Source organism: Pipistrellus kuhlii, unplaced genomic scaffold, assembly GCF_014108245.1.
Source record: "Pipistrellus kuhlii isolate mPipKuh1 unplaced genomic scaffold, mPipKuh1.p scaffold_m20_p_80, whole genome shotgun sequence".
Classification (NCBI taxonomy): Eukaryota; Metazoa; Chordata; class Mammalia; order Chiroptera; family Vespertilionidae; genus Pipistrellus; species Pipistrellus kuhlii.
Window position 1 is genome coordinate 425355 of NW_023425585.1, and position 121896 is coordinate 547250.

General features: G+C 44.9%; 2 protein-coding genes across 7 annotated transcripts; both read left to right on the forward strand.

Moving 5' to 3' along the window:
- The first annotated feature begins 28585 nt into the window (after positions 1-28585).
- LOC118712037 (natural killer cell receptor 2B4) lies at positions 28586-40150 on the forward strand. The gene is made up of 6 exons (XM_036425442.2): positions 28586-29191; positions 36341-36688; positions 36754-37032; positions 38182-38286; positions 38637-38716; positions 40130-40150. The coding sequence occupies exons 1-6, from the start codon at positions 29134-29136 to the stop codon at positions 40148-40150; spliced, it is 891 nt and encodes a 296-aa protein (XP_036281335.1). The 5' UTR covers positions 28586-29133.
- Positions 40151-77413: 37263 nt separating this feature from the next.
- On the forward strand, positions 77414-113627 carry LOC118712035 (complement decay-accelerating factor). Of its 6 annotated transcripts, XM_045577030.1 has the most exons (11): positions 77414-77615; positions 78151-78336; positions 79927-80118; positions 80719-80818; positions 82131-82216; positions 97796-97840; positions 98336-98401; positions 100923-100943; positions 110310-110373; positions 112434-112533; positions 113403-113627. In XM_045577030.1, exons 1-10 carry the CDS (start codon positions 77528-77530, stop codon positions 112525-112527), a joined length of 942 nt encoding a protein of 313 aa, XP_045432986.1. In that variant the 5' UTR covers positions 77414-77527; the 3' UTR covers positions 112528-112533; positions 113403-113627. The 6 variants fall into 6 exon arrangements, with proteins under 6 accessions (XP_045432986.1, XP_045432982.1, XP_045432984.1 ...); XM_045577026.1 differs by having other exon boundaries at positions 77416-77615; positions 97796-98401; XM_045577028.1 differs by lacking the exon at positions 110310-110373 and having other exon boundaries at positions 77416-77615.
- The last annotated feature ends 8269 nt before the right edge of the window (positions 113628-121896 follow it).

Sequence of the window (121896 nt, forward strand, 5' to 3'; positions counted from 1 at the left end):
AAAACAAATCAAATATAAAAGTTTCATATGTTACATTAAACATTACTTTAGAAAAACTGACTTAAAAAAATACTGCATCACTGACTTAAAATAATTTTTTTTTAAGTGTAAGCATTACATACTTTTTCATCTGACAAATGAGAATAAATCAATCCTTGAGATCTTTGATCATTACTGCTTATTCTTAACATATATAATACAGTTTAGCCTGCCATATTCTAGGCATCTAGTTACTACAATTAACTTTTCCTAATTCAACTTATACTTTGAACTTTTAAAGCTGGCAAGTTAAATAAATTTGGCATTTCTTAGATTAATAACATTACATTTTTAATACATCCTACCTACTTAGGGTAAAGTTTCAGCAACAGATCTAATCATACAATTTTTTCAGATCTCAAATTTTTTTTTCTGAAGTTCAAACAAAGCTCTGAATAATCTCTTTGTAGGAGAGCTAATAGTCTTGTGCTCTCCGGCCTCCCCTAGACCTCTTCACACCAGAGGCAGTTTACTAGGATTTAAGACAATGTCAGAAAATCATAGGTCAATCACAATTCATACTTAAGTAGCTATATGACTCTGCTTAGCTGATACCAATGACAAGGAAGACTAACCATTGTGGGCTGCTTCACCACCAATCACCTGCCACTCCTGAAGCTGGAGCAGCATTCAAATGCAAATGAACACATTCTTTACCTAAAGACTCCTGGCCATTCAGGGCCATTCACCACCATTCACGTAAACTTGTTACCATTACCATCTAGTTTCCGCCTCATGGCGGGGAATTTCAAAAGCTACTTACAATGACTTGGGAAACCAGTTTTAATTTATCTCCACCACTTTTAAAACTTATTCTGTACCCAGAAAAGTGTTTTTAAGCACAGCCCAAAACTATGCGCACTCGTTTTGAACTGGCCTTTTCTCTTTACTGAGCACAGAGATTTGCCCTTGAGCTCTTCTCCGGCACCTGATGTCTCCAGGGACCAATGTCTCTACGCTGGCCCAGGCCCCTATGGCCCAGGCCCCTGGGGCGAGGCTGCTTTGGCCACCCCAGCCACACTACTCAGGCAGCCCCCGAGGAGAAAGCGCGGGTCGCCCCAGCGGCTTCCCGGCTCCACTTCCCAGGCAGCCAGCAAATTAACCCAGGTGCCTGCTCCCCGAGCGAGGCCACCACTGCCCAGCCGCGCTCCAACGCGCAGACTGAGCCCCGCGGGAGCCCCCCCTCTGACCCAACGCCGCCAGGGGGCCCCGAACCACCATGCCGACCACACTTCGCCGGCTCCATCCTGGGGCACCATGTCGCCCATAGATACCAAACTCAGACCTGGGAAAGGTTCACTTTCCGCAGGTGAGGCAACGGCTCACGCCATTCCTCTCCCCATATGAGGGTCCCTCTCGGGCCCTCCCGGGAGGTCAGAACGTCTTCTGATCCTCCTGCCCGTAGCCTTCACGGTGCGTCCACCAGGCGTCTTCGGGCACCAATTCCATGAGGGGTTTTATGTCCCTCCAGAGCGCGCACACACCTACCGCGGCCAGTCAGACTCTCCGGATCGGGTTTTCCCTAATGGTCCCGGGGATCCCGGACGACGCCCCCATCTGTTATGCCCAGACTTCATGATCCCCAAGGACCACCAGGGAGCCAAGTCCGATGCAATAAGCAAGAGAGCCTTCACCATGCTAGCATGTGCTCCCCAACTCATGCCGGCAGCATGGCGGAAGAGCGCGAATCTCTTCCGGTCCTGGGGTTTTGAGGGCTAGGGATAACTCCGCCCTATGGGGCGGAGTTGGGAGCTCATCCTCGCCCCGCCCTGCCCTTTCAAAGGTAATTAACAGTTGACAATTAACTTGATAACAATAACAATGAGGAATGTCTCCAGTCCATTTGTTGTGCCCTGAGGGGTCCGGGTAAAAAGGAAGTTACAAGTTACCCAGACATCTCACAGATATGTTATCTTAGATGCAGGAAGGCAGATGGGCTCAGTAACAGATCAAAGTTGATCTTTGTCAGGTGAAATATCTGGGACATGACTACCTACTATAACCCATTAGATATTTAATTTTCAAACCATCTTTTGTGGTTATCTTAGGTCTCTGGGTTTGCAAGACTGCCACGCAGGCCTTCCCTGAGGCTGTCAGGTCAGCATGTGGCTCTTTTCCTTCACACCTCTCACCCACCATCAGTGCAGTGGCCCCGAGGCAATTGCTTGGGGACAATGTGATGCCGTGGACACCTCTAAGCCACACATACAGCCTGGGGACCGAGCCCAGATGGTGTGGTTTCGCCCACATCCCTCCCCACAATCTGGTTCCCAGGCCTCAGTCAGGTCTGACAGGGGACCTCCTCAGTGTGGGGCTGTGGGGGGGGGGGGAATCTCCTCAGTGGGGGGCTGTGGGGGGGGAACCTCCTCAGTGTGGGGCTGTGTGGGGGGACCTCAGTGTGGGGCTGTGGGGCCATACTCAGTCCTCATCCTCTCTCACAATAAACTGAATGACTATATTGGAAGCATACCTTGATTTGGAAATTAGAAGCTTCTAAGAAAAAGCATAGAAAGGAAATAAAAGAAATGTTAGAGACTGTCTCAGAACTATTATTCTGAAGCTAAAATGCCTCCTCCATCCCCCTGCTTTCTGAGCTTCCTTGTTCAGACTCGCCCTTTCCCCTCCCTTCTTCCTTCCCTTCCGCCTCCTCTGCTCCCGCTCACTGAGGGAGAATGAGCAGAGGGGTCCAGCAGCTCCCTCTGGGAAAAGCTGGGCTCCGCAGAGAAGAGCCAGCAATTGTTCCCGACTTTACCCGGGACCCTGATGGGTTCACAATCGCAACTGTCAGAGCACGCAGCCCCGCTCTTCCGGCCTGTCCCAGGGAACACCACTGGCTCCCTCGGGCAAGGCCACAGGGACAGGCAGGCCTGTGGGAGCTGCAGAGGAGCCTTCTGCTGAAGAAGCCAGGTCACCATGAGGAAGACGGAAAGAAAGCCTGACGGGCAATTGACTAAGAGAAACAGAAGCGAGCACAGGGCTGCTCAGGATGATGAGCGGGTACTCCCCTTCTCTCTTCAGGAGAAACAAATCACTGTAACAGGGAAGTCACTGAGGGCCTCGTAGATACTGGGGCCACTTTATCTGTTACTAACCTGCCCGTGTCAGTCTCCCTCTGCCTCTACAGAAGTACAAGTGGTAGGGTAACCAACGGCTGTTTTAAAATCAGAACTGGTCCCCTTTCAACTAGGGCACGTTAAGGGACAACATCTATTTTACTGGTCAGATCGGCCCCGAGTCCCCTGATAGGGAGAGGTTTTTAAAGTCACTGATGCCCACGTATGCTTTTTGCAGAAAGGTAACAAGTATTTGGAACTAAAAGAACCAGATCCTGAGCCAAAAGGGAAAACATGATTTTAAAAGAGTCTCCCAAGAGGAAACTAACCTTGAGCCTGACTGACGTTTGCTAACCACCTTTCTTCCTGGTTAGCTTCCAGGAGAGCCTGAGAGAAGGCTGAGCAGGGCCCGCCCCGCAGAACGGCCCAAACACCCAGGACGTGCAGAGGTGCCTCACCCTCGGCTTGCTGCCGGGCCTCTGTGGATGGGAACCTGGCCCCAGGGTCGCCAGAGTCCCCTTTCCTATTGGGACACAAACTCTTCACCTGGGGGAAATTTGACTCGAGGTCCCTCAAGGAAAAAGGCTAATGTTTTGCAGCATAGCCTGGCCCCACTACAAAGTGACAGTGGAGAGGTCTGGCCAGGTACTGGCACCAGGAAGTGGAATGCTACCCAGCAGCTGAGCCTGCTCTCCTGTTCCAAGGGGAGTGAGTGGAGAATGCGGCCTTCTGAGGTCAATGTGTCTTTTCCAGGCACACAAGCCCTTAGGAGTCAGAAACAGCATCAGCTATAAGCTCCCTGGAAACCTGATCTCTGTGATGGCTGCAGAGCCCTGGAGAAACCTACTCAAATAAAAAGAAACATTTCAAAATGGGTGAATTTGTTAGTCCTTTGCCAACATCTGCCAATCCTTGAGGAATTAAAAAGTACTGTCCTTTTACATTGCAGGGTCAGAGGTGTGTGGCTCAGAATATCTAAGCCCACTGAATCCTTCCCCGTCCCCCAAACCTCCCCTGCTCAGCTCAAAATGCTTCTAGAGAACTAGAGGCCTGGTGCACAAATTTGTGCATGGGTGGGGCCCAGCCAGCCCGCCTGCCCTGATCAGGACTGATTAGGCCACAGGCCTGGGGGAGGGGTGGGAAGATGGTGGCTCAGCCCTGCCCCTGATCCAGGTTGTGGGGCTGATAGGGGGGTAGGCCTGCCAGGGCCAGGGCTGAAGCTGGCTGGAGGAGGGGCCATGGGCAGTTTTCCAGATGCCTCTGCCCCCTGGTGGAACTCCCAGTAGAACTCCCAGTAGAGGGGACAATTTGTTATATAGGATTGGCTTTCCAAAGCCAAAGTCCCAGGACCTTTGCGATGCAAATACCAGTGAAGCATAGTAACTCCATCTTGTGCAAAAACGGCTGTTTGAAATGCTAGCCCTGCTATTTTGGCTTCTATAAATGCTTGCTTGCTTAAATAATAAGGGAAAATAAAACTACTCCCATTCCAGAGAGGCCATAAACTATGTCCCAGACAGGGTTGTCAGTGCTGGCGCCAGATCAGGCCTTGAGATGTGGTTTCATGGATCTGTCCCAGCACACAGGACTCTTTTCTCAGAAGGTTCAGAAGTCTCATTCCAAATTTGGAAGACAAAGAGCTGAAAAAAAGTATAAATAGAGAAGACTTCCACCATGTTGGGGCCCAGAATTTGACAGAGATATTCTACTCTGAGCCCATTAGTGCTAGCGTAATAAAAAGATATCAAGTTAATTTGGCTTATTGATTGAGGCATCTCATGTTGGCTCCATGATTTACAATATAACACCAGGAACTCTGGTCTGGGCTATTTTTAAAATACAAATCTCTGAAAGATAGCTACCTAAGCAAATCACGTTTATTTCAACCATTCCTTTCTAAACTAGTGAATTTTAATTAAAGTTATTGAATATTTAGGTATTTTGAAATAACATGAGATACTGAAAGACTAGTTGCTAGGTAAGTCCTGTATTCGCCTGCTTTTGTCTGTATTGCAGAAAGTCTGCAACGTGGATTTGAACTGTTGATGGAATGTCTTGTGCTTTGTTGAAGATGTGTTTCCTGAAAGTATGCTTAAAATACATTAATAAATGTCAATGTAAGGAATGCTGGTCATTTCCTTTCATTTTGTTTGGTTATTATTTGAAATTGAGGCTTATTAAAGAGTCAAAAGTTCAAGTTAAGTTAGGAGAAATTAAATGGTTGTGATAATAGAGGCATAGGTATAGAGATTGGTTTTTGAAGGGAAAGGAAGAAAATAACTTGTTCTAAAAACAATTATTTCGGAATGGGTAAAAAATCTTAATTTAAGACTTGTGAAAAAAATGTAGAAAGGTTCATAAAATGTTGTGAAGGTTATAAAAATTTGTAAAAGTTTTAAATTTATTTTTTAAAATTATTGCCTTTTCTCTGCAAAAAAAAATAGTAATATAAATGTTATGTATGATCTATATAACACATACTTGTAAAACTGTATAACTTGTATAACACACACACACACAAAAAAATTCAAACCTGTAAAGAGTTGTTGTGAGTTTATTTGGGCCAAACTGTCAACAATTGCCAGGAAGCAGAATCTCAACGTTCTGGGAAAATGCTCTGGAGAATCACAGTTTTCCACCTTGTTTTGTAAATCACAATCGAAGGAGGAGACATAAGTGAGTCACATGGACTTCACTGCTGATGGATTAGGGAGGTGGGAGAAAGCAAAGGGGGGGGCGCCTCTGAGATTGGATAAAAAGTAAAGAGATAGACACACACTTCTTTACTGAGGCGGGTGCAGGGTAGTGAACAGTCAACAGTTAACTCAGAAACAGTGAGGGGATTTGTGGTCTCTGTCCTGGAGCCCAGGCACATTTGGTTGTGCCCTTAGGGGTCCAGGAAAAGGGAAGTTGGGAGTTATTCTGACATTTCACAGGTATGTTGCTATAGATGCAAAAAGACAACAGGCTCAGTGACGGTAAAGGTTGATCTTTGTCAGGGAAGATACTGGCCTAGGATGTGACTGCCCACCAGTACTGCTTTTAGTTACAGTTCTAATTTCAGACCATCCTTTGGGGTGACGTTAGGTCCCTTGAGTTTGCAAAGTTTGTCAGTGTATTATATGTGGTGAATTTTCACCCTCCCTTGGCATTACTGGGATATAATCTTTCACTAGCCTAATTAAAAAAAAAAAAAAAGACATTTTAAATACTTACATAAATTAAGCAGAATTCTGTGGTCTGGACAAAATATTTACTATTAAAACTGTTTTAAGTTTGATTAATGTCTTTAAGAGTTACTACTATAAAATATATATTTTTATCTGGATTTACAAAGAATTTATGATATAATCTTTTGATTAAGAATATTTGACAACCTTCCCAAAGTTTAAATTTTAAGACTTTTTAACTGAGAAATTACTTTGAGTCATTCCAATGGGTTCTGGGAAATAAAGATTTATTTTCTCTTCTTAAAAGAAATATTTTAAAACTAAATTATGCCTATTTAATACACTTGGAATTATGTGGGAAGCTTTGTCAAATAAAAACTAATAATAGCTATGTTCTATTTATATACATACTAGAGGCCCATTGCACAAAGATTCATGCAAGAATAGGTCTTCCTTCCCCTTGCTTTGCTCCCAGCTGCCCGGGAGCCTTTGCAAGTCTTTGCTCCCAGCCAGAGCACCACTCCTGTAGCTCCCTTCATCCTTTCCCCTCCCCCTCATAGCAGGTGTCCCACCCAACCACTCTGTTCCTGCTTATGCAAATTAATCTGCCACCTTTGCTGCCAAATTTGCATGCTCACTCCTGATTGGCTGTTGTGTGTCATGGAGGCACAGTCAATTTGCATATTTCTTTTTTATTAGTGTAAATATTTTGTTAAAATGAATGTTATAGAAATTGCAGATTCAGAGCCAAGTTCAAACAGGAGTCTCTCAGGGGTAGCAGGTGTCCAGTCAGGGATACCAGGCAAGCAAAAGTGATGATTCCCCGTGGGGCATCTGCCAGTGATACTCTGTGTATTTGCATTTCACATTTTGGAAGTTTATTAATTATTTTTAATGCTCCTGGGCCATGTTTTAAAATCTTACATATTATTTGCTCTTTAACATGCTGAAATTATATACTTATTGGGAGAAACAATATCCACCTCTCTGTATTATTAGATATGAAAAATTTTTAACTTGGGTATCAACTAATCTTTCCCACCAACTAGACAATGGTATTCTGATTTTCAGCTATAATAATGAAGTTAATGTTCTGTTGACCACACACTGGTCGTCTTCTACTATCAATATAAGCTTTGGTGCATTTTTTCAGCCTGTATCTATTACAGAGGAACATCTTGGACAAACCTCTCCAGAACACCTCCCTAATACTTCCTGAGGTACCATTATGTATGGATCTAATCTGGATGAGTATTCTAGATGAATATTGCCTAACTATAGGAATGGATGAAGCTAACTGCCCAGAAGGAAAATTACAACTTCTGGATAATAGCAGATACTTGTTCCCCTCAGATCCTTCCTTGTCTAATATTAGACATTTTGTGTTCCTATTTATATACATACTAGAGGCCCATTGCCTCTAGTGTTATTGGTTTAGCATTATTGCTTTTGTTCCTGGTATGTAAATGTTACACTAAATGCAGAAAAACAAAACTTAAGACGAGCAGCAAAAAGACTTGGATCATGGTGGCTCAAATATTATAAATGATCCAAGATACTTTTTAACAAGGACATATAGGACATAAATGCTTCTCATTTATTTGCCTTTTATTTTGAATAATAATAATTCTACCTTAAGTGCCATCCAAAGTTATGGTCTTACCCCATCCCCAGTGGTCCGCCCTGTTCAGCAAGACAAATGCTGCCACTGAGACTTTCCAGGAATGAGCCTGCCTAGCACCGTGGGACCCATGATCCAACCAGAAGGTTGGTTATCAGTGTATCCTTTGAATTGATTTATGGCCAAAAGGGGGATATGTGGACGAAAAGGGCCACATGCTAACCTGACCAGCTCAGAGAAGGCCTGTGTGGTGGTCTTGCAAACTCAGAGACCTAAAGTCACCACAAAGAAATTAAAACTTAATCTAAGAGCAGTGATGGTGGGCAGTCACGTCCTAGGCCAGTATCTTCCATGACAAAGGTCAACCTGAGCCTGTTGTCTTTTTGCATCTGCGATAACATGTCGTTGGAATGTGAAAGTAATTTTCCTTTTCCCAGAACCCTCAAAGCACAGGCACCATTCTGCAGAGACCACAAATCTCATCATTGCTACTGAGTTAATCGTTGACTGTTATCTATCCTGCACCCACCTAAGTAAAGAATATATCTATCATTTTACTTTTTATCCAGTCCCAGAAGCCCTCCCTGAGCTTTCTCCACCTCCCTAATCCATCACCAATGGAGATCATGTGACCCACTTACGTCTCCTCCTTCGATTATGATGTGCAAAAGAAGGTGGAAATCCGCCATTCTCTGGAATGTTGAGATTCTGCTTCCCGACAATCGTCAACAATTTGTCTCAAATAAGCTCAAACATTCTTCACAGGTTTGGATTTTTTTTAATGTTAACACATATAAGTGAGAGTTTGGAGATTCAACACCAGAAAGGGCATGGAGCTGAGACTTAATTGGCAAACTGCACTCCTATAAGAGGTACAAGATTATATAGTAGTCTTTTGTGTCCCAAGACCCGTTTCCAATGTTTGTGTGGTGGCAGGTGGTCCCAAACAATTAACAAACAATTCTCTAGATTAGGGGTGTCGAACTCAATCAGAGAAGGGGCCAAAATCTAAAATCCAGCCTAAATCGTGGGCCGAATGGTTTACTGAACAGTCATAAACTGTCATTGTGATGGAAACGCAGTGGAGTGCTGTGATGACAGCACGGTGCGGGCCACATTGCAAGGCCTGGCGGGACGGATTTGGCCCGCGGGCCTTGTGTTTGACACATGTGCTCTAGATACAGGTGGGCATCCTCAAGACAACTCAGTTCAAGAAACTGAGCCCAGGGAAGGGGGATCAGGCTCAAGTCCTCCGAATCCAGACTTCCACTGGGCCCTGCTATAAGGCGAACCTACTCTTGACTAACACGATGAGATGTCATGTAAAGAGAGGACTTCATCGAAAGTGGTGTTGGCCACAGCAAACAGCAATAAAGCAGAAGCAATTAAAAACATGTCAATCACCAGAGCGTGCACAGCCTCTGATGGGCGAGGTGCTGTGGTCCCAGCCCCAGCCCCACCTGGTGAGGGAAGGTCCCAGCGCGGCCGCCTCCAGCCTGTGGCTCTGAAGGTGTGGACCTGGCACGATGGCCGCACCCGGCACAGCATGGTTCGCTCGGCAGCAAGAACAGAAGGTTCTCCGGAGTTTTCTGCTGGAGGGCCCTGTGGACGAGTGTGGCCCCACAGGTCATACACTGAAGTCCTGGTCCCGCCCCCGCACATCAGCAAGTGACCTCGTTTGGAAAGAGCTTGTTGCTGCTGTGATGAATGAGGACGGACTCGTAACCCAGCAATGACAACGGCATGGGAAATCAAAGGCAGAGACTGGGTGATGCTTCTACAAGCCAAGGAACCCCAAAGACTGTCCACAAACCAGCAGTAAGGGGCAGGGTGTGAGCGGTGGGGAGAGGTCAGAGCCGATCCCCCCTCATGCGGGACCAGCACTTGACCTGGGACTTGTAACACCAGGACGGAGACAGGAAACGTCAGCTGTTTAAGCCGCTTGGTTTGTGGTCCTTAGTCCCGCTGCTCTGGGAAACGAACACGGGGCCACGTGTAATGACTAAGGAGCAGCACCTGTGCGTGAGAGGTGGGTGCCATGGCCAGCGCTCAGGCTTTCGGCTTCCAGACCAGCTCGCCATCTGAGCTCTGCCATGGGTGTCCGTGTTCCGGCTCCTGGATGGCATGTGCCGATGCTGCTCTCAGCGCCGGGCCCGGCACCAATGTCCCTCCACAGATGTCAGGGCCTGCGCCCGTGTGCAGAGCACCTCCCCACGCTCCGGGCGCCTTCCCCAGGTCCGCGAGGCAGCGTGATTGTTCGCATGTTCCACCCGGAGACCCTGAGGCCCAGGTGTTGGAAGCTGACCACAGAGCGGGTTTGGGGTACAGGTGGATCTGGGCTGGAACCCCAACCGCCACCTCCGAGCTCTGCAACTTTGCAGACATTCTCTACCCTCCCCCAGATCTGTTTCTGCAGATCTCAGGGGAAGAATTGTGAGAGGAGTCTCCTGTACTTGGCCTCAGACAAGCTGTCCTCACGCTCCCGCTGTCACTCCAATGGTCGGTAGAGCCGGACTTAAGCTCCACCTCCCTGACACGGCGAGGGTGAACCTCAAAACTGCAGGAAGGCTGCAAGGTACAGGGGACAGGCCCTCGCTTGGAGCGAAGGACAAGAAGCGACCCGGCGGCGAGGGGGACACCGAGCGGAGGGGGAGGGGAGGCCCATTGGAAGCCACATGCCGTCGAGGTACCGGCTCCCTCAGGGGCTGGTGCCACGTCAGGAGCTCAGCTTCAAAGTCAGCTTCCTCTGGACCTCTGCCACCTGACAACCTGCTTTCATGATCACCTTACACCTGTGGTCAGTTCCCCTCGGCCTCCGCTGTCTCTCTCCAGGGGTCAGGATGCCCATGGCAGGCAGCTGACTCCATTGTGTTTGAATCCTCATTCCCCCAACCCTGCTGCCGGGGCTCCCTCAGGGCCCGTGTCCCCTGGCCTCGCTGCCCTTTCCGGGCGGCCACACCCCAGGCTCCCCGCAGGGACCCAGGCTCCCTAGCCCTGCCCCTCGTTACTCCCACTCTGTAAGCTCCCCTTCGCCTGGATGGGCTTCTGCAGGACCAGATCGTGGTCTAAAGCTCCGAGTCTGCTCTCGGCGGAAGCAGACCCGCTTGTCCATGCTTCCCAAGTCTTTTTTCTTACTGACTTAGATGGGCTCCGCTAGTGAAGACTATTCTAGCATCACATCTGCTACAAAAACGCTTTCTTCTCTGTGGTTTGACTTTTAGCATCACTGGAGGCCTCTCTTCTTGCCAAACAGATTTTTTAAGAAGCTCTTTATGCAGTCCCACGCGTCACGCGTCTCCACGGGATCGGCTCCTCTCGCCTGAAGGCTTGCTCATTCCAGAGTGATCAGTTCAGCAGCCAGCGCTTTCCTGCGGAAATGTCGCGAGCTATTTTTATGCTTCTGTCTTTAAACCATCTGCAATGCCAGTTTTATCTCCCACAGGAAGAATGGGGGAAACTTATGAAAAAATTCCTGAAACAGTTTGCATTTCATTAACACAGAAAGTTCCGAATATCCTTTCTACATCTCCTTTTTAACATGACATTTTCCAATTAAACAACAAATATACCTTTTATGGTAGAAAATTTAGAAAGCACAGAAAAGTATGATGAAAAAAATAAACAATCAAAATCAATAGTAAGCCCAGCGGTCAGACAATCCCTGTTAGTATTTTGGCTTATCTATTTTAGGCACAACTATAATTTTTATAAAACTGGGGGTCCTACATTATAAGAGATTTGATTCCTGAATCAAATTATTTAATTGAACCATTGGATTTTAGCTCTGTGTCATTCCAGACATATAGATACATAGTCTTAAAACATAATCTTAAAGGGCTGTGTTATATTACATTATTACACTATATATATAGCTGTAGCATGCTGACAACCATGACAACGCTCTGGGAATGGATCAATGAAAGTTAAATAAATGAATCAACAACGTGCACATGAGAAAAGCATCTTCAAATGACTCCTGGGTCCGTGAGACGAGTGTCTGCTCCTGCTCCTGCGTGTAAGCACGCCTCAGCCGGGTGTTTCCTTCCACCCGCCGCTCGGAGGGAGACCGGGGTTACGGTTAGGCCTTCCCACCCGTGGTGGGACCTGTGTGCGTGGGGCAGCCCAGCACCGATGAGGGAAGGACCTGAAGTCCCCGCTGCCCCAACCGAGAACGAAGCGGCCTCCCCAGGCTCCGCCGCCCGGAGCCAGGCTGCAGGCAGGCGAGACACCCGCCCTCCCGAAGGCTGGAGCTCAGCGGACGATGGCATCGGGCCTGGAGCGAAGAGAAGCTGCGGAGCCCGTCCTCCTGAGCACACGCCTGTGAGCCTGGACGGCGGGAGGGCGGGGGCAGGCAGGCGAGGAGGAGAGGGAGGTGTCGGAGGACCCCGGGTGCTGACACCGAAGGTGGACTCTCATGCTGGGAACACAGTTTTCTCCGCCTGTAAGGGGAGCAGAGACGGAGTGGACCAGGTGAGGACCTGGCGGGGACCGGGCGGGGAGGGCCGTCCCGCAGGCTGCACCTGGGTCACCCGGGCTCAGGCTCTCAGGTGCATCACGCCGTCCACCTGCTGACCTCCGTGCACGTCACACGTGATCCTGCTGGCTCTTCACACCGACCCTGGGACGTGGAAACGGAGGCTCAGAGACCTGAGCGGCCGTTTCCAGAGCCAGGACGTGAGCCGCAGGCGCTGAAGTGCAGACGCCGACTCCACGCTCAGACTCATCCCGACGTCCTGGGGTGGGATTCAGTCAGAGCACATCCTCAGGCTGCGGGTTCAGTTCCCAGAAGCAGCCAGTCGATCTCTCTCTCTCTCTCTCTCTCTCTCTCTCATCAATTTAAACATTTTTAAACTTTATAAGTTTTAGAAAACAAAGGGGTTATGTGAGAAGGCCTGTCCGGGACATTCCGGGACATTCTGCCTGGGCCGTGAGCAGGGCTTCTGATTCCCACCTGCCACTGGGGCGGAGGGCGGGCCCCTGGCAGTCCCTGCGCCTGGGATCTGCAGCCACTTCCGTTTTAAGCCGCAGCTTCCCAAGGAGTCACTGTCTTTCCAGAAGGTGATACAACACTGTGGGAGACAGGCTGCCGGGTGACGGGTGTGAAATGGCCACCTTACCTGCCGAGCCCGAGGCCTGTGCTCAAGCGTTTATCAGGCAGTTTCTCTCCCTTCTGTCTTTATTTCAGAGAGGAAGGGTGAGGGAGAGAGAGAGAAACAATGATGTGAGAGAATCATTGATCGGCTGCCTCTTGCATGCCCCACGTTGGGGATCAAGCCCACAACCCGGGCACATGCCCTGACTGGGAATTGAACCATGACCTCCTGGTTCATAGGTGAATGCTCAACCACTGAGCCACACCGGCCCGGCTACTATTCCTTTAAAAATATATATATATATATATATATATATATATATATATATATATATATATATATATTCATAAAACCATGTAAATGTCAATGAGTATTAAACAGCCATTACTTTAAAAAGTGATTGTTTGTAGGGTTAGGGTTAGGCTTAGGGTTAGGGTTAGGGTTAGGGTTAGGGTTAGGGTTGGGGTTAGAAAAAGAAATAAAAATAAATTTTAAAAAAGTGGTTGTTTGGAGCCACAGATAAGCCATAACTTTCTCACTAACAGTAAACTCCTCTCCCACCAGCCCACCTTACCCCCGGCTTTCCTGGTAGAATCAAGACCCTTCTCACGTGGCCTCACCAACAGCGCAGCCTGACCCTGGCTCTCGGCGCTGGTTCCCAGGCCACCGGCCCTGCGTCTGTCAGAGGGACCGCCCGGCGCTGGTCCCCGGGCGGGGGACACACTTCACCGGCGGCAGCACCGGCACCGAGCCGCGCGGGCCTGGGGCTGGCCCCGGGCGGCGGTCCTGCGACATCACAGCGCGGCCGGGGAGTGGGCGCCCCGCCCAGGCGAGGCCGGGTGCCCGGGCAGGAAGCGGCCTCTGAGCGGCCGGCGGGCGGGCGGCCAGGCAGCAGCCTCCAGGTCACGCCGCCCCCCCCCCCCCCCCCCCGGGGTCGCGGTGTCGGTGCCGTCAGAGAAGGTGTAAGGACGCAGGAGTCAAGAACGCGGGGAGACACTGCGCCACCACCAACCGCCTCCCCGCGCTGCTCCGGACGAGGCGGCGCAGAGCCGGGTGGGCGGGCGGCCCAGCGCTGGTGGCGGAGGGAGCAGCTGTCCACGCGTGTCCCTGTCGGGCTGTGTCTCTGCAGCAGTGACCCGTGCCGCCCACCCGCCCTCACGCTGTGGGAAACCGTGTGTCCGCTGAGCGCGTGGCCACGGGCTCCGTCCTGTCACCCGCAAACCCACGCCGCAGCGGGAGCGGCGGCTCAGCGCTAAAGCTGGCGGCTCCGGCATCACAGGTCCACTCAGAGGCGGAGCTGCCGCAGCTTCCCGGGCCTCCCGCCCGCCCTCAGGGCAGCAGCCCTTCCGGTGCTGTGGGACCTCAGGGCGGGAAGCCATGGGTGCTCCGTGTCAGCCGCGTCTGTGTGCCCTGGGCCATCCGTGGGCAGAGGCAGGCAATGCAGAGAGTGTCAGACACATGGAGACACTGACACCAACAGTCCCGCTCCCTGTCTCTCCCCCCCACCCCCCCACCCCCCGGCCTGCCACTGGGCTACGTGCTTCCCTGCACCGGGAGCGAGGGGGCCTGGGGACAGCCATCTGGTTCTGGAGGCCCTGGAGCCCTGCCAGGCAGCCCGGCGCAGGCTGGAGTCATGCTCTCAGCGAGCATCTGTTGGCCCCAACACCCCCCCCCCCCGTCCGCCCTCCTTGGGCACACAGGGTAGGGATGCGGGATGTGGGCACGGGCACAGGAGCAGTGCAGTCTCCACCCCGCCCGCTGCCCTGTCCACACAGGCCACACAGCCACGCTCTCGGGGTGCTGGAAAGGCAGCTGGAAGGGGGTTGGTTAAGGCAGGGCAGAGGGGGCCCCAGGACCTCCAGGAGCCACGGGGAACACCTGCCACATGGCCCCTGGCCTCTCGGGGCGGCCCTGACGAGACGGGAGCAGGCTGCGCTGGGTGCCAGCCTGGCTGGGCCTGAGGAAGGCGGGCACATGGGCAAAGGGCGAGGCTGCGGGAGAAGGGCCCCCCTGCTCTGCCCGTGGCTGCTGCCAACCAACCCCTTCCACCGGGGGGGCCAGGGCCCCTCAACTGAAGTCAGCGTGGTACAGCGCAGGATGGGGACGCGGATGTTCTGAGCCGCCCGGGCGGCCCTGCCCGCAGGCCAGGCCACAGCTGACGGGCCTGTCCCAGACCTGCTTGCGGTCTGCCTCTGGGACTGGCAGCTGGCCCCCGCCACCTGGACACCGCCCCTGAGGCCCCTCTCCACCTCGTCTCCACTTGCCACGTGAGGAGGACAGGGGACAGGAGCCCACGCCGCTGTCTGCGGGGTGAGCGGCTGAGATCGGAGATGGAACAGCGCCCCCTGGGACACGGGCTCCCACCCTCTTCCCGACAGCTGGCCGAGGGTCCCGTAGCTTTTCAGTGTCAGCAACACGCCTGCTCCCGCCGCCCCGTGGCTTTGGCCCGGAGTTTCTCTGGGCGACCCTGTCCGCCAGCTCCAGGGCCTAGCCTCCCGCGGACATCAGGCAGTGTGTGTGGAACCGACTGGATGGGAACTAAGAATCACACCTTAGCGGGCTGGACACGTTGCTAACGAGAAGGCTAAAAAGGGCTAATTCCAATGGAACCCTGATATTCGGGGCTACTGATCTGAATCCATGCCAGCGAGCTCAGTGCACATCCTGGTAGCCTGTAGTGAAGTCCCTCTCTCCTTCCCAGACCCTGGTCCTGCAGAGCCTGTCACTGTGGACAGTGCCTGCCCCGGAGGGGGGTTACTAACGCGGCTCCAGGCCAGACCCTCAGGTATGGCTGGAGACCCCAACACCCGGGGCCTTATTGCAAAGCCTCAAAAAGGAGCAGAAACATAATCCATGTTTGCAGGACAAGGACCACAGGGAGGGAGATATACTGGAGGCCCCATGCGTGTTCCTTCGCTCAGACTTGGAAGGCTGTTCCCTGAGTCCACCGACGTATTACACAGTGTCCCTCCTTTTTCTCAGAAGCATCCTTGGTTTTCTGTGGTCTTCTACAGCAGCGGCATCTGCTATAAAATAAGACACGGCTTGCAGTCTGTCTCCATCACAGAGGGCAGCGTTCCGCCCAGACCCAGCTTTCTTTCTTTTTCTTTTTCTTTTTTTTAATATATTTTATTGATTTTTTACACAGAGGAAGGGAGAGAGATAGAGAGCTAGAAACGTCGATGAGAGAGAAACATCGACCAGCTGCCTCTTGCACACCCCCTATTGGGATGTGCCCACAATCAATGTACATGCCCTTGACCGGAATCGAACCTGGGACCTTTCAGTCCGCAAACCAACGCTCTACCACTGAGCCAAACCGGTTTCGGCCCAGCTTTCTTTCTTGTCTGTCTTTTCTAACTCCTTCAGGCTCACCCTTGGCCGTGCTGGCTTGGCACAATGTATGAATGTAAATATCATAACAGGGGTATGAATTAATACAGCAACCAATCAGAAGCTCATACTTTCAGGGGGTTTGTTACAAGCCAGAGGATGACTTTTATGTCACGGTTCTGAGAGGCTCTGCAGGAGAGACAGTGGGAAATTCGTGGTACCAGGCTGGCCTGTCGGTAAGGCAGGCGTTCCCCTCCCAAAAGCCCCTCAGAGACAATGGCTCTCGTTAAGCTGGTGACTTTCTAGTATGATGGACAGCATTCCGCACTACTTGCTAAGCAAACAGAATTACTTGCTGTAGGAAAAGTAAGTACAAATCAAGACAATAGAAGGATTCATTGTGGAAAAGTTGTTGAAACAAAAAGCACTGTGTTGTGCTTAGGTTTCAGGAAAATTAGAAATTACCTAGATTAATGATCTGTGATGCTTGCAAAGGGGAACAAGTGAAATTGTTTATCTTCACCCCAGGATTGCAGGACCTACTCTCAATTTGAGAGTTATTGTAATTTTCACAGTAGTTACTGTTTCATATCTTTATCTGATTATTTAAAATAAGGTGTGTCAAATGAGAAAATTAAAGGATCATAAAAGGTACTAATATACATTTCATAATAGGTAAACCAATAGAGTGAAAAGTATAAATACAAATATAGACCAAATACTATATGCAAACTTAATTTAAAAATATTTTTATTGATTTCATAGAGGAAGGGAGAGGGAGAGAGAAATAGAAACATCAATGATGAGAGAGAATCATTGATCGGCTGCCTCCTATACTCCCCTGCACTGGGAATTGAGCCCACAATCCAGGCAAGTGCCCTGACTGGGAATCGAACCATGACCTTCTGATTCATGGGTCAATGCTCAACCACTGAGCCATGCTGGCTGGATTGCAAACTTAATTTTGAATGAACTTGACATCTCAATTCAGTATTTTAAAAATGAGTCCAGCATAAATGTATGTTGTTCTGGGAGAAAAATATTGCCCCATCACACCATTTACTGGTACATAACTAAAGCCCAGGTGGAGTAAGTATATAAAATTTAAATATACAGGTATAATTTTATCATTACATGAGTGCCTATATAATAAAAGTTGAGAATAACAATTAAATAAACAATAGCAGAATCCCCCAAACTATAAAACATTTGATCACATGACAAACTATGGATGGCATGTCCTGGTAGCTCAGTTGGTTGGAGCTTCGTTCCCATACTCCAAGGTTGCAGGTTTGATCCTGGTCAGGGCACATGCAGGAAACAACCAGTGAACGCATACGTAGGTGGAGCAACAAATTGATGTTCTCTTACTCTGTCTCTTTCCTGTTCTCTCTCTAAAAATCAATAACAAATTATAAATGGCAACTCACTATAAATGTAAATCAGAGAAAAAAATATTTGCAACCAATATAGTAGACAAGTTAATACCTTTCTAAAATGATGTCTTTCTACACATTGTTAACAGACAGATAATCAAATAAGAAATTGGATGAACAATACAAATAGGTAATTACAGAGGGAATACTGCATGGAGTCAATAAAAATGCGAAGAGGTTCAAAATCAAAGGTATTCTAACCTATTCAACTATAAATTATAAGTTAGTTTTGATTCATCAGGTTGGAAAATCTATCAGAACGCATTGCTAATGTGCATATACTGTCCCATATGCAGTTATTGGAGGGTGAGTAGATTGTTTTCCCCTTCTTTTAAACAGGCAAGTGAACTTTGACCAGTTATGAGTATGTCTCCATCTAGTGGTGGAAATATATTTCAAGTATTTGTATAAGTAAAGTCACATCACCTGGAGTGCTGTATAAACAGGAATTACTGTGGTTGCTACTGGTACATGTGATCACGGTGTCCACAGTTTATCATGCTGTCACACAGGGAGGAAATAATATTTGCTTGTTACATGGTAACTTTATTTAAATTTTACTTGTCTCCTTTCAAATTAGTGGTGTCAAGGTTTTGAAATATTAATAAGATCTTTTAATCTAAAATCTAAAATTTTAATTTAAAAACATATCTTAAAGGTGCTTCCAGCTCTTATTTATGTGATGGAGTCAATTAACTAGATGGTCATTTTATCAGCTCTGCCTCAACCTAAACTTCCTTTATACACATGGCCTTCTTAACCCTTCTCACAACATTGCTTTATGGATACGTGTTTTATGGATCCGTCTTATGATGAAGAAATGTGGTGCAAAGAGATCATACAATTTACCCAGCATCAATAAACAGGTACATGGCAGAGATGAAAATTTATCTTAGATGCCCGGATTCTAAATCCAGGGCTTTTTATAAGACCTTCCCCATATGCAATTATGATGAATAAGTGACCTAATATTTGTATAAATACTCACAACCAATAGGAACATACAATATTATAAAATTACATAATAAAGATAGCAATAAGGTCCCTGAATGTGAGAAGTATGTGGGATAGTAAGATCGAAGATTATTTTATAAAAGCTTATACTTTAGGCTGAATTAAACTGACCATCAAAAATAATATCCAGAAATTTGAGAGGCTTCAAAGACATACAATTATACAAATATATACTTTTCTACCTTCTACAGCCATCTTCTTAAAACTCTAATGGGTGAGTTGTTGGTAAGGTAAGACTTCTGCCATAAATTAAAAGAATGTCCAGGAGAAGAAGCTGTATAGTTCAACAAACTTTTGCCTACAATTTAAAAATAAATAAAGGGGAAAAAACAAGCTAAGAGTCTGTGTTGGTTGATTGTATAAGCATTCTGCAAGAAGTGTGCATGTGAGAGGCAGAGACCAACTGTAAAGAAGAGTGGTATCGGGTTCCTTTTCTTTAAAAAGCTGTTTTTTCTCTTCCTACAAGTCACTTCTATGCAAAGGAGTCGTGACTTGTAGAAAACATGAGACAGCAGGAATGGAGGACAGAGATAAAAGGCCTTACATTTTTTCTGTTCCTGTCAAAGTTCTGTAACGTCTGAATAAGCAGACTCCAAATCCACTTGAAAGTCCACTAATTCTTCGGCGCCTGAGAAATCTTCTGACTATATTTGTGGAATAGCAGATCCTGACTATATACTCTATGAGAAAGAGCTACTGAATGGGGACCTCAGTTTCTCTTAATTTCTGCTTCCTGCCCTCCATCACCATCATCCCATGCACTCCACTTGAAAATAAGGGGATGTAAAACCCAAAGCTGTAATCCCAAACCCAGTCTTCCTTGGCAGCTAGTGTTGTTATTTGAGAGTTCTTCTTTTCCCCACAAGTTGCTCAAGGGTTGGGGATGGGGTGGGACGTGGGGAAGTGGGGTTCTTGCAATGACAGGAGAAGAATAATTTTCTGAGACTGGCAAGGGAGAATGAGTGCCCTTTATTTGGGTGGAGTTAAATCCCTGAATTTCCAAGGTCCCATTTCCCTCTGCCCTATTATGGAAGAAGTGCAGCTGTGGCTTCAGCAGAAGTAGGATTAAAACCAGTGCCTAACTCTAGTCAGTGTGGCTCAGTGGATAGAGCATTGGCATTAGGACTGAAGGGTCCTAGGTTCAATTCCAGTCAAGGGCACATGCTAGGGTTGTGAGCTCAATCCCCAGTAGGAGACAACCAATCAATGATTCTATTTCATCATTGATGTTTTTATCTCTCCCACCCTCTTCCTTCCTCTCTGAAATCAATAATAAAGAAATATTTTTAAAATTTATTTTATTGATTTTGTACACAGAGGAAGGGAGAGAGATAGAGAGCTAGAAACATCGATGAGAGAGAGAGTCATCGACCAGCTGCCTCTTGCACACCCCCGACTGGGGATATGCCCACAACCAAGGTACATGCCCTTGACCGGAATCGAACCCGGGACCTTTCAGTCCACAAGCCGACTCTCTATCCATTGAGCCAAACCGGTCTCGGCAAGAAATATTTTTAAATAATAATAATCTTAAATGTAAATGGGTTAAATGCTCCAATCAAAAGGCATAAGGTAGCTGAATGGATACAAAACCATGACCCAGCTATATGCTGTCTACAAGAGCCCTCCCTCAGAACAAAGGACTCAAAAAGGATGAGTGTGAGGGATGCAACAAAACTTTCCATACAAATGGAAAAGGAAAAAAAAGCTGGGCTAGAAGTACTCATATCCAACAAAATAGACTTCAAAATGAAGGCTACCAAAGAGACAACAAATGTCACTACATAATACTATATAATCCAACAAGATGGTATAACACTGGTAATCATATCCACCCAATATAGGAGCACCTAAATATATTTTTTAAAAATTCTGGAAGACATTAAGGAAGAGATCAACAACAATACAGTCATAGTAGGAACTTTAATACCCACTGACTTTACTGGATAGATCTTTCAGACTAAAAATTAACAAGGAAATAGTGACCCTAAAGAACACACTGGATCAGATAGATTTAGTTGACATTTATAGAACATTTCACCCCAAAGCTCAGAATATACACTCTTCTCAAGTGCACATGGATCATTCACAAAAATAAACTACATGTTAGAACACAAAACAAGTCTCTTCAAGTTCAAGAAGATTGAAATCATATCAAGCATCTTCTCAGATCACAGTGGAATGAAATTAGAAATCAACTACAGTAAAACACCCCAAAACATTCAGACACATAGAGGCTAAATAGCATGTTATTAAACAGTGAATGGATTACCAATGAGATCAAGAAAGAAATCAAAAACTTCCTGTAAACAAATGAAAATGAACACACACAACCCCAAATCTTTGAGACACAGCAAAAGCAGTTATGAGAGGGAAGTTCATAGCACTATAGGCATACCTAAAAAACAAAAACAAAAATAAACTATTTAACCCTACAACTTAAAAAACTAAAAGAGAACAAGAAAATCCAAAAGTAGAAGGAATGAAATAATAAAGATTACAGCAGAAATAAATGACAGATACTAATATATATATATATATATATATATATATATATATATATATATATGAAACAAAAGCTAGTTCTCTGAAAACATAAACAAAATTGATGAAGAGTTATCCAGACTCATCAAGAAACAAAGAGAGAGAGAAATGACCCACATCATTAACAAAAGCAGTGAAGAAAGGATTATAAGAAAATACCAGGAACAACTCTATGCCAACAAGCTGGACAATGTGGATGAAATGGACAAATTCCTAGAAAAATACGACCTCTCAAAACTGAATCAGAAAGAAGCAGAAAACATGAATAGGTCAATAAGAACTGATGAAATAGAAGCAGTAATAAAAAAAACTCTCACCAAACAAAAACCCAGGTCTCACCGAGACCGGTTTGGCTCAGTGGATAGAGTGTCGGCCTGTGGACCGAAGGGTCCTGGTTTCGATTCCGGTCGGGGGCGAGTACCTTGGTTGCGGGCACATCCCCAGTGGGGAGTGTGCGGGAGGCGGCTGATCAATGATTCTCTCTCATTGATGTTTCTGGTTCTCTGTCCCTCTCTCTTCCTCTCTGTAAAAAAAAATCAATAAAATATATTTAAAACAAACAAACAAACACCCAGGTCTGGAAGGCTTCACAGGGGAGTTTGACCAAACATCCAAAGAAGAACTGACACCTATCCTCCTCAGACTGTTTCAGAAAATCCGAGAGGAAGGAACACTCCAAGCTCTTTTTATGAGGCCAGCATCCTGATTCCAAAACCAGATGAAGACTCTACAAAGAAAGGCCAATATTTATGATGAACGTAGATGCTAAAATCCTCAACAAAATATTAGCAAATTGGATCCAGCAATATATTAAAAAGATCATACACCATGACCAAGTGGGATTTATTCCAGGAAGGCAAGGCTGGTGTAATATATGCAAATCAATAAATGTGATACATCACATAAACAAACTGAGAGACAAAAACCATATGCTCATATCAATAAGCACAGAAAAAGCATTTGAAAAAAATCCAACACCCATTTTTGATTAAAAAAAAACTCTCAGCAAAGTGGGAACATTTAACACTCAACCATTTCTTCCCTATTCTGGTAGATTCATGTCAGACACCATGTCCAGGAAATTGTGCTGGTATCCACCTCCCAGTCTGTCATTCCCATTTAAGCACAGGCCAAATCTATATTAATAGAGGAATAGGAAAATTGTCCGGGACACAGTAACAGTAAAGACTGAACATCAGGCTGCATGGGGCGACCAGGATGGCAGGGGGGTCAGTAAGGGGCCACCAAATGACTGAACAGAAGGTTGCATGAGGCAACCAGGCTGGTGGTGGTGGTGGGGAAGGCAGTTGGGGGCAACCAGGCCAGCAGAGGGGGGCAGTTGTGGGTGACCAGGCAGACAGGCAGGTGAGCAGTTAGGAGCCAACAGTCCCAGATTGTGAGAGGGATGTCCTGATTTGGAGAGGGTACAGGCTGGGCTGAGGGGACAACCCCCCCACGCACAAATTTCATGCACCAGGCTGCTAGTTAAAGTATAATCATCAAATCTTAGGGAAGGCTATGGCTAACTTTTTTTTTCATTTCATAGAGGAAGGAAGAGGTAGAGAGACACAGAAACATCAATGATGATAATCATGAATCGGCTGCCTCCTGCATGCTCCCTAGAGAATCAAGCCCACAACCCAGGATTGAACCTGGAACCCCAGTCTGCATTCCCACCAGCAATGCTGCTATGAACATAGGGGATACGACACTGGTAGTATCCCATTGTGTTTTCATATGTCTCTTGGCCTTCTTTATGTCCTCTTTTGAAAAGTATCTATTTAGGTTCACTTTTTTTTATTGGATTGTTTATCTTCCTTTTGTTAAGGTATATGAGTTCTCTGTCAAAGTTGGAGAATAAACCTTTATTGGAGATAACATTTGTAAATATGTTCTTCCATGCAGTGGGCTTTCTTGTTTTGTTGATGGTTTCTTTTGCTGTGCAAAAGCTTTTTATTTTGATGTAGTCCCATTTGTTTATTTTCTCCTTATTTTTTATTGCCCTAAGAGCTGTACCGGTGGAGATATTTTTACAATATATGTCTGATATTTTGCTGCCTATGGATTCTTCCAAGATTTTTATGGTTTCCCATCTTGTGTTTAGGTCCTTTATCGATTTTCAGTTTATTTTTGTGTGTGGTGTATGTTGGTGGTCCAGTTTCACTTTTTGAATGCATCTGTTCAATTTTCCCAACACCATTTATTGAAGAGACTATCTAGTATTGTATGCTCTTGTATGCTCTTGCCTCCTTTGTCAAATATTATCCTATATAATGAAAGCCTAATATGCTAAGTATATGGTCATCCATTCAACCAATCAAAGTTTAATGCTAAAGCTGTTCACCTGCTCACTCTGATATGCACTGACCACCAGGGGGCAGATGCTCTGGTAGGTTAGCTTGCTGCTGGGGTCTGGCCTATTGAGACTGAGCGAGATGGACTGGACATATCCTGTAGCCCTCCTACGGTCCCTCCCCAGCCCCAACTGTGCACCTGTGGGGTCCCTCGGCCTGGCCTGAGTCCTCTTTCAATTCGGAACCCCGAGGGATGTTGGAGAGCTGGTTTTAGCCTGGTTCTGCAGGGTAGGCTGAGGGATCCCACTGTGCATGAATTTGTGCACTGGGCCTCTAGTTTGAGTATAATGGTTTGGGTCCATTTCTGGGTTCTCTGTTCTGTTCCATTGGTCTGTATATCTGTTCTTGTGCCAGTACCAGGCAGTTTTGAGGACAGTGGCTTTGTAATATAGCTTGATATCTGGTATTGTGATCCCTCTAACTTTGGTCTTCTTTCTCAGGATTGCTGCAGCTATTTGGGATCTGGTGCCTGAATTTCTAGCTGTCTCTCTCTGGGAGACAGTAATCCTGCTGCTTTTCACAGCCAGATGTCATGTGGGGAATTTTCTCAGTTCTGGTGCTCTCTGCTGGGGGCCTACCTTGGGGGTTACAAGCCAGAGTTCTCAGTGGCAACCCTTTACGGCTGAGATGTCCCTCTGGGACTTGAGTTGCTCTCTGTGGGAGCCCAGCCAGCCCTTTCACACCTCTGCCCCTCCTACCAGTTTCTATGTGTTTCCTCTTACAGTCCTTGGTATCAGGGTTCTCTCCAGCTAGCTTTCATTTGGTTGTTCAGGATGCTTTTTGTTCTTGTTGTATTTTAATTGTAATTCTAGTTTGATTCTGAGATGGTGTCTGTGTAGCATCCACTTACTCTACTGTCATTTTTAATGCTCCTTGGGGTTTATTCTTGACCACACAGCTAACAACCTGAGACCATTTGTTCTTACTTTATTTTTTAATTCTTTATTGTTTAAAGTATTACATAAGTCTCCTTTTCCCCCCATTGACCTCTCCTAGCTGCCCCCACCCCCCAGCACATGCCCTTACCCCCTACTGTCTGTGTCCATTGGTTATGCTCATATGCATGCATCCAAGTCCTTTGGTTCATCTCTTACCCCCTTACCCCCTGCCTTCCCTCATAGGTTAGACAGTCTGTTTGATTGTAGCCAATTTTCCCAACACCTTTTATCTTGTCTCCAAACTCAATTTGATGCTAACCAGAATTTAGTGTCCTAAGGGCTTAACGATTAAGAAATGCAGTGAATGAACAGAAAGGATATATATATATAATACAGGCCTGGTGCACGAAATTCATGCATGGAGGCGGGGGGGGGGGGGGGGGGGGTGTCCCTCAGCCCAGCCTGCACCTTCTCCAATCTGGGACCCCTTGAGGGATGGATGTCTGACTGCCCTCTCACAATCCAGGACGGCTGGCTCCCAACTGCTTGCCTGCCTGCCTTCCTGATTGCCCCAACAACTTCTGCCTGCCAGCCTGAATACTCCCTAACCACTTTCATGCCAGCCTGATTGATTTCTAACTGCTCCCCTGCCAGCCTGTTTGCCCCCAACTTCCCTCCTCTGCTGGCCTGGTCACCCCTAACTGCCCTCCCTTGCAGGCCTGCCCTCCCAAATGCCCTCTCCTGCTAGCCATCTTGTGGTGGTCATCTTGTGTCCACATGGGGGCAGCCATCTTTGACCACATGGGGGCAGTCATCTTGTATGTTGGAGTGATGGTCAATCTGCATATTACTCTTTTATTAGGTAGGATAGAGGCCTGGTGCATGGGTAGGGACTGGCTGGTTTGAAGATAAGCAGGTGCAGGTGGAAAACGGCCTGTATTTTCCCTGGTGGAGCCACAGAGGAGTGCTGTAAGGGAGTGGTTCTGAAGGAAGCACCAATCTGGTGGGAGGGCAGGTTACAGAGTGTGTACATAGTCATCTTTGGTCTGGAGTTCTCGTAATTGCTATAGATTGTTCTAGATTCCATAAATTCATGACTTATTTAATCCTCACACCTAAGAGAAGGTGTTGTTACTATCCCGATTTCCAGATGAGGAAAGGGGGCACTGAGGCTGGCTGCTCGCTGCAGGTCCCAGCTGAGAGTGCAGTGCCACCCAGGTAGATGGGCTCCGAGCCTGGATTCTGAAGACCACCACCTTCATCAAGGTTACGGAAACACTGTCCACGTGGGATGAGCCAACTCTGCACCTTGACCTCACTCACAGGCAGGCCTCCGTTCAGAGGACCATGCTTTCATGGCCCCAGCTCTCTGTGCGCTCTGCTCAGCCCAGCTTCAGACTCGGAACTGAAAGTGGGTCAAAGGATGGAAATTGAGAAGGGCTGGCCTGAGGGGAACTGGAAGTATTTGCTATGATGGGAAAGTCCCTGCCTTTACCCTCCATGGTGACAGGAAAGGGGTCAGACCCTGGGTGTCAGAGGGTAGAGAGGGAATGTGGGAGTACAGACAGGGACCTAAAGCCAAAGCAGCTTCTTAAGAAAGTGCTTCAGTTTGCAGTGCTTAAACATGGATGGAGAGAAACCAAGATGGTGGCGTAGGTAAACAACTAAACTGTCGCCTCGCACAACAATTTCAAAACTACAACTAAAAGACAAAATGTCTATCACCCAGAACCACGGGAAAGCTGGCTGAATGGAAGTCCTACAACTAGAAGGAAAGAGAAAGGAGCACAAACGCTGAAAAGCTGAGGGACGGAGGCACACAAATCAGGCAGGCGGTGGGCGACTGGGTGTGTGGCTTTTTTTCAACCCGAAGTGATACAAGCACCCAATCACTTTGAAATCCAGTTTCTGAGGAGACTTGGGGGACCCAGAAGCCTACAGGGCGAAAAGTGAGGGTGACTTTTTTGCAGAGGTTCATGCAGCAATCATTGTTTACTGCGCTGGAATGTGGGGACAGGGGGACTTGGAAACTCGGAAAGGCAGAGAAGGCTGATGGCAGCCATTGCTGTTTGCCAAGTCTCAGCCTAGTGATGCCCTGAGTCCCTGCCCTACACAATCTACAAACCCTCCTAGGCTCTACACTAGGGGTGTCGAACTCAATCAGAGAAGGGGCCAAAATCTAAAATCCAGCCTAAATCTCGGGCCGAATGGTTTACTGAACAGTCATAAACTGTCATTGTGATGGAAACACAGTGGAGTGCAGTGATGACAGCGCGGTGCGGGCCACATTGCAAGGCCTGGCGGGACGGATTTGGCCCGTGGACCTTGTGTTTGACACTTGTGCTCTACACAATGGCTTTTGCATATAAATGGCCTGCACTGTGGCAGCTTAACAAAATAAATTGAAGCTCCAGTCAGACTGCTCCAAAACTGCCAAATCCCAAGCAAAGAGAAGAAAACTGTAGTTCTTGCTGTAGCTCCTGCTTGGTGGCCTCAGACAGTAGCTGACTTACACCCCATTGGAGATTCAGAAACTAGTGTATCTAGTGGTCTGTGTGAGACGACACCAGATTTCAACTACTGTCATAAGGGACACATTCAAGAGGCAGACTCAGTGAGCACCAAAGCCCCACTGGAACAAGTCCTGCCCCATAAACGTGTCTCCTCCACAGCAATTCTTCCATTATAGACACAGCGGATGCTCACAGCCAATTGGCCTGGAGGTAAATTCCTCCCAGTGACAGCAGCAACACTCAAGACTTAACTACAACAAGGCTGTACACACAGGCCACAAAGGGGTGCACCAAGAGTGTCCACATCAGGCAACTGGGAGGCTGACCCATTAAACCATATACGACACCCAGCACACAAAGCTACCCTACCAATGCAGGGATACAGCAAAAATGAGGAGCCAAGGAAACAGATCACAGATGAAAGAAATGGAGGAGAACAAATGACTGGACATAGAGTTCAAAACCACGGTTATAGGGTTTTTCAAGAATTCTGTAGAAAAGGATGATAAATTTAATGAGACCCTCAAGGATATGAAAAAGGACCAACTAGAAATTAAACATACACTGACTGAATTAAAAAATATTATACAGAGACCCAACAGCAGATTAGAGGAGTGCAAGAATCAAGTCAAAGATTTGGAATACAAAGAGGCAAAGGACACTCCTCTGGAGACAGTAAGAAGAGAAGAGAATCCAGAAAGTTGAAGATAGTGTAAGAAGCCTCTGGGACAACTTCAAGCATACCAACATCAGAATTATGGGGGTGCCAGAAGAAGAGAGAGAGCAAGACACTGAAAACCTATTTGAAGAGATAATGACTGAAAACTTCCCCCACCTGGTGTAAGTCTATTTGATTTACAAGTCCAAGAAGCGCACAGAACTCCAAACAAAAGGAATCCAAAGAGGATCACACCAAGACACATCATAATTAAAATGCCAAGAGCAAAAGACAAAGAGATAATCTTACAAGCAGCAAGAGAAAAAGGGAGCACCAATATAATTATCAGCTAACTTCTCAAGAGAAACTATGCAGGCCAGACAGGAGTGGCAAGAAATATTCAAAGTGATGAATAGCAAGAACTACAACCAAGATTACTCTATCCAGCAAAGCTATCATTCAGAATTGAACGGCAGATAGAGCTTCACAGATCAGAAAAAGCTAAAGGAGTTCATAACCACCATACCAGTATTATATGAAATGCTAAAAGGTATTCTTTAAAAAGAGGAAAAAGAAGAAAAAAGTAAAGATATCTATCAACAAGTGAATCTAAAAGTTAAGTGAATTAAAAATCCGAGGAACAGAATAACTGGTGAATATAATAGAATCAGGGGCATAGAATGGGAGGGGACTGATAATTCTCTGGGGGAAAGAGGTGTCTGTGTGGGGGGTATGGGAAGAGACTGGACAAAAATCATACACCTATGGATTAAGACAGAGGGTGGGGAGGGGGGAGTTAAGGGCAGAGGGAGGAGTGGGGATGAGGTGGAGGGGAGCTATGGGGGGGAGGAGAAACAATAAATCTGAACAATAAAGATTTATTAAATTTTAAAAACAAACAAACGTGGATGTGAACTTGCAAAGAACGCCCAGGCCTAGTCCGGTTTTCTAGCACCAACCCTCCCCCACCCCCTGCCTCCCGCTCACCAAGGGCCCCACCTCTCAGCCACGCTCTCCCCTCCACCCCGCAGTGCGTTGGAATGGGACACCCAGGACAAAGCGGTGTGGCCCCCATGCAGGTCTCCATGTGGCCAGTGCGATGAAGAGAGCTGGGCCAGTCCTTGGCTCTGCCTTCGCAGGAAGCTGCTGGGCTGGGGAGAGGGAAGGACAAGATGGTGAGGCTGGCGTGAGTCACTGCACCCGGCCCGCTTGAAGCAATCTTGGCCAGTTCAATTGGTGGGAACTGTCAGCTGTGTGAAGGGCTGTGGCTTTCTCAGCAGCCTCGTTAGCTCTCAGTCAACCAGAAAGCCTCCAGGTGAGGAAACTGTGGCCAGACCAGCGGCAGCCGCGCACTCCCGTCCCCCTGACTGGTGACCGTGGGCCTGTGCACAGAGGCTGCAGACAGCGCCTGGCCACGGCCTGTGGGGATGCTGGGGACAGCTTTCACCTTCCTAGTCCTGTTCCTGCATGGACGGCACAGCCAAGGTGAGGAGGCCCCCTCTGCATTGGTGTGTGTGTGTGTGTGTGTGTGTGTGTGTGTGTGTGTGCATGGACTAGGGGCCAGGCCCACGGGCGTCAGGTCCTGGCCCCTCTGGGTGGTGGGGCTCCCCATGGCCATTTGGAATTGGCTGAGCACCTGCCGGGGACAGGCTGCCGGAGGGCGGTGGACCCGGAGCACAGCCTCGGACTTGGTTACCTGTGTGGTGGGAGGGGTCTTGCCTGGCCGTAAGGAGGCCAGGAAATGGCCTCTACCTGGATGCTAGTGGCTGCGGAAAGGAAAGGGCCCTGGGCTGGGGTTTCCACCAGCAGGTGGTGGTTCTGGAGTCCAGAGACCACACATCGTCCCAGAGGCAGGAGGGACGGCTGTCCTCTGCTTGGTGGCCTGGCCCTCTGGCAGCACCAAAGCCACAGGCGCCTGTGGCGGGGAGGGGGAAGGTGAGGCCACTGGGAGCTCAGAGACTCCGCCCAGAAGCCTGGGAGACTTGGAGGGCATTGTGGCGGGTACTGAGGGCACCCTGGGCATGAAGCGAGGGCACAGGCCCATGAGTGTTTGTCCAGGGCCCATGAGAAGGCTGAGCTCGGGCTGAGTGGGCAGGAGCCTGGCTTTGGGGATGAGAGTGGCAGAAGGTCGAGGGTGAGATGAGACGATGAGGCTGTGATGGGGTAAGCTCTCCCTCAGCGGCCGGCTCTGCTGGCAGCTCTGCAGCCCTGGCGGGCGGCGCTGGGTGCGGAGCACGGGCTCCGGCTAAGGAAACCCTGGCAGGGTCCTGTGGGGCGGGCCTGGTGGAGGCAGACAGAAACCACTCTTTTTTTTTTTAAATATATTTTATTGATTTTTTTTTTTTTTTACAGAGAGGAAGAGAGAGAGAGAGATAGAGTTAGAAACATCGATGAGAGAGAATCATTGATCAGATGCCTCTTGCACACCCCCTACTGGGGATGTGCCCACAACCAAGGTACATGCCCTTGACCGGAATCGAACCTGGGACCTTTTGGTCCACAGGCCGACGCTCTATCTACTGAGCTAAACCAGTTTCGGCAGAAACCACTCTTTTTAAAAATATATTTTATTGATTTTTCACAGAGAGGAAGGGAGAGGGATAGAGAGGTAGAAACATCGATGAGAGAGAAACATCAGTCAGCTGCTTCCTGCACACCCCCCACTGGTGATGTGCCCACAACCAAGGTACATGCCCTTGATGGGAATCAAACCTTCAGTTGGCAGGCCAATGTTCTATCCACTGACCCAAACCGGTCAGGGCAGAAACCACTCTTGTTTTAATTTTTAAATAGTTTGAAAAAATTTTGGAGCTCCAGAGCAATTGTAAGAAAATGCTTGTATTTCTTCACCTACCCTGTTTCCCCGAAAATAAGACAGTGTCTTATATTAATTTTTGCTCCCAAAGATGCGCTAGGTCTTATTTTCAGGGGATGTCTTATTTTTCCATGAAGAAGAATACGGTACACATTTATTGTTAAGTGAAAATAAAGGAAATTTATTACCTGGATATGGTACGGTAGTACGGTAGTTGTCAACACAAACCAGACAAACTGTGAATCCTACAGTATCAAGAATTTACTCATTTATTCAATGACAATCATGTCATCATCTTCTGGAACATCATCATAACAATCCAATTCCTGAATTTCCTGGTGAATTTCCTGTGACTCCATTTCTTTCAGAATCAGTGGACCAAATCTCTCATGTTTAGCAATAGCACTGTCTTTAAATGAGTACTTCTTGTCAAGGTAGCCTGCTCACAGTGCATTTGCAATGCAACTGTCAGTGATTTTATCCCATGAATTCTTTACCCAAGTCACAACTTCTTACAGTTTAGGTTTCACAAAGCTTCTGAGACAGAGCCTAGGGGGACCTTATTTTTGGGGGGATGCCTCATATTTCACTCAGAAGGAAACCTGTAAGTATGTCTTATTTTTGGAGGATGTTTTATTTTTGGGGAAACACGGTAGATTCACCAGTTAACATCTAATCGCCTTCGCTTCATTCCTTTTCTCTCCACTGCGCGTGTGCGTGCACTGGGAAGTGGATGCTGATGATGGCTGGTTGAGCCATCTGAGAGTAAAGCCTCTTTACTCCTAAATATGTTGGCACGTATCTTTTAGGGACAGGAATATTTCCTTATCATATGACTTCATCATATCATCACATTTAGAAAACCTAATGCTACGCCGTGGAGTAGAGGGGCCACTTGTGAAGGTGCCGCCAGCCAGCAGCCAGCAGCCGAGGGCACGCGGGCCGCACCAGGCGGACTGTCCCTCTGCCGGCCTCCGCGCCCTGCTCCTTCCTGCAGGACGTTTGTGGCGACAGCCACAGCCCCTCTTCCGGGTTTGTCAGGTGTTTCCTGTGATTCAGAGGAGCTCTTTGGCCAGGATGCCCAACAAGTGCTGTCTGTTTTCAGACCTCACCGAGGATGACGCTTTTCCGCTGATGTTTTTAGGGGGGTGGAGGGGAGGGGGTGGAGGGAGGGAGGGGATGTGAGAGGAACACCTTGGTTGGCCAGAGGACTAGTGATTGAACCTGCAACCTGGTATGAGCCCCCACCCAGAATGGAGCCGGCCACCGCGGGTGCTCAGGCCAGCGCTGCACCCACCCAGCGCCGGCCAGGACCTCGCGTTGGTTGGGTTCATTCGTCCCTTCAGGGGGCATGATGGCAGTGAGATGTTTTCTTAAAAACGTGGGTTCCTGCACAATTCAGTGACCGTGGAGGCCCTCACCCCTCCAGCTGCGCAGCCGCCCCAGGGGCTTGATGAGCCTGAGGAAGCACCTGGGTCTGGGCCCCGCCCCCTGCCCGCCGGCCCCCGCCCCCTGCCCGCAGGCCCCGCCCCCTGTGGCTCCCACCCTCAGCCTGCCCACCCGCCCCTCCCTCTGCTGGTTCCCAAACCACGAACCCACTTCCTCAGAGATGTCTTCTTCCTCCTGAAATGGCAGCCACATAGGCCAAGCCTGCTGGGCTCCTCCGCACTGCCCCCCATTCCACATGTCCCACAGCTTATCCTCTGCGGCCGATCTGTCCCTTCTTGCCTGTCCGCTCTGGTCTGTCCTCTCGCTGCAGTCTCCTCACAGGCAGACTAGCACCTGGCCAGCGAGTTTTCTGTTTCTGTGGCCCTGAGGGTGGGGACGCGCCCCTGGGTTCCTCCCATGTGCAGTGAGGACACATGTTCCTCGCATGTGCAGTGAGGACACATGATCCTCGCATGTGCAGTGAGGACACATGTTCCTCCCATGTGCAGTGAGGACACATGTTCCTCATATGTACACTGAGGGCACGTGTTCCTCGCATGTGCAGTGATCACACGTTTCCCTCCCATGTGCAGCGAGGATGCGTATTCATTTCTGAGCTCTGCGCTCTCGTGGCTCCTGGAGTTGAGTAAACTCTGCTAAGCTGCTCAGCCTCCCAGCTGCTTTTTATGGAAACAGACGCCTCCAGTAACAACAGTAAAACCGCTAGCCCTCTCAATTTCCTTCTCTCAGGTCCTGGCCCTTAATATTTCACCGTTTTTTGGCCCTAGCTGGTTGGGCTGAGTGGATCGAGCATTGACCTGCAGACTGAGGGTCCTGGGTTCGATTCCAGTCAAGTGCACATGCCCGGGTTTCGGGCTTGATGCCCAGGTTGGATATGCAGGAGGCAGCCAATCAATGTTTCTCATCATTGATGTTTCTATCTCTCTCTCTCCCTTTCTCTCTGAAATCAATAAAAGAAATATATATATTTTTTAAATAAAGAAAGTTAGGTCAGAGTGTGTCTTACATCTTAAAACAAAAACAAAACAAACAAACAAAAAGCTTTCTTATAAAATTCCCCTCACCATTTCATTAGCTCTCTGATGCCTTCAACAAATGTCCTTATATTTTGCCCATTTTTCTTCTTATTCTTAGTGGGAGTGTTGGTTAGCATGTCTCTACCTGGTCTTCTGTGATCAGATTAAAACTCCTTGGGTGGCCCCTTATCTCAGGCACTAGCGTGTGCTGTGGGACCAGGTCATCCTGGTCCCAGATGCCGGATTCCGGGGCCAGGACCCGTGCTGACACAGGAAGAGGTCCGGGCTCCTCAGGGCTCTGGGACAGTGGGAACAGTGCAGACGGAACACCCAACCCTTTCTAGAAGCTTATTCATGACTGTCCATTCCCAAGGGGCCTGTGTGCAGGGCTGGGCGTGCTGCCCGCTCTTAGGTGTAAAGGGTCTGAGGGCCACGGAGACGGCCAGGCAGGCCCAGGCTGCTCCCAGTGTGGTGACAGGCAGATTCCCTTCGTGTGCATCAACCTCAGGGTCACCACCAAAGGAACAGATTCTATTGACCTCTTGTCTCTATAGCCTCATTTAACAGATCTGTTCCTACCGATAGCCGTCTCCTAACCTCTCCTCCAAAACTCTGACCCCCTCCAGCCCACCCAGGCAGGCTGGCTTTCCTGCCTCATTGGCGATGTGAGAACTCTCCTGCCCACACGGCCACGGGGACGGCCCTGCTCTTCCCCACTGGCTGCTCTGTGAGGCGGGGGCACCCTCCTGTGCAACAGGTCCCACCCTGAACCGGGCAGGAGCTGGAGGTGCCCGGGCAGGAGCTGGGGGTTCCCGGGCAGGAGCTGGGGGTGCCCTGTCAGGAGCTGGGGGTTCCCGGGCAGGAGCTGGGGGTGCCCCGTCAGGAGCTGGGGGTGCCCGGGCAGGAGCTGGGAGGTGCCCAGGCAGAAGCTGGGAGGTGCCCCGTCAGGAGCTGGGGGTGCCCGGGCAGTGTATTTTTATTCTTGCCTTTCCATTTTTTTCCTACTGAGTAATACTTGTGGAGACCTTCCAGTGACTGAAAACCTGGCAAATAGGAATCAAGAAGGACCAGTTTGTTGCACCAACTTCTCCGGGGGGGAGAGAGGGAGGGGGTAGGAGCCCAGCTCTGTGGGAGGGCAAGGAGGGCGCTGGGAAATCGGTGTGGAGTTCGTCTTTCTTGGTCTGACTATTCAGAATGTGGTGTAATGGTCACCACTGGTCACCCATGGTCCCCCTGCAGGGGCCGTCACATCAGATAGAATGTTTATTTAGAGCACATGTGTCAAACACAAGGCCCGCAGGCCAAATCCGTCCCCCCAGGCCTTGCAATGTGGCCCCCACCGCACTGTCATCACTGCACTCCGCTGCGTTTCCATCACAATGACAGTTTATGACTGTTCAGTAAACCATTCGGCCCTCGATTTAGGCTGGATTTTAGATTTTGGCCCCTTCTCTGATTGAGTTCGACACCCCTAATTTAGAGCATTGTAGTTAAGAATTCACCCTCCAGCCCAAGCTGGTTTGGCTCAGTGGATAGAGTGTTGGCCTGCAGAAGGGTGCCAGGATTGATTCCAGATTATGGGCTCAATCCCCAGTAGGGGGAATGCAAGAGGCAGCCAATCAATGATTCTCTGTCATCACTGATGTTTCTATTTCTCTTTCTCTCTCCCTCTCCCTTCCTCTCTGAAATCAATAAAAAACAACAACTATCTAATAAAATAGTAATATACAAACTAACAACCACTTTACAACACCCACAAGCCACGCCCACCAGCCAATCAGAGCGAGTATGCAAATTAACCCAACCAAGATGGCTGCGGCCACAGAGAGTAGGAGGGAGGCTTGGGTTTCCCAGGCAATGGAGGAAGCCAAGCTTTCCACCTGCCCTAGCTGGCCTAGGCCTCGACTAAAGGCTACAAAGTTTCAATTATAGAAGGTAAGGAAATCCAAACAGAAATGTAGGCAGCCACAGAGCAAGTAAGGAGGCTTGGCTCTACTCCAGGCTACAAAGTTTCAATTGTAGAAGATAAATAAACCCCAGATACCAGGGCTTCTGCTTCAGTTGCCACGGGGCGTGGCTGGCCTCCAAACCACCACAGGGCCCTTGCTCAGGCTGCCTCACACTCCAAGGAACCAACATCTTGATCCGGGACACCCTTCAGGGGAACCAGCCGGCCTCCACCCATGCACCAGGCCTCTATCCTATCTAATAAAAAATTAATATGCAGATTGACCATCACTCCAACACACAAGAAGGCTTCCCCCATGTGGTCAAAGATGGCTGCCCTCATATGGACACAAGATGGTCACCATAAGATGGCCAGCAGGGGAGGGCAGTTGGGAGGCACCAGGCTTGCAAGGGAGGGCAGTTGGGAGGACCAGTCCTGCCAGGAAGGACAGTTGGAGGTGATCAACCCTGCAGGGAGGGCAGTTAGGGGTGACCTGGCTGGCAGAGGAGCAGTTAGACATCAATCAGGCTTGCAGGCAGAGGCAGTTAGGGGCAATCAGGAAGGCAGGCAGGTGAGCAGTTGGAAGCCAGCATCTGGATTGTGAGAGGGATGTCCGACTGCCCATGGGATCAGGCCTAAACGGGCAGTCAGACATCCCTCGAGGGGTCCCAGATGGGAGAGGGTGCAGGCCGATCTGAGGAACACCCCTCCCCCGGCCCCGGGCACAAATTTCATGCACCGGGCCTCTAGTCTATAATAATAAAAGCGTAATGTGCTCATTAGACCAGACTACCTTCCAGAGGAAGCTGGGCTGTGAGGAAAGCCTGGGTCCCGGTGCCAGAGGGAAGCTGGTGCCGGCAGCGGGGAAGGAAGGCCTAGTCTTGCACAGATTGTGCTTCAGGCCTCTAGTAAATAAATAAGAGAATTCAGCCCTCGCTGGTTTGGCTCAGTGGATAGAGGACCCACGTTCGATTCTGGTCAAGGGCACATGCCTGCCTGGGTTGCAGGCTCCATCGCCAGTAGGAGGTGGACAGAAGGCAGATGATCAATGATTCTCTCTCATCACTGATGTTGCTATCTCTCCGTTCCTCTCTGAAATCAATGAAAATATATTAAAATTCACCTTCTAAAGGCAAATTGACTGTTGCAGGCTCATCTTTCTCACTGATAATTAGGGTTGTGACTTTAAGTTCTTTCTAAGTCTGTTTCCTCGCTTGTCAGATGGGGCCGCTGCGCAGTGAAAGGTTCACAGCTGCAGAGCCTTTCCACCTGCTGGCGTGCTGAGCTCAGGGCTCCCTCTCCTCTGGGCGGGCAGAGGGGCCAGTGAGCAGGTGGGCGCTCAGGCTCAGGCTCAGGGAAGTCAGGCCGCTGCCCCCTTGCTGAGGCCCGGCTCCGCTCTGTCGCAGCCGCTGCCTCTTGCCCGGGAGCCTGGCCAACGGGTGAAGCTGTGGTGAGGCGCTCTGGCACGTCATTCCACTTGGGGCCCAGCGACACCCCGACAGCAGTGAGCTCCTTGGAATGGAAGGCACAGCTGTGCTCAGAGGAACGCACTCGCGTGCTGTTCAGCTGGAGGGCCAATGGCAGCTCCGAAGGGGAGCACTGGGACTCCGGCCGCCACAGGCTCCGCCTCAGCACCAGCCCGCCCAGTCTCCTCTTCGAGGCCGCGCAGCAGGACGACAGCGGCACCTACTCCTTGGAGGTCATCAGCGAGGCGGGCGCCATCAGGATCCACTGCTTCCTCGTGTCCGTGCTGGGTGAGTGCCCCCACTCGCAAGCGGGCGGGGCCTGAAGGCCTGCCTGACCGAACCTCTGCTTCCAGACCCCGTGCGGCAGCCCGAGCTGCGGCTGCTGGAGCAGAGGGCGGCCCCGGGCGGCAGGTGCCAGGTGACTCTGAACTGCTCGGCCTCCGGAGGCGGCGATGTGGCCTACACCTGGTCCAGAGGGGGCCAGGCCATCCCGCCGCCCAGGAGCCCCTTCCGCCTGGAGGAGCAGATCCGGGCGGGCGGCCTGCACACATACACCTGCAACGCCAGCAATGCGGTCAGCTGGGCCAGCCGGAGCCTCCAGCTAGGCCCGGGCTGCGGGAGCGCTGGCCACAGTGAGTGCCCTCGGGGCTGGGCGCGGAGGGTGTGGGCCGGGGCAGGCTCAGGAGCAGGAGCCAGGAGGTCTGGGAGCCCTTCGCCAGGGTCCTGGCCTCAGGCGCACAGGTCCGGCAGCCAAGCCGCCTGGAGCTGGGAGAATTCGTCCCCATCAAGAACCTCCTGGAAGTCTCTTCCTTCCCACAGGAAGCCCTCGTTGTCTGGGGAGGGACAGCCAGTCTGGCTGTGAGCTGTTTTCTTCTTTGGCTGCTGGACGCTTCCCCCTCAGGGGCCGCCTGCCCCTGCCCTGTGGTCCCAGAGCAGTGCCGGGGCTGGTGGCTCAGACGGGCACTGGGCAGAGGCACTGTGCTTCCCGGAGAGTCACCCGGGCCACTTTGCACCGCTTTTTCTTGGGTAAATCAGACCTAATGTGATGTCAGCATGGATTCACAGGGTGTGAGGGTAAGACCCGCCTGCACCCTGTCTTTAAGGAACTTACAGCCAAACAGGGGCACAGAGTAAGCTCTCCCGGCACACCGACACGAAAGCTGACGCGCGGGCACACTGGGCAGCTCCTGCAAATGCCTGGCAGGCTGCTGTTCAGGCACAGCGAGGCCCTGTCTGTGAGGGCCTCGTGGGCAGCATCTGGGCTGCCCTCCTTCCCTGCATGGCCGCTCGGCACTGCCCTTGGCTGCGGGACAGGCCCTGGCACGGACGTCCCGCGGGGAGAGCAGAGGTCGCAGAAGGCGGTGGAGGCAGCCTGGCAGGAGCGGACATGCTTATCGCGGTAAAATGAAGGAAAGGGTCTGGGTGACAGTGACTGAGCTGGGATCTGTCCGCTGTTACTGCTTGCTGTGTAGGTACATTGTCTCCTCCTGTGAGAAAACAGGCCCAGAGAGGCTGAGGAGCTTGCCCAAGGGCACAGAGCTTAGCGTCAGCACCTGATTCCGAGTCCCCTGCTCCAGTGTCACTGGGTGGCCTTCCAGTGGAGCAGGGAGACACCTCTGACCTGAGTTCACAGGAGTGAGAGCAGCACCCCAGCGAGGGGGGGGGGGGGGAGTGGTCACTGCAGCAGGCAGGGAGGCAGGGAGGCAAGGAGGCAGGGAGGCAGGGAGGCAGGGAGGCAGGGAGAAGGCGAGTCCTCACGCCCATGTCTCCGTCTCCCTCAGAGCTCGGCCTCCTGCCCCTTTTGATGATCATCCTGGTTCCCATACTCACGCTGCTCAGCACCCTCACCTGCGTCTGCATGTGGAGAAGGGGGAGGAAGCTGGCAGGTAAGGGGAGGGGCCCTAGGACAGGCTGCCTGACCGCCTCTCCACACCAGAGGGACATGCCCGCGTCAGGGAGGGAACGCAATGGCTGCTCCGGGTCTCGCTGGGGGGAGGGGGTGCGGGGTGCGGGGGAAGATGTACATGGCCTGATCCCTAGCAGCAGCTTTACTGGCTGTGGCTGGTTTGGGGGAAACTATCAGGCAGGTGCTGCCTTGAGCTCTTTGAGTAACCCTCCTCCCTTCTAGAACCTTCCTCAGAGTCTCGCCACCTTGAACGAGGGTGGATGCTGGGAGCTAGCGCCTGCCCGTCCCCCCCGGAGGTCTCTGCAGCTCTGCTCTGCTTCCCTCCCCCAGAGCCCGGCCCAGAGGAGGCGCTGACCGTTTATGAAAATGTCCGCAGCCCACCCATCGGGAGCGGCCAGGTGCGGCCCGAGGTGAGTCCTTCCGGATGTGTCCTAGGAGCATGGCCCTGCCCATCAGGGGCCCGAGAGCCCGCTGCTGCCTCCGAGTGGCCTCAGCCCATCTCAGTCCCTCTCAGGTCCTAGCTCTGGCAGCGGGTGGACAGAGAGAACTGGGGGGAGATGATGAGATGAGGCTCGGTACATGAAATTCGTGCATGGGGGTGTGGGTGGGGGTGTCCCTCAGCCCAGCCTGCACCCTCTCCAATCTGGGACCCCTTGAGGGATGTCTGACTACCCATTTAGAGTTGATCCCAGTGGACACATCTTCCCAAAGAAGAGGGAAATGGGAATGTGAAGAACAGTGTTAGCATTTAGCTCCACAGAATCACAAACACATAAAATATGGGATTGGGCCTAAACAGGCAGTCGGACATCCCTCTCACAATCCAGGACTGCTAGCTCCCAATTGCTCGCCTGCCTGCTTTCCTGATTGCCCCTAACCACTTCTGCCTGCCAGCCGGATCACCCCCTAACCACTCCCATGCCAGCCTGATTGACGTCTAACTGCTCCCCTGCCAGCCTGTTTGCCCCCAACTTCCCTCCTCTGCTAGCCTGGTCACCCCTAACTGCTCTCCCCTGCAGGGTTGATTGCCTCCAACTGCTCTCACTTGCAGGCCTGGTCCCTCCCAACTGCCCTCCCCTGCTGGCTATCTTGTGGTGGCCATCTTATGTCCACATGGTGGCAGGATCTTTGACCACATGAGGGCAGCCATATTGTGTGTTGGAATGATGGTCAATCTGCATATTACTCTTTTATTAGATAGGATAGAGGCCTGGTGTATAGGTGGGGCCAGCTGGTTTGCCCTGAAGGGTGTCCTGATTCAGGGTGGGGGTTCCCTTGGAGCATGGGGCAGCCTGGGCAAGGGGCCTGTGGCAGTTTGCAGGCCAGCCATGCCCCCTGCGACCCAAGTGGAGGCCTTGGTATCTGGGGTTTATTTCTCTTCTACAATTGAAACTGTAGCCTGGAGCAGAGCCAAGCCTCCTACTCACTCAGTGGCTGCCACCATTTCTGTTTGGATTGGTTTACCTTCTATAATTGAAACTTTGTAGCCTTAATCAGAGGCTTGGGCAGGCCAGGTTTTATGGAAGGCTTGGCTTCTTCCATCACCTGGGAAACCCAAACCTCCCTCCTGCTTTCTCTGTGGCTGCCACCATCTTGATTGGGTTAATTTGCATACTTGCTCTGATTGTCTTGTGGGCGTGTCTGATGGGTATGGCTTGTGGGTGCAGCGGAGTGATGGTTAATTAGCATATTACTCTTTTATTATAATGCTAATATTAGAGAGGAAGGGAGAGGGAGAGAAACATCAATGATAGGAATCATCAATCTGAGGAAAAACCAAGATGGCAGCATAGGTAAACACCTGAACTTGGTGCCTCTCACAGCAACTTCACAACTACAACTAAAAGACAAAACAGACATCATCTAGAACCACAGGAAGGCTGGCTGAGTGGAAATTCTACAACTAGAAGGGAAGAGAAAAGCACACTGAGACTCAGGGGAGCTGTGGAAGTAAAGTGCAGAGGTACGGAGGTGCATGTGTGCGTGGAGGGGGCTGGCAACTGAGGATGCGGCTGGCTTTTTCAATCCGCAGGGAGACACAAGCTCCCAACTGCTCTGAACTCCGGTTCTGGGTAAGACTCTGGGGACCCAGACTCATATGGGGAGAAACTGGACTGTCTGGGAGCAGTGGAACTCAAGAGCAGCTTTCTCTCAGAGGTGCTTGCAGTGATTACCAAGAGACACTGAGACCCCAGGGCCTCTTAGGGAAGAGCTGATGGGAATCCATTGCTGTTTGCTCCACCCTGAGACTCTGCCCCATTCTAGCTGTGTGCAGAGGCTTTTGCATATGAATGACGTGGTCCTTTGAAATATAAACTTACCTAATAAACTGCAGCTAAGTCAGAAAGACCCAGAACATCCAAAAGAAGGCCTTAAGCCCCACAGCAGCTTGCATTGCTTCACAGCTGGGCCTCATCTGGGCACCTCCAAACCCAAACAAAGAAGAGGAATCTGCAGATCTCTATGTTGTTCCTGTTGGGTGGCCTCAGGCAGAGACTAAATTATCACCTCCTTGGAGATCCAAGAGCCAGTGTACCCAAGGGTCAGAGTAGGACCATCCAGATTACAACTCCTCAGATCCATAAGGGACACACTCAGGGGGCAGACTCAATGAGCACCAAAGACCCACTAAAGCAAGTCTTGCCCCATAAGGGTGTCTCCAGTACAGAAGTCCATCCATCACAGACACAGTTGATCCTCACAGCCAACTGGCCTGGAGGTCAATTCCTCCCAGTGATACCGACAACAATCAAGGCTTACCTACAACAAGACTGTGCCCACAGCCCACAAAGGGGTGCACCAAGAGTGTCCAACTCAAGTAACTGGGGAGGCTGAGCTACTGGGCCCCACAGGACACCTTGCACACAAAGCCACTCAAAGAAGCAGCCAAAATGCAGAGACAAAGAAACAGATCACAAATGAAAGAAATGGAGGAAAGCAAACTACTGGATATATCAATAGAATTCAAAACCATGGTTATAAGGTTTTTCAAAAATTTTCTAGAAAAGGCCAATAAATTTAGTGAGACCCTCGAGGATATGAAAAAAGACCAACTAAAAATTAAGCATAAACTAACTGAAATAAAAAATAATATTCATAGATCTAACAGTAGACTAGACTCTAGAGTAGGGGTGTCGAACTCAATCAGAGAAGGGGCCAAAATCTAAAATCCAGCCTAAATCGCGGGCCGAATGGTTTACTGAACAGTCATAAACTGTCATTGTGATGGAAACGCAGCGGAGTGCAGTGATGACAGCGCGGTGCAGGCCACATTGCAAGGCCTGGTGGGACGGATTTGGCCCGCGGGCCTTGTGTTTGACACTTGTGCTCTAGAGGATTGCAAGAATCAAGTCAAAGATTTGAAATACAAAGAAGCAAAAAACACCCAACTGGAAAAGCAAAAAGAAAAAAGAATCCAAGAGAAACCAAGATGGTGGCAAAAGTAAACAATGTAACTGCCACCTCACACAACAATTCAAAACTACAACTAAAAGACAAAAGGTCTATCACCCAGAACCACAGGAAAGCTGGCTGAATGGAAATCTTAAAACTTAAAACAGGAGGAAAAAGAAAGGAGCACAAATACTGAAAAGCTGAGGGACAGAGGTGCACAAATCAGGCTGATGGCAGGCAACTGGGCACGTGGCTTTTTTCCAACCCAAAGGGAAACAAGCTCCCAATCACTTTGAAATCCAATTTCTGGAGACACGAGGAGGCCCCAGACGCCTACAGGGAGAAGCTGGTCTGTCAGCCATCGGGTCCCAATGTGAGGGTGACTTTTTTGCAGAGGTGTGCGCAGCAATCATTGTTTACTGTGCTGGAGCGCAGGACATGGGGACTTGGAAACGCAGAAAGGTAGAGAAGGCTGATGGCAGCCATTGCTGTTTGCCATGCCCCAGCCTAGTGATGCCCTGAGACCCCGCCCTACACAATCTACAAACCCTCCCAGGCTCCACACAGTAGCTTTTGCATATAAATGGCCTGCCCTGTGGCAGCTTAACGAAATAAACTGCAACTCTAGTCAGACTGCTCCAAAACCGCCAAATCCCAAGCAAAGAGGAGAAAACTGTAGTTCTTGCTGTAACTCCTACTTGGTGGCCTCAGACAGTAGCTGACCTTCACCCCATTGGAGATCCAGAAACTAGTGTATCTAGTGGTCAGTGTGAAACAACACCAGATTTCAACTACTCTTATAAGGGACACATTCAAGAGGCAGACTCAGTAAGCACCAAAGCCCTACGCCTACGCCGCAGGGGTCTTCAAACTACGGCCCGCGGGCCACATGCGGCCCGCAGAGGAGTCTGACCCGGCCCGCCAGGTTTTTTGGGCAGTGAGCGCAGCCGAGGTGTTACAGTAGGAATTAGTAGTTCATATAGTCCGGCCCTCCAGCTCTCTGAGGGACCGTGATCTGGCCCCCACTTTAAAAAGTTTGAGGACCCCTGCCCTACGGGAACAAGTCCTCCCCCAGAAAAGTCTCCAGCACAGATATTCTTCCATTATAGACACAGCGGATGCTCACAGCCAATTGGACTGAAGGTAAATTCCTCCCAGTGACACCAACATCACTCAAGACTTTACTACAACAAGGCTATATACACAGTCCACAAAGGGGTGCACTAAGAGTGTCCATCTCAGATAACTGGGAGGCTGACTCACTGAACCATATAGGATACCCAGCACACAAAGCTACCCTACCAACTCAGGGATACAGCAAAAATGAGGAGACAAGGAAACAGATCACAAATGAAAGAAATGGAGGAAAACAAATGACTGGACATAGAGTTCAAAACCACGGTTATAAGGTTTTTGAAGAATTTCCTAGAAAAAGCTGATAAATTTAATGAGATATGATTAGGGACCAACTAGAAATTAAACATACACTGACTAAAATAAAAAATATTATACAGAGACCCAACAGCAGATTAGAGGAATGCAAGAATTAAGTCAAAGATTTGGAATACAAAGAGGCAAAGGACACTCCTCTGGAGACAGCAAGAAGAGAAGAGAATCCAGAAAGTTGAAGATAGTGTAAGAAGCCTCTGGGACAACTTCAAGTGTACCAATATCAGAATTATGGGGGTGCCAGAAGAAGAGAGAGAGCAAGACACTGAAAACCTATTTAAACAAATAATGACTGAAAACTTCCCCAACCCAATGAAAGAAATAGACTTACAAGTCCACAAGCACACAGAACCCCAAACAAAAGGAATCCAAAGAGGACCACACCAAGACACATCATAATTAAAATGCCAAGAGCAAAAGACAAAGAGAGAATCTTCCAAGCAGCAAGAGAAAAACAGTTAGTTACCTAATAAGTAAAGAAGCATCCATATGATTATCAGCTGATTTCTCAACAGAAACTATGCAGGCCAGACAGGAGTGGCAAGAAATATTCAAAGTGATAAATATCAAGAACCTACAACCAAGATTTCTCTACCCAGCAAAGCTATCATTCAGAATTGAAGGGCAGATAAAAAGCTTCACAGAGAAGAAAAAGCTAAAGGAGTTCATCACCACCAAACCAGTATTATATGAAATGCTGAAAGGTGTTCTTTAAAAAGAAGAAAAAGAAGAAAAAAGTAAAGATAAAAATTATGAACAACAAATACATAACTATTAACATGTAAATCTAAAAGTCAAGTGAATTAAAAATCTGATGAACAGAATAAACTGGTGAATATAATAGAATCAGGGGCATAGAATGGGAGGAGATTGATAATTCTCAAGGGGAAAGGGGTGTCTGTGTGGGAGATACAGGAAGAGACTGGACAAAAATCATACACCTATGGGTGAGGACAGCGAGGGGGAGGCAAAGGCAGAAGGTGGGGTGGAGACTGGGTGCAGGGGAGCTATGAGGGGGGAAAAAGGGAGAAACAATTGTAATAATCTGAACAATAAAGATTTATTAAATTTAAAAAAAGGAATCCAAAAAAATATGAAGATAGTGTAAGGAGCCTCTAGGACAACTTCAAGCGTGCCAACATCAGAATTATGGGGGTGCCAGAAGAAGAGAGAGAGCAAGACACTGAAAACCTATTTGAAGAAATAATGGCTGAAAACTTCCCCCACCTGGTGAAAGAAATAGACTTACAAGTCCAGGAAGCGCACAGAACTCCAAACAAAAGGAATCCAAAGAGGATCACACCAAGACACATCATAATTAAAATGCCAAGGGCAAAAGACAAAGATAGAATATTAAAAGCAGCAAGAGAAAAACAGTTAGTTACCTACAAGGGAGCACCCATAAGATTATCAGCTGATTTCTCAACAGAAGCTATGCAGGCCAAAGGAAGTGGCAAGAAATATTCAAAGTGATGAATAGCAAGAACCTACAACCAAGGTTACTCTACCCAGCAAAGTTATCATTCAGAATTGAAGGGCAGATAAAGAGCTTCATAGATAAGAAAAAGCTAAAGGAGTTCATCATCACCAAACCAGTATTACGCGAAATGCTGAAAGGTATTCATTAAGAAGAGGGAGAAGAAGAAAAAGGTAAAGATAAAAATTATAAACAACAAATACATATCTATCAGCAAGTGAATCTAAAAATCAAGTGAATAAAAAATCTGATGAGCAGAATAAACTGGTGAATATAATAGAATCAGAGGCATAGAAAGGGAGTGGACTGACAATTCTAGGGGGAAAGGAATGTGGGGGGTGCGGGGAGAGACTGGACCAAAATTGTACACCTGTGGATGAGGACAGTGGCAGGGGGAAAGGGGGTAAGAGCAGAGGGTAGGGTGGGGTGGGAACCAGGTGGAGGGGAGCTATTGGGGGTGGAGGGGAAGAGGAACAATTGTAATAATCTGAACAATAAAGATTTTTTTTTTTTAAGAAAAGAATAATTGCTCTGCTGCCTTCTACTGGGCATCGAGCCTGCAACCCGGGTATTGTGCCCTTGCCTGGAATCAAACCTGGAACCCTTCAGTCTGCAGGTCAATGCTCTACCCACTGAGCAAAACTGGCTGGGCACTTTTTCTCCCCATTTAATATACCTGTTTTCAGGAAATACCCGGTCTGTGTTGTTCTCTTTTATCTTATTACTAGTGGCCTGCTGCATGAAATGCACGCACAAAGGGAGGGTTCCCTCAGCCCAGCCTGCACCCATTCCAATCAGGAACCCCTTGGGGGATGTCTGACTGCCATTTTAGGCCCAATCTCTATGGATTGAAACTGGCAGTTGGACATCCCTCTCGCAATCTGGGACCACTGGCTCCTAACCACTCACCTACCTGTCTGACTGATCACCCGTAACTGCTTCTACCTGCCTACCTGATTGCCCCTAATTCCTCTGCCTGCCTGCCTGATCACCCCTAACTACCCTCCCCTGCCAGCCTGATCTCGCCCTCAACTGCTCTCCCCTGCAGGCCTGATCTTCCCTCCAACTGTCCACCTCTGCTGGCCAATTTGGTTCTGATTGGTCAGTTTCTATGCCAGTCAGTGTCATTGGACCTATCAATGGGGCCTGTCTATTTTTTAAGTGAATCTCCTCTAATAGTCTCATGGTCTGTAGATTGAGATAAATGAACGTGCTCAAGGCCATGAGCTGGACAAAGCTGTGCCATGGGGTCCGGAGTCTCCCCTGCACTGGCTCTAACATCCAGGGTTAGAGCTGCACCATCAGTGGTGGACCCAGCTGGGCATCTCTTTCTAGAGAAACACTGCCCCCTGGTGGCCAATGATGAAAAACTTCTGATAAAAATTACTTTAAGAAATTACTTTAAAAAAAAAGTTCTGATAAAAATTACTTAATAAAAAAAAAGCAGCAACCTCTTCAGCTTGGTGGAATGTGGATGGCTTAGAGGACGGCCACGGACAACAGGAGGAGGAGAGCAGGGGTGTCTGGTCCCTCAGTGCCGTCTTAGAATTCCCAAGAAGTGTGTTGCCTCCTCCCACTCCCCTTACAGTAATGGGGCTCATTGGGTCAAGTCACACAGCCTTAAAGAGTCCAAACCTGTAAGAAATCTTAAAAATATATATTTTATTGATTTTTTTTTTTCAAAGAGGAAGGGAGAGGGATAGAGAGTTAGAAACATCAATGAGAATGAAACATCGATCAGCTACCTCCTTCACACCCCCTACTGGGGATGTGCCCACAACCAAGGTACATGCCCTTGACTGGAATAGAACCTGGGACCCTTCAGTCTGCAGGCTGACGCTCTATCCACTGAGCCAAACTGATTAGGGCCAGACCTGTAGGAATTTTTATGAGCTTATTTGCTACAAACTGACCACAATCATCTGGAATCAAAATCTATGGGTTGAGAAAATGCTCTAGAGAATGGCAGTTTTGCCCCTTGTTTTGTACATTACAATAAAGAAAGGCATAAGTGGGTTACATGAACTCCATCAGTGATGGATTCGGGGGCAGGAGAAAACAAAGGGGGGGAATCTCTGGGATTGGATAAGAAGTAAAATGAAGCCTGGCCAGCGTGGCTCAGTGGTTGAGCGTTGGCCTATGAACCAGGAGGTGACGGATTGATTCCCAGTCAGGGCACATGCCTGGATTGAGGGCTCAATCCCCAGTTGGGGGCGTGCAGGCAGCAGCTGCTCAATGGCTCTCTCTCATCATTGATTTCTATATTGCCCTTTCCCTCCTCTCTGAAAAAAATTAAAAATATATATATTTAAAACAAAAAAAGAAAATGAAAAGACACAGAAAAGAAAAAAATAAAGAAAGAAAGAAGAAAAATAAGAATAGGTGTTTGTGAGTATAGGAGAGCTAACAGTTCCCAGTGAACATGCTAACAGTAACAATGAGAGGTGCTGTGGTCTGCTCTGGTGGGAGCTGCACCGAGGGGTCTGAAGAAGGGGACCACGCCACAGGTGTTAGCTGCGGTAGATGCAGAAAGACAATAGGCAGGCTCGGGATTGGCCTTTGTTGAGGAAGATGCAGGCTAGGACATGACTGCCCACCGGACTCACTTTCAGCTGGGAAGTTGTGACAGCAGGCTTCCTGTGTGGTTCCCGTAGGTCTCCGGGTTTCTAAGGCCCGCCTTGCAGGCCTCCCAGAGCCTGTCAGGGTTAGTATGTGGCCCCTTTTGCCCCCGATGTAAGAGCAATTAATTCCCGAGCATTGGGTTTAGCCACATTGTATTCTAAGAAGAGGACTTTGAGCCCTGACTGGTTTGGCTCAGTGGATAGAGCTTTGGCCTGTGGACTGCAGGGTCCCAGGTTCCATTCCAGTCAAGGGCGTGTGCCTTGGCTGCGGGCAAATCATCAGTAGGGGGTATGCAGGAGGCAGCTGATGGATGACTCTCATCGATGTTTCTAACTCTCTTCCCTTCTCCCTTCCTCTCTGTAAAAAAATCAATAAAATATATTTTAAAATATATTTAAAAAAATAAAAAGAGGACTTTGAGATGCTGAGGGAGACTTCCCTCGCCTGGAGCATAGAGATGCTTCTTTCAGACACAGAGAAGGAAAACGGTTGCCAGAAGGAGACAAGGAGAAAAGAACCCTGGGGAGTCTGCGTTTAAATTCTGCTGCTTCTGTGACACTGTGACTTGGGCTGTTTCTCTTTTTGGAGGCTCCTCTGTAGAATGAGGCAAATCACAGTCATTCTTATCAGATACCAGGGGCCCAGTGCCATCCTGAAGTTGGTCACATGAACCAGGGCCTCAGGCATACCCAGATGTGGTCACATGAGCCAGGGGAGGTGGGGTCCGGTGGGCTGCCAGACCTGTTTATGTCATCAGGGGGAGGGGCCGCTGACAGCCAGTAGTTGTTCACATGAGTGCTGGGGCCAGATGCCATCTGGACCTGGGTATAGCATCAGGGGATGGGCTAGCTGGACAACCAGAATTGGTCCTCCCCTAGGCACCTGGGATGGCAGTATCTGGGAAAGGCACTTAGTCTATAGTCACCTCATGGACCCCCACCTAAGTCCATAGACCCTTTCCACTATTGTGGCATCTGATGGTCCCTCTTACTCCCCTAGTACCTCCAAACCTTCCTATGCTGACCCCAACTCTCCTTCTGCACCAGCCCTCCTCCTCCCTCCACACACACTCCCTCTCTCTCCCCATCCCCCATCAGTGCCCTTTATTTGGGTGGAGTTAAATCCCTGAGTTTCCAAGGTCCCATTTCCCTCTGCCTGCTATGGAAGAAGTGGAGCTGTGGCTTCAGCAGAGGTAGGATTAAAGCCATTGCCCAGCCCTAGTCAGTGTGGCTCAGTGGATAGAGCATTGGCATTAGGACTGAAGGGTCCTAGGTTCAATTCCAGTCAAGGGCACATGCTGGGGTTGTGGGCTCGATCCCCAGTAGGAGACAACCAATCAATGATTTTATCTCATTATTGATGTTTCTATCTCTCTCTCCCTCTTCCTTCCTCTCTGAAATCAATAAAAATACCTTTTTTTTTTAAGCCATTGCCTAGTTTCTGTTTGATGCTGAGGTACAGTCCAGCCCAGCATCAGGCCAGCTTAGTTTCTGTTCCCAGTTGCAGTGTATCAATCCATTGCACATGGGGCCTCATGGCCATGGGCCATGCTCCTCTAGGGCCACAGGGCTAGGGAGGAGACACGGGTGAGTGCAAGAGAGCCGCACAAGAGCCAAGAGAGCCAACTCCTTTGTCTGGGTGACTATGTGTCCCCACATTTTCATCGACTTGCAGTGGGGCCCATCCACTCCGACCAATGATCTCCTTCCCAGGTTTGATTGACAGGCACCTTTCCAGTATCACCCCAACTGCACTGCACATGCGCCCATCTCCCCTTTGTCCGGTCCCTCCCTCCAGTTCAGCAGGGAATGGACCTGTGGTTCCTGGGGAGGGTAAAATTGCAGCGGATTCCTGGTGGAGCTGCCTAAATGACATGCCTACAATGCCTGGCCTTCCTTTTGCTCCTTTCCTATTGTTACTAACTAGTAGTCCTGCACACTAATTCATGCACCAGTAGCTCTCCACCCCCTGCTCCACCCTCCTGTAGCTCCCCTCGGCCCCCCCACCCCCACCCTCCCTCATAGCTTGCTGCCCTGCCCCCTCCTGTAGTTCTTCGCCCCACCCTCCTGCTGGTCCGTGCTCCAGTTGTTACAGTCATTAAGCGTCAGGGAATAACAGATAATCAGCACATTCCTCTCTTATTACATAGGATGAGCTCATTACAATGGTATCAGTATGACTAAAAATGAGAGGATCGAAATCACTTGTGCTGGTAACCAGGCACGCTCAAAACTAATCACAGATTTTTATTTTAGTACAGACATAAGGGCTAAAGAGTACCCAGACCTTCTTCCTCCCTATCACAGGTTATAAATAAGTACAGCCTGATTGATGTATTTTCCTGCCCCTGGAAAGGTTACATTATGTCTGGACAAGTGACTTTCCAACCCAGGTCAATATTATCTTAATTGCTTTTCACAGACAGGCCGACTCTGAGCATGTTCCCCTGCTCGGGACTTTTGAATTGTGTCTTGAACGGACACCAGGCTGGGTGTCAGGAAATCAGATTCCAGCTGTAGCTGTCACCGACTTTTATGATCACCTAATACCCTCAGTGCCTTCATATCCTTGACATAGAGTCCAGGCGATTAAAGAGTGGGGAGGTTTTAATCTTGAGCTCTGGGGCGAAGCTTGCTGGTCCAAGGGTGGACCAGGGAAGTTAGAGCCAAAAGAGGGCCTAGGTACGTCTTTTATACAGCTGTTTGGTGAAGGGAGGTTGGAGGGCATGAGATTCCTGCCTCGGGCTTGCAGATGCTTGCATAGGCTCTGGGCTTCCCCCCTGCCTAGACCTAACATCCGGGTCTTTTGGTGATAGGTGGGCCTGAAATTGTCCTGGCTACTTCCTGCTGACCAGGGGCGAAGAGGGTGAGGGATGTTAAAGACCAGGGTCAGGCAGAGGCAGATCTGAGGGCAGCCGAGTGTAGGGATGGAGCAGGAGCTGGTTTACAGTCACCTGAGACATTTCAGCGATCCAGGAGTGGATAAATTTGAGGAGGCAGGGAGCTAGGGAAAAAAAGACACAGATGAGAATTAGGGGCCCTATCAGGCATAGGATCCAGGTAGCTAAAGGGCTTTGGAGCCAGCCGAAAAGAGAGTTGTCCTGGGAGTGTCTTGCACGTAATTTTTCACTCAGCTTAGTCAGGGCCTGCACGTTCTGCTCCACCACTCTGGACTCAAAACTAACTACCTTGTGGGAGATGGCCTGTAGGCCGGCTATTAGGCATTGGAGCATCTGGTCGCGACGTCGGCGCCCGTCTCGCCCTTCGGGAGTATGTAGTTGATACTCCCAGCCTGGTTCCTGCCGAGGAACGGCCTGGGCCCCCACTGGCATAGAGGCAGGCATCTGTAAGGTGGATCTAATCTGTGTGGTCTGTCGCCGCTCCTAAGACTCTTTCCCTTTCATCGGTTGTTAGGGTGGAAGAGAGAATGACATGGATGTCATGCCAGGTGAGGTCATAGGCCTGAGAAAGGTATCGGAATTCCTTGATGTACGTGGTGGGGTTGGTGGAAAAGGACCCCTGCTGCTTCTCAATCTGGGAGAGATCCAACAGAGAGAAGGGAACGTGAACCCTGACCACTCCCTCGGCCCCTGCAACTTCCGGAGCGGCAGAGGAAAGGAGGACCCCAGGAGCGGGTGTGCCTGCTGACTAGAAAAGAAGGCAGGGTGGGGGAAGGAGAAGGTAAGGAGGTAAGGGAGAAGGTGCTGGGGAAGGAGCAGCAGAGGGAGATCTGGGAGTGAGGATGGAGGAAGGGAGGGAACTGATGGTGGGGCAGAAGGAGGCAGGGCAGAAGGAGCCCTGTCTTAGGGAAGCTGGCAAGAAGGCAGGAGGCAAGGAGGTGGGCGAGTCAGAGGGGAGGAAAGATTCTCAGGAGGTTCAGATAAGGCAAAAAGTGGAGGAGTGTCGGTAGGCAGGGGGAGTTTCTCACGAGCTAGGAGAACCTGGGCAGTGGAACAGGAGGAGCAGAAGGAGGGACGGGATGGCAGATAGAAAAAGGCCTAGACATATGGAACCTCCAGCCACTTCTCAGCTCGTTGGCAGAAATTGTTGAGGTTGGTCAGAATGTTTGACCTGTAATCAGATTTGGAATTTTTGATCGCCCGTTTTGAAACCTAGGGTCCAAGGACCAGTGTCCCAATCGTTGAACCAAGGCTATGGACCAGGGACCGGAGGGACGGCAGGGGATGTCTCCCCCGCCTCCTGGGGTCCAGAGTGAGGCCAAAAGGCCAGAGAGCCAAGGGAAACAGGAACGTCTTCACTACCTCCTAAGGCTCAGAACCTCCCTGGGATGCCCGGAGGGCTATGCCTGGAGGCAATCTCTGATGCGGGATGTGGATGGACAGAGACTCCAAAAGGATGACCCTAGGAATCAATAGGGACTAGGACTCACCTGCTGAGGCTGCTGAGCTGGAGAGAAGCCTGAGGGTACCAGGGAGGCAAGAGTGGGGGGGGGGGGGGTCCCTGACCTTGAACAGTCAAATGGGATACACTCTCCACCTCCCCGGGTTTCAGCTCCAGCTGAGAGGTTTGCTACGCAGAAGCAAGACACAGAGTCCAGGCGATTAGAGTGGGGAGGTTTTAATCTTGTGCTCCTGGGAGAAGCTCACTGGTCCAAGGGTGGGCCAGGGAAGTTTGCACCAAAAGGGGGCCTAGGTACTTCTTCTATGCTGTTTGGTGGGGGGAGGGCGGAGGGAATGAGAGGTGTGGAATTCCTGCCTGGGCCAGGGGGCTAGGAAGGTGCCAGCTATCTGTGTCTCCATCCACCTGGCAGATGCTTGCATAGGCTCTGGGCTTTCCCCCCTGACTCAACCTAACAATCTTCACTTGAGAACTGAATGAGTTCAAGTGGAGAATCTCAAAGGTTCCTTCCAGCATTAGTGCCGATTCTACTACCATTTAACCAAAAGCTAGAAATAGTTCCTGACCTTCCTTCAAAAGTCCTTGGAATTAGAATGAGTGATTCTATGAGCAATCCCCGCTGAAAAGTAACTGAAGCAAATTGGCCTGTGTTTTTCCAAGAGAGAATCTCTTCTTCTGAGAGGGCAGGGCGGGGCGAGGATGAGCTCCCGACTCCGCCCCACAGGGTGGAGTTATCCCTAGCCCTCACCCAACCAATCAGGGTTAGACGAGGCAGTGACATCACCACTGACCGGAGTAAAACCCCTGGACTGGGAGAAATACTCTCTGTCTTCCGCCATGCTGCCGGCGTGAGTGGGGGAGCCCATGCTAGCATGGAAAAGGCTCTTTTGTTTATTGCATCGGACTCGGCTCCCTGGTGGTCCTTGGGGATCATGAAGTCTGGGCGTAACACTTTCTTCCTTCCTTCCTTCCTTCTTTCCTTCCTTCCTTCCTTCCTTCCTTCCTTCCTTCCTTCCTTCCTTCTTTCTTTCCTTCTTTCCTTCCTTCCTTCCTTCCTTCCTTCCTTCCTTTCTCTCTCTCTCTCTCTCTCTCTCTCTCTCTCTCTCTCTCTCTCTCTCTCCCTCTCTCCCTCCCTCCCTCTCTCTCTCTTTCTGAGTAAACTGAAGCTGTGATTTTTAAAACAAAGAAAGCAGAACTAGAACATCTTAAATTTTTAATCCTTTCTTTACAGGATGCCTAAGACCTCTTTCAATTAAGAAAACTATAGAAAGTTAGTAACTGCCACAATCCCTTCTTCCTTTTGGTTTAACGTTTGTTTGCCAGCAGAGCTAATCTGGTTCACGAATGCCAAACGGATTGACTCAGCTTCATCTCTCTCTGGAGAGCAGTCATTATTGCTGCTTTCCCTCTTTCTTAGTAATCTCTACTCAAGATTTTAAAATTCCATGGAAATGACAGCTATTTGGGGTGTGTTTAGCTTTTTAAAATACACTGCTGAGTGTTATCTTCGTGGGCTCTTTGAGACTCCCTCTCTGAAAGAGGCCTCGCCCAGCAGCTGGAACATTGCCTCTGTCCTCAGCTTGGCAGCAAGACCCACCAAGTCTGTTCTGCTCAGAGCTGAGACCTCACCCCAAGCCTGCTCTCACCCCTATACTACTTGCTCCTCCAGTGACCCTGGAACTTTCTGCACAGAGGTTTCCTCAGATCCTGATGTAGAAATCAGGTCCCCAAATAAATTATTCCCCTGATGTAACTCCCAAGTTTTTCAAATGAGTGTCATGCGTCCCTCATTCTCTGTGTTCCCTCCTTAGGAGAATCCTCTGACTATTCATAGCCTCGAGTTTTCCAAATGATCCATTCCTTGGCAGAAAGCAAGAAGTTCCTCCTCCTTTTGGGAAGTCTGAGGCCGTCCAGCTGCATAAATTTCCAGCCAAGCGTCTCCAGGGATTCTCTTAACGTGAGGAGAAGTGGGGTGCTTCTACCCCTCCTGAAGTCCAGCTGGGAGGTCAGCCGGAGGCCTGTCCGCCCCTGAGGCACGCTGCCCTTGGTGGAGCTGCAACCAACAAGTGTGGGGAGCTCAGAGCTCCGACAGCCGTCACCTCCTCCTTACAGAAGGGGTCCCTCCCCCTGCACCCCACTCTGTCCTGGCTCCAGACCCTGAGGCAGCCCCTGAGTGGCTCAATAACAGACCCCCAAAAACGCCAACACTCACTCCTTCCTGAGCCCCCACTCCCATACACAAGGCTTTGTTTCTTATACTGTTTGCTGGAGTTTGTTGTATATTTCTCTACACGTTCTTGTTTATCTGAATTATGATCAATAAAACAATCTCAAAGGATTGGCTCTAATTTGTCACTTTCCACTTTTAGCTCACTGAAACATGGCTTCTTACAGAAAGTATTTCTTATTGAGATTTTCCTATCAGATTAATTGGGGGGGGGAGGGGAGTGTTAAAGTAGCTACTATTTGAGAGATTCTTTGCATGTTTAAATATTTAACAGTTGTCTTGAGATCAAATAAAAATGGAGAAATTTTGTCTTAAGTTGTATTTTAAAGAATTTGAACTTAATAAATATCAGTTCTTAGGAAACTGATTTCAGAAAGCTCCCTTGTGTTCTTTTCAGCAGATCCTTATTCAATGCCATATTAAGCTGGTGTTGCATCTGAAGTCCTGGAGTGTACAAATTAAAACAACACGCTCCGTGCCTTATTGACGTACCTTAAAATCAAATAACAAGATCATAAATTCATGCACTAGCATGTAACATTCTGTTTTGGAACAAAGCATGGGGTAAATAATACATTCATGAAAAGTGAAAGACTGTGATTCAGAAAAATGTGTTCCTTGAGAACCAATGTGATGCACCCCTTATCACTACACATCCATCAAGTCAACACAGTAGACTATAGTGACTTCCCACACAAAATAATACAATAAATCCAAATTAATTTTTTTAACATATTATACATAACTGAGCTTGAAACTAAGAGTGGAAATCCCCAGGTAGGAGAAATGAGTACAATATTCAAAATCAATGTAGTGAGCAAGAGCTAACCCCAGTGACCTATAGAGGAGTTCCCTCCGGAGACCAGGGTTGGAAGTTGAGCTGAGTCCCAGGCAACGTCAGCCCCCAGAAATGGGCCCTTTCTTAGATGTGGGAGCCAGGCCATACAGTGGAAACTGGAATACCCTGCCCTCTAGGCCAGGGAGGCAGCAAAAAGGCAAGGAAACCACCTCAAACCTTGCTCAAGGTGTTGAATGAATTTGCATGAAGACATGCAAAAAAACAGAACTAATCAAACTGAAACCCTTGCAGCCTTGGTACATTCTTTTGATCATTTTTCACCCAATGTTTCTGGTTTTATCTGGATGCTCAATGCTGTCCAGTATAATAGCCAAACTCGTGGCCCACAACAGGGGGACCTTCGAAGACCAGTCAACTTCATTCCCATGGAAACAACTCCCACTGAAGAAGAGTTCCTAGTAAAAATGTATAACCCCCAAGAAGAGACAGAGAACTAAGGAAGAGACAGAGAAATAAGGTACAACGAACTAGAGAAATTACATCTGAAGAGATACAGATAATAGAAAAATATGAACATGCCATCAGTTAGGGATATTTACAATGTTCAAAGAGAAGTGAAGAGTAAAAGTCATAAGACAAGAACAACGCATAATGAAAAGGACTAGATCTGATTAAAAAATGACAAAGCAAATTCTAAAAATTAAAAAAATATGTAGTAATTTACACTTCCGTATCTGGCCAGGCAGCATAACTAGCGCCAGGCTTGTCCCACTACCATAACACACAAGTGAACCGGATTGCATATAGAGAGCAGATGCTTTCAGACATTAAATAACAGCTGAAGTAGGACTGTGATCCTGAAGGAGGAAAACAAATTAGATGGCACCTACACTTGCTCTGGCTTCTGGTGGAGAAGCATTTTGGATCAAAACAGAGAGAGGGGCACCCTCTCAAAAATGCTGATCAGAGTTCAGGAAGTCTGAAGCTGTGGAAGCTGTAGGTGGGACAAGTAAGCGTAGGGAGGAACCTCAGCCCCAGGGAGAATTTTTCCTCCTCTGGCATAACACAGGTCACGCGGTTTAGACCTCCCTGACCGTTCACATCATTGGTCATGCAGTTGGTACCCTCCCCTCACCTTTCCTCCCCTCGCATTGTGCTGGCCATGTAGTTGTCCCCCTTATAGGAAGAGCAAGGGGCTAGAATAGCCTCATTCTACTCCCATAGGCCCTTGCACTACCACTCCCTTAAGCATTAAGGCCTAGAGATTCAATTGAGTTTCAGCTCCGGGTCCAGAAAAAGCAGCAAGGTCAGGAGGAGTGACCCCGTGGCTGACATCAGGACCAGCCGCGATGATAATGATCCCTGTGCTGGCACCGACCAATCTGGAGAGACCACAACCCTGAAAAGACCCAGCTGGAAAACTGATGAACATTCTATTGTGATCCTCTCTCCATTCCTCTCCCCCTCCCACCCCCACCCCCCCACCCCCGCCAGACCTCCAGATAAAAGCCTTTAAGATGAAGACACAGCAAGCAAGCATTCTCTCTATCTCTGTAGCACACCTGCCCTTCCTTCCCACCTCCCTGTCCCACCCTCTCCTCTCCCCAGGGTGCACACAGGATCCCTCTCTCTCTCTCTCTCTCTCTCTCTCTTTCTCTCTCTCTCTCTCTCTTACACTCATGCCTTTCTTCCTCTCCTTCTCTGGGTATATAACTTTGCCTTTCTTTCCCCTAAGCTCCAAGGGCCCATCTTTTGCCTCTGTAACTCAAGCATGTCAAGCTCACGGCCCACAATGAATATTTTTGAGGCCCATCCAATATAACATAATTATACATAACATAATTACAATAATGTTATGTAAGAAACATTTTAATAAAATTTTTGTAATTTAATTTTTGCAATATCTTGTTATACGTAATTATTAAGAATGAACTACCACGTTCACTAGTGACTGATTACTATAATCATATTGCATTGATTTCCCTTACACACCTATGCACAGGTGAGAGGACGGGGCTAACTCCTGATCCTTCATTTTGTAACTGGACCCTAGCCCTCACCCAACCAATTGGGGTCAGCCAGTGACATCACCACCCCTATAAAACCCCTTGATCTGTTGAAGCTTGTTCTCTCTCCCGCCATGCCGCTGTCAATGTAAGTGGGACAGAGCTTGGACTAGTCCGAAATACAGGTTTTCTGCTATTGCATCGGACTCGGCTCCCTGGTGGTCTCTGGGGATCATAAAATCTGGGCATAACACAGGCACACCATTTCTCTCCAGTGAATATTTTAGCAGCCAACTGCCAGGTCATTAGTCTTATACTGACTTTGCTGTGGAGCGAACACGAGTAAACAAGCACTGGAATCCAGAACAAATTAAAATTCAGGGAGCCTTTTAAAAACGGGCCAGCTGACTGCTCTCTCCACGCAGCCCCGAGAGCAGCCCGAACCTTTGTGTCCGGCCATATTTATACCCATTCACTGCCTCCTGTTTTTGCAGAGCAAACAATTTTAAAACAATTTAAACAAAGTAGCTTTTCTTAGGTAAAGTCAACATGTCATTTATAGGGTCCTGGTGCCTGGTGAGCAAGTATCTGCATCCCGTTATCAGGAAAGTTGACAGGGATCTGTCTTGTGTGAAGGAAAAGAGCCACATGCTGACCTGACAAGCTCAGGGGAGTCCTTCGTGGCAGTTTTGCAAACTCAGAGACCTAAGGTAACCACAAAAGATGGTTTGAAAATTAAATATCTAACTATAAACAGGTTAGAGTGGGTAGTCATGTCCTAGGCCGATATTTTCCCTGACAAAGATCAACTTCCGATCTTTTTACTGAGCCCATTTGCCTTTTTGCCTCTAAGATAACATATCTGTGAGATGTCTGAGTAACTTGTAACTTCCCTTTTTCTGGAGCCCCTGGGGCACAACCCAATGTGGTGGGTGCCAGGACAGATGCCTCAAATTCCTTCTTTATCATGTTAATTGTTCCTGCACTCACCTAAGTACACTTCCATCATTTTACTTTTTATCCAATCCCAGGGGTTTCCCACCGCTTTGCTTTCTCCTGCTCCTTACTCCATCACCAATGAATTTCATGTAACCCACCTATGTCCCTCTTTGATTTCAGTGTATAAATAGAAATGTAACCCGCCATTCTTCAGAGCATTATCTCAATCCATTGAGGTTCTGCTTCCCGGCATATGTCGACGGTTTGGCTCAAATAAACTCACAAAAATTCTTTACAGGTTTCAATGTTTGTTTGTTTTTTCCCTTAACACTTGTAAGGCTATTTTGTTAGCTGCAGCTGGGATTTATGGCCAAGTCGACTAGGAGAAAGCATGCTCAAAACTTCCCACTCTCTAACAACTTGTTTGGTGTGTGCAACAGGAAATACTTTGCTTTCGAAGAACAAGAAAAATAGGTGTATTTGCCTTACACTTATTAATTTGTGCAGTTATTCAGTGTCTGGTAAGAAAAATATTAATTATTAAAATGCTCTATTATTTTATATTAATGATTACTCATTTATTTCAGCCCTTTGTATTCAGCAAATCTCTATTGAAATAAACCTCCGTTTCTACAAAAATTGAAGCTTTTTTATTTTTTGCGGCCACATACTCTTACACCTTGTTTATCTGGCCCGTGCTAGCCTTTGGGTTTGACACTCTTGCTGTAACCCGTTTCCTGAGCTGTCACAACCGCACTGACTCACTTCTTTCCAGTTCTGTGGCTTCCGAAACTTCCTCCTTCCATTGGCTTTCCCTGGCCCTGGATCCTTTCTTTGCCAAACTGAAGCACCGAGGTCCAATCACCAATAACGCCTGGCACCGTTCTACCACTACCTTGGTGATAGACATTTGGGTCATTCCCACATTTTGGCTATTTGAATAGCTTCAGTGAATATTGATGCACAAGTGTTCATGTAAAAAAAAAAACAGTCAAATCTGTAAAGGATTTTTGTGAGCTGAAATCAGTTTGGCTCAGTGGATAGAATGTCAGCCTGCGGAATGAAAGGTCCCAGGTTCGATTCCGGTCAAGGGCATGTACCTTGGTTTCGGGCACATCCGCAGTAGGGGGTGTGCAAGAGGCAGCTGATCGATGATTCTCTCTCATCGATGTTTCTAACTCTCTATCCCTCTCTCTTCCTCTCTGTAAGAAATCAAATATATACCGTATTTTTCGGACCATAAGACGCACTTTTTTCCCCCAGAAGTGGGGGGAAAAAGTCCCTGCGTCTTATGGTCCAAATATAGCCTACACATATACTTTTAAAAAAAAGTTGTTTTACTTGCCCTGCTCTGTGTGGTTTCTGTGTGCTTGCCCAGCTCTAAAATGGTTCTAAATGCTGCTGTTTACTTTACATGGTTGATTACATGTGTTTATGACTGTGATGTTGGGTTTTAACGCACATAAAATATTTTAAGACACTATTTGTTTCAGAATCTTTTTTTCTTCATTTACCTTCTCTAAAAACTGGTGCATCTTATGGTCCGGAGCATCTTATGGTCCGAAAAATACGGTATATAAGAATTTTTGTGAGTTTATTTGAGCCAAACTGTGAACAATTGCCAGGAAGCAGAATCTCAACACATAGGGATAATGCTCCAGAATGGCAGTTTTTCATCTTGTGTTATGCCCAGATTTCTGATCCCCAAAGACCACCAGGAAGCCGAGTCCGATGCAATAGCAGAAAGCCTGTTCCATGCCAGCATGGGCTCTGTCCCACTTACACCGACAGCAGTGTGGCAGAAGAGAGCGAGCTTCAACAGATCAAGGGGTTTTATAGGGGTGGTGATGTCACTGCTTTGGCTGACCCTGATTGGTTGGGTGAGGGCTAAGGTCCAGTTCAGGAGTTCCGCCCTGCCCTCTCACTTGCTTTGTACATTACCATTAAAGGAAGGGATGTACATGGGTTACATGAAACCTATTGATGGTAGATTGGGGAAGCAGGAGAATTCTTTTACTTAAGAGGCTATAGGATAGTTAACAGTCAACAAATAACATGATAACAATAACAATTAAGGAATTTGTGATCTCCAGTCCTGACGCATTTGGTTGTGCCCTGAGAGGTCCAGAAAAAGGGAAGTTACAAGTTACTCTGACATTTCACAGGATTGATATCTTAGATGCAAAAAGACAATAGACTCAATAAAGATTGAAGTTGATCTTTGTCAAGGAAGATACTGGCCTAGGACATGACTGTTGTGGGGTCGAACCCTGGGTTCAAAATAAGACCACCGGAGGCTGATGATTGATTAAAAAAGCAGGCAAGGGTTTATTGAAAAACTGGCCAGGACGGCCTCGAGAGCACCCCACGACCACACCGACCACACCGTTGAAGGTGTAGGCAGTCCTTTTGAAGGCCTAAACCACAAGAATTTTCCTTTGTTCTAAATTCTAAATTCTAAAGGCTGGGAACAGCCTGCAGGGTCGCTCCCAGTCACATCCAGCTAAATATTGGAATGTGGCCCTATCTTGCGATAGCTGATAATACAGACACCCCAAATGGGGATCAAATCTGCAACCTGGGTATGTGCCATGACTGGGAATCAAGCCCAGCCATCTTTTGGTATACTGGACAGAGTTTCATTTTGTTAACGTTCTTTTTTTTTCTTTTTTAATATAATTTCAGTGATATCAGAAGGATAGGAAGGGAGAGGGAGAGATAGAAACATCAATGGTTAGAGAGAATCATCCATTGGCTGCCTCCTGCATGCCCCCTTTTCGGGACTGAGCCCACAACCTGGGCATGTGCCGATGACCTCCTGGTTCATGAGTCAAGACTCAAACACTAAGCCACACTGGCTGGGCCACTTTCTTTTTTTAAGCTACTTAAGTCAATATAATTTACAGCCGAAAATGGTTTAGCTCAGCGGTAGAGCATTGGTCTATGGACTGAAAGGTCCCAGGTCCGATTCTGGTCAAGGACATGTACATTGGTTGCGGGCACATCCCCAGTAGGGGGTGTGCAAGAGGTAGCTGGTTGATGTTTCTCTCTCATCGACGTTTTTAGCTCTCTATCTCTCTCCCTTCCTCTCAGTGAAAAATCAATAATATATATATATAATTTACAAATCCTTCCTGACCAGCTGGAAGGAAGTTTCATTCCTTCCTTTGCCCTTCACACCTACACCAGGACTGTAATGAAATTCAGGAAGTGGTGTTGGGCCCTTTGTCCACACAGATTACCACTGATATGTTCTTTGTTGCTATCTGACACCTTCATGGTTGGCAGGTTTCTCTCACCCCTTGAGACAAGGGTCATTTTTTTTAATATATTTTATTGATTTTATACAGAGAGGAAGGAAGAGGAATAGAGAGCTACAGACATCGATGAGAGAGAATAATCGATCAGCTGCCTTTTGCTCACCCCTTACTGGGGATGTGCCCACAACCAAGGTACATGCCCTTGACTAGAATTGAATCCTGGACCTTTCAGTCCGCAGGCCAATGCTCTATCCACTGAGCAAACTGGTTTTCAGCAAGGATCATTCTTATAAAGCAGAGAATCCCAAGGTTTGTAAGTTCTCCCCACATTGCTTGCAGCCATTTCCCTCTGAGGTTATGTAAGACCTCAGGTCTACCAGATGGCCCATCCTGGTGGCCTGTGGTCTGAAATGCACAGACCCTTCTCTTACTCCTTAAAAGCATTTTGCTCTCTGGGAGCAAGTTTTATTGCCCTTTCTGTTTGTTGAAACCCCCCAATTTATCTTAATAATTTTACACATCTTTACATCCTCAAGCAAAAGACAGGAAATCTTGCAGAGAACTTCACTTTTCTGCCAACCACACACTTTCCCAGAAATGAGGATGCCCAGGGTCAATTGGGCAAGGGAAGGAAATGGAGAAATTGTAGGGCAGAATTAGTACTTCTAAAGATTATCCAGACTAGTAAACAGTTAGCTATAAAATAACAACATATGCATGCTCATGGAGAAAATTTGAGAAATGCAGTAAAGATAAAGAAAAAACTATTATTTATAATCACACCACCTAAACTTAACATTTTTAATATAACCTTCCAGCCCTTTCTCTGAACACAGAAATGTACTTTAAACTTTAAGTTTATACACTTTACCTTTCAACATTTTAGAGTTTCCCTTTCTAAAATAATGAAATAAACTATTTTAAGCTTCTATTTTATGTGATTTCCAGATATACTAGTTCTGAGAATTCTGAATGACAGACAACCTACTTACATTCTTTTGATCGTCTTTCACCCACTGTTTTCTGGTTTTATCTAGATCCTCGGTGCTGTCCAACATAATAGCCATATGTGGCTGCTTATATTTAAATTAATTATATCTACAGGTAAGTAAAATTGAAACTTCAAGTCCCCAGGCTGAAAATATTCAATAAGCACAGATGGCTATCTTATTGCAGAATGTTCCATCGAGTGTCATTGCTCTGGTTCACCCTTGCTCATCTGAATCCCCCTGCTCCCGCACCCCCACACACCCGCCTATCCTTTCCTCTTATTGCCTAGCTCCCACTCCTATAGTTCCCAAAACATCCAACCCCCATTGCTGCTGGATATTAAAGTAAAGGTATTTGCTAAAGGTTTAGCAATAGCGAAGAAAGTGACAGGAAAATAACTGGAAAAGCAATAGCAGGTGTCCCTGTGGCTCAGATTCACTAACCTGCAGGTACAGTGTATAAATCCAACCGACCAGTGAACTGACTGGGCCTCAGTTCTGCATCTGGTGAGTAGAGATATAATTACCTTTTATTCAAGTGTTAACAGACTTTGAGTGTTTGGCATGCTCTTCTCTTCTAACTAAAAGCACCATTAAATTATATATGGTGAAAGGTTTAAAAATTAAGATCAAGTATTCTTCTATAATAACTAGAGGTTTATTTTCTTTTCAGAAGCAATGTGTCCCCAGTGCCTAGACTACTGCTTTTGCTTCTTTTCTCTTTCTCGCTCAAGGTCTCGAACAGTCTATCTTTCAGGCTATCGATGCAAGCACTGAGACCTTGTGATATGATGAGAAATTTGTCTTTGATTTTTCGAAATCTCTCCTTATCTAGACGGGCCTGTGGCCTTTTTCCAGCGCCAGAGACGCCCCTTCACCTTCACAAACAAAGGGGCCGCTTTTCCCTGTGCAGAACGTTGTGATTCCCCGAAGATGCTGCAGCAGTCCCTGGGGAATTTCCCTTATAACTGGCAATTTGTCTTCCCCTTCATGCTGCTTTCTGAATTTCCCCATGTTTTCCTTATAATGTTTTACAGATTTCTGTGTAATATTTCCTTCATAGATCCTGCTTTACTCAGCTATCCATGCTTTTAGGTATCTGCAAGTTTGGTTTGTTTTCATCTTACTACAGACGCAGAGATTGGTATCTTTGCCTGCACTTCTCATTATTTCTCTAGGATACAGTCCTAAAAGTGAAATCATTTGACCTGTAACGATTTAGTAAATATCCCCTGCTGGCCCACAGGAGAGACGTTCACATCCCTTCCCCTCCTCTCCCACCACTGATGTGGCCTTGGCCCATGACTTGCTTTGGCCAGGGAAACTTTCGCACATTTGACACAATCAGAGAACTTAGATATGTGTCTGCATTTGCCCCACTGACCTTTGATAAACAGCCATGGAGACCTTTAGACGAGACAATGGGGAGGAGGGGGGGGGGGGGGGAATGGGGAATAGGCGTGAGTTCACCAACAACCTAGCCCAGCTTCCTCCTTCTAAAGCAGAGCCACCCAGCTGAGCTCATCCTAAATCAGCCAAACTGTCATCAACCTACAGAAGTAGGAGCAGGAGAAAAAATATTGTTCATGTGGCAGTTTTAGGATGGTCACACAGCATATTGTAGTGTCCAAATAATGCATTTTTCATATTAAGATTGCATTCAGTTACAGGGTTTCCCGAATGCTCTTGTCAAGGGCTCTAGGCAAAACTTAATGGTTCTGTTTTCAGAAAACTCCAAAACACATCTTCACTGTAATTAAAGAATTTTCTTATATTATTTTAGACTATTAGTTTGTTCTCTCTTTTTTCTAAATTATTTTTGATACTGTTACCGATGTTCACCACTCCCCCACCTGTTTCTCTCCTCCAAACACCCTCCACCCCCAGCCCCCTAGGCCTTTGTGATGTTATTATCTCTCCAGTCCCTTCCCACTCCCCTCCTCTTAGATCTGTCAGTCTGTTCCATGTATCCATGCCTTTGGTCCTATTTTGTTCATCAGTTTATTTTATTCATCAGATTAGACATATAAATGAGATCATGTGAAATTTGTCTTTCCCTGCCTGGCTTATTCGCTTAGTATAATAATCTCCAGGCACATCCATGCTGTGTCAAAGGGTGAGGGATCCTTCTTTTTTTATAGCTGCCTAATATTTAATTGTGTAAATGTACCACTTCTTTGTTATCCACTCATCTACTGATGGGCACGTGGGCTATTTCCAGATCTTCAAGATTGTAAATAATGCTGCTATGAACATAGGGGTGCATATATTCTTTCTGATTTGTGTTCTGGGATTCTAAGGATCTATTTCTAGAAGTAGAGTCACTGGGTCAAATGGCAGTTCCATTTTTAATTTTTGGAGGAAACTTCACACTGTTTTCCACAGTGGCTGCACCAGTCTGCATTTCCAGTGAACTATGTTCTCTTTTCTCCACTTCCTCACCAGCACTTGTTGTTTGTTGATTTATTGATGGTAGCCATAGTTCCTAGTGTATAAACTTTTTAATGTATTTCTGGATCCAATTTGTTAAATATTTTGCTGAGGATTTTAGCATCTATGTACATCAGCCATATTGGCCCATGATTTTCTTTCTGTGTAGTGTCTTTTTCTGGTTCTGGAATAAAGTCTTTTTTAAATTTCTTTATTGATTATGGTGTTACATAACTGTCCTCATCCCCCCATTCCCATCCCAAACCTCTCCCTATGTATGCCCACCCCCTGTTGTCCATGACCTCTGGTTAGGCTTATATACATGCACACAAGTCCTTTGGTTGATATCTCCTTTTTGCCCACACCCTCCCCTACCTTCCCTCTGAGGCCTGACAGTCTGATCGCTGCTTCTCTGTCTCCAGGTCTGTTTCTGTTCATCAATTTATGTTGTTCATTATTTCCCCTAGATGCGTTAGATCATGTGATACAAGGAATTCCCTTATAAGGACCAAAACTGAGGATAAGTCTTGACTGTAGTGAGTGTCCTGTGAGACCCAGTGGTGTAATCTCTTTGATCTCCTGAGCTGGGTGCTGTAAGAATGTCCCTTATGTGGGTTATGTAGGCCCCCCTGGTATAGTTGAGTTTTGATTGCTATTGTCTGGATAATGGTAGTTGACTGATAATGCGGCTCAATCCCGGCCACATTGTGCAAACTGTTGTACAGGTACTGACAGAACAAAAGAGACAAAACAGGATCAAACTGAAAACAAAAGGAAATTAAAAACCACCACTATCAACAAAAACAGAAACAACAACAATGTATAAGGAGAAAAAAGAGACACACACACACAAAAAAAAAAAAATAACAAAATATGCAAAAAGGATTAGAGGAGAAAAAAAACAACTGAAATAAAAAAGAGAGAATATAAAGGAAAGATAGAAAAGAAAAGAAAAATTAAAAAATTTTTAAAAAAGTTTAAAGAGTAATAATAGTAAATAATAAACTATAGAATAGAAAATAGGAATAAAGAGAATAAAAAAGGGGGAAAATAGAATAAGAAAAGAGAAAGATGAAGTACAGTTCAGGGATTTTCCAGGCTGATGAACATCCGTGTGCTGGGAGGTGGTATATCCCAGCTCCACGGGGGCAGGAGCACCTGCACTGGGAAATTCACAGACCTTGCCTTATGTATTTCTTCAAGGGGCTGTTCACTTGTGCTCTTTTGTAATAACTCAGTAATAGTAAGTTAACTGTCCCAGGGTTCTGTGAGTTGTCTAGCAACTTATAAAACCCAGGAAGAGGATGCTAGGAACCTCAGATGCTATGTCAGTTAGAGGTTGTGGGTAACTGGGGAACCACTTACTACAATTGCCTGATAGAACCCTTAGCCTGTAGAGTCTGCAAGAACTCCAGGCAGTTCGTGTTAGAACTGCTTGTTGTAAAAGCCCATACATCTGGGTCAGAAGTGTGAGTGTGAGGAGAGAAAAACAGTTTCTCCAGACTGTGAGACCACAGGACTACCTCACACTCGCCAGCAGCACTGCCCAGGAGAACTTTCAACAATGATGGGATGCTCTATATGTGCACTATCCGGTACAGCAGTGTTAAAATTTTTAACAGAGACCTTAACGGAGACAGGAATTGAGAAGGCCTATGGGAGGAGCTATCACTCCATATGCTGGTCAGGAAAGCCCTACAGAAAGAACTTTATGTGTAACAGCCCCTGCTCTTAACTTCTTCCTTCCATCTACATAAGGGACTTCCTGTTTTTACCTTGGCTCAAGTTTGTGAGTGTGACTTATTATGTCTGCATGTAATAGACTGCAATCCCTTCTTTTTCCTGAATAAATCATTTTTTTGGTAATAGAATGCCTAGTTGACTTTATTTTTATGGTTGGCAGTAACCACTAGCCACATGGACTACTGAGGAGTTTAAATATGGCTAGTGTGACCGAGGAACTAAATTTCAAATTTTATTTATTTATCATTAATTTAAAAGTAAATTAAACAGTTACATTGTATAGATCACTGGGAGTAAGAGGACAAGTGTATGGCATTAATATAAAACCAGAACATCTTTCTTTCTTCCTTTTTTTTTTATTCCACTGTACATACAGCCAGAATGCTAGTAGGCCAAAGATTCACTGGTTCCTTTTGTTTAACTCCACCGCAATAACCAGTTTATCTCTATTACATACAGGAAAAGGGAAGACCTTAAAATATATAGATCAATAGTATCTGCAAAATGAAGCGTTGATTTGTGTATCCATTCCACCTGAAACACTATGGAAATGATAATCATGAGATTTCATTCCATCATATACAATGCTTTAAAGAAACCCCAAATGTCTAAATTCCTATTTCTGCCAGAGACTTATATAAAAGAATCTTAAGGTCCCAAAGCTCTGTCTCTAGCTTTTACTCCTTTTAATACCAAAAAAGGACAAAGCCCTAAGTAGTTGATATTAGATCTCTCCATCTCATCAAATGTGTTTGTTCTGTTTCCTCATTAAACTCTTTGTAAATATGGCTCTTATTACAATAACTTTGTTTTGTATTAGCTGTATAACTAATATAAAACAGCAAGAAGTACATGCCACGGAAGGCAAATACACTGTCCTACTGGAGAGGAAGCAATTTAAAGCCAAGGACTATATTTTTAAAATATATTTTTATTGATTTCAGAGAGGAAGGGAGAGGAAGAGGGAGATAGAAACATCAATGATGAGAGAGAATCATTGATCAGCTGCCTCCTGCAACCAGGTATGTGTCCTGACCGGGAATCTAACTGTGATCTTCTGAAATATGAAATGAGATAAGGTAAATTCATAACTCTGACATCAAGCCTACTGTCAGAGAATCAGGGAAAGCAGGAGTGCCTTCCAGTGAAAGTTCCTCATAGATCAGTAATGCAGACATTATAATTGAACTGAATTTTGAGAGCATAATAAATTAAATTTTTTCTTTAAGGATTGTATGCTAGTACAAGTTTTTGGAAGTCAATATGGAAATTTCTATCAAAAGACTTTGTGATCTCTCTGTGTGGCTCAGTTGGTTGAAGTGTCATCCTATACACCAAAAGGTGGTGGGTTTGATTCCCAGTCAGGCATATACCCAAGTGTAGTTTCCAACCCCTTTGGGGTGAGTGCATATTGATGTTTCTCTCTCACATCGAAGTTTCTTTATTCCTTTTCTCTAAGATCAATAAAAACATATCCTTGAATGAGGGCTTTTTTAAAAAGACTTTGATATAATAATTTTGTATGTGAGATTTTATCCCAATAAAATAATTTTAATCACTTTATTGAAATAGATTGACATACAAAAAGCTGCACATACTTAATGTACACAGCTTCATGACTTTGGAAATAGTATATAACCACAACACATTGCCACAATTTGTACCGAAAACCATCTATTACCTCCTAAAGCTTCCATCCATCCTTTTTATTCACGTGTGTGTGTGTGTGTGTGTGTGTGTGTGTGTGTGAGATAAGATCACAGACATAAGAACTAACCTCTCAGCAAAACATTAAATATATAATACATAATTGTTAACTATAGTCACTATGCTATACAGTAGATCTCTAGGACTTATTCATCTTTCAAAACTGAATATTTGCATACAATGATTACTTCTTCCCAATTTCCCCTTAGAATTTACTTAATGTCAAACATATAAAATCTATATCAGTATGTAATGTGTGATTTTACACTAATTATTTTCTCTTTTTTAAAGGTAATTCTGACTAACAGAGATGCAGAGGAATAATCAAACTTTTAGAAAGCCTATATTTTGTGGAAAGTGAGAAGGTGGCTTACTATGTCCTAATCCAGATCTTGATTTTGAACAAATAGCCTAAGTGCTCAAGATTTTTGTGTCTAGATAAGTGAGGATTGGTCAATGGTGAGTTCCAAATTGACGAGTGCCCAAAATATCAAAATCTATATATCTATATCTCTATCAAATTTATATCTACATCTATGTGTCTACATCTATATCCATATATATGTTTATTTATTTATTTATTTATTTATTTTAAAGGTGGATCTTGTAAATGAATAAATATTAGCTTTCTCAAGAAAACTAAAGTTAATATCAGCAAAGGAGTCAAGTGTATGTTTATATCTTAATGTAAAGCCTCATGTTCCAGCATAAGTCTTGCCTCTTCAGACCTTCCTATGATAAAGCTTTGATTGCTTCCTGCCCAACAGATCCAAAAGTGGCCGGTGTTTGAATAGGACAGAGAGAAGAAAGAAAACATCATCTGGGAGAATGGGAAGTCTGGACAAGTCCAGATGTAGCCGTGCAGGTGATATGCATCTGGCAATCCATTTGGGAACTCATATTCCCATCAATTCAAGGTTCATTCGCCAAAGCTTTGCACCAAGTAGAGAATCAGTAAGTACTGATTGAATTAAAAGCATAAGGGTTGAGATTTCATCTGCTCAAATTATTTGTTCTTCACAGTCTTCTTCAGCTGAAACTTGCCTTTTTCCAACAAGGTGTAATTTTAAAGGGTAGCAGCTAAAAAGAAGTTAAAGTTGTAGAAAAAAATCCAAGAAAGGTATAAACATAATTTTTCCTGGAGGATTTTTCATTTAAAACTGCAGCTGTTTTTGATGCCAAGTATCAGCAACGAAGCTGCGAGAGCAGGGTTTAAATGCTCCCAAGGGTGCGACTTGTAGCTTTCCACTCATTACGGAGTCAAGCCTTGACAGCCAGTCCCCTGTCTGAGCCCAGCGCACTGCCCTCCATGGTGAGAGAACTAAGAGGATCTGGAGAACAGACATGGAAGACACTGGACAGTGATTAAGTTGAGGGATCTGTGTTTTTAAAACATTCAGACCTCGCCAAAACTGGTTTGGCTCAGTGGTAGAGCGTCGGTCTGCGGACTGAAAGGTCCCGGGTTTGATTCCGGTCAAGGGCATGTGCATTGGCTGCTGGCACATCCCCGGGGGGGGGGATGTGCAAGAGGCAGCTGGTCGATGTTTCTCTCTCATCGACATTTCTGGCTCTCTATCTCTCTCCCTTCCTCTCTGTAAAAAAATCAATAAAATATTTAATAAAACATTCAGACCTCATTTGGAGATGAAGAAAGGAGCCAGAGAACATACTGTAGTGAGAGGAGTATAATCTCAGACGTACTCAGGCTTGGGTTCAAATTTATGCTTTGGTCCAATTATTTTCTCTTCTGAGTCTCTGTTTCACCATGTGAAAAGGGATGTAATAAAAGTTTATTCATGCCATTGCTGTAATGTCAGGTCTCAAACTAAGAATAGCACATGGTGTGTGATCTCTTTCACGCTTTGCAATTCTAATGAGCTCAGGTTATAATTCTGCTTCTTCATTGGTAAGATCATAAACCAAGGCAAACAAAATGCAGATGGGACTACAGTGGAGGTGGGGGGAAAGGCCAAGGTTTAAAAACTTTAAAAATGACCCAATTTTTGCCAAAAAGCAAACAAAAAACACACACACATAACCAAATTCTAATGGGTGGGGAAAGAATATTGAATTACCTCAACACTATTAGCATCTCCTTTAGATACTTTATATTTGTTTTATAGATATTTTTCTGATTCTGATTCCATGGCATGGTATGTCCTCTTTTATAGATGACATGAAAAGTAGGCAAGTCACCGAAACCGGTTTGGCTCAGGGGACACAGTGTTGGCCTGCAGACTGAAAGATCTCAGGTTCGATTCTGGTCAAGAGCATGTACCTTGGTTGCGGGCACATCCCCAGTAAGGAGTGTGCAAGAGGCAGCTGATCAATGTTTCTCTCTCATCTATGTTTCTAACTCTCTATCCCTCTCTCTTCCTCTGTGAAAAATCAATAAAATAACTGCTCTTTTAAAAAAAAGAAAGAAAAGTAGGCAATTACTGGTATATGAATGATTCATTCATGTCAGTCATTACCATCAATTATTTCTAATACTAGAGGCGAGGGGTGCGGGGGTGTTCCTCAGCCCGGCCTGCACCCTTTCCAATCTGAGACCGTTCGGGGGATGTCCAACTGACCAGCAGTCAGAATCCCTCTTGCAATCCGGGACCACTGGCTCCTAACCACTCACCAGCTTGCCTGCCTAATGCCCCCAACTGCCCTCCCCTGCTGGCCAGATCTCACCCCCTACTGCCCTCCCCTGCTGGCCTGGTTGCCCCCAACTGCCCTCGCCTGCCTGCCTGATCACCTACAACAGCCCTCTCCTTTCAGCCTGATCTCACCCTTAACCCCCTGCCAGCCTGATCTTGCCCCTAACTGCTCTCCCCTGCCAGCCTGATCTTGCCCCTAATTGCCTCAGCCCCCATGGCTTTGTCTGGAAGGAAGTCAGACGTCCAGAAGATGGCTGGCTGACCTGGTCTAATTAGCTATTACCCTTATATTAGTATAGATTTTGGAACTAGAGGCCCAGTGCACAAAATTCATGCATCAGAGCCAGGCTGATCTGGACCAGGCTGGAAAGGAGGGGATGGTTGCCAGTTTGGGTGCAGAAGAAACAGATGCCAGATGCTGACGGCACCATCATCGGTGCCCTGCCACCACAAGGTTCCCAACCTCCCGCCCTCTTCCTTCCCTTGTTGCTGAGCCACCACTGCAGCAGGGCCTGCCAGGCAGGGGAGAGAAAGGGCACGGAAAGTTGGCCACTGGCACTGAGGAGGGAGCCAACCCTTGGACCCCTTGGAAAGGGGCCACATCTGCTGCCACCCACCCCCAGTTCCCCGTTCCCCTTCCCAGTCCAGGGCCTGGACCTCGGGAGGTTGGCTGTGGAAGCACACTGACCACCAGGGGGCTGGTCCTGCATTGAGCATCTGCCCCCTGGTGGTCAGTGCACATCATAGCAACCAATCATTCTGGTTACTTAGGCTTTTATATATATACCTAGATATTTGCTGTGGGACAAGCAACATACTAAATGCTTTACATGCATTATTTTATATATCCTTCACCAAACTGTGTGAGGTAGGTAATGTGATCACACTGTTTTACCAGTATAAATGTGGAATTAATGGCACAGAGCAGTTGACGATCAAGCTGCACAGAAAGTAAGGGAGCAATGGAAAAGCATGTGAGCTTAAGTCAGTTTGACTTCCAAACCCTCCCACTGTCCCTGTGCTGTGCTCTCTCCCATCTCTCTCTCTTTCTCACTCTCTTTGTGTCTCTCACTCATACACACACACACACACACACACACAGCACTCTCATACACAGACTCACAGTCACACACTAATATACACATACATATACACACTCACCTATACTCATACACAGTCACATACTCACACACATATATATTCATATATATATAGCACTCACATACTAGTACACACTCACAGTCACACACTGATATACACACACATATATATATATACACACTCACATATTACATATACTCACACACACAGTCACACTCACACACACACATAATTAATACATACACCACCCATATACAGCACTCACATACATACTCACACAATCACATACTAATATGCACACACATATACATATACTCACACACACAGTCACACACATATATATTCACAGACACACCACAACTTTCCTGGCCTCTGCCTCTACTCTGCTTAGATGAAAATTCACTGTCGTCTCAGAATATCCAGGTTTGGCAAAGAAATGCTCGTTCACTTGAGTCAAACATTACCCTTCCATGTGGCTGCTGAGCCTTTCCTTACGAACTCAGGGAAGTAGAGGCAGGGAGGAGCCATCGTGTGGGGATTACACTGTCACGTGGTGCTGGGCCACGTTGGCTAGATATTGCTGAACGTTCACCTAGTGACACAAAGAAAGGCGGACTGTACTCGGCGAGTGCCTTGATTAGTGAGTTCCTGGAGAATAAACTTCCTTCATTAGAAATAGGAGATCGCTTTGCCAATCACATAAATGTCTCACCCCTACGTTGTACACCTGAAACTAATATCATATAGAGTGTCAACTGTAATTGAGAAAATAGGGGCCTGCTCATTCCTTTTCATTTCTTTTTAGAAAACAAGCCACTTATTCTGCAAAGCACAATTGCTCTCCTTTGCAGAAAAATACCTCAATAGAACATTTTGCTTTTCCTGGCCACTTTCAGATTCCCTGAGAATGATGTTTGAGTGATGATTGAAAATATGAACTAGACTGATTCCTTACGCCGAAGAACTGGCAGGCACATGCAGGACTTGGAAATCACAGAGGAAGGCAGGGTCTGGTGTGGGAGGAGGTGATGTCAGACAGTGTAACAGAGAGGTTAGGGTCCAAGCCCCAGCTCACCCCTCACAAGCCACGTGGTGGGGCTGGTTACACAGTTTTCCTAAACACCAGTCACCTCACTCGTCCGGTGGGTGATACTATTTGGCTCACATTTTTGTATCCAAGGATTTACAGGAAATCACATTATCCTCTTCTCTTTCCACCACCTTCTCCTTCCCCTTCATTGTGCTCTAATTTGGGGGTCCCCAGGCTCACCCCTGGGCCTCTTGGCGTTTCTGTTTAACTCTCTCCCTTGGTTACCGTGCTCTCAGCCGTGTCTCCCCCAACATTCCCACCTCATCTGTGCACCTCCCACAGCCACCCTGCTGAGCTGCTTTAACTCAGAAGCAACCACGCAGCCAAGTTTGCTGTTTCTTCCCTACATTCAAAAGAGGCCCCTCGTCTCACACGCCCCAAAACTCTGAGTCATCCTTATGCTCTTTTCCTGTTCCTCATCTAATCAGTCACCACATTCTGCAGGTCCCTCCACCCAGCTTTCTCTAGGAGCCGCCTGGAAACGCTAATGGCTTTCATAGTGGTGTCTGGCCAGGCTGCTTCCTTCATACAGATTTATTCACTTTAAAACTAAAACCAAAGGCACTTCAGGGCCTCTCCCTGTGCAGCGTCTTGCACACAACTCCACAAATAAGCTGTTACTTCCTGCTGAAATCTCCATCAGCCCCCATGCACTAACACTGCCTGGTGTGGCGGCTTCTCTGTCAGCCTCTTCTGCCACTGCTCACGTGAAACCCCCATGCTCAGCCTCACGTAATCCCTTCCCTTTCTTGAAATCAACTGACATTTTCCTGACCCCAAACCTTTGCCATCCCATTCTTATTTCTCTTCCTATTTGCCCTATTGCATTGATATATCTGTCATTATGTAGCCAAGCCACTAGACCACAGATTAGCCTCTTCACCCTCATCGGCCAGGGTTCTCTCTCTCTTTTCTGAACACCCCCACCCACATTACATTGGTTGAGGCATTGCCATAACATTTATCCCATTTATTCCACCTCCCTGGTAGAATTTATTAAAGTAAATTCCCTGACCCAATTTCTACATGGAGTAGGGGGGTAGGGGCTTGAAGGTGGTGTCACATCAACACCAATAAATAATTCTCAGCACTCTGACACTATCTACCCGAGATAGCATGGTGTCACACAGGTTAAGAGTTTAGTCCTATAAGACCCTCCCCCCAACACACACACACACACACACACACACACACACACACACTACTAACAATTATTTCACACCAGCAGGGTGTCCAAGAAGTCATGTCCATTCTGACACTGTCTACCTAGAGACAAAGATGGCATCGAAACCCACTGGTTCAGGATTCAGTCCTACAAGACTGGCCTTCCCTCCAAACACACACACCTCAGATGACAGCAGCAAGCTCGGGCTTCTGTGCTTCTGGCCACTGGCCACAGATTGGAGGTTCCAGCAAACCCCCTGCTGAGAATGCCACAGGCAGGTGTTACCTGTGCTTCTAATCAACTGGCCGAAGTCAGAGGTTCCCACAACTCCATCTGTGGGTGCCATCGGGTCACAGAACTCAGAGAAGCCTGTTAGTTATTATATCACTGGTTGATTGTAAGAGGCTATAACTCAGCAGCAGGCAGGAGGCGGAGATTCATGAAGTAGGGGGCAGAGGGGCAGAGGGTTAAGCTCCCATGCCCTCTCCCATGCACCACTCTCCTGGCACCAACACGTATTCACCAACCCTGAACTTCCCGGACCCAGTCTTCTTGAGTTTTTATGTTGGATTCATTGCAGTTCTGACTGATTAACTAATTGCCATTGGCAATTAACCTCTAACCTCTCTTTCCTGGAGGTCCAGGTGGGACTTAAAATTCTAACCCTCTATTGACATGGTTGGTTCCATTGCTAACCAGCCCCTATTCCTTTGTGAAGTCCAAAAGTAATCTCATTTAACATAATTTAAAAACAAAAAACAAAACAAAACAAAAAAACCTTTTCAGGCCTACCGGGCAAGGCTCAGAGGTTGAGTGTGGAACTATGAACCAGGAGGTCACGGTTTGGTTTCTGGGAGGGCACATGCCTGGGTGGGAAGCTCAGTCCCCAGTGGGGGGTATGCAGGAAGCAGCTGATCCATGATCCTCTCTCATCATTGATGTTTCCATCTCTCTTTCCCTTTCTGAAATAAATAAAAATATATTTAAAGTATTTTTTTAAGAAAACAACTTTTTCCGTTTCAATGCTTAGAAAATTCCAAGCGTTCCTGAGAGCTGTGAGCCAGGAATTGTGGACAAAAACCAAATATACAAAAGAAATATATTTAGATCATCTGGATGACTCAATATACATTTCTTGAAAATCACAATTTCTTATATATCACAATTAGAGATTCCTGAATGCAAGTCCTGGCCCCTTCCTTACTATGCTCTTTAATACTAGATGATCTCCAATTTGTTAAAAGCCTTTGATGTGGTCCCTGTATGGTTCCCGAGAGAGGGTGAAAGCTGTGTTAACTCTTTTCTGCCAAAAGCATAAACCTATTTTCTATTAAATGTTTAACCTAAATTTATCATTTTGGAATTGGAAAGCTCTACAGAGACTATTTCAGTCCTAAAGTCTTTCTTAACCAATGTGGAAATGAAACCCTGAGAGATAGGTGACTGGGCTTAGAACACAAGCCAGCTTCTGGTAGATTAAGTCTGAAGACTCGGGTCTACGTACTGTTGACACCAGAGGGAGGTTGATTTGGGACGCAAGCTTGCTTCCCAAACCAACCTCCCAAAATACCTAATTCAGTGTCCTCAGGCGGAAGACACCTTTGCTGACTGCTTGCAGCAAAAAGAATGCAGTGTGGTGGAATAAAAGAGGTTCAGTATAGGTTTGGAATCAAACAAATTGGATTTAGATTCAGGCCTGGTCACTTAATAAGCCGCTCAGATTTTGGTTAATTAACTTCTTGGCTTGTTTCCTCATCGATGAAATGTGGGCAATTATTCCCAGTTCATGACGTTGCATTGATGAAAAGGTAAAATGTATTATGATATATGAAATGATTGAAACCACAATAATTTGAGGTCATTATTTAAAATAATCCTTAGTAAGTTACAAATTTGAATATTGAGTGTTTCTTAATAATGCATATATTTTCATCCTAGAAACTTTCTCTGAATTGAGTAAGTGAATACTTTTGCCCGCAGAATGTTGAAATTTTGGGGGTGGGCAGAAGTCACCCAGTTATTTCTCCTAAAGTTTTTTTTTTTTTTCTTAAATATATTTTATTGATTTTTTTATAGAGGGAAAGGGAGAGAAATAGAGTTAGAAACACCAATGAGAGAGAACATCGATCAGCTGCCTCCTCCTGCATACCCCCCACTGGGGATGTGACTGCAACCAAGGTACATGCCCTTGACTGGAAGCGAACCCGGGACCTTTCAGTCCATAGGCCAACGCTCTATGCACTGAGCCACACCGGTTAGGGCTCCTTTTTTTTTTTTTTTTTTTCCTCAATGTGTTATCAAGAAGCATGTGTTTTGGAAGTGAGAGCTGAGAGCACTCAGTGCTGCTGGGGGACAGAGATAATTTTTGGCCCTCTGCACTGAAGATAAGTCGTCTGGCAGCTCCATGACTGATCTTGGCTTCAGCTCCTTGTCATGATGCTGCCTTGCCTTTCACACCACCAGTTCTATGAGCTCAGGCAGAAACAAGGACATACTGGCCTGGCAGAGGGTGTGGCGGGCAAGGTCCTGGGACTCTGAGGGAGAATAAAGGAAGCCCTGGTGTCACTTCTAACGCACAGCTGGGCCCTGATAAAGGCGATGTTTTTATATCAAACTAGAGGCCCAGTGCATGAAATGAGTGCACGGTCCGGTCCCTAGTGGCTGCCAGATGCCAGTCGGGGTCTCCCTCCCCGCGGTTGGCCAGCCAGCCCCACCCCTTGGTCGAACTTCTGGTGGAGGGGGCAATGTTCACATTAGGCTTTTATTATATAGTTTATGAAAGTAAAAGTAAGGTGGTTTAATATAAAATGTGAGAGTCACACTAGATGATTTAGAAGCCGAACTTCTATACTCTGGCGTGTTTTAATGCTTATGGGTTTTTATGAATGAGAACAGGAGTTCCTTTCCTGGAATCCCTAAGGGATCAGTCCAGCACGGTGGCCCAGGGCTCGGCTCAGTGTAAGTAAGCAGGAGTCAGAGGAAACGCTCCTGATGGGAAGCGCCGTTTCCTCTTTATAAAGCTCCCACTGGTCACAGAGCACCATCCAGAGGCATCTCAGGAGGAATACCGTGACCAGAGGCAACAAGTAGCCCCACTGCTGGCCCAGGGACTGAGGCGTAATCCAAAACCTGGGGTTTCACTCACCAGGTAAGGTGTTTGGGGCGCAGACAAGAAAGCCAGGCCAGGACTCTGCTAACCAGACTGAGTGACTGAGGGAAACGCTGAGGCCCCTGCCGGTGCTGTGAGCGCGGCCTGGCTCTGGTGTCCTTCGGCGCCGGCGGGCCGGCCGGCTGAGGGCTGTGCGGTGGCCGGTGCCGGTGCCGTTAACCAACGTCCTCCGCAGGCGCACAGGGGATTACTCACCGGACCCTCTCACCAGTCCCGGTGCCGGCCATTCTCAGGGAACCAGCTGAGGTGTGGCTGGGATTTGGATTTTTTTTTAAAGGGCACTACTCTCCGCCCCAAGCCCGGAACCCACTGCGCTCAGCCTGAGGTCCCTTCTCAGGCTCCGGGGGCCTCTCCTCTGTCCCCCAGTGTTTGTTACCTGGAAGCAGATCTTTTACTTTTCCGAGCCGCCCCACCCAGCAAAGAAAAACTGTCCCTGCGCCTGGCCAGAGAGCGGGGCTCCCGGTCCAAGTCCGGGTCCCCAGGCGGGGAGGCGGCGCCCCGCCCGCGCCCCGCCCCGGCCCGCGCCCCGCCCGCCTCGGTGCCCCCGGGCTGCCCGCCGGCCCGGCCTCCGGTAACTGATTGCGGGACCAGGACACTCCGCTCCGGCGGGAGCCGATCCCCGGAGGCTGCGTGCGGCCGGCCCCGCGCCATGCGCCCCGCCCGGAGCGGCGCCCCCCGCTGGCTGCCCCCGGCGCTGCTGCTGCCGCTGCTGCTGTGCTGCCCGCTCGCCGCGCGGGGTGCGTGGGGCCGGGCCCCCTGGCCTGAGGGGGTGTGTTGGGGTAGGGTGTTTGGGGGACAGGGTCTGGGTCGGTCTCCGTGACCATCGGGGAAGGTGGGGTGTGGCATCGGTAAGTGTCCCCTTCAAGATCAGCTCCTGCCGGCCTCCCCGCGGCTCCCCGCCCCTGGGGTCTGTGCGCCCTCCCCGCACGGCTTGGGGTGAGGCGCTAGGACTCCGGGAGCGGAAGGCGGCGCTGGGCGGCCCCGGCATCTCCCTCGGAGCGGAGCCGGAGAGCCCGCCGCCCGCCGGGTCCGGGGCAGCGGGGCCGGTCCCCGCGGGGCCCCGGCCGGACCGTCCTCCCGCCCCGCGGGGGCACTGAGCGCCCCCAATACCGGGGTCACTGTCCGCCGACGCCGCAGAGCTCGCTGTCGGGGCTGGAGGCCGGCGGCACCGGCTGGAAATGTGGCACCGGGCGGCTGCTTCCCCCGCCGGGGAGGGGCGCCGATCTCCGTGGAAACACGGTCTGTGCCTCAGTTTCGCGTTTCCGTCGCCAGGTGACTGCGGGCTCCCCCCCGACATGCCGGGCGCCACGGCCCAGCTGGAGGGCCGCACGGCCTTCCCCGCCGGGGCCCGGGTGGGCTATTACTGCAACGAGGGCTTCGCGAAGATCATTGGGAAGGTCAACGTGGTGCACTGCCTTCCCGGAGGCGAGTGGACGAGGCTGGAGGTGTTTTGTCAACGTAAGTTCTTCCTTTCTTTTCAGGAAAGTGATGGGGCCCTGGCCAGGTTGGTGCTGCTCAATGGTTTGCACTTCCTCCCACGCACCCAGAGGTAGCTGGCTGCATTCCCAGTGGGGGCACATGCCAGAGTTGCAAGCTCCATCCAGTAGGGCACATGCAGGAAGCAGCTCATTCCATTGTCTCTCTGTCCCTCTCCCTTCTCTTCTCTCTAAAAATATTTTAAAAATCAATAAAAGCATATATATATATATATATATTTTTAAAGTTATGGGAATGGAATGGGTCCTGTTCAGTTAAAATATATCGCTCTCCCCAGTGACTGGCACTTGGTACTCTTCTGGCTTTGTTACAGCCAGGATGTCCGTGTTAGCGCCTCGCACTCTGTCCGGCCAGTTAACGGTGTTATTTCCAGGAACAGATCCTGTTCTTCCTTAGCAGCCCGCCGCTCCCCACGCGGTGTCTCCTGACCTGACTGACAGAAGTAACGATAGTTACTGCTGTTGTTTAGGGAGTAACTTAAATAGGAGCGTGTTGGGTAATTGCATTGCGACACATGGCATGGGTGCTGGGTCTGAAATCTGATTTCCTGAAGAAGGACTTACCAAGTTCAGCACTGGGGTGGCATTTTTAAAATGTCTTATCTGTACCTCAAAACCTATGTATGGCCCAATAGCAGTTTTGACATACACAAGAAGGTGTAAAGATAAGAGTTTACTCCTGCCTTTGGACAAGTTTGGAGCATTGGGAGCGACAGTATACAAAGAAACTGCCACCACAAGTTTTGGGGGTTTTTTTTTGTTTTTTGTTTTAACGGGTTTAACTTTTTTTAAAAACGTATCTGTGGTAGAAGGCAGTAGGTGGAAGTGCTAAGCCTTTGCACATGTATCCTGTCACAGAGTTTGTAACGCTGCCACCTCTATTACTTCCTTAATCCTCCAGACAAGCCATCATTTCACAGCTGAGGAAAAGGTCCTGAAAAGTTAACTCCCTTGAGATCCAAAGCTCTTATGCAGAAGATCCCAGGCTCAAACTTGCGTGTTTAGACAATAAAGCCAATGGTCCCGTGCCTCTATCAGTTCCTGTTTGCCCAGGTGGCTCAAGTCTGTGAATGCTGGAGTGTACACATCTGCTCCTCTGAGCTGCTGAGGGGTTGAATGAGTTTACTTGCAGAAAACGTTTAGAAGCACCCATAAACATGAGCTATTGTTGTTACTGTAGCTGTCAATGTCCCCGATGTTAGCCCAGGGGGGTGGGAACATTCGCCAACCCCAGTGCTCCATGGGGCAGGCCGGGCAAGGGAGCCTACGTGCAGTGAGCTGCGCCATGCAACGTCAGCGGGTTATATTCTTCCAGTGTGCCTGGTGACACCATGTGCCCAATCCACTTCACAGGCCTCTGGTCACTAGGAAACAAAAGCATACATTTCAATATGCTTGATACCCTACAGATGCCCTATTGATACTCATACAGCTAAGTGCCAAATGTGTACAAAGGAGGGGATGTGAAGACAGGTGGTTCTGATAATTAAACATAGATTATGAAATAAAGTGATATTACTCTTTGTTGTTGTTGGTTTGGTAATGCTTTTAGGTAGCTGTGGGATTACACCCAGTGTACTTTATGGACATAAGAAAGATATTTACATCCCAGTGAGTTCTCACCCAGCGGGTTTTGTTGTGGAATATGAGTGTAATCCGGGCTACGCCAGGAACCATTCCGTATCAGCGAACATAACTTGCCTTCAGAATTATACGTGGAGCAAACCAGAAATATTTTGCTACAGTGAGTATAATTTTAAAGAATTTTCTTAAACATATGGTATTTAGGGAAATAGTATTTAATCCTTTATTCATGCTGGAAGTCTGTGTGTACATATTATTATTTGGAATGATTTTTTTTTTTTTTTTAAAGAATGATTAGAGTCATCTATGTATATAAAAGGCTAATATGCAAAGTGTCCCCTCGGGAGTTTGACCGGAAGTTCGCTCGCTTGCTATAACATGTGCTGACCACCAGGGGGTGGCACAGAATGAAGGAAGGCCCCAACCAGCCTAAGGCCCTGATCGCCAGCCTGGCCTAGGGACCCTAGCCATGCACTACCTTCGTGCACCTAGCCTCTAGTTTTATTATAATTAGGCACACTAAATACTTGAGAGAGATAGGAATAGTAATTGATGCACAGACTTCACATTTAATTAGTTTAAGATTACCTTACATGAAATAAAAGAAGTATATATTCCTAAATAGGCTGCTTCTTTGGAACTTATAAAATGAGTGTAGGATTTAATCAGTCTCAGGATAAGAGATTACCAGTGCTTCAGATGATGAATTTGCATAGATGTGCCTAATAACTTATTAAAATAATTTTCTACTGTCTTCTAGAAAGATCATGTCCTGATCCTGGAAAAATAGAAAATGGTCATATCAGAATACCAACTGACATATTATTCACCTCATACATCTACTTCTCATGTGACCCAGGGTAAGTTTTGCATACTAACCACTCTCTGTTAAACAAGCGAAAACACAAGTTAGAATTTAAGATGGAGATTTTAGAAATGTGTTCACAAGCCAGTAGCAATAAAGCAGTCCCTCTGTTCAAAGCTTTTCCTCATGAGCTTATCAAAGTGAAACACAGTAAAATGGGCTAAGAAAGGAGGATGTTTCATACCACCAAATCCTCGGAATTCTTAGGTGTGAGTACATATGGTTCAATATAAAAATGTTAATGTCATTAGTAAAGGAAATTACTTGCAGAAATTAAATTCAAGAGTTAAATGAAACCAGTCTTTAATTTACCTAAATAATAAATTTTTGTAAGTTTTTTAGCATGTATTTATTTATTTTTATTTATTAATTAAGGCATTATTATGTGTCCTTATCCCCCCCACTATCCCTCCAGCTCCCCAACTCATGCCCTCACTCCCCTGGTGGCCGTGTCCATTGGTCAGGTTATATGCATGCATGCAAGGCCTTTGGTTGATCTCTCCCTCTTACCCCCACCCTCCCCTATCTTCCCTCTGAGGTCTGATTAATGCTTCTCTGTCTCTGGATCTGTTTTTGTTCATCAGTTTAGGTTGTTCATTATATTCCACAAATGAGTGAGATCATGGTAATATGTACTTTATATGCAAACAATCTGTAATAAAATTTCTTAGGTTAAAAACATGTAATCCTAGAGTTACAAGATCTCTGACCCAAGGTCTTTTATAAGTTCTCTATGTAGAGAAAAGGGCCTCACTCATTGAGTATTGTCAGTGTCTCAGATCCTGCTGAAAACTTCATATTCATTTTCTCATTTAATATCTGCAAATTTTCTCATTTAATATCTGTAGATTTTACTCTGCGTGTATGTCCATTTTTTATAAAATAATATCAGTATTACTTATCTCCTGTACTAAACACCGATATTTAGATCATTAATATAAAATCTGGGAGTACTTTGAACCCTTTAAGTGTAAGTGTATTCTATTATTCTATGAAGCCTGTATTGATCTTTGAGAACTTAGAAATAGAAAATATTCAAGCATCAATATAATTTTAAAATCTTTTAAAACACTTTGATATTTTCTAAAATGTGACCCACCCAAATAAGAAATGTTTTGCATGTCTTATAATAGTTTATCCTTTGGATGTCACTTTTTTTTAATTTAATTTTTTCTTTTTTAAAAAACTACCATACAAACTTTTATCAACTATTGTTTTATCTCCATCTACTAATCTATTGAATATTTTAAGATGATATTCTGGAGAATTTAAGAGAACCCAACTTTTCTTGTCCTCTCATTGTTTAGGTACAAATTAGTTGGTAAAAGTTCTACTTCCTGTTATTATGAAGGAAATGATATGATTTGGGATGATCCATTTCCAAAGTGCCAAGGTAAGACTAAAAGAATCTAAGCACTCATATTGTGGGGCTAAATTTTCAATGACAAATTACTTTCTGTGCATTAAGAATTATTCACAGTGTATATTTGTAGTACCCTTACCTTCTGTGTCTGAGCTAATTTAAAGACCTTTATTTGTAACTAGTGAACTGGTTCGTGAAATTCGTGCACATTCCAAGGGGATTAATTAGAGAAAATAATTTAATATTGCTATTTGACCTTTCTCTATAATAGAAGTGTCAGAGATGAAAGAAAATCTTTCTCCTGTCAGAGTCGGGGGCTCACCATGGGACCCAGAGTCCAGTCCCTGTCCACCCACATGCACCTCAAAATCACGTGAGACCCAGACCCAGCCACCCGCCATTGGACTAGATCCAGACCCCACTGGTCCCACCCTTGTCAAGCCCTGTCAGGAAGGGGGTGTACTCTGAGATCCCCTGGCCCAGCAACAGGATGGGGGGCATGGCCTGAGGTCCCCCAGCCCAGACCCGGGCGGGAGTGTGCCTTGAGGTCCTCCATCAAGCCCCGCCAAGTGGGGACACGGCCCGAGATCTCCTGTAAGCCCTGCTGGGTGGGGGGTATGGCCTGAGGACCCCCATCAGCCTCACCAGGCAGGGGGCGTGCAGCCTCAGGTTCCCTGGCCCAGCACCAGAAGGGGGATGAAGCCTCAGGTCCCCTGTCAAAACCCCGCTAGGTGCGGGCACGGCCTGAGTTCTTCTAACCCAGCACTCGGGGTGCACTTTGAGGTCCCTCATCAAGCCCTGCTGGGTGGAGGGTGTGGCCTGAGGTACCCCGGCCTGGTGCTGGGGCAGCAGCCTGAGGTCCCTTAGCCCAGCACCAGGACAAGAAGCTCACCTTGAGGTCCCCCGTCAAGCCCTGCCAGGGGCCATGGACTCAGGTCCCCTGACCTGGCTCTGGGGCAGGGGGTGCAGTCTGAGGTCCCGCAGCCTGACACCAGAGTGGGTGCATGTCCTGAATCCCCTGTGAAGCCCCACAGGGGTGAGGGAGGATGTAGCCTCAGGTTCCTGCTGGTTGCTCATTAAGGCTCCTTTTGGGAACTTGGCCTCAGCTGTGGGTGCAGCCATCTTTGTGATGGAGTGATGGTCAATTAGCATATTCCCTCTTTATTAGATAGGATTCTCCTTAATTTATTACCTTTGGAGATAAAGCATTAAAAACAAACTAAAATTTGTGTTGTGGTTGGTCATTTATTATCTTGCCATTCCTCCCACCAGTCAGACAAAATAGGGTGGGGGAGGAGCCCTCAATGGACTAGTCCTGTCAGCCATGAAAATTGCCATGTAGTGGAGATAGGCACCCCCAGAGGAGGGCCAAGCATCGCCCTTTAAATTGTGGGAGCTAGGGAAAGAGCTCCATGTGCCTGAGTTCAAAGGTTATACTGATTGCAATGGTGTCCAACCTTCATTCTTGTATTTTATTACCGTTTCATCTACACTCTACCCAGAGTTATCCATCTGAAACACCAACATGACTTGTCTTTCCTTCAGATAGATTGTTGGGGCTGGCCAGCAGACCCTGAGTGATGAATGAATGATTACTCTGACCCAGGATGGCTGTGAAAGAGAGGGCTCAGGGACTGCCTGGCCGAAGGAACCAGACAGCCCCGATCACCTGCCTTGTTAAGCTTTTATTGTGACAGTAGTTTGAGATAAAGTTTATCTTTTAGATACAAATAGTAGAGTAAGTAATCCTGGGAGAACACACGTGTTTGCAGTGTCCTTTAAGCAAGGACACCCAAAGATTAAGCATAAAGATTCCTGTAAACACCAGGGTCTGCAGGAGCACAGACTTGTTTGGAACGGTCAAGGAATAATTAGGGGTGCCATAAATGGCCGCCTCCAGCACACTTCCCTTTTCTCGAATGTCCTCCTTACAAACTTTCCAACCAGGTCCCACGTGCTCCTCAGCATAGCTTACTAGTGTCTCCTCATCACTTTCAAAGTCCAAACGTCTTGGTATAATGTACAGGCTGGCCACCGTCTACCTACTTCTCCTCCCTCAGGTCGGGCCTCGCACTTCATGCTCTACCCACGCAGACCACAGTGGTTTCCTGTGTACCTCATGCTCTTCATGTCCCCACATCATTCCTTAAACTGCTCACTCTGCTGATATGTCCCTTCTTTGCTTGATTGATTGGGTGTGTTTTTTCCTTCTTAGTGTGGGTCTGCTCCGATTGTCCTCCTAGAAGCTTTGTGTGACCTTCCAAGCTGGTTCACTGTCCTCTCTTTCCACACCACTGTGCATACGTGTCTGTTAACCCTCACCATTTTGTACTGAAATTATATCTTTATAGCTCTTTCCCTACTATATTTGAAGACATAGGAATGATATCTTACTCTGTTTTGTACTTCTATATGCACAACAATGCTTGGTGTGCATTAGGTGCTCAGAAAATGTGTGAACTGAACTGATGTGACACGGTGGTAATCACATACCTTAGCCTAGTGTAAATCAGATTACTCCTGATTTGCTCCTTGCTTTGATTAATGGCCTAAAAGGAATTTATGACGTTGTTAGTATTCTCTGGGTTCATAAGTACATTTGGTGTAATATAATTTGATGTCCACATGGGTTCACATTACTTTCCTGCTTAAATAAAAGAGAGGAACAACATCATGGCTTTATAGAATGTGGAATCGCTGAAACTTTTGTTGGGGCATCTAGGGGCAGGCCTCTGTTTATAATATAATAGAGTAATTCTGCCTATATATGTTTTACAAACTCAGCTGCTCGATAAGACTTGCTTTAAATAAAAGGCTGTGAGTCAGTACATACCTCAAGATTTGTATCCTAATGTCAAAGTCAAAGTGGGACTTTTAAGATCTTTTGGTCTATTTTGATGATCCATTCCTATTTCCCAAGTATGCTATTTGAATGCACAGTGTCTCTCATTTGATAACATTTCTCCAGGGAATGACAGCAATGCCTTTTTCTCAATTCTGTCTTAGAATAAGGGTACACCTTAGGTTTAAACTCAAGTTCCATTTACTCCCTGAAGTCTCTGTCCTGTTTTTTGGCCCCTGAACACCTTTACTTTTTCCAGACCCTGTTTGATAGATAACGCACGCAAAGTTAACTGTAGTTTTTGTTTTACACGTGTGTTCTAAACCTTATTGCAGTCCTGTGCTGCTAAAGGCATTCCAGTCAATGGTGGGCTGCACTTACGATGATGGTTTCATAGGGTTATAATGGGGCCTAGGTGTGCAGTCCCGTCTAGTTTGTGTAAGTGCACTCTATGATGTTCCACCATGAACAAACTGCTTAACAAGGCCTTTCTCAGATCAAACCTCCATTGTTAATCTACACAGGACTATCTCTATAATTTGGTCTTAAAGTTAGCATTCATGTTTTACAGCATTTGTATCCAAAACTCTAAATATACTACCTATTACTTACTAGGTATGTATAAACATTCCTCAGTGATAATGCTAAATTTAGAAAAATGGTAGATTTAAATCTTTTTTAATAAAATATTTTGATCTTACGTTAAGATCATAAAAATACAGCTAAGTTTTATTAATTTAAATATATGGAAATTTTTCCAAATAATTTCTTGTCCAGAGCCACCAGAAATTAACAATGGAATAATTCAAAGGCAACAGAGCTCATGAATATAGACTTTCCATAACAGATAAGGTGCTACAAAGACTTCTTCCTAATTGGAGACAACTCTACCTATTGTATTGCAAAGTAAATGTGGCCAAGGAAAATGGAGTGGCCTGAATGCAAAGCTGATCAGTATACACAGCCATATTCTTACTGTCAGGCCCACATCTGGGCTTCAGAGATTCTATTCACTCCCTGAGAAAGAATTGTACATAAGCATATTTGCATTTTTCTGGGGAGCACAATTTTTCATCAGATTTTCAGAGAGTTCTAAAAAGAAAGTTTTATATACTTACATGCATGAAAGTATATACACATATACATTTATATGCAGACATATATGCCCCATATTTTTAGTGAATTAGCTTAAATTTGCTATCTCTATTTTTTTTTTAATTTAAAATTTTTTAAATCATTTCCATCCCCTTTCTTTTGGCAACCATCGTTTTGTTCTCTATATCGATTGGTTTGTTTCTGTTTTGTTTTCTCATTTATTTTGTTCTGTTTTTTGTTTGTTTGTTTTGTTTTGTTTTGTTTTAAATATATTTTATTGATTTTTTACAGAAAGGAAGAAAGAGGGATAGAGAGTTAGAAACGTCGATGAGAGAGAAACATCGACCAACTGCCTCTTGCACACCCCCCACTGGGGATGTGCCTGCAACCAAGGTACATGCACTTGACCGGAATCGAACCTGGGACCTTTCAGTCTGCAGGCCGACGCTCTATCCACTGAGCCAAACTGGTCCCGGCTTATTTTGTTTTGTTTTGTTTTTCAGATTCCACATATAAGTGAAATCATATGGCATTTGTCTTTCTCTGTCTGACTTACTTTACTTAGCATAATGCCTTCTAGGTCCATCCATGCTGTTGCAAATGGAAAGATTTTTTTTTTTTCAGTATTGATCTTATTTTATTTTTTAAAATAAATCCTTATTGTTCATATTATTACAGATGTTCCTCTTTTTCCTCCCATAGCTCCCCTCCACCCGATTCCTTCCCACCTAACCCTATACCCTTTCCCGCCGGACTGTCCTCAACCATAGATGTAAGATTTTTGTCCAATCTCTTCCCACACCTCTCACACCGCCTTCCCCCTGAGAATTGTCAGTCCACTCCCTTTCTATGCCCCTGATTCTATTATATTCACCAGTTTATTCTGTTCATCAGATTTTTTATTTCACTTTATTTTTATTTTTTTATTTTTTAAATAAATTTTTATTGTTCATATTATTACAAATGTTCCCTTCCCCCCCCTCCATTGCTCTCCTCCACCAGGTTCCCACCCCACCCTCTGCCCTTTCCCCCCCCCACATTGTCCTCATCCATAGGTGCACAGTTTATGTTCAGTCTCTTCCCACACCCTTCACTCCCCTTTTCCCCAAGAATCATCAGTTCACTCCCCTTCCATACCTCTGATTCTGTTATATTCAACAGTTAATATTGTTCACCAGGTTTTTTCCCCTTGGTTTTTAGATTCACTTGTTGATAGTTACATATTTGTTGTTCATAATTTTTATCTTTATTTACTTTCTCTTCCGAAAGAACCCCCTTTAGCAATTCATATAATTCTGGTTTGGTGGTGATGAACTCCTTTAGCTTTTTTTTTTTTAATTAGTGAAGCTCTTTATCTGGCCTTCGATTCTGAGTGATAGCTTTGCTGAATAGATTATCTTTGGCTGTAGGTTCTTACTTGATATTCATCACCTTGAATATTTCTTGCCACTCCCATCTGGCCTGCACGGTTTCTGTTGAGAAATCAGCTGACAATGGTATAGGTGCTCCTTTATAGGTAACTACCTGCTTTGCTCTTGCTGCTTTTAATATTCTCTCTTTGTCTTTTGCTCTTGGGATTTTAATTATGATGTGTCTTGGTGTGGTCCTCTTTGGATTCCTTTTGTTTGGAGTTCTGTGCGCTTCCTGGACTTGTAAGTCTAATTCTTTCACCAGATGGGGGAAGTTTTCTGTCACTATTTCTTTCAGTATGTTTTCGATATCTTGCTCTCTCTCATCTTCTGGGACCCCCATAATTCTGATGTTGGTTTGCTTGAAGTTGTCCCAGGGGTTTCTTACATTATCTTCAATTTTCTAGATTCTCTTGTCTTCTAGCTTCTGCAGAGGAGTGTCTTCTGGCTCTTTATGTTCCAAATCTTTGACTTGATTCTTGCAATCTTCTCCATTCTGTTTTTAGGACTCTGTATAATTTTTTTTATTTCAGACAATGTATTCTTTATTTCTTGTTGATCCCTTATCATTTCTTGTTGATTCCTTATTAATTCTAGTTGATCCCTTTTTATATCCTCATAGGGCTTATCGACCTTTTCTTGGAAATTCTTGAAAAACCTTATAAGCATAGATTTGAACTCTATATCCAGTCGCTTTTTGTTTTCCATTTCTTTCGTTTGTGATCTATTTTGTTGTCTCGGCATTTTCACAGCTTTTCTGATGGAGCGGGGTTTCAGGGTGGAGCCTACAGCCTTGGCTTCTGTCAGCCCCACCCTATGCGGTTCCTGAGTCTCAGTAATCCCCAGGGTCCTTCAGTACTCGTTGCAAACACCTCTGAGAGAAAGGTGCCCTCGATTTTCACCTGCTACCAAACAGTCTAGGCTCTCCCCCAATGAGCCCAGAACTGGGGTTCAGTTCAGTTGGAAGTGGAGTTAGAGGTGGTGTTCAGAGCAGTCCGGAGCTTTTGTCTCCTTCCCGCCAGGGCAATCTCGTGGCACAGCCAACCGTCCCTTCTCTTCACGCAATGTGCGCATCTCCAGGACCTCCTTTCACTGCTCCCCCAGGGTTCCGCCTTACAGCCCAGCTCCCTCTGTTTGAGCCTGGGTCCCCGGGATCTGGTCTAGAACTGGGGCTCAGCACAGCCCGGAGCTTTTATCTCCTTCCTGCTAGGGAACACCAGCCAGGCACTAGGCCTCCCTCCTCTCCAGCTCCGTTCTCTCCGCGCGCTGTGTGTCTCCGTACCTCAGGCTTTTACAGCTCCTCCGCGCTTCCTTCTGGTTTTCTCCTTGCTTCTCATTGTAGAATTTCCAGTCAGTCGACTTTCCTGTAGTTCTGGGTAATGTCCATTTTATATTTTAGTTGTATTTTATTGAAATTGTTGTGTGTAGCTGCGGCTAGGTGTTTACCTGTGCAGCCATCTTAGATTCTCCCTCTATTTCACTTGATTTTTAGATTCACTTGTTGATAGATATGTATTTGTTGTCACTTTGTTGTTCATAATTTTTATCTTTACCTTTTCTTCTTCTTCCTCTTCTTAAAGAATACCCTTCAGCATTTCATGTAATCCTGGTTTGGTGGTGATGAATTCCTTTAGCTTTTTCTTGTCTGTGAAGCTCTTTAACTGACCTTCAATTCTAAATGATAGCTTTGCTAGGTAGAGTAATCTTGGTTGTAGGTTCTTGCTGTTCATCACTTTGAATATTTCTTGCCACTCCCATCTGGCCTGCATAGTTTCTGTTGAGAAATTAGTTGACAGTCATATGGGTGAGGTTGAGCATCATTTTACATGTATGTTGGGGATCTGTATGTCTGCTTTGGAGACGTTTCTATCCAGGTCCTTTGCCTATTATTCAATTGGATTGTTTGTTTTTTAGGTGTTAAGTTGTATGAGTTTATAATGTATTTTTGAGTATTAAACCCTTATTGGATGTATCAAATGCTGGTATCTTCTCCCATTCACTGGTTGTCCTTTTATTTTGTTGATAGTTTCCTTTGCTGTACAACAATATTTTAGTTTGATGTAGTCATATTTGCTTTATTGTTTTGTTTTGTTTCCCTTGCCTAAGGAAGTATATCCAAAAAGATATTGTTAAGAAGAGTGTCAAAAAGTCCACTGCTTATGGTTTGTTCTGTAAGTCTTGTAGTTTCAAGTCTTATACATAAGTCTTTAATCTGTCTTGAGTTTATTTTTGTATATGATGTAAACACATGGCCTAGTTTTATTATTATTTTTTGCATGTATCTGTTCATGTTTCCCTACAGCACTATTGAACAGACTGCCTTTATTTTATTTATTTTTAATCTTTATTGTTGAAAGCATTACACATGCCCCATTTTTTTCCCAATTGACCTCGTCTAGTCCTCCCCTATCCCTTTCCCCAAGGCCTTCGCCACCCTATTGTCTGTCCATGGGTTGTGCATATATGCACACAAGTTCTTTGGTTGATCTTTTCCCATCCACCTGCCCAGCCCAGCCTTTCCTCTGAGATTTAACAGTCGTTCCATGCTTCTATGTCTCTGGACCTAGAAAATGAACCTATATAAAATGAACAGACTGTGTTTAACCAATTGTATATCTTTGCCTCCTTTTTTGTAAATTAATTCACTGTATTAATGAGGATTTACTTTTGGGCTCTCCATTTTATTCCATCATTCTATATATCTGTTTTTAGGCCAGAACATATTGTTTGGTTATTATAGCCTAGATGCCTGGTGTACGAAATTTGTGCACTTGGGGTGTTCCCTCAGCCCTTGGGAGATATCTGACTGATGGCTTAGGCCTGTTTCCTGCAGAAGTGGGCCTAAGCCAGTAGTCAGACATCCTTAGTGCTGTCTCAGAGGTGGATGAGGCTCCTGACACTACCGCTGAGCTCACCAGCTGTGAGCCCAGCTTCTGGCTGAGCAGGGCAGCTCCTGCATTAAGCATCTGCCCCCTTATGGTTAGTGCGCGTCATAACAATGGGCTGTTCCTCAGTTCAGTCTATTTGCACATTAGCCTTTATTATATAGGATTTATAGTATAGTTTTATATCAGAGAATGTGATACCTCCCACCTTGTTCTTTCTCAAAATTTCCTTGGTTATTTTGGGTCTTTTGTGGTGCCATATAAATTTTAAGATTAGTTGGAAACTCAAACAAATAATAAAAGCACGAAGTTGCAAAAAATGTAAAACATGAAAATACAAGAGAATATGAAGAATACTGACAAGGGTAAATGAATACTGAAAGAAGAAATGCAGGTTTGAATTGTATGTAGGATACAGACATACAATAGCAATAAACCAACAGACAAGAAGGGTAACTTCAATGTAAAAGTTTCCAGGTTCCTACAGTACTAAAAAGTGGTCAGAGAGTTAATCTGCCTAACTGACTTACAGTCTAATACTGTAATCTCTAGGGTTGTCTTGAGAATAGTAATAAAAGAATATAAAAATTACAAACTAACAAAGGAATTATAAGGAATATTTAATCCAAAAAGCAACAAGAACAAAAGAGTGACTAAAAGAAACATAAAATAAGTCCTGGCCAGATAGCTCAGTTGATTAGAGCATCATCCAGATATACCAAGGTTGCAGGTTTGATCCCCAGTCAGGGTACATACACAAATCAACCAATGAATGTGTTAATAAGTGCAACATCAAATCTATGTCTCTCTCTCTCTCTCTCTCTCTCTCTCTCTCTCTCTCTCTCTCTCTCATCAATTCACAAAGGGAACAAAAAAAATGGATGGGGTAGAATACTGATAGTAATATGTTCGATCCAAATAAATGTAGATATATTATGATCACAATGTAGATATAATTAACTGATACATTGTGACTTGACTAACATTGTCAGACTAGATTAATAAAATAAAAGTTAACTATTTGCTATTTATAAGAGCTGCAGTTTAATGATCAGAAAACTGAACAGGTAAAAGTTAAGGATGGAAAAAATATGCTACGCAGTTACCAGAAAATAAAAAATTTCATTAGTATCCAAGCACACTTTAAGATAAACCAGTTAATTATCATAAAGAGGTCAGTTCCACCGGAGTATGTCCCAATCTGAGCTCTATGTGCCCTTGAAAACTCGCTTCAGTCTATCTATAGCAGAGATGGGGAGAAAAAAAAAATAGACAACTCCACAATTATAGTTTGAGAATTCCACATCTTTCTCTCAATAAGTAACCAAAAGTCAGAATATAGAAGACACGACCAACAATTAAACTTTAAAAAAGTAACTGATAAGAGTATCGAGCCCTAAAAGTGTTGTTTTAAAATATTCATGGAGTATTGACAATATCCCAGGCTCTAAAGCACCCTGTGTTAAAGAAGATTGAAGTTACTCAGAGCATGCTTTCTGACCCTGTGGAGTGAAAGTAGACCTCCAATAAAAAGAGAACTAGAAAAGTAACTTCCAGGAGATTTAGACTGCAGTACTACAAAGTCCTTTGATCAAAAATGAGAACCTGGAAGAACAAAACAAATTGTACATCTGATAGCCTTAGATGAGAAGTCCATGTGGAAACTTTACTTACCCTAATAATAAAGCCTATCACTTTCTGAGTGCCTGCTGGGAGCCGTGTCACCTGCTATGTATTTTACTTGTTATTCCTGGCAGGGTGGGGGACCTTTTACTGCCAAGGGCCATTTGCATATTTATAACATTGTTCATGGGCCTCACAACATTATCAGCTTTAATGTTCTTTTTTTTTTTTTTTTAATAGCCAAGAGTGGCACCTGTGACTTTATTTTCTAAATTTTTTTGGATAATACTGTTATTTATCCACAATTTTGAGATTTTAATACAGCATATTACTAGGTTTTTCAAAGTTGTTCCCATTTTTTTTTAAATCAATCTTTATTGTTCATACCATTACAAAGGTTCCTCATTTCTTCCCCACCCCACCAGGCTCCCACCCCACCCTCCGCCCCCTCCCCATCCCCCATTGTCCTCATCCATAGGTGCACAGTTTATGTTCAGTCTCTTCCTCCCTCCCTTTCCCCGATAGTAAATCCCTTTTCAGATAGTAAATCAGTTACTTAGCATTTTCTCATATCAATAATACCTTCACATGCCCAATGATACACTTCACACAAAAGACATTTCCAAATAGGTCAACCAGCCTCATCCAGGCCCCACACAAGGCACTCACAGATCAACACCCCAGCGCTATATTAACTCAACACATCCAGATCTAAGCCTTCATCACTTGATTCAGTAGACCCTCAAGTTCCCGCAAAAGTTTCCAGCCATGTCTGAGAGGCAGCCGTGGGGCAGGGGCAGGCGAGGAGCGAGCTGTTCTGGGCCTGGCCTCTGTTGCTCTGGTTCGTTCCACAACCAGCTGCTCCAGGTCTGGTCACTGCCGCTCCCGGCCTAGTTGCTCTGGACTTGGCTGCTGTTGCTCCGGGCCTGGCCGCACCCGACCCGGCTGTTCTGGGCCCGGCTGCTCCAGGCCCAGCCGCTTCTGGCCTGGTCTCTCCCAGCCTGGCAGCTGCTGCTCCGGGCCTGGCCGCATCCGACCCGGCTGCTCCGGGCCTGGCCACTCCCAGCCTGGCAGCCGCTGCTCCGGGCCTGGCCGCACCAGACCCGGCTGCTCCAGGCCTGGCCACTCCCAGCCTGGCAGCTGCTGCTCCGGGCCTGTCCACACCTGACCCGGCTGCTCTGGGCCCGGCTGCCCCAGGCCCGGCCACTCCGAGTCTGGCCGCTCCCGGCCTGGATGCTCCTGGCTTGACTACTGCTGTTCTGGGCCTGGCTGCTCCCAACCCGGCTGCTCTGGGCCTGGCTTCTCCAGGCCCGGCCACTCTGGGTCTGGGTGTTCCTGGTCTGGCCACCCTGGGCTTGGCCGCCTTCGCCTCAGGCCTGGCTGCCACTGCCCCAGGTCTGGCTGCTCCAGTGCTGGCTGTTGATGCTCTGGTTCTGGCTGCTGCTGCTCTGGAGCCTGGCCGTTGCTTCTCCGGGCCCGGCTGCCACTGCCTTGTGCCTGGCCACTCTAGGCCTGGCCGCCGCTATTCCAACATTCTGTCTTTTTTTTTTTTTTTTTTTTTTAATGCATTTATGTTGCAATGTTGGCTGGTGAGTTGAGTTCTGACTTAGTCTTTGATTTTTCAAGATCTTCTTTGTATTCTTTCTTAAGTAATTTTACTATCTTTTGCTCTCACTTGATTTCTTCACATTGAGAACTTCTTTGGTTTCTTCCTCCTTGTCCTGGGAGCTCAGCAGGTTGGCCTGTGGCACCCCTTTGTTCTCCGCGGGCTCCTGCGCTACTTCAGCCTGTTGCCGGGTTGGCGCCGCCCAGGAAGCAGCCTCCAGCCTTGGCTCCGTTGCCCGCGCTCAGCTGTCGAAGGCTCAGGGGCACCCCCCATTGGGGGCCCCGTCGCCCGGCTCCTTGCTGGCGCCCAGCTGGCCGGCATCCGGCAGGGGCTCCTGCTCCCCGTCGCGTTCCTCCAGTCTGGAGCCTTCTTTCTCCTTCCGGCTAGGAGAGTCTAGGATTAGAGTCAACATTCTGTCCTCTGCATGCATTGTGCGCGTCTGCGCGCAGTGTGCGCGACTCTGGGGGCTCCGCTTTTCACCGCTCCCCTGGGATTCCGCCTCACTGCCCCGTCTCCCCCTGCCTAAGCATGGGTCCCCAGGGTCTGGCCTCGGACTGGGGTTCAGAGCAGTCGGAACTGGGGCCCAACATGGCCGGGGTTCCTGTTTCCTTCCCTCCAGGGAAATCCCACATCAGAGTCAACATTCCTTCCCTTGCAAGCAATGTGCGCGACTCCGGGGGCTCAGCCTTTCGCCGCTCTCCCAGGACTCCGCCTCACAGCCTGGTCTCCCTCTGCTTGAGCTTGGGTCCCCAGGGATTGGCCTAGAATTGGGGTTCAGAGCAGTCCGGACTGAGGCTCAGTGCCGCCGGAGGCTTTGTTTATTCCGGCTAGGGTAATCCAGCATCAGAGTCAACATTCAGTCCTCTGCGCGCAATGTGCGTGCGACTCCGGGGGCCCTGCTTTTCACTGCTCCCCTGGGATTCCGCCTCACTGCCCCATCTCCCCCTGCCGGAGTCTGGGTCCCCAGGGTCTGGCCCATAACTGGGGGTCAGCGCTGCCGGTTCGGGGGTTTAGCCCAGGCTGGGGGTTTTATTTCCTTCCTGCTAGGGAACGACAGGCAGCACCCAGTCCTCTCCTCCTCTCCGGCTGTGACCTCTCTGCGTGCGCATGTGTGCGGGCGCACAGCATGTCTCCGTACCTTGGGCTTTTTTTCAGCTTCTCTGACTTTCCTTCTGGTTTTCTCTTTCCTTCTTGTTGTAGAATTTTCAGTCAGTCGACTACCTGTAGCTCTGGGCAATGTCCACTCTACATTTTAGTTGTATTCCATTGAAATTGTTGTGTGCTGCTGTGGTTAGATGTCTACCCGAGCAGCCATCTTGGATCCTCTAATGTTCTTTATTATCCATAAATGAGTGAGGTCATGTGGTGTTTCTCTTTCATTGACTGGCTTATTTCACTCAGCATGATGTTCTCCAATTCCATCCAGGTTGCTGCAAATGATGAGAATTCCTCCTTTTTTATGGCAGCATAGTATTCCATTGTGTAGATGTACCATAGTTTTTTCATCCAATCATCTGCTGATGGGCACCTAGGCTGTTTCCAAATACTAGCTATTGTAGATTGTGCTGCTATGAACATAGGGGTGCATATATCCTTTCTGATTGGTGTTTCTAGTTTCTTGGGATATATTCCTAGGAGTGGGATTACTGGGTCAAATGGAAGTTCCATTTTCAGTTTTTTGAGGAAACTCCACACTGTTCTCCACAGTGGTTGCACCAGTCTGCATTCCCACCAGCAGTACACGAGGGTTCCATTTTCTCCGCAACCTCGAAAACACTTGTCGTTTGTTGATTTGTTGATGTTGGCTATTCTGACAGGTGTGAGATGGTACTGCATTGTTGTTTTGATTTGCATCTCTCATATAATTAGTGACTTTGAGCATGTTTTCATGTGCCTTTTGGCCTTCCTTCTGTCTTCTTTTGAAAATATTCTATTTAGGTCCATTGCCCATTTTTTAATTGGATCATTCATCTTCCTTTTATTTAGTTGTATAAAGTGTCTGTAGATGTTGGAGATTAAACCTTTATCAGTGGTAACATTTGCAAATATGTTCTCCCACACAGTGGGCTTTCTTGTTTTGTTGATGGTTTCTTTTCTTTTTTTCTTTCTTTTTTTTTAAATATATTTTATTGATTTTATACAGAGAGGAAGGGAGAGAGACAGAGAGTTAGAAACACCGATGAGAGAGAGTCATCAATCAGCTGCCTCTTGCACATCCCCCACTGGGGATATGTCTGCAACCAAGGTACATGCCCTTGACCGGAATCAAACCCGGGACCCTTCAGTCCCCAAGCCGACGCTCTATCCATTGAGCCAAACTGGTCTCGGCTGTTGATGGTTTCTTAAACTGATGAACCAAAAGATAGATATAGAGATAGTAAAGCAACAAGCAGACTGTCAAATTACAGCGAGGAGAGTATGGAGATCTGGGGGAGATAAGAGATCAACCAAAGGACTTGTATACATGCATATAAGTACAACCAATGGATGAAGAACTCTGGGGAGGGAGGGTGTGTATGGGAGGGGGGGCAATGTTAAAATATGTACACAGATAATAATTTAATTTAAAAAATGTAAAAATAAAATAAAAATAAATAGTGGTAGCAAAAACAAAACAAAACAAAACAAAACAAAACAAAAAAACATTATCAACTTTAAAATGAGCCTGCTGTATTTGGTCAAACGCTGAATTAACTCACCCTAATGCCTTGGCAGGGCCAGACCACATCATTTCCTGGGCCTCACACGGCCTGCAGGCAGGAGCCCCCACCCCTGAAGCAGCATCCTGTGAGGCAGGTAGAGGATGTAGCGATACAGACACAGTGTCTGCGCGCCTAGAGCAGGGTGCGTGCTGAGGCTGTTGGCAGTAGTCGTGCTGGATGACATAAGATGTGGCTTCAGAGGCCGACTGTGTGACATAACTTACCCAAATTCTTCCCCTGACCCCTTACAGTGAGGTCACACAGCTGCTCTGTTTTCCCTCTTTGTATATGCCAGGAACCCGAAGTTCAGAGGGAGCAGAGAACTCGGTCTCTAGGATGCGCTGACACTGGCCTGAGCACTCTTCAGTACCCCCTTAAGAGGGCGAGGCGTTTGCATAGCAATCTGGAAAATATTATGCTAAGTGAAGTAAGCCAAAGGGAGAAAGACAAATACACATGAGCTCACTTATTTGTGGAATCTAATGAACAACAGGAATTGGCCAGCAAAATTGGACCGGAGGAAGGGAAGCCTGGAGGCAGGGAAGCCTGGGACAGATGACATACCTCGATGTGGGGTTTGGGGACAAGAAGAGATAAACCACAAACTTACATGCTTAGCCCATGGCCATGGGCAATAGAGTGGTAAAGAGCTGGGGAGATGGCGGGGTTGGGAGGAGGGGGAAGGAGGAGAAAATAGGAGATGTCTGTAATACTATCAAAAATATATTTACAAACAAACAGTTAAATGGTCTTGAAGACCTAAAATTTTACTCTGTTGTTATTTGTGATTCTCAAGAATAAGATCTTAACTGAAGTTGTACAGACATCTGTTAGCTCACCTACATAATAATAATCAGACATCTGTTAGCTCACCTAAAATAAAAGAGGAATAATCTAATGTGTGTAAAGTTGGTAACCAGCACAAGAGAAACAAGGGCAGTTGTTTTTTTCTGTCTGACTTTATTCCTTTAAAAAAGAAGTGAAACAAGAGACGTTTCAAGGTCACTACCGTGTCCGGAGAGCCGCAGGAAACAGCTCTGCGATGGTCTCGGCCATGATGATCTCTTTTGGTCCCGTGTTTGCATCCTGCTGCTCTTTGGTCTCGGCGTGAGCAAAGGAAGACTATGTGAGAGAGAAAGTCTTTGTCTGGGGTGTGTCACAGAAGGAGGTCACTGCCAGCTCAGACTTTGGTTTCCTTTCTCCACGCAGAGAGCAGTTTAAGTACCTCAGTACTGCTTTGGTGTACTTAGTTGCCTATAGGTATAATTTATGTTGAAGCAAAAACAGTGTAGCATTTAGATCCTTGGGAAATACTCAAGGCTTGGATTACTAAATGTCATATTTAGGTGTTTGTGGGGTGAGAAAGAGAAGTCATTGAGTTAGAAATTGGTTCCTAAGTCTTAAGAGCATTCCTTTGCTAACGTTTCAAAAACGTTTTCCTCCACAGAAATTCCTACAACTCCTCAGACACCCACCACAATGGATGCTCAAGGTACCAAAGCCCCGTCAGCTCCTCCAAAACCCACCACAGTGAATGTTCCAGCTCCAAAGTCCCCGCCCACCCCTCCACATCTCACCACAGCAAACGTTCCAGACACAGAAGGCACACCAGCTCTTCAGAATCTCACTACAAGAAGTTCTTCAACTACAAAAGCCCTCCTAATTCCTCAGAACCCCACCTCACCTGTTCTAGCTATGGATGCCCCACCACCTTCTCAGAAACCCGTCACAGCCAGTGACTCAGCCACAACTGCCAACACATCTCCTCTCTCAAAGGCTCTATCTACAGAGCCCCAGCTAGCAGTCCAGACTCTCCTCCTGACAGATTCTCCTGCTACACGAGCCACACCAGAACCCCAGAGCCTCACAACAGCAAAAGCCTCACATGCACAGAGTCTTCCAGAAACACAAACATTCTCTACTGTACATGTCCCAGTGACTGAGGGTCCCCAGACAACCCAAAGATTGACCTCTGCTCATATTGCAGCAACACAGAATCAAACTGTTTTCACGCCACCTAGCACCTCTAGAGGAAGCGGACTCCTTACAGCAGGTGAGCTGACACTGCTCGGTTCCAGAGTCCACGTGGATCTATGTGTGATGGGGGGAAATGTCTACGTGACCAGGATTGTGTGGTTACATACTCTGGGATTTGTAGTCAGGGTTGTTTGCATTCTAACGTTTGGGACTTTCTTCAGAGGCAGAATTGGATTGTAGTGGGGCAAATCTTTTACAAAGGAAACATTTTTGCAATAATATAAAAAAGGGTGGCCCCATAAAAAACAATGCTGGGTTAAAGTTGGTGAAAAAATTCTGTTTTCTATATTAGCTTTAGGGAGTCATTGAATTTCTCAAGACTCTTCAAAAACCAAATATATGCCATCCTTGAAGTTGGTTTCTGGGTCTGGTTCATTGAGAGACCCATCCCTCTCGCACGCTGACAGATCCCTCCAGGTTCCCCAGAGCTGCCCCTCAGCAGTATCTAAGGAACTGAGACCACAGGGCTTGGGCCTAGCTCACATGAATGCAGGGCTCCGTGAGCAAAGGCGCTGGAAGGAGAGTGTGCTGTAGGCTAGACCTGCCTGTTGAGTGACCACATGAAGCCCATCTGCTAATCAATGCCTCTTTGGACCACAGGCTGTCTTCTTGCCCCACAGCTTGCTAAAGGACAGCCATTTTTATACGCATTCTCCTCCAGTAGGGATGCCTATTTTGTTCTATTTTATTTTATGTTGTTCCTTGGACAATCTCAATAGAACTGAGCCAGGAGATAAATTTAAAAAACATTACATTAACATTTTTATTGAGGTTAACACCCATGAAGAAATCATACATGTGTGGTTTAATAATTTTTAAAAAAATTAAATTTATTGAGGTGACATTGTTTAATAGGATCGTATAGGTTTCAGGTGAGGATTTCTGTTACATGATCTGTGTATTGCACTGTGTGCCCACCACCCAGTGTCAAATCACATCCCATCACCATATATCAGGCTCCCTTCACTCCACCCATACCCTTTGGTCTGGCAACCACCACACTGTGGTTTGTGTTCATGAGTATCAGATTTATATCCCACATCTGAGTGAAATCATACGGTTCTCAGTTTTCTCTGCCTGACTTATTTCACTTAGCACAATATTCTCAAGATTCATGCATGTCATCACAAATGGCAGTATTTCATTGTTTTTATGGCTGAGTAATTTTCCATTGTGTGTATGTACCACGTGTTCTTTATTCAATCTTTGACACATTGGCTATCTCTATGACTGTGAATAATATTGCAATAAATAAAGGATGCATACATGTTTTTGAGTTTCATATACACCAAGAGAAGGATTGCTGGGCCATATGGCAGCTCTAGTCTTAATTTTTTGAGGAACTGCCATGCTGTTTTCCATAGTATCTGTACTGTGTACATTCCCACCAGCAGTGAATGAGGGTCCCTTTTCTCCAGCACTTGTTATTACTTGTCTTATTGGTAATAGCCATTCTAACAGGTGTGAGGTGGCATCTCATTGTAATTTTGATTTGCATTTCTCTAATTGTTAGTGAGGTTGAACATATTTTCATATATCTGTTGGCTGTTGGTATGTTTTCTTGGAGGAAGTGTCCATTCAGATCCTCTGCCCATTTTTTATTGGGGTTTTTTGTTTGTTTGTTTGTTTGGTGTTGAGTTTTATGGTTTTTTTTAAATATATATCTTATATATTAAACCTTTACTGGAGTTATTGTTTGCAAATATCTTCCACTTAGTTGGATGCCTCTTTATTTTGTTGTCTTGTTTGTTTTGTTTTGTTTTTGTTGTTTTGTTTATTTGTTTGTTTGTTTTGCTGTGCAGAAGCTTTTTAGTCCAATTCATTTATTTTTACATTTACTTCCATAGCCTTTGGGGTCAAGTTCTTAAAATGTTCTCTATGACCAAGGTTTATAGTTTGGTACCTATGTTTGCTTCTATGTAATTTATTGCTTCAGATCTTATATTTAGGTATGTGATCCATTTTAAATAAATTTTTTAACATGGAGACAAACTATAATCCAGTTTCATTCATTTGCATGTGACTTCCAATTTTACCAGACCATTTATTAAAGATAGCAATGTATTAATTATTACAAATATATTTATTTGAAAGTAATTTTTGCAATGCCTCACTCATATTCATTGAAAAGTTTAAATAATAAGGTGATATAGTAATTTAAGTTTTGATAACGTCGGCTAAAAAAAACTTTAGTTTCTGATAGTTTCTTGATCATAGGATCAGATCAGTAGTTACTATTAAAGCTTTTAAACTTGTTTCTTATCATCAAATTATATAACCAAATTTACATGGTGTTTGTTTCAGTATTCAGTAACTCATGTTTACTGTTTATAATGTTAACTTGCTGAATAGAAATAGGGACTGGTGTGTATTTTGATTGTTCATAATTTGTAATTATTTTCATAAATTTATTTATAATTATTTATTTTAGTTATTAAAATCTGAGTTACTTTTGAACTTTCAAGTACAGTTTATATATATTAAATTTGTAGCAAATAGATGACTTTAGTGATTTTTTTAATTTCCTTCTTCTTTAGTGGTGACCATCACTGCATCTGGTAAGTCTGACTCCTTGACAGTTAAAAGAATTGTCATCGCTGTAGTTGGTACATCCCGTATTACTGGAAGAGAATGCTGTGTTATAACTGTGTTAAGTATACTGTTAAAAAGCTGTGTACAAGGATGCCAACGAGAAAACGGGTAAATGTATTTTATCATCCTGTTGTATGGACACCATTAAGTACTTGGTATGTTTCTAACTACTATTCCCAACCATGTTCTTGTTCCAAAGTTAAGAGCATTTCGAATCATCTGGCCAAGCAATCACATGGTGTTACATGCATATTGTTTTTAAGGCATCATTCTAGGGGCTGAAGAATGACAAGAAAAGATAGTTACTAACACAGATTCTATCCTCGAGTATTTTACAATTAATCAGAAATGACTTGTTGTTATTTTTAATCTTTATGGTTGAAAGTATTGCATATGTCCCCTACCCCACTCCACTGACCTGTAAGGAAGTACTTCTTGCCAAAACCGGTTTGGCTCAGTGGTAGAGTGTCAGTCTGTGGACTGAAAGGTCCCAGGTTTGATTCCAGTCAAGGGCATGTACCTTGGCTGCGGGCACATTCCCAATAGGGGGTGTGCAGGAGGCAGCTGATCGATGTCTCTCTCTCATCGATGTTTCTAACTCTCTATCCCTCTCCCTTTCTCTCTATAAAAAAATCAATAAAATATACTAAAAAAAGAAAGAAAGTATTTCTTGACCATTTCTAGACTTCTGTCCTACCCTCAAATAAAATGAAAAGTGCTACCTTTGACTACATGTTCTTTCTTTTCCCTTCCCTATCAGTGATTGAAAGCAAAATTATTTTTTTTTAAATATTCTGTTACTTTAGGCATGAGGCCAAAAACATCTGTGTGGCAATTTATTTTTGCATTTAGTCCAGTCCTTTATTTTATCCATAAATATATTATTTAATGTTATATATTATCAATAAGATTAATAAACTTCCAAAGAAGATGCTAAGAGAAATGTTGGTTAAGAAGCAATACAGTTAAATTTGCATATTGATAGGTAACATTAAATATAAAATACACTCTTGTAAAAAAGTTAATATTTTAAAATTATATCTTTATAATCTGCAGTCTTCTGTCTTATGTATGTATGAATTAGCCAAGGGACTATAAAGCTGAAAACAGGTATTGTGAAATTATTTTTTTAAAATAATTTATGATAATTTTTTAATATTTTGAATAAATGTCTCCTAAAGTTTAAAACTAAAAGATATGTTTTGAAAGATCCTGTCGGAATTCAATATATTTTATATTTTAAATAGAAATAAAATGTATAATAAATGAATATGTGATCATCATGATTTAATGTTGACAACAGTGATGTGTTTAATAGATGTGTTTTTCACCTGCTCAGTGTTGTTCAATAAAGATTTGAAATGCTTATTATTTTCTTTTGAAATTCCTAAAATATATATTATGTAATTTCCCAGAAAGCTTTTTTTAGGGTTAGTTGTAATTCTAAATTATCCTAAAAAAAAAAAAAAAAAAAAGAGGAATTTCTTCTTTTTTAAATCAGACATATAGTGATATTTTTATTTTGATCCTATATTTATAAAATATAAGCCTGAAAAAATTTATTTAGAGTGACATTTTTAAAAAATCATTATTTTTCTTACTTTTCATTTACAGTTGACATATAATATTATATTAGTTTCAGGTATACAGTAATTAGACATTATGTAACTTACTAAGTGATCACCTTGATAAATCTAGTACTCATCTGACAACAGACATATCATAGTTATCACAATATTATTGACTTTATTGAGTATTCTGTAACTACCAATTTTTACTTTTCAGTCACATCACCTTTTTATCCATTTCTCCAAACACCCCTCCTCCCATCGCAACTATCAAAATGTTCTCTGTATCTATGAGTCTGTTTCGGTTCTGCTTGTTCATTTGTTTGGTTTTTTAGATCCTATATATAAGTGAAATCATATGGCATCCGTCTTCCTTTGACTTGTTTCACTCAGCACAATGGCCAGATTTCATTCTTTTATATGGCTGAGTCATATTCCACTTCTTTAGTTGTTCCTCTATGGATTGACACTTAGTTTGCATGCACATCTTGGCTATTGTAAATAACGCTGTAATGAACACATGGATGTATATGTCTTTTTCACTTAGTGTTTTGGGTTTCTTCAGATAAATATTCAGACTTGGAATTACTGGGTCTTTCTTTGTTTATTTTTTGTTATATAGCCCATGTTTTAAAATCAATTTTGCCTAGTATAATTATTGTTACCCCAGCTTTTTTGTTTGCTTGTTTCCATTTTATAAAATATCTTTTTTCTATCCCTTTACTTTCAGTCTGTCTGCATTGTAAGGATCTTGTTTTGTTACCCATTCAGCCTTCATATGTCTTTTGATTAGAGCACTTAATCCATTTGCATTTAAAGTAATTGTTGATAAATATGTATTTATTGCCATTTTATTCTTTATACTTTCTATTTTTTTTCTTCTTAAAGAAAGCCCTTTAAGATTTCTTGTAATATGGGTTTGGTGGTGGGGAACTCCTTTAGCTTTTCTTGTTTGGAAAACTCATTATATATCCTTTTATTCTAAATGGTTACTTTGCTGAGTAGAGTAATCTTGTTGGTAGGTCCTTGCTTTTCATCACTTTGAATATTTCTTGTCAATATCTTCTGGCCTCAAAATTTCTGTAATCATTTGACAGTATCATAGGAGTGACTTTGTAGATAACTAACTGCTTTTCTCTTACTGCTTTTAAGATTCTCTTTGTTCCTAACCTGTACTAGAGGCCCAGTGTCCGAGATTGTGCACTGGTGGGAGGGGGTGTCCCTCAGCCTGACCTGCACCCTCTCACAGTTCAGGAACCCTTGGGGGACGTCCACCTTCTGGCTTAGGCCTGCTTCCCCTAGGAGTCCTTAGCGCTGCCACGGAGGCAGAAGAGGCTCCCACCACTGCCTCTGTGCTCACCAGCCATGAGCCCAGCTTCTGGCTGAGTGGAGCTCCCCTGTGGGAGCACACTGACCACTAGGGGGAAGCTCCTGCATTAAGCATTTTCCCTCTGGTGGTCAATGAGCATCATAGCGACTGGTCATTCGCTGTTTGGTCTATTTGCATATTAGGTTTTTATTATATAGAATAGTATTCCATTGTGTAAATGTACCACAGTTTTTTTACCCACTCATCTACTGATGGGCACTTGGGCTGTTTCTAGATATTAGCTATTGTAAGTAGTGCTGCTATGAACATAGGGATATATAGTCTTTCTGATTGGTGTTTCAGGATTCTTAGGGTATATTTCTAGCAGTGCGATCATTGGGTTAAAGAGGAGTTCCATTTTGAATTTTTTGAGAAAACTCCATACTGTTCTCCACAGTGGCTGCACCAGTCTGCATTCCCACCAGCAGGGCATGAGGGCTCCCTTTTATTGTGTCTTAATACCCGTCTACGCATGGCAAACTTAAATCCCATTATAAAGTGACTTCAATTATCTCCTTGTCATTCCAAGTTAAGAAGTCAGATAATCATATAACTTTTTAGTGATCTTTTTGGTCTGGAAAGGAAAGTGTGTGGATTTTTCTTAACATTTTTGAAGAAATACAGAAGCACAGAAAATCCAGCTCTGATAGTAAGATCCTGTAGATGTTGCTGAGGAAGGTGTGTTGAAACCTGACATAAATCTGAAAATTGAAGGTTTTCTCAAGCATATTCTTTTCTCTTCGGCAAAAGTCTCTTTCCAGTGTGACCTCACTTTTCCACAATTGCAATCTCTTTATTCTGCTGCATTACATGAGATCATAAGCAAGAACTGGATCTACCCACAACTTCCTTGTATTTTAGAGCATAAGGAATACGTTTCTGCTCTATTAGATGTAAGTGGGACCTTTTGAAGTGACTGGGTGCCCATATTTCTTCAGAAAAGGAGACAAGTATCATTTTGTTAACACAAGATCTTCTAAGTAGAATTCTGATTTGGATTTTTCAAAAATAAAGTCGATACGCTGTATATTGCCTCTGTTTGTTCATCTGCAGAAAATAATATCATTCAGTACAATTTAATAAATATTTATAATCGCTTTCTACTATTTTCCAAGCACTGTGCTAGCTATTAGAGCTGATCAAATGAGGTAACAGGTGGCAAACTGCTTTGCAACATTTTTTTTAATTTAATAAATCTTTATTGTTCAGATTATTACAATTGTTCCTCTTTTTTCCCTCCATAGCTCCCCTCCACCAGTTTCCTACCCCACCCACTGCCCTTACCGCCCCGACCCTGGTCTCATCCACAGTGTACGATTATTGTTCAATCTCTTCCTGCACCACCCACAGCCATTTCCCCCTGAATTATCAGTCCACTCCCATTCTATGCCCCTAATTCTATTATATTCACCAGTTAATATTGTTCATCAGATTTTTTATTTCCTTGGTTTTTAGATTCACTTGTTGATAGTTTCATATTTGTTGTTCATAATTTTTTAAGTAAATCTTTATTCTTCATATTATTATAAAAGTTCCTCATTTTTCCCCCTCCATCAGGTTCTCACCCCACCCTCTTCCCTTTTCCCACCCCCCATTGTCCTCATCCATAGATGCAGTTTATATTCAGTCTCTTCCTGCATTCCCCACACCTCTTTTCCCTGAGAATCGTCAGTCACTCCCCTTCCATACCTCTGATTCTATTATATTCAACAGTTAATATTGTTCATCAGGTTTTTTAATTCCCTTGGTATTTAGATTCACTTGTTGATAGTTACGTATTTGTTGTTCATAATTTTTATCTTTATTTTTTTCCTCTTCCTAAAGAACCCCCTTCAGCAATTCATATAATTCTGGTTTGGTGGTGATGAACTCTTTTAACTTTTTTATTTGTGAAGCTCTTTATCTGGCCTTCGATTCTGAGTGATAGCTTTGCTGGGTAGAGTATTTTTGGCTGTAGGTTCTTGCTATTCATCACCTTGAATATTTCTTGCCACTCCCGTCTGGCCTGCATGGTTTCTGTTGAGAAATCAGCTGACAATCGTATAGGTGCTCCTTTATAAGTAACTACCTGCTTTGCTCTTGCTGCTTTTAATATTCTCTCTTTGTCTTTTGCTCTTGGAATTTTAATTATGATTTGTCTTGGTGTGATCCTCTTTGGATTCCTTTTGTTTGGAGTTCTGTGCGCTTCCTGAACTTGTAAGTCTAATTCTTTCACCAGGTGGGGGAAGTTTTCTGTCATTATTTCTTTCTGTATGTTTTCGATATCTTGCTCTCTCTCATCATCTGGGACCCCCATAATTCTGATGTTGGTTCGCTTGAAGTTGTCCTAGAGGTTTCTTACATTATCTTCAATTTTCTGGGTTCTCTTGCCTTCTTGCTTCTGTGGAGGAGTGTCTTCTGGCTCTTTATGTTCCAAATCTTTGACTTGATTCTTGCGATCTTCTCCATTCTGTTTTTAGGACTCTGTATAATATTTTTTTATTTCAGACAATGTATTCTTTATTTCTTGTTGATCCCTTATCATTTCTTGTTGATTCCTTATTAATTCTAGTTGATCCCTTTTTATATCCTCATAGGTCTTATCGACCTTTTCTAGGAAATTCTTGAAAAACCTTATAAGCGTAGATTTGAACTCTATATCCAGTTGCTTTTTGTCCTCCATTTCTTTCGTTTGTGATCTGTTTCCTTGTCTCAGCATTTTTGCTGCTTCCCTGAGTTGGTAGGGTAGCTTTGTGTGTTAAGGTGTCCTATATGGTTGTGGGTCAGCCTTCCAGTAATCTGAGGTGGACACTCTTGGTGCACCCCTTTGTGGACTGTGTGTACAGCCTTTGTAATTAGGTCTTGTTGTTGGTATCACTGGGAGGATACCAGGCCAATTGGCTGTGAGAATCAGCTGTGTCTATGCACAAAAGCCTCTGTGCTCAGCTTGGATGGGGCGGAGTTTCAGGGTGGAGCCTACAGCCTTGGCTTCCTGTCATCCCCGCCCTATGAGGTTCCTGAGTCTCAGTGTTCCTCAGTGTCCTTTGGTACTCAGTGCTTTGGTACTTGCTGCAAGCACCTCTGAGAGAAAGGTGCCCTCGAGTTTTGCCCACTACCAGACAGTCTAGTCCAGGGGTCTGCATCCTTTAAGACATAAAGAGCCACTTGGACCCGTTTCCGAAGGAAAAAAAAACCTGGGAGCCGCAAAACCATTGCGACATTTAAAACAAATATAACACTGCATATATTGTTTCTTACCTTAATGCTATATACCGGATCGTGCAGTTAGCTGTCAATCTGAAGAAAAAAAGGACTTTTTCATTTAACAATGTAAAATATATTTTTGCAAATTAATAGCTAATTAAAATATTTAATTTACCTGGTTAATGGGATTTTTGCTCCTGAACCTCAGTGCACAGTGTCAGCACATCAGGGCTGCAAGTTGTCAGAGCCGCGGTAAAGCTTCAAAAGAGCCGCATGTGGCTCTGGAGCCGTAGGTTGCCGACACCTGGTCTAGTCTCTCCCCCAATGAGCCTGGAACTGGGGTTCAGTGCAGTTGGAAGTGGGGTTCAGTACAGTCTGGAGCTTTTGTCTCCTTCCTGCTAGGGCAATCCAGTGGCACAGCCAACAGTCAGTCCTCTGCGCACAAAGTGCGTGACTCCGGGCACTGCCTTTTGCCGCTCCCGAGTTTCCGCCTTACAGTCTAGAATCCCTCTGTATGAGCCTGGGACCCCAGGGTCTCACCCAGAACTTGGGTTTAGTGCAGTTGGAACTGGGGTTCAGCACAGTCCAGAGCTTTTATCTCCTTCCCGCTAGGGAACGCCAGCAGGCACTCAGCCTCCCCTTCCTCTCCAGCTCCGTCCTCTCCCCATGTGCACACCGTGTCTCCATACCTTAAGCTTTTACAGCTCCTCTGATTTTCCTTCTGGTTTTCTCTTTCCTTCTAGTCGTAGAATTTCCAGTCAGTCAACTTTCCTGTAGTTCTGGATAATGTCCACTTTATATTTTAGTTGTATTTTTTGAAATTGTTGTGTGAGGCTACAGTTAGGCATTTACCTATGCCGCCATCTTGGTTTCTCCTGTTCATAATTTTTATCTTTATCTTCTTCCTCTTCTTAAAGAATACCTTTCAACATTTCATATAATTCTGGTTTGGCAGTGGTGAACTCCTTTAGCTTTTTTTTATTTGTGAAGCTCTTTATCTGGTCTTCAATTCTGAGTGATAGCTTTGCTGGGTAGAGTATTCTTGGCTGTAGGTTCTTGCTATTCATCACTTTGAATATTTCTTGCCACTCTCTCTAGCCTGCATGGTTTCTGTTGAGAAATCAGCTGAAAATCATATGGGTGCTCTCTTATAGGTAACTAATTGTTTTTCTCTTGCTGTTTTTAATATTCTCTCTTTGTCTTTTGCTCTTGGAATTTTAATTATGATGTGTCTTGGTGTGGTTCTCTTTTGATTTCTTTTGTTTGGGGTTCTGTGTGCTTCCTGTACTTGTAAGTCTATTTTTTTGTTTGTTTGTTTTGTTTTCACCAGGTGGGGGAAATTTTCTGTCACTATTTCTTCAAATAGGTTTTCAGTATCTTGCTCTCTCTCTTCTTCTAGGATCCCCATAATTCTGATGTTGGTATGCTTGAAGTTGTCCCAGAGGCTTCTTATACTATCTTCAACTTTTTGTATTCTATTTGCTTTTTACTTTTCAGGAGGAGTGTTTTTTGCTTCTTGGTATTCCAAATTTTTTACTTGATTCTTGCAATCCTCTAGTCTGCTTTTAGGTCTCTGTATAATATTTATTTCAGTCAGTGTACGCTTAATTTCTAGTTGATCCTTTTTCATATCCTCAAGTACCTCATTTAATTTATCGGCCTTTTCTAGGAAATGCTTGAAAAACCTTATAACTGTGGTTTTGAACTCTATATTCAGTCTTTTGCTTTTCTCCATTTCCTTCAATTGAGGCCTGCCTCTTTTTCTCCACATTTTAGCAGCTTCCCTGAGTTGATGGAGTAGCTTTGTGTGCTATGTGTCTGAGCAGGACCCAGTAGCTCAGCCTCCCCAGTTACTTATGGTGCACCCTCTTGGTGCACCCCTTTGTGGGCTGTGTGTGCAGTTTTGTTGTAGTTAAGCCTTGATTGATTTGCAACATTTAAACAGTGTAAAAATATTTCTACATCCAGGAACATTACTAAACACTACCTTTTCTTGGAGAAAATCATTTTTAAAGTTAGGTAATTTTCCTACCTTGGAGCTCTTCAATTAATGACTAGGAGCACTGGAATCACAATCATAAGTTTATTAATAATCCATAGTTTCATTTATCACAAGTGGCATAAATATTAAATTGATTCTGATTCACCTTTTGGATAGTTTTCTGTGGGTACCAAGTGGATTTTAACATCATAAATTATTGACATTGTACTTTAAATTCTTTTCCTTCTTTCTAATTTATGAGATAATACTCCATTGTCAATTTATGAACAATCATTTATGTAGATTTGTTTCTCAAACTTCTGTATTTTGCTCTGGTTTTTTGTTAAGCCATCAACCTTCACATAGTTTCTTCTAGAATTACATATATGTACTAATTCGAGTTCTAGAAATAGGCTTTTACTTTCATCATCGAGCTATTTTGGATCACTTTAAATTTCTATATTCATTTATCATTCAAATTGAAAATGGAGGTTTTTGCTGCCTTTGAAAATAATGAGATTAATGAAATGTGATGAATTGGGGGTGGGAGGAGAAAACAAAACCTTGAAAAATGTTGAGAAGCCATGATTTATTTTATGAAAATGATATGGTATAGGATATAAGTTAAAGAAATTGGGTGAAGTATTATAAAAACTTCTCTGTGGTGGAAATAGCTTGGTTGGTTTTTGTTTTTTTTTTAATCATTTGTCCACATGGTAGTGCAATTGTGTGATATTTACATAGTGCTGATTTGGTACCAGATACACTCATTAGACACATTAGCTTCAATTTGCTTTTCGAGTATCTACTTTCCTTTGTAGTCCAGATCAGAAGAGTAGAGTTCAAGGACATTGGAGGGTGGAGTGGGGAGGAAATGTATATATGAAAGATTAATGGTCAAATCATTGAAAATTAAACATTATGGGATTTAATACTTAATAATCTTCTTAAACCTATCAAACTAATTTTATTTCATCATTATAATACTTTATTTGTAATTCTTTATTTCATTTTTCTTTGAAATAAAACAGAACAAAGGGTAAATAATATGCAATTTTTACTCTTAAACTTATAACATATAGAAACCATATGCAAAAACATAATTTCTTTCTTCTATATTTTGTTTAATTTGCCTCTCATACTATTGCCTCACAATGTCCTTATGAAATTATACTGTATATATAATTGCTTATGTGACTATTAACTGTGTATCGTGTTTTCCCCTCTCAAGGACTTACTGTTGGTGCTGTAATAATTTTTATTATAATTATAAACAAAAAATTTGGAAGATCAAGGTGAGCAGAAATTCTGATAACTTAAAACATTTGCTCTTAGCTTCTTTCTGGTAAAACTTGATATTTTATCATGAATAGATAATTTTCCTCATTTAATTGTCTTTTTGGACATGCTATCTCTTTATTCCTTTTGTCTGTAATGACTACCTTGCATAAACAGGCTTTGTGTCTTTTTTTTTTTAATTTTCAATATATTTTAAAACATTAACAACATTTCAAAGGAAAGTGATTTGAAAGCCACAGTCTCACTTTGCAGTCTATTAACCAATTGCCTTTCCCTTAGTACAACTTATGGAAGCATACTAGCATCTGTTTTGCACAAAACCAAAGAATTCTAGGGGAGGATGCCAGCCTCTAACAGCACTAAATGACCTGTAATTAGGCCTGTCTTCGAGTTGCATTTATTGCTGCATCTGGTCCAGCCCAAGATGACGGGCTCTGGCATCTGCCTGCATGGTTCCATCCTGTGTCTACTGTCCATGTGCCATGTCACCATGAGCAACTCCACCTCTCTGTGCCTCAGCTTTCCCATCTGTAAAATGGGGGAAATGGAGAGCCTTCCTTATGGGACTGTGGTAAGGATCAAATCAGTTGCCACCTGTAAAGAAGTTAGAGCATCGCTTGGCACAGAGGAGGCCTTCTGTGGTAAAATAGTAACACTAGGGGGGAAACCCACAGTCTGATCCGAAACATTTGACCTGCCCAGAACATTCATATGTTAAGTGCATTGTCATGGTTGGCTCTGGCATGTTCTGCAGACAGAGGAGTACTTACATTGACTTCTTCTGGCCTCTGGGTGGAGGAAACAGCATGTGCAAAGGCCTGTCTGAGAAACAGAAGTTTTTATTTCTTTAATCCTTATAAACCCGCATGATACCTTAAAAACATAAACACAAATACATAAATTGACTCTCTTCTGTTATCTTGCAGATTTTATTGTTCAGAAAACTAATTATGGAGTTCATATAAACTCTTGAGTCATTTCCACACTTCCCTAAGGCCTTCATTTCATTCATTCATTAAGAACAACTATATTTACGCTGTTACTAAATTGCCTGTCTTCATTCTTTGGCAGATGTGACTATCTGCTTTTAGCCCCATTTAATGCTTTCCTTTCTCCTTAAATTAACAAATATCGCTAAGTAGTAGAGTTAAGCCTATTATAAGCTAAAGCAAAAGTATGAATGTTCTTTAAATCACTAAATGGTTCAGTATTTTAGCCAAATATGGCTTGAGGCCATATTACTACATGTAGGAAAATATAACTTTCTCTTCAAGATTTTCAGGAACTTTTAAGAATGGGCTGTAAAGCCCAGCCAAACACAAGTCTAAGTCATTAGCATGAGCTGATACGGAGGCCCCAGCAGAACTGCTCTGAAAACAGCAAACCAGCTGCCTCATGCTCTGCCTTCCATTTGTCCCACCTCTTCGTTGTCATTTACCTTCCAAGGCCAGTGCTGGGGACTCCGCAGGCAGGAGAGGTGGAAAGCGGTGAGCGTACAGGTTGCTCTAGCTCTCAGCTGCCCTCTGTTTCTTTACTTTGGCAGGGCAATTGGCCATGATGTTTTTGATAGGATGGCATGTGTTGAACCATAGAAGGAGGGAATGTTTGTTTCCCTCATTCCTCTATTTCCGAATAAGAGGAAATTCAGGCATAAACCCCTAAGAAAGAATTTGCCTTTTTTTTTTAATGTGCCCTTTAATAACACTCCACTTGCCTTAATTGAGAAGTGAAAGCTGTTGAGAGTAACAGCTAACTTTATTCATCCCGGTTATCCTCCTAATTCATATCACTTTTAACACTTTTGTATCAATGTAATTAAAACTTTGATCTTAATGAGGACAGGGCAAAGAGTTCATGAGTCTGGAGGTGATAGTGTACCTACCCCTGATGGTCCTTGTGTTTGCCATGAAAGGATTTACCTCTTTTTGAAGTGTGGGGTTAGTACGATACTTTTGAGCTCATAAAAAGGATGTGGCTGTAAGCAACTGTGAAACTACTTTTTGATTCAGGTTAGAGTTATATAATTCAATTAGTGTTTTTCCTCTCTACCATTCAGCTCTTATTACCTCCATGAGAACAGCAAAGCACTCAATGTTATGTTTCATGATTTCACAGAGACTGATGCCTCAGAAGTATGTCCTGGTAAATGACAAAAGGTATATAGTTCTACAAAATCACATTTCTTGTAAAATGTCCAATCAGTACTGTTGGCTCAGGGTTTGTCTGGTACTAATCAAAGATAATAGAGGCTTCAACCTCTATTATTGTTAGACCTCCTTCTCTTTTTGTGAATGATTGACTCGCATTGATCACTCATTACTATGATATGTCATCAGTTCTTAACACTTCAGCAATACGCGCATCATCTCATTCTGTTTGCACTCAGTTTATTGTAATGATTAGATGCTAGCAATGACATAAATATTTGGGGGAGAGGAAATAAAAGGTCGATACATTAGGCCTACAAATAAGAATGCCTTTATTCTAACTATTTGCATCATGAGATGATGGGCTTATATTGTATTCTTTTCTCTTTTTTGCTTGGTGGCTTTCAGAGTTTCCAGTGTTTAGGAAATATTAAAATTTGGTGTACAGTATATTTTATAAGTCCTGTTTATGGATCTGATAAGATAGCTCTTTTATGTTGTCATGAAAAATTGTTACACAAAAATAACTTCACATTAACGTATCTGTGAAACTTTCTAGGTGTCTTCTTTTTGGACAAAACTTTCCATTATTTTACATGTAGTAGTCAAGGGGTTCTCATTGAGTTTTAACCTGAAAATATCTTCATTGATTCTACCTCGACCACTTAATCTCAAAAACTATTTTAGTTGGTGTTGACCATAGTTACTATACACTAGCTCCACAGTGGCTGAGGTTGTCTATTCTGTATAACTTACTAATTTTGCATTGTTTGATACCCCAAATTCTCCATTGTTTATCGTATCATAACTTAACATTTCATGTTTAACACCAATAAGTAAAATTACTTTGATTTTAACTTTTTATTTTTAACTTTCAGGAAACACATTTATGACATTGACAGTTTTGCTTATGATGCTGGTAGCCATTGGCTACATGACTTAGCCAAAGAAGAGATAAGAAGAAAGTGCATACAAGTACACAGAATATCCTAGTTTTTATGAGTTTCTGGAAGCACAGACACAATCTATGCAGCGGTGCTCTTCATCTTGCACGTTATCAGTGTCTTTAAGGTGTGCAACAATGTCAATAAAGCAAGAAGAAACTAATCTGTCCTAGAATTGCATTCTCAACATTTCCAAGCCTCTTGAAAATAGAACAACTCACAGACTGAGAGTGATTATGTGTCTAAAAGTGTAGGTATTTGTGAGCATGAAGAAAAGGAATGTGGACACCAAAGAAAGGGTGTCACTACCATCACTACTAGCCCCTTGGAAAGGTCCAGAAAATGTAACTAAGACCTGGTCCATAGAAAAAGAAATGGATAGCCAGTATGAAATGGAATTGCCATAGCCTAGAACAAAGACTATCCTTACATGATATTACTCTACAATGTCATTAAAATTTTTCTCAGATTTGTGTTACCTTAGTTACTTATAATAGTACCCTGAACCCTTGAGGATCAATAAAAAAATCAACTTTTGGTGCTTGGAGACAAAGGTAACACATCTCTTAATATTCTAAAATTACAAAAGCATGCCAAAACCTGTTTGGCTCAATGGATAAAATTACAAAAGCATAATATACAATTATCCCAAGCAAACTTACAAACCAGTTCTTTGAATGTCTGGCAGCAATTTAAATATGACATGAAAGGACTTAATCCCTTCCATTGTGTAGAGGGCCCCCTGGGAAGGCACCTGAACATTCTATATTGGCCCCTCTTGCTCTTTTGGCCAAGAGGGACCTTCTTCTCACAATTTAATTGCCCACAGCTGCTGCCTGAGCTTTCTGTTCATATCGAAGTTGAAGCCCCATAATGACTGGTACCATGGATCTGTCTCTCACCAGTGGGGCGAGCTGGGCCCTCCCTGGAGAAGAATCCTGGGTTCCCCAAAATATGTGATCAGTATTGGGGCCCCGCCAGTAGGCGTGGGAATCCTAAGGCAGGAGCTGGATGTGGAGGCCACTGGGGCATAGGATACCAAGGAGACAGAACTGAACCTCACATCACCCTGTTTGGTCCCAGAGGATGGCCCGTTAGCCAGTGTCGGGTAAGATTCCTCAGAGAAGGAACAACCTAAGACAGGCACAGTCACAGAGGGGCCATCAGGAGAGAACTTGGGGGTCAACTGAGGTGGGGCACAGACCCTCACCCCCAAAACTTTCAGGAGCCTGACACCTCACCCCTGCTGAGGGAGTCTCCTGTCCCCATGGCTGCTTAACTTCCCATGCCCAGCTCAAATCGGAACCCGGGTAAAAGACAGAGACTTGGCTGACAGCAGCCGCCCTCGCACTACAACAAGACTTGTTTCAGTTGTCTTGTAAACATGCTGTGGGAAAGTGGGTTTTTGATATATAAATCCAGCCTATCACCAGAAATGTTCAGGGCCTACTCAAGAAGGCAAATAATCCTTTCCCCTAATATTTACATGGTAAAATAAGATTGTTTTAGAGTAATAAATTTGACAGTAAAATAGTAGACCAGTTTTCAGGCTAATTTAAATTGGCTAATTGAAATAAGCTAATATCCTTAAGAAAAAAGAAAAAAAAAGTATTGCACTTGACAAAAAGCTGTTCCTAAAGTGTTAACTAAAATTTTTATTGGTAGTTTATCTCAGGATAAAATTTCACAATAGGAAATGAACCTAAAGCAGTCATATTATAGTGCAAACAATTAAAATTTAAAAGCTATCAAGATTACATTATAACATTTTCAAAAGCATCCTAATATTTAAATCAAAAAAGGGGGAAAGTAGAAGAATATCATGTAAAGAAAAATATCCTGAAAGTAAATTACATCTATAAAATCTGTACTTTAGAAAATTAATTGTAATGCTATCATCAAGACACCCATGAAAACACACATGGTGTCAAAACAAGCCAGAGGAAAATCATTTGGGCAAAAATTGAAAAAGGATCCCAAGTCAAATTTATAGAAAATATTCCTTTATTAACTTTTGGTCGAGAATATGTTTGTATATTTTCAGAAAACAACTCTGAGACCATGTGGATTCTAGCAACAGAGAGGAATTGACAGGACTACTCCAACCATGAAGACAGAAGAGAAGCAGTCCAGAGATGGAAGTTGCAGGTGACGCCTTACCATAATAGCAGTCAGCAGCTGTATAAAGCTCAGGCAGCAGCTGTGGGCAATTAAATTGTATCACTGCAGGTTGCCCAGGAAGAAACCAGAGAGGGTTGGACCTGCTTTACCACCATTTGCCCACCATCCAGAACTGAAATATCATTGCTGACATGTACACATAAGGAACTGTTTGACATTGAAACTGGGTCTCAAAAGAACTGGTGGCCCAGAAAGAAGCCCACTACAGACTAATTCATAACGATTATTGCTTGCCTTATTTTTTATTCTTATATTTCCAGTAGGACATGATCTCACTCATCTGGGGGAAATGGTAAACAACATAGACTGATGAACAAGAACAGACCCAGAGATAAGGAGCCATGGGTCAGACTGTTGGACCTCAAAGGGAGGGTGGGGATAAAAGGGAGAGATCAACCAAAGGACTTATGGCACACATATGAGCCTAACCAGTGGTCAAGGACAGTCGGGGGCTGGGGGATTAGAATGGGGGGTTGAGGACAAATATGTGATACCTTAATCAATAAAGACATTAATTTTTAAAAAAGGAAATAAGTTATTTTTCCCATTAGATTTGTAATGTTATGTTTACTAAAATATATATATATATAAATTGGAAATAGAAAACAAATGAAAAAAACATTGCCCAGTCTCTTCTGAGGAAAATTGCCAAAGAGAGATGAACCACACTATAAAATAACCCTTATGGGCTCTCGGGCATTTTTATCATTCCTTATTCCACTCAAATGAGCTTGAAATGCTTGGCAAATGTTTTAAATGAAAAACAGGTTAATGACTCAGAGTGTCAAGTTTCTTGGATTAGGTGGTGGCAAAGGAGAAGTATAGAAGGAAGAAATAATTATTTCTTTCCCATATAAGTACAAATAATTAACAAGAATTTAGCTCCTTTTTAAAAAAATATATTATTGATTTTTTTATAGAGAGGAAAGGAGAGCTAGAAACATCTTCAATCAGCTGCCTCCTGCACACCTCCCACTGGGGATGTACCCACAACCAATGCCCGGAATCAAACCTGGGACCCTTCAGTCCGCAGGCTGACGCTGTATCCACTGAGCCACACCGTTTTTAGCATGAATTTAGCTCCTTTTAAGATAGATCAGTGACAATTTTAATTTTATTCTTAGGACAGTCTTTTTTTTGTTTTGTTTTTTAAGGATCCTGTGAAAGGGTGAAAGGATGAAGGTGTCTTTTTATTAACTCAATGTCTTTAAAAGTATCCAGAGATATTGTAAGATTAACATGAAAAAGGTTCTATATTTCAGAAGTAATTCTAAATTATACATCTTATTTTTTGTGATAATAAAATTATTTATTTATATTAGTGAACACACTGGTTTTACATGTATAACAAAAAAAGTTGAAGAAGATAAGTAAAGAAAAATTTATTTTTCCTAAATGAAATAAATAATTGATCACATTTTTTTGTCTCATGTAGTATTTGAAACTTACTTTCTAAAATATAAATAATTTATCTCTAAATAACACATTCCCTTTCTGCCTCCCATAAGTAGTTCACAAAGATATTCTTTTGGTTATCCCAAATGTTTGGTGAAACATTTGTGGTTACTTTTAAATTATACTATATTGTACTTTCTTAAGCATGTCATAATCCTCTCAGAGTATTATACCACTTGTTACTGATTTACCTAACGGCAATCACATTAATTTCTAGCTTTTTAATGTATTCTTGTCATCTTACATTTTAAGTTATAGACTAGCATATGCACATAACTAAATTTAACAATAATTATCTGTCACATTACATCATCTGCTTTGTTGTTGAAGTATTTTAAACTAACTTCCATATGCACCATGGCATTTCACTGTAAATACTTCAATATGTTTCTAACAATACGGATTTTTTTTTTTTTTTTACTTAACCACAATCAGTACAAGTAACAAGACTTAATAATTTGCTAATAGTTTCTAATATTTGGTAATTCATTTAACTCTCCTAAAAGTACCGTGAATAGGTACATATCCACCTACTAATTCATTTGTTTGTTAACTAGGAGGGCCTGCTCTACCTACTCTGTGACAATCTGGTAGTAGCAAGGACACTGATTCAGTTATTCAGGAACATACCTGTGCACCTACTATGTGCAAATTACCATGTGCTACTGGCTGGCATTACCAAGATGACAATGACAGTGTCTGTACTCAAGTTGCTTATTTTCTACCACAGAAAGACCAAAATTATATACCTACTGAGAGAAAGAATGTGGAGTTATAAGTGTTACAGTAGTCACCTGTGCAGAGTACAGAAGATGCCTGGCTGCCTTTGCTAAGTGGATGAATGTTGGGCAGGGACAGGGTGTGAACTAAGAAAGGACAAGTAGAGGAGGGTCACGTGGCAGGATTGGCGGCTGCAAAGGGCATCACATGCTCCAGGTAGAAAAGGCTTGGAGAGAGCACTACAGTGTGTCATTTGCTTAGCGTGGAAATAAGAATTATAAATATTTTACTGCACCTTGATCAAATTAAAAGTTAGAAACAATGGACACAGGTTTATAATAGCAGGAATTTTAAATATTAGGAAATACAATATTGAACTTTGACAATACAGTACATTGAGTTAATCTTTATATTTTAATATCACATAGGTAAGAGTAAAAGCTAAAAAATATGTAACAGTTTTCTAAAAATAATAATAATGGGGCTTTCTTATATGGTTTATAATTACTTTGTATACTGTTACCATGAAGTTGAATAATATTTTCCCAAGGTAAGTTTTATAAAGGGTGCAAAGATTATATCTTATCTTTATACTTGAGACCAATGCTTACTTGTTGTAAAAAATTATACTTGCTTAAGCATAGAAATCTATGTTTTATGTTATTTAACTCCCTATGTTATGGCATTTAGAAATGGGGCCAGTGGGAAATAATAAAGGTTAGATGAGCTCACAAGGTTGGGGCCCTGGTGATGGGATTAGTGCCCTTACAAGAAGAGACACCAGACAGCACTGTCTCTCTCTCTCCCTCTCCCCCTCTCCCTCTCTCCCTCTCTCCCATGTGAGGTCACAGGGAGAAAGCAGCCATCTACAAGCCAGAGAGCTCACACAAGAAGCTGACCATCCCGGCACTCTGATTTGGGGCTTCTGGTTTCTGTTGTTTAAGCCACTCAGTCTATGATATTTTGTTTTGGCAGTTTTGAGTTAATACTATGGCCAAATATAGTACTACTGTATTGTTAGTTTATAGAATTACTGGCAAACTCACTTTACATTGTAAAGATACACTTTATATATTATTTTTTAAACTGAAAGTATACTGAGATCTTTTAGCACTGTGATTTTGTGCAAAATATTTAACCTCCGCGTTTCTTAGTCCACAAAAATTACAGTAGAATGTCGGTATTTATAGGTAGGATGCTTAGAATAGTGTCTGTCATATAATGCACTATGTGTTCATTAAATGAAATAAAAGTAAACAAAACCAGGCATGTTTCTAAAGTTATTTATCTGCAATTACATGTTTTTGGCTTTTTTTAACATAGAGAATTTGTATTGGCTTCTTGTACTTAGCATAATGTTTTTGAGGTTCATCTAATTTGGGGCCTGTATTACCATGTTTCTCCGAAAATAAAACATCCTCCGAAAATAAGACCTACTTACAGGTTTCCTTCTGAGTGAAATATAAGACATCCCCCGAAAATAAGCCCCCCGCCCCAGGCTAAACATGAGAGATTTGGTCCACTGATTCTGAAAGAAATGGAGTCACAAGAAATTCACCAGGAAGTTCAGGAATTGGATTGTTATGATGATGTTCCAGAAGATGATGACATGATTGTCATTAAATAAATGAGTAAATTCTTGATACTGTAGGATTCACAGTTCGTCTGGTTTGTGTTGACAACTACTGTACTACCATACCGTATACAGGTAATAAATTTCCTTTATCTTCATTTAACAATAAATGTGTACCGTATTCTTCTTCATGGAAAAATAAGACATCCCCTGAAAATAAGACCCACTGCATCTTTGGGAGCAAAAATTAACATAAGACACTGTCTTATTTTCGGGGAAACAGGGTAGTACCATATTCATTTTTACGGCTGAGTAATAGTCTCTTGTATGGATATACCACATTTTGTTTATCCATTCACCATCTTAATGTTGAGGGACATTGGGTTGTTTCCACACTGGCTGTTATGAATAGTGCTGCCATGGACATTCATGTACAGGTTTTTCTGTGAAGTGTGTATACGTTTTCATGTTTTCTTTTTACCACAGAAAACAGTGCAGGCTCCATGTCCCCTGTGTTTGACTTTCTCCTTGGGCCTTTCCATGGCTGTTAATTATTGCACTACTGTTATTTAACATATTCTGTTCCTCTATTTTGTAATTCAACAGGGATGCTGAGGACTTTAAATCATAGATTTCGATTTTCCTCATCCAAAACATCTTAAAGAATAGAAAGTTTTTAGACTAGAAAAATATTTTCATTAATAATTCAGATTTTTCTTTTCAGGCATGTGTATGTATTTTATTTCTCTCCTTATTAAAGCTTTAGCCAATGATGTTATAACACAATTTAATAAGTCAGAATTTTTATTTGGAAAACAAAATTTTCATATAGAGAAACATGTTCAGACTTGGTCCTCTGAACATTAATGCCTTTATCCTATATAAATAATGGTTCCCTTTGTAAACATAATGACTGTGAGACAGGTTCTTCCATTTTCTTTCCATTTTATTTATTTATTTTTATTTTTTTATATAATAAATTTTTATTGTTCAGATTATTACAGGTGTTCCTTTCCTCCTCCCCGCCCCCCCCCCCAGCTCCTCTAAACCTGATTTCCCACCCTATGCCCCTACCCCCTGCCACTGTCTTCATCCATAGGTGTAAGATTTCTGTCCAATCTCTTCCTGCACCCCTCAGACCCTTCCCCCTGAGAATTGTCAGTCCACTCCCTTTCTATGTCCCTGATTCTATTATACTCACCAGACCATTCTGTTCTTCAGATTTTTTATTCACTTGATTTTTAGATTCACTTGTTGGTAGGTATGTATTTGATGTCTTTTTGTTGTTCATAGTTTTTATCTTTACCTTTTTCTTCTTCCTCTTCTTAAAGAATACCTTTCAGCATTTCATGTAATCCTGGTTTGGTGATGATGAACTCCTTCAGCTTTTTTTGTCTGTGAAGCTCTTTATCTGACCTTCAATTCTGAGTAATAGCTTTGCTGGGTAGAGTAATCTTAGTTGTAGGTTCTTGTTGTTCATCACTTTGAATATTTCTTGCCACTCCCATTTGGCCTGCATAGTTTCTATTGAGAAATCAGCTGACAGTCGTATGGGTACTCCTTTGTAGGTAACTGTTTTTCTCTTGCTGCTTTCAAAATTCTCTCTTTGTTTTTGCCCTTGGCATTTTAATTATGATGTGTCTTGGTGTGGTCCTCTTTGGATTCCTCTTGTGTGCTTCCTGGACTTGTAAGTCTCTTTCACAAGGTAGGGAAAGTTTTCTGTCATTATTTTTTTTCAATGGGCCGTCAATATCCTGCTCTCTCTCTTCTTCTGGCACCCCAAAAATCTGGATGTTGGTATACTTAAAGCCATCCCAGAGGCTCCTTACACTGTCCTCACACTTTTGGGTTCTTTCTTTCTGCCTCTCTAGTTGTCTTTTGCTTCCTGGTATTCCAGATCTTTGGTTCGACTCTTGGGGTACGTTGATCTACAGCTGAGTTTCTGTATATTCTTTATTTCAGACAGTGTATGCTTAATTTCTGACTGGTCCTTTTCCACTTTTTTGGCATTCTCATTAAGGTTCTTGAAGGTCTCTTCAAGTTTCTCAGCAGTTTTTAGAAGATTCTTGAGTAACCTTATAAATGTGGTTCTGAACTCTATGTCATCCAATAGTTTACTTTCCTCCATCTCTCCTATTCTTGACATACTTCTGTGTCTCTGCATTTTGGCTGCCTCCCTGTGTTGATGTAGGGGCTTTGTGTGGTAGATGACCTATAGGGGCCAGAAGTTCAGCTTCCCCAATCACCTGAGGTGGTCACTCTTGGTTCACCCTTTTGTGGGCTGAGTGCAAAGTCTTGGTGTAGTTAAGCCTTGATTGCTGTTGGTACAATGGGAGGAATTGACCTCCAGGCCAATTGGCTGTGAGGACCCACTGTGTCTATAATGGAAGAATTGCTGTGCTGCAGACACAGCAGGCCTTGTTTCAGTGGGGCTTTGGTACTCCACTGTGAGCCTGCCTCCTGAATGTGTCACTTATGGGTGTGAGGAGTTGAAATCTG

What these genes read in the sequence shown, in the direction of transcription:
- LOC118712037 (XM_036425442.2), top strand. Translation starts at nt 29,134, where the DNA reads ATGCTGGGGACAGCTTTCACCTTCCTAGTCCTGTTCCTGCATGGACGG. An exon ending in CTTCCTCGTGTCCGTGCTGG is followed by an intron (nt 36,689 to 36,753) that starts GTGAGTGCCCCC and finishes CTCTGCTTCCAG; the next exon opens with ACCCCGTGCGGCAGCCCGAG. An exon ending in CTGCGGGAGCGCTGGCCACA is followed by an intron (nt 37,033 to 38,181) that starts GTGAGTGCCCTC and finishes CGTCTCCCTCAG; the next exon opens with AGCTCGGCCTCCTGCCCCTT.
- LOC118712035 (XM_045577025.1), top strand. Translation starts at nt 77,528, where the DNA reads ATGCGCCCCGCCCGGAGCGGCGCCCCCCGCTGGCTGCCCCCGGCGCTG. An exon ending in GCTGGAGGTGTTTTGTCAAC is followed by an intron (nt 78,337 to 79,926) that starts GTAAGTTCTTCC and finishes TAATGCTTTTAG; the next exon opens with GTAGCTGTGGGATTACACCC. An exon ending in AAGCGGACTCCTTACAGCAG is followed by an intron (nt 98,402 to 100,922) that starts GTGAGCTGACAC and finishes CTTCTTCTTTAG; the next exon opens with TGGTGACCATCACTGCATCT.